The 134,872-nt window shown below is 33.2% G+C and overlaps 7 protein-coding genes and 1 long non-coding RNA gene across 9 annotated transcripts; 5 read left to right on the top strand and 3 right to left on the bottom strand.

The window, feature by feature from the left end:
• Window positions 1-15,415: 15,415 nt before the first annotated feature.
• LOC139526710 (uncharacterized) lies at window positions 15,416-27,721 on the bottom strand. Its single transcript, XM_071321873.1, has 5 exons — window positions 27,575-27,721; window positions 26,796-26,926; window positions 24,907-24,998; window positions 23,060-23,306; window positions 15,416-15,554 (listed from the first exon to the last, which is right to left on the bottom strand). Exons 1-5 carry the CDS (start codon window positions 27,683-27,685, stop codon window positions 15,416-15,418), a joined length of 720 nt encoding a protein of 239 aa, XP_071177974.1. The 5' UTR covers window positions 27,686-27,721.
• An 8,438-nt stretch (window positions 27,722-36,159) lies between these two features.
• Window positions 36,160-38,564, top strand: LOC139526711 (uncharacterized). The gene is made up of 6 exons (XM_071321874.1): window positions 36,160-36,210; window positions 36,504-36,663; window positions 36,917-37,438; window positions 37,713-37,949; window positions 38,085-38,101; window positions 38,559-38,564. The coding sequence occupies exons 1-6, from the start codon at window positions 36,160-36,162 to the stop codon at window positions 38,562-38,564; spliced, it is 993 nt and encodes a 330-aa protein (XP_071177975.1).
• LOC139526852 (uncharacterized) lies at window positions 38,562-40,443 on the top strand. Its single transcript, XR_011665202.1, has 3 exons — window positions 38,562-38,718; window positions 39,364-39,605; window positions 40,319-40,443. It is a non-coding gene; the product is annotated as an uncharacterized lncRNA (long non-coding RNA).
• A 2,209-nt stretch (window positions 40,444-42,652) lies between these two features.
• On the top strand, window positions 42,653-44,782 carry LOC139526712 (uncharacterized). Its single transcript, XM_071321875.1, has 4 exons — window positions 42,653-42,728; window positions 43,254-43,475; window positions 43,675-43,768; window positions 44,527-44,782. Exons 1-4 carry the CDS (start codon window positions 42,653-42,655, stop codon window positions 44,780-44,782), a joined length of 648 nt encoding a protein of 215 aa, XP_071177976.1.
• A 6-nt stretch (window positions 44,783-44,788) lies between these two features.
• LOC139526713 (uncharacterized) lies at window positions 44,789-46,206 on the bottom strand. Its single transcript, XM_071321877.1, has 2 exons — window positions 45,163-46,206; window positions 44,789-44,803 (listed from the first exon to the last, which is right to left on the bottom strand). The coding sequence occupies exons 1-2, from the start codon at window positions 46,204-46,206 to the stop codon at window positions 44,789-44,791; spliced, it is 1,059 nt and encodes a 352-aa protein (XP_071177978.1).
• Window positions 46,207-55,819: 9,613 nt separating this feature from the next.
• LOC139526714 (uncharacterized) lies at window positions 55,820-78,230 on the top strand. Its single transcript, XM_071321878.1, has 23 exons — window positions 55,820-56,008; window positions 56,541-56,714; window positions 57,084-57,358; window positions 59,084-59,239; window positions 59,547-59,760; window positions 63,458-63,606; window positions 64,235-64,553; window positions 65,331-65,546; window positions 66,363-66,527; window positions 67,032-67,199; window positions 68,214-68,636; window positions 69,390-69,540; window positions 70,122-70,267; window positions 70,737-70,822; window positions 71,095-71,251; window positions 71,776-71,893; window positions 72,327-72,534; window positions 73,034-73,237; window positions 74,749-74,965; window positions 75,188-75,503; window positions 75,871-76,004; window positions 76,490-76,512; window positions 77,053-78,230. The coding sequence occupies exons 3-23, from the start codon at window positions 57,221-57,223 to the stop codon at window positions 77,992-77,994; spliced, it is 4,650 nt and encodes a 1,549-aa protein (XP_071177979.1). The 5' UTR covers window positions 55,820-56,008; window positions 56,541-56,714; window positions 57,084-57,220; the 3' UTR covers window positions 77,995-78,230.
• Window positions 78,231-81,455: 3,225 nt separating this feature from the next.
• On the bottom strand, window positions 81,456-105,663 carry LOC139528769 (uncharacterized). Its single transcript, XM_071324966.1, has 7 exons — window positions 105,485-105,663; window positions 104,656-104,709; window positions 103,028-103,150; window positions 90,572-93,283; window positions 83,719-83,809; window positions 82,285-82,407; window positions 81,456-81,784 (listed from the first exon to the last, which is right to left on the bottom strand). The coding sequence occupies exons 1-7, from the start codon at window positions 105,555-105,557 to the stop codon at window positions 81,745-81,747; spliced, it is 3,216 nt and encodes a 1,071-aa protein (XP_071181067.1). The 5' UTR covers window positions 105,558-105,663; the 3' UTR covers window positions 81,456-81,744.
• A 13,081-nt stretch (window positions 105,664-118,744) lies between these two features.
• Window positions 118,745-131,490, top strand: LOC139528770 (uncharacterized). Of its 2 annotated transcripts, XM_071324967.1 has the most exons (8): window positions 118,745-118,842; window positions 119,515-119,649; window positions 120,538-120,667; window positions 123,237-123,993; window positions 124,761-125,852; window positions 126,418-126,513; window positions 127,062-127,154; window positions 128,407-131,490. In XM_071324967.1, the coding sequence occupies exons 1-8, from the start codon at window positions 118,785-118,787 to the stop codon at window positions 128,965-128,967; spliced, it is 2,922 nt and encodes a 973-aa protein (XP_071181068.1). In that variant the 5' UTR covers window positions 118,745-118,784; the 3' UTR covers window positions 128,968-131,490. The 2 variants fall into 2 exon arrangements, with proteins under 2 accessions (XP_071181068.1, XP_071181069.1); XM_071324968.1 differs by lacking the exons at window positions 118,745-118,842; window positions 119,515-119,649; window positions 120,538-120,667 and adding an exon at window positions 122,121-122,277.
• The last annotated feature ends 3,382 nt before the right edge of the window (window positions 131,491-134,872 follow it).

Genomic DNA, 134,872 nt, shown 5'->3' on the forward strand with positions numbered 1-134,872 from the left:
TGTTGACATAAATATCAATTATGTGGTCATTTTTATAAATTTCCTGTATACAAAACTTTGAATTTTTGGAAAAACTAAGGATTTTCCTGTCCAAGGAATAGATTACCTTAGCCGTATTTAGCTCACGTTTTTAGAATTTTGGATCCTCAATCATCTTCAATTTTGTACTCTATAACTATTTTGATATAAGCGTAACTGATGAGTCTAATGTAGACGATACGCACGTCTGGCGTACTTAATTAAAATCCTGGTACTTTTGATAACTATTTACACCACTGGGTCGATGCCACTGCTAGTGGACGTTTCGTCACCGAGGGTATCACAAGCCCAGTAGTCAGCATTTCGGTGTTGACATGAATATCAATTATGTGGTCATTTTTATAAACTTCCTGTTTTCAAAACGTTGATTTAAAAAAAAAAAAAGGATTTTCTCTTCCCGGGAATAGATTACCTAAGCCGTATTTGGCACAATTTTTTGGAATTTTGGATCCTCAATCCTCTCCAACTTTGTACTTTATAGCTATTTTGATATGAACGTCACTGATGAGTCAATCTTGACGAAACACGCGTCTGACGTACTAAATTATAATCCTGATACTTTTGATAACTATTTACATCACTGGGTCGAAGCCATTGCTAGTCAACGTTTCGTCCCCGAGGGTATCACCAGCCCAGTAGTCAGCACCTCGGTGTTGACATGAATATCAGTTATGTTGTCTTGTTTTTTTTATAAATTTCCTGTTTTCAAAGTGTTGAATTTTTTTAAAAAATAAGGATGTTCATTTCCCAGGAATAGATTACCTTAGCCGCATTTGGCACAACGTTTTGGAATTTTGGATCCTCAATAATCTTCAACTTTGTACTTGTTTGGCTTTATTACTATTTTGATATGAGCGTCACTGGTGAGTCTTATGTAGACGAAACGCGCGTCTGGCGTACTAAATTATAATCTTGTTACTTTTGATAACTGACATATAAGGATCGTAATGGTGCTATGTGGATGAATTTATCGGTTTTCAAGAGCAAAATTCGCAGCGCGTCATGCCTACAACGGCTTTAATTTCTATGATTGTGAAAATGAAAAGGCGTCATGGGGAGATAAGTTGGACGAAGTAGAATTTTGACTGATATAACGGTAGTCAACAATACTTCAAAAGAGAAAACCAGTATCCTACACAGAAACAAATACGTATACTATTTCGCCTAAAATATTTGATGTTTCTGTCGAGTTTTATGTTACATGATATTAAAACAGTAGCCAGTAAAAACAATGTTTTAACACTTGCAGGTTTATATACAATTGAATAGATTTTTTAACGACACTGAAGATAAATAAAGTGAAGTTTGCACATTAATATGCAAAGGTCTATCTAATTGTCCAGTGTTAAGATGTTCAATATAAAAAAAAAAATGTGATATGATTGCCAATGAGACAACTGTCTACACGACACCACAATAACACATACATTTACAACTATAGGTCACCGTACGGCCTTCAACAATGAGCAAAGCCCATACCACATAGTCAGCTATAAAAGAGGGACGAAAGATACCAAAGGGACAGTCAAACTCATAAATCTAAAACAAACTGACAACGCCATGGCTAAAAATGAAAAAGACAAACAAACAACAGCACACACGATACAACATAGAAAACATAGAAAACTAAAGAATAAACAACACGAACTCCACCAAAAAACTAGGGGTGATCTCAGGTTCTCCGGAAGTGTAAACAGATCCTGCTCCACATGTGTCATCCGTCGTGTTGCTTATTTGATAAAAGGTCCCGGTAAGACAATTATATAAAACTTATGTACGCATACTTTTTTCTCAAGAAAATTCTATAATTTGTCCAAACTTCAAAGTAATGATAGAAAGAAACAGAATAAAAAAGATGAATAGCATTACCCCCAAAAATTAAGTTTCTCCAAAACCTATCTAGAATCGATGCAACCGTCCATCAGTTAAGGCCTATGTAGATCAAATTTATTTTGGTATATTACTATCTTATGAATGTTTATCTCACACATTTTTATTCTTTTGAAAAATCAGAAAAGTCAAACGGACTAGTGAATCTCATGAACGACGAAAACACAAGCGAAATATAAAATCATCATTTAATGGAACAATTGTTAGTGCTTACCCATTGCAGTTAAATTTCGTACAATAAGCTTGTTGAAGGCCGTACAGCGACCTATAGTTGTTAATTTCTGTGTCATTTTGGTCTCTAGTGGCCGAGACTTTTCGCATTTGAAATTATACCACATCTTCTTTTTTTTAAATGCCATTGTGAAAAAAAATCTATAGGCTCATCATCTCCTATTATTCATTTCATTTCTTGTAAATATATGATATTTAACTATTCACACCACTGAGTCGATGCCACTGCTGGTGGGCGTTTTGTCCCCGAGGTTATCACCAGCCCAGTTGTCAACATTTCGGTGTTGACATGAATATCAATAATGTGGTCATTTTTAAAAATGTCCTGTTTACAAAACTTTGAATTTTTCGAAAAAAACTAAGAATTTTCTTATCCCAGGCATAGATTACCTTAGCCGTATTTGGCTTTTTGGAATTTTGGATCCTCAATGCTCTTCAACTTTGTACTTGTTTGGCTTCATAAATATTTCGATATGAGCGTCACTGATGAGTCTTATGAAGACGAAACGCGCGTCTGGCGTACTTAATTATAATCCTGATACCTTTGATAACTAATTCCATATACAAAATGTTTATGAACAAATATTACCAAAAAAGAACAGATATAAAACTCTTTTTGTTTCCGTATTCCGTCTCCGTTCTGCATTCCGTTCTGCTTTCCGTTTTCGCCGTTTAGCAACACCCGTTTGTAAGGAGATATCCTCTTTTACAACATGTTCCTACAGATATATGAAAAAGTTCCGCAAATCTTTATTCATTGCTGTATTAAGTTATTAACCAAAGTTAGCTCTTAGTTAGCTTAAAGTTATTCTAAGTCTAGATTTCTGCACAAAAATTGTTTCAGTGGGTCCAAACTTGACCAAGTTACATATTCTTCAAGATCTGACTTATAAAAAAAAAGATCTAACTTCCAGTAATGTATTCTCAAAGAAGATATTACTTATTGCAAAAATCTCACAAAGGCAATAGTTTTATAGCGCTAATCAAAAGTCATAAATCGATAGATAGAAAACAAATTCTCATTAAAAACTAATATTAGTTAGCTAAGGATGTTGTGTTGTTCATGAATGCTGTTTTGTATTTAACCTTGATAAAATTGAACCCTCCGTTTTACCATATTTAGAATGTCAGTTTGGGGTTTATTATTTTGCAAACGTTTTTTTTTATCTAGCTGGTTGATTGGATAGTTTTATCCTTTATTGTTTTCCATCTCAAATGACCCTAATGTGTTCAAATTGTACATTTGACATCCGCCCATAAGATTGGCAGCAAAAGACAGTGACGTCATGTGATATGCATTTTTTCAGTATACAAACTGAGATCACCAAAAATTAATATCATGTTGGAAATTTTATATGATTATACTTTATTCGTGGCATTAAATTAAACATTACCGTTAATATGGTATCAAAAGTTTTGTATGAAGTACCCAATATGGTAATCAAATATCTGAATACAAATAGGATAAACGTTGTTTGATATTGCAAATGCGTTACTGACTAACGTTGTCTATATAACCTTTGTAATTAAATCTACATATCAAAGATGTTGAACGATATTTTACGAGATTTTATAATAATTCATGAACCAATACATAATGGTGACCTTCAAATGTTCAAGTTGAGCTGTAGTATCGCCATTTGTTCTCACTTACTAATTGTTGTTATTTGAAGAAAATAGCAATAAATGGCTTTTGTTTTTCGTAAAAATTGCAATAAAGATATGAAGCAGACTTGCAATGTTGCTATAATCATTAAAGCAATGTTCACTGGGATAAAGAAGGCAAGATCTTGTTTCTTTGTCCATTTCTGTCAATTTTCAAGATAAAATCAGATAATGTTCCTAAAGATGAAGAAATACATATGTAGCTGTTATGTTTAACGATAATAATGACATATTTATGATGCATTTATCTAAAATAATTTTTGAATATTCAAATAATTTGATTTCTGGAAGGAATTGTAGCACGTATGTGTGATAATGTTCACTTTAAGCTAATTTTTAATCATCTTGATCAGTATGCGTAGTTGTAAGTCCACGGGGATGAGGCTGTCTAAATTACATAATAAATTTTTGTTAAACAATTTCAACATCTTATTTACAATGAACGACAATTTACGAGTTTTTATAGTACATTTATGGACCCAATACATTATGGGGACCGTCAAATATCCAAAGGAGGCCGGAAGATGAACTGTAGTAATTAGGTCTTTCCACTTTTCTGTGGAAAGACCTATTGTTTTTCTTCTGATTATTTTTTTTTTTTTTTTTTTCTTCCGCCTAATTTTGTTCTTGCGATAAAAATTTGTTTCGCAATATGTCGCTTAGATATTTTGTATATGATATCGAACAGTTTATGCGCTTTTGAAATTTACCCTGCGTAAACAAATACTTTTCTTTGTAGGAGTTATCTCCCCAAACACTGTTTTCCTTGTTAGCGCATCTCCTTCGCAACCGTAAAAGATTATGACAAATTTATTTTACAAAATTGCTCGTTATATCCTTCGCATGATTTGTCCTATTTTGACCGAAGCGATATTACCGCTCCATATGAGAGTTATTTCCCCTTATGCATCTGATATAAGTGATATGAATTTCTATCTTATAAACCATAAGTGATAGAGACCTAGGATCTTTTGATTTGAGGTCCTTGGTCCCAAAAAATGAAAATTAGGTCAAGGTCAAAGGTCAAGGTCATATTTTAATATTTGAATTTGGCTTATTTTCACTTATATCCAAAGACTGTATAAGATATCAACAAATTATTTTAACTAAATTGTTAGTTGCGACATGTCGTAAGATGTAAATTTTGATTGCAAGCGTACGTTGAATGTGAAAGGGAGTTTTCTCCCCTCTTGTATTAAAAAATACGCGTTTGGTGATATAACTCATTAACTAAATATAATTAAGACCTATGGTCTTTTGATTTGAGGTCCTTGGTTTATGACCTTGAAATTGATCTCAAGGTCATATCTTAATTTGACGTTCTATATTTTGACCTTTGCTTTTATTCTATATGTATACATGATAAAGATATACAACTTTTAGAAAAAGGTATCAAGCCATTCAACCTTGAAAAAAAAAACCGGAAGTGACCTTTTGTAAACCGGAAGTAGCTATTTTTTGTACTTTATTAAATTTAAAAGTATATAGAACCAGATATTTTTGGAATCGGTTTCAAGTAAATATTTAGATATAATCGGAAGTAACATTTTTCAAACCGGAAGTAACAAATTATCTCCCTTATTTAAAAAAAAATGTATGGAAACAATATATTTTTGGAATCAGCTTACTAGGAGCTATCATTTGACAATTGAAATGACATTTTAAACTTATTTTCACAACTTTTCATATCAAAAAGGATGGAAAGACCTTCAATTGTTCTCTGAATTTTTTTTTTTTTTTCTTCCGCCTAATTTTGTTCTTGCGATAAACATTTGTTTTGCAATATGTCGCTTAGATATTTGGTATATGATATCGAACAATTGATGCGCTTTTGAAATTTACCCTGCGTAACCGAAAACTTTTCTTTGTAGGAGTAATCTCCCCAAACACTGTTTTCCTTGTGAGCGCAACTCCTTCGCAAACGTAAAATATTATGACAAATTTATTTTACAAAATTGCTCGTTATATCCTTTGCATGATTTGTCCTATTTTGACCGAAGTGATATGAATGCTCCATACGAGAGTTATTTCCCCTTATTCATTTGATATAAGTGAATTGCATTTCTAACTGGTAAACCATAATTGATAGAGACCTAGGATCTTTTGATTTGAGTTCCTTGGTCCAAAAAAATGAAAATTAGGTCAAGGTCAAAGGTCAAGGTCATATTCTAATTTTTGAATATGGCTCATTTCCACTCATTTTCAAAAAACGTTTAAGATATCGACAAATTATTTTTTCTAAATCGTTTGTTGTGACATGTCGTAACACGTAAATTTTGATTGCAAGGGTACGTTGAATGTGAAAGGGAGTTTTCTCCCCTTTGGTATTTAAAAATACGCGTATGGTGATATAACTCATTAACTAAACATAATTAAGACCTATGGTCTTTTGATTTGAGGTTCTTGGTTAATGACCTTGAAATTGATCACAAGGTCATAGCTTAATTTGACGTTCTAGATTTTGACCTTTGCTTTTACCCCATCTGTATACATAATAAAGTCATGAGACTTTTTGACAAACGGTATCAAACCATTTAAACTTTAAAAAACAACCGGAAGTGACCTTGTGTAAACCGGAAGTAGCTATTTATTGTACTTTATTACATAAAAGTATAAAAAAACAAGATATTTTTGGAATCAGTGTCAAGTAAATAGTCAAATATTATCGGAAATAGAGTTTTTCAAACCGGAAGTAAGAAATTATCTCCCTTATCTAAAAAAATATTGTTTAGAAACCATATATTTTTGGAATCAGCGTACAATAAGCTATCATTTGACGATTGAAATGACATTTTAAACCTATTTTTACACCTTTCATATTAAAATACATTGTTTTGGTGGAAAGACCTTCAATTGTTCTCTGAACAATTGGTTTTTAATGTTCTTTGTTTTACTTACTCATTGTTGGTATTTGAAGCAAATAACAAAAAATAGCATTTGTTTTTCGTAACAATTGCAATAAATATATTTAGATATGGAGCAGACCTGCTAGTGTTGCTATACTCATGAATGCCACGTTCACAGGAATAAAGGATGCCAGATAATGAGTGACAATATATCTGACATACAATCAAATTCTTCATCATTGTCAATTTCATAACAATAACTTCCGATCATAGTTACTCATGCGTACATACATTATCAATGATATTGATGATTTAAAAAGTACAGGGTATCACCAGGCCAGTAGTCAGCACTTCTGTGTCGACATGAGTTATTATTGATATGGTCTTAAAACTGTTTACAAAACTTGGAATTTTTTAATACTAGGGCTTTTCTACCTTGGAATATATTTCCTTAGCTGTATTTGACAACTTTAGGAATTTTTGGTCATCAATGCTCTTCAAGATCGTACTTTATTAGGCCTTTTTAACATTTTTTTATTCGAGTGCACTGATGAGTCTTTTGTAAACGAAACGTGCATCTGGCGTAAATATAGAATTTTAATCCTGGTATCTATGGTGAGTTTATCTACTTGTACCTCGTAGATCCCTTTTCTATTACTTCAAGAGAATAACGTATTTATTCACGGTCAAGAACTTTCATAGTCCATTTTTGACAATTTTCAAGATACAATCAGCATATGTTCTTAAAGATGAAGAAATATATATACAACTGATTTGTTTCACGATGATAATGACATATGTATGTTGCATGTCATCTAATTTTCACTTTAGAAATCGCGGACATATACAGCTTGTAAACTGTTGTAGGATGATTTTTTTAAAAAGATAGTATGTATGGAGAATTTCATAAAAGGTATCAAAAGCCATCTTTCTTTTTCAAAAGTCCGATATTTGTTTCCTTTTTGTTAAATTCAATTTTTCGTGTTTCTGGCCTCAGACCACAACTATTGTTCTCCTTTGCTAAAATGCATCTTTTGGAAAAAGTCAAATTAAGTTAAAAAATTTGCACCGCTTCAAACATGAAATAAATGTAACTGTTTATATATAGACCATTATTAGTCTAATAAAGTATGCTTGTAGGACAATCCATCAGTGTTTTTTTTTTCTTTTGAGACCCTTATTACCATACCAATGGTAGGATATGAATCTGGTATAAATGACTAAGACCGACTGAGGCTAATTTGAGGGGTGGTCGGAGGGGTCCTGATCCCGAAATCCCGGGCTTAAAAAAATGAAATCCCTCGAAAAATATGTTCCCGGATCCTATAAGTCTCAATCCCCAAATCCCGAGCTTAAAAACACCCGATCACGACGCCCCAAAAAAGATCCTGCCTCCCTCTAATCTCTACCCTACTTTCATTTCTGCCAAATCACTACTTTCACTTTCAACAATAAATTTGTATGCCCCATTTATGGGTATTATGTTTTCTAGTCTGTGCATCAGTGCGTTCGTTCGTTCGTTCGTTCGTCCATCCCTCTGTCCCGCTTCAGGTTACAGTGTGTGGTGGAGGTAGCTTTTGATGAAGTTGAAGTCCAATCAACTCGAAACTTAGTAAATATAGTGCCGATGTGGCATCCCTGTACTATGGACACATTCTTGTTTCCACATGTTTTACTTATTTTAATATATATGAAACTGGTATGGTCTCTTAAATAATAAACATTTCAAAGAAAACAGTAGACAGAATACAGAGTCTCTATATATTAAAATCGTAGTCTACATGTAGATTAACGCGAAAAAAAATTGTCCACTATAAGGAGGTATAATAGTTTCGGTTCTAGCGACCTATAATAATAATAATAATAATAATAATAATAATAAATTCTTTATTTAAAGAGGGTAAACACAGTTAGTTACAATTACTAATCTTCCCTGAGGCCCTCATATACATGTATACAATACAAGTAAAAAAAAATCAAAAAAATTAAATAATAATAAGAGAAAAAAGCAGACATACAACATATAAACACAATTGTATAGACATAATAGTTCAATGTACATGTACCATGATTAAAAGATATAAAACAGTTACAGATTGCATGTAGTAAATAGATATAACATACAAATCATAAAAAGCATACATTCTAAGAGTAATAGTTGCAATTATTTCAGACTGAATATGGGGACTGTCTCAAGTATTGTTTTATAATTTGTTTAAAAGAATAAGTGTTATTAGACCAGTACTAAAGATGTAATTTAATTCATTACACTGTGCACAATTAAGGTTTCTATTCTAATAAACATGTCAAAGAAAACATATTTCAGTGTGCCATCATCATTATAAGTTTTGTCGTTAATGAACAATGTATTAAATCAAAAATAATGAATGATAGCATGATACCATCTAATTTGATTTCTTGGAAGGAATTGTAACACGTATATGTGATAATGTTCACTTAAAGTTAATTGTTAATTATCGTGATCAGTATGAGTAGTTGTAAGTGAAAGGGGATGAGGCTGTGTAAATTACATAACAAAGTTTTTTTACTCTTGCTAATTTAATTGGCAGGAAAAGAAGAAGAAGTTACAAAAGAGACAACAATCATTTGTCGAAGGAAACCAGAAAACATACTTTCATTTATGGTAATGCTGGTGACATTTGTTTTTCCTTCAATTTCAATGTTTTCTGACATTTGCCGTTTCAATGTAGAAATGTGCATGAACTATGAGCGAGTTCCATGTTGAACTTACATAATGTTGTAGTTGTTATGATATAAATAGTCCCTACGTAATAATGATAAAAAGCGATTTAGCAATTATGGAAGGGTTCATTCGAATTAAGTGACCTAATTGTTAATAAAAAACAGAAAATTTTATTTACATTCAAAAATATAAAAGACAGTCAAAAATGTGTACTTATTGATTTGCTAAGATCCAAACTAAGATAAACGTATTCTGGTCTAGAGTATCATCTTAAGCTGCGACATTTGATTTTGATTTTAACACTAGTTAGAAAAATTACATTTAATGACTCAGATTACAAATGTTCAATATGCAAACTTTTTTTTTTACAGTGATAACTCATAGACATTAACAAGTAACGTTACCTAAAAGGAGAGGACATTTTTATTTTTGTTTCTCGCCAATCTGAAAGTGTCAAATGATCTTTGTCATTGTATCCGTGGTAATATTACAATAAGAAATGTCAGATAACGAAAAAAAATCAGTTTCTAAAGACGAACCAAAGCTAAAATAACTTTCATGTAAAGAGTTAATACATCTTAAGAAGGAAAAGAAGTATATATATATATAGTAATCTAAGGTTGCCTAAGTAGTAATATTTATGCTTAAAAGAACAATTATTCTTAGGGTTTTTGTTATATCAGTCCCACTTATCTTGTATTTTCTTTTTTTTCGTGTGATATTAACATTCAATAGATATTTCTGGGCATATGTCACACGTTTTGTGGAATTAGAAAGCTTCTAAGAATGCATTCGAGACAACCATGTTGTTAAAGACAATTGCATTCATTTTTAAAAAAATATTCGAATGAACATATTTGCTGAGTTGTAGGATTCTAAAACAAATATGGTTTAAATAATATAGCTAGTTCTCGCATTTGGAAGTGTCCTCTTGCATTCGTCAACAATGTTCTTAGTTTTTTTTTAAATGCATGTAATATGCACTTTGGAAGGGACCTGTTCCCAACACTAATCTTGGATTCGAAAAAATCACTCATATTCACATTAATTATACAATTTTATAGATGTATTCACTCATTCATTAAATTAAATACCTGTATACAAACAAGTATCACAAATACATTATTTAGATTTTCATAACTAAAAAAAATGCGGAAAAAAGTTATAAAATGCATGCGTCCGACGTGTTTTTCTTTGGATTTACCTTCATCAGGAGAGTCATAAAACCATTGAGATCAACCAAATCATTGTGACAAAGTAAAACTGAGGAAAACACACCAACTCCAAGAGGAACAACAGGAACAATGAAGTAAAACACAAACTAACGCAACCATACATAGAAATGAACTATTTGACATATGTCTGACTGGTACAGGACATAAAAATGGTGTGTTTAACCTAGTTCAACAGCTAGCAAAACCTCCTGCTTTATGACAATGCTAATAATATCGCTAAAATGACAAGACTATTTGACATAATTACAACACAAACACACACACAAGAACAGTCATCACAGAGAAACGCACAAACAAATAATATAATAGTTGACACAACTTGCAAACCGAAGAAGAACAACAAACATATTCAGGAATATGGTTATTGTTATCCATTCGTTTGATGTGTTTAACTTTTGATTTTGCCATCTGTTAGGGACTTTCCTCTTAGAATTCAGTGTTTTTGTGATTTTACTTTTTATTCCATCACCGAATATCTGAAAGACAATGATGTGTAAGAACCGTATCTGTAGGAAAGATATATTGAAATTGTTTTACATTGTCATTTCGGTGCCTTTTATAGCTGACTATGTGTTATTGGCTGTGCTCATTGTTTAAGGCCGTACGGTGACCTAAACTTGTTAATTTCTGGTCATTTTGGTCTCTAGTGAAGAGTTGTCTCATTGGCAATCATACCACATCTTCTTCTTTTTTCATATACATGTATATATAACAAAATGGATTTTGAAAAGAGCAAAATTCAATTAATGTCAATTTTGTCTGATGGAATTGTAACTTGTAATTGCAAAACATGTTCATAAATAAAATCACAAAAATATTTAACTCCGAGGAAAATTTAAAATGAAATGTCCTTAATCAAATGGAAAAATGAAAAGCTCAAACACATCAGACGAATGGTATTAACGGACATTTTCGAAAAGTTGTTTTGAAACGCGTCGGTACCGAAGAACTGACAACTGAACTGATGGTACCCTCGAGGACTGATAGTCCATCAGCAGAGGTATCGACCCAATCCTGTAAAAAATTGAAATATCCCGTAATAAATGTAAGGCGTCCAAAACGCTTTCTTATTACACCTGACTCTTATCTTGAACGCATAAATTAGCTCCTTATTATTTCGATTAGATGAAAAATGAAGGCAGGACGTTTATTTGGATTGGTCAATGTAAATCATATTTTCTTGATTTGTTTTTGTATGGAGTTTGGAAAATAATTACGCATCGATTTGTTAGCTCATATTTTTTTGTTGGAAAAAAAATATTACTGGAATGCACACTGAAAAACCATGTGTAAGCGTGTTGTTCGAAACCTATTATCAACCATTATTTTGAATAGTCCGGCCGATTGGTGCAGATATAGAGCAGAATTGCTGATTTGATGAGGAAAGCATGAAACTTTGCATAGTAGTTCTTGGTAATATACCCTTTGATTTCAGCTATGGACCCACTCTGAAAAATCAAAATCAAACATGGCTGCCATTTCAAGATGACGGAAAAAGGGTATAAATATCAAGATTGTCTTAAAGGTTTTCTATATAATTTCGGAAATGAAAGTAATGATTCTTTAAAGATGGACTTCATGTTCTTGAATGTGTTATCAATTAAGTTTAAAATATAAAAAAAAAAAGATTTGGTTATTTCTATAACACATTCATTTACAAATATGGCTGCATATAAAAAAACAAATAGTGAAATTCAAAATGTTGATCAATATGTTACATGTTATTGTAATTGTTCTTTAAACGCTTTCAGCTTAAATGGTTAGAATGATATATGTTGAAACGAGTCGATTGAACGTTAGTATATGTCGGTCAAATGTGGTGGAATTAGGAGATAACTGTATTGTATTTTAAACTCCGACGGCATCAATTGGGGATTTGATGGTCGCAAATTAAGTTTACTGGCGTCGCGTTAGCGGAGACAGTAAACGGGTATTTGCGACCATCAAATCCCAAATTGATGCCGTCGGAGCTTAAAATACAATATTGTTATCTCCATTCTAATGAAACTGACAGAAAACAACGTTAAAACATGTATTTAAAATCTGTTATATGCCGTCTGCGCTTGTCAATTGATGCCATGTAAGAAAGTGACGTTATCCAATCATAATGAACGTTACAAACGTTGTTGCATTAGAATAGTAAGTAACTCATCTGAACTTTGAGGCAGTGCCGAGGGCACCTTGTCTCGTGTCTGTTCAATGCCACGTCTTAGGGTCACTTATCTGTTTGACTTTAACATTTTTAGCCATGGCGTTGTCAGTTTATTTTCGATTAATGAGTTTGACTGTCCCTCTTGTATCTTTCGTCCCTCTTTTGTCGCGTTTTCATCCGTCGTACCCACTTCATCGTCAAACTATTCTATGAAATCAATAGTTTGGCGGAACTGTGATAGTTCGTTTTATGCAAACTTGCTGAATTGAAATCTCGTTTCCACTGTTAACAAATGCCACATTTATCACTTTAATGTTGATAGTAATTGTGGGAGTACTCAGGTTTATCACTGCGCTCGGTGTGTCCAAAATATCTAGCATAGAATAGTATAACTTCGTCTCTTAACGGCTCTTTGCACACGTCTCATTGTATGTTTACTCTATTAATTTCGAGAGTCGTTCTTTATAATCTTCCCAATAACAAGCTGTTAACCCAAACCACGTAGCGTTACGTTCTCCAAATCTCTATTGTTTGCCGGAATTAATTTCTCATTACTAATGTTATTGTTGCAGCAGTGTCAACAATCATGCTCACATTCTGGTTACTAAGTATGTATAGTACCTCGTACTGCTAAGCTCTTTCAAATGGTTCGTCTGATGACAGGATCGGAAGAGGCCGTAGGCCTCTATTCGATTTTGTGATGAGGTGATGATTCATGGCCAATAGACTTTGGAATCGTGCGTTGGCCTACTGGCCCGACCCTTTGCTGTTTAAAGACTCGATTGTTGGGGTTGCACTTTGGTCCGTATCTGGTGAAGGGGACCGTTGTCGGAAATAACCGGGATTTCTGGAGTTTGTCCGTGGAGATGCTAACCGTTTAGGGTTAATCTTTAGGGACTATATGATCTCTAGCTTGCTGATCGATAGGCATTAAGCTTGGGTGTATTTCTATCTGGCGATCTATCGCGATTGTCTTGCTCAGGAGATCTTCCACGTGTATATTGATCAGGTGATCTTCCATTGAATTGGAAGAACAGAGGCTATATTGATCGGCAAATCCACGGTTATGCTGATTAGTTGAAAGCATTACATCAGCTAGTTTTGTGACAATTTGTGTGAGGTTAATATGCACCTCATTATAAAGGACTCCGCATTATTCCTTTATTGGTCGGTGATACTGCGCTACAGCAAAGTAGACTTGTCGATGGTCATAATTGGCACTTTCTGATCCATATATCGCCATCTGGTTTTCTATTGAGGGTTTCAATTGTTTTAACGCCTTGTTTAATGTTTCTGTGTTCCTCTCTATTATATGCCTTGAAGAATCTTTGTCTGTACATCTTCGACGGGATGCTTCGGTTCCAATCTGGTTTGATCGTCTTTCTTGCTGAAGCGCTGCTCCAAATGAATGTTTTAAAGCCTTGGAATCATCCATCATCTGTGTTTACCTTATCCAAAGCCAACATCGGCCTGGCAATCTGGAGCCTACACACATTTTTCCTGTTTTCCCATTGTCATCTACCGGCAGTTAGTTCAAATTGGTAAATGAAGTCAAAGATCCTCTTCAATTGAGTTTTTGCATTTTTGGGAGCTGTGGGCTTCGGCGCCGGTCCCTTGCACCAAGATTGTCTTGCCATCGGGTATATTATCTCTCCACAGAGGAGTCTGAAGAAGAGGTGTTGCCACACTATTTTGGTTTCCTCTGACCTTTCCTGGATCGGTCAGTGGAGTTAGCTTGCTGTTATGGGAAGCCTGTTAGAGCTCCAGTAACTGACGAGAATGTCATGATTGGAGTGATAAATGTGGGATTTGACACTGACTCGACGGGCATGATACCGTAAGTAGGCACTGCATTCAGCATTGAGAAACTTGATAGAATTTACTTGCAGACAATTGTTTCTGTAATGGTGTGCTGCTCTAAACCAAATATAATTGACTCATAGTAGATGGTAAGTGTGCGTAGGAAGACACATAAGCCTTTTGCTGGTATCCTTGATAAGTACTAGAGGTTTATATTATGTTTTTAAATAGAGATTGTTGTTGAATAATTTGAACTGTCTAATGCAGTGCCAAGGGCCCTGACATAGGACTTTTGACTTAAGGTGAAGACACCTTCAACAGAGTTGGCGCGGTTGATGGTTCATGCGAAGTACAATCGGGGAAAGACTCAAGGCATGGATTGTGTTGTGTACTTTTGGTAACCTTGTGTTTTACTGACTAAGGTCAAATTATGGCTTAAATTGCCGACATTTTAACTTCTTTATTTCGATTGTACAGTAATTCATTTACAACAAATGACAATTGTTGAAAGGTACCCTGCTGATCAAATGAATTTGAAATTGAACTGTGTCTCCTTTCTCAGTTGTTGTCAGCTTGTCCATTCGTCTCACCACAACATTGAATATCTTATTGGTCTGACCATCAATTCTGCCAAGTAATTATTACTAGCCTTGTGGTCTATTCTGTCTTCAGACTTCCGAAGTTGCTGAGATATTGATCTCATCGTTATTAATATTCATTGCCGTTTCTGTTCAGCTTGAAACGTAATGAAACCAACACATATTTTATCAATTCGCGCTTCGCTCTGTTTAATATTGCAGTAAATCCCAGCTGGTTTTTTTTTAGCATTATGTTTTCTATCTGATAAAAATTCTTAGTACAATTGTTTAATAGTCATTCCTGAGCTGCCCTCTATTAAAGCATCTTCAGCTGTGGATTTCTCCATATCCCCAAGTGATTCAGTTTCTGCTACAATGTTCTTGTCCTTGTTGTCCTCAATTCCTGCTATTTCACTGATGTGTGTTTAAATGATTCTCAATTCACAGTTTGATATCTCAAGTGGCAAAATATTGCGACTCAAGAAATAAGATCGGCACTGAACAATATTTTAAGGCAGATAAATCCCAAATCACAGCTTTTATGTGTGACCCAAGACAACAAATAGTCCAGCTTTTAATGAAAGCTACTACTGCAGCTTTTTATGAAAGCTACTACTTTGTATATGAAATGACATGCAAGGCAAAATCAAAAAGGACAGAACTGGGACAGATAATAAATGACAGTATACATCAATAAAATGCTTATATTCAGGTCAATTCTCAATAATGAATATTTGCTTATTTTTCAAGGCGGCCATTTTGAAAATAGCCACCATTTTGTATTTCATAGACAGATCAAATCAAAATCTTGCTAAGTACACCAAGTCCTTCAAATATGTTGTTTTTTGTGCTTCCAGCATCATTCCACTGTGGTTTGTGCAATACTGGAAAATATTTTAGAACGGACGGCAGACATCTTGAAATAAGCCACCATATTGAATTTTGAGGGTGGGTCCATAGCTTATATTGCTTAGTACACAAAAATATACCATCATACAAAAAATTGGTGCTTTCCTCATTATTTGAGCAATTTTTCACCGATCGGCCGGACTACGGTGGGTTTAAAATTTTCTGCAAATTTTGAATATTTTAAAGAAATCCTGTATCCATATAAAGACAGTCAAATGATGGTAACTCTGACGACATTGTCTTCATTTTGTTTAATATAAGGCAATGCCTGTTTAAAGTCAGGAATGTGACGGTTGTTTTCCATTTGTTTGATATGTTGAAGCTTTTGATTTTGTCATTTCATAAAGACTTTCCGTTTTGAATTTTCTTTTGAGTTCGTTTGTTTTGTTATTTAACTTTTCAGTGACAAATGCAGAAATTTTTACGTCTTTCGCCCTGGATCTTTTAAGAAATATTCATTGCTGTTGTTGCATTTGTAATCATACTAAATTTTGAATAGTTTTTTTTATCAGTGTGGTAGACACTGATTATTCATAACTGTGAATATAGCTTGAGGAGCCTGTAATTCAGTGGTTGTATTTGTTGATGTGTTACATATTTGTTTTTCGTTCATTTTGTACATAATTTAGGCCGTTTTTAGCCATGGCGTTGTCAGTTTGTTTTAGATTTATGAGTTTGACTGTCCCTTTGGTATCTTTCGTCCCTCTTTTATAACCACTGGGTCGATGTCTCTGCTGGTGGACATTTTGTCCCCGAGGACATCATCCGCTCAGTAGCAAAACTACAATTGCATGAATTTACGAAGATCTAACAGGAAACTGGCTCGGACGTCGCCCAGTCTAAAAAGGTCCGAAACAGACGTCACCATGGACACGGTGTCGTCTGATACGGCAGGTGTCCCCTCATTACCAGACATGACAAATATCACAAACATGACTCATTCAGATCATCGTCCTAGTGACAACAGCAATATTACACATATACAGCCATGTTCAGTTCTCCTTAAAGACATTTTGGTTTTTGATGACACAGTACAACACTGTCCCATTTCGAAATGTGAGACCAAAGGCTGCAAAACTTGTGCAATTTTAATTACAGATGCTAGCAACTAGCAATTTGACCAAGAAATCATATTCTACCAGAAGTTACGATGATCTGAATTGTAAATCGATAAATGTTGTCTACGGATTAGGGTGCAACCTTTGCGGATTGGTATACGTCGGTGAAACGAAAGGAAGGCTAAACAAACGTATGTGCGGTCATAGATCAGACATTAACCTCAATGCTAACGACATTCTATACCAGCATTTCAATCAGCCCGATCATTCAATCGTTTCCATGACAGTACGCATTATCGAAAAGATATACCATAGCCCTAACAATCCTAATCTTTCAACAACTCTCCGTAGACAAAATGAGGACTACTGGATTAGACAATTGGGAACTGCGACACCTTATGGTTGCAATGACAAAATTGATGGTATAGGTATTCTATCTAGTCCTTCGTGTAACTCGGTGAATGTGATGAATATTTTCAACTCGACTCCTCGACGTAGACGCAGTCATGGTCGTCGTCATTATACATCACCTTCTCTGCATGATGTATCTATTAATGACTTGCTGCCATTATACAAAAGCCGTTAGGTATTCATCACATTCGCACGAAACTGTATTCATTACCCCTTTCAAGACTTCATTCTCTGTTCAATTTATGTTTGGAATCCACTTATACATACCCTCATTCAAACCAATACAAAATTACAGCTATAATTTCGGATATTGCTAGTCAGAGACTTTTCAAGCCAGTCTGCATTGGCGAAAATGAAAAAGAGAAAACATCTTTCCTTAATCTTTCCTTTGCCAACAAAGGTATCGATGGCGTCAACTTAGGCTATATCCTTCATCATAAATTAGTTCAATCGAAAATACCTCCTTATTTCAAAGACCAGTCTGTACCAATCATTTCTTATACCTATACTAAACCTATTGCAACTAAAATTTTCAATTACAAACACGTTTTGCAGGATCTTGATATTGACGACTTCAAGTCTAAACCTCCTGATTGCACTTGTGCTAGTTCCAAATTCACATATAATCCTGCTGGCCACGTTTTTACCGGTGACCTCAACATTGTTAATAACACTTCTCTACGAAATGTGTTATCGAAAGGTCCGAAATATTGTGAGCCTAAATCCATCAATTGGAAATACAACTTTAAAATTTTGATGGACCCAGTTGAGAATTATGCCAGGCGATGGGCTAAGCGCGAGAAGGAAGACGTAGACACTCTTTCTGAATGGATTAAGGCAGTGAGGTCGTTGATACAAATCAGAATTAAGAAACTGAATGGGTCTATCAATGCCCATGCTACGTTAATCTTAAAAACCCAAATGTTGCAAAACACCTATCCTACCTCCATGACAAATATGTTGTTGTTCCCGCAGATAAAGCCCCAAACAACATCGGTTTTGAATGTAAAACTCATTATATTAACTGCTTGATAATCGAATTAGGTATTGACAATTCACTTGGAAACTCAACATATACCCTCACGACACTTACCAAAGAGGAAATCCTGGATAATCATAGGTCTGTTCTTTGTTCCTTTGGAATTTCAACCAAATATGAAGAACTGGATAGGCAATCACTGTATTGGATACCTAAACGAAATAAGTGTCCTTACAAACAACGGTATATTGCTGGGTCTTCCAAGTGCTCCACGAAACCTCTTTCTAAATTATTAACATTTATTTTATCAGCAATCAAAGACGGACTTCAAAGTTATAGTGAAACTTCCTATTCTAGAGGGGGCATGAATCAGATGTGGATACTTAAAAATTCCAAAGATCTTTTAGAGTACATACAATCTAACTCTCTTTCATCTTGTAACAGTATTAAAACATTTGACTTTTCTACTCTGTACACTAGTATTCCTCATTCTAAACTAAAAGACAAATTGAAAGAGTTGGTATTGCTTTGCTTCGTAAAAAAGAATGGCCAACGTAGATACAAGTATCTTGTCTTAGGGAGGGAAAAATCCTACTTTGTAAAGTATCACTCTGATTCGAACAAAAAATTCTCTGAAACTGATATTATCAAGATGCTTGATTTCTTGATTGACAACATATTTGTTACATTCGGAGGACGTGTTTTTCAACAAACTGTCGGCATTCCAATGGGAACAAACTGTGCCCCTCTACTTGCCGACTTGTTTCTTTATTATTATGAGGCTGATTTCATGCAAAAACTCCTTAGGAAGAAAGATAAGAAGTTAGCAATATCCTTTAACTCTACTTTTCGCTATATAGATGATGTTCTTTCACTAAATAATTCAAAATATGGTGACTATGTGGAACGCATCTATCCAATCGAGCTAAAGATAAAGAATACTACAGATACAGTTAAGTCGGCCTCATATCTTTACTTACATCTAGAAATTGACAATGAGGGTCGGTTGAAAACAAAACTTTACGACAAAAGAAATGATTTCAGCTTTCCAATTGTGAACTTTCCATTTCTAAGTAGCAACATTCCAGGAGCACCTGCATACGGGGTATATATCTCCCAATTGATACGATATTCCCGTGCTTGTATTTCCTATCATGATTGTCTTGATTAGAGGGTTGCTGCTCACAAGGAAGTTACTAAACCAAGAGTTCCAAATGGTGAAGCTGCAATCATCCCTTCGTAAATTTAACGGACGCCATCACGAGTTGGTTGACCGTTATGGAATAACCGTTTCACAAATGATATCGGATATGTTCCTTACGTCGTAACTACAATCCCCTTCCCTTTCATGAATGTGACCTACCGAATTAGACTATTTACCGGATTTGTTATCACATAAGCAAAACGACGGGTGCCGCATGTGAAGCAGGATCTGCTTACCCTTCCGGAGCACCTGAGATCACCCCTAGTTTTTTGGTGGGGTTCGTGTTGTTTATTCTTTAGTATTCTATGTTGTGTCGTGTGTGCTGTTGTTTGTTTGTCTTTTTCGTTTTTAGCCATGGCGTTGTCAGTTTGTTTTAGATTTATGAGTTTGACTGTCCCTTTGGTATCTTTCGTCCCTCTTTTAGGCCGTTAGTTTTCTCGTTTGTTTTACATTGTCATTTCGGGGCCTTTTATAGCTGACTATGCGATGTGGGCTTTGTTCATTGATGAACGCCGTATTGTGACCTATAGCTGTTAATTTCTGTGTCATTTTTGTCTCTTATGGAGAGTTCTCTCATTAGCAATCATACAACATCTTTTTTCATATTAAAATAGATATAACCATATTAGTTTTTTTTATTCATATCTGTATACATGTAGCTATTATCAAACCATCTGCAACTTTTAGCCAACTGTAGTAATAAAGAAAAAAAAAATTCTATTACACATACACTACTTCGTAAGGATGATACAGAAAACTTCATCTTAAACTTTGTTGTGATCAAGAAATCATTGATTGAATATAGTTATCAAAAGTACCAGGATTATAATTTAGTACGCCAGACGCGCGTTTCGTCTACATAAGACTCATCAGTGACGCTCATATCAAAATAGTTATAAAGCCAAACAATACAAAGTTGAAGAGCATAGAGGATCCAAAATTCCAAAAAGTTGTGCCAAATACGGCTAAGATAATCTATTTCTGGGACAAGAAAATCCTTAGTTTTTCGAAAAATTCAAAGTTTGGTATCAGGAAATTTATAAAAATGATCACATTATTGATATTCATGTCAACACCGAAGTTCTGACTACTTGGCTGGTGATACCCTCGGGGACGAAACTAAATTAAAGGAAATCATCAAAGCAGCCGAATGTAAATCTTAAGTATTTATGCTGCTAGTTTTTCACATTTCTATCTAGACCTTTGTATTTTTTTGTTATTTCTTGTCGATTTTTTCGTGTTGTCTTTTTCTTTTGACAACTGGTTTGTGTTTATAGTCCTTTGAATTTTTGGAAGTTATTACTCTTTATTCTTACTGAGTTATCTTTTTGTCAACCAGTTGTGTCCATGACGGTAACATCGTTAATGAAAAGTAATACATGCATTGCAGGACATGCTCACTCAATCAATTACCATGATCTGTTTGAATTTCATTCGATTTACAATTTTTTCGCTTCATGTTTATACATTGACTTAAGAGAATTGATTGAGCATAGGTATACCACAGTATCAGTAATGTTTAACGATGATACTCAGAAAAATAACTGGCTCAGTAAAGTTTATTCCGATATCTAGAATCGGACACACATCTATCATAAGAAATACTTAAAACTATGAAATTGTCACGAAACATTGCATGAATACCATTCAAGATACAAAAAAAAAAAAAAAAAAAAAAAAAATACAGATGAAGTACCGATCAAAGAGTACACACGGTTAATAATAGCGAAATCGAAGCCCTTTTTCCAAAAATATGTCATTCAATTACTTTTTCCTTAACGTCATATGAAACCTCAAATAAAAAAAAATGATGCATTTTTTTTTATAACTAAATGGATAGTTTTGATTATAAAATTTATGTACATATACTTTTTTCTGAAGAACATTCTTTAATTTGTCCACATTGAGAAGAAATTTACATTTTTTATTGCTTGCTCCCAGAGAGCAATTCACCGACATATTTTTCGTATGCAAGTGACCTTAGCGTGACCCTTCTCGTAAAATTCCGGTGATCACAATGCGCATGGATCTGTCATTGAAATAAACTATTATCTGATTGTACATGTTATACACATGCTCAATATCCATGCTTCGTTGATGGTTGTTTACTATAAGGTAACAATCGGTAAAATACGGCTTCAAAACACGACAAATAATTAGCTGCCATATTTTCACAAAATCTTAGACAGAGAGGGAAAAAATGACAATTACACGATATGTTTGCGTAAAAAAATGATATAATCGTGCACAGAAAACTAAGTTTATGATATTTACATGAATTGGTTCAAGAATTGGATACACATTATTTTCACCAGTCATTCGTTTCATGTGACTTTATTATTCGTTTTTTATTTATTATCTTTCGAGACATTATACTTACGTATTATAGGATCTGGTGTTGGTGCGACCCAAAGTCCTAATATTAGAAAAAAAAACAATAAGTATTATAAAAAAAGACGGTATGATATGATTGCCAGTGAGGCAACACTCCTCAAGAGACCACATTACACAAACATTAACAGATATAGATCACCGTACGGCTTTTAACAAAGCAATGTTCTGATACTATAATGACTTGAAGTATAGAAAACACTACCACTACCCACACATTGTCTTGAGGTGAATAACATTAAATAAACATTAGGAAACATTGGACACATTTCTTTGTAGAACACGAATGAAAGCATTATCAAAGTGGTCTAAACAGAGGAGCTTTCCAATTCAAGTTATTGAAATGGCTTTTCCGGCTACATTTTAGAATATTTGTATGGCCAATAAAATTAATTGTATTATTAAAACATTTATCGTTTATATACAAATAGGATATAAAAGTTAAATACTGGTATTAAGAAGAATATTTTTGATTTTTTATTGGTATCGAACACATATGAAGATGTCGACGATGGCAGTAAACAACACTGGATGTCGGCTGCGTGAATTTGGAACTACTAAACACACAAGAATGTGTCCGAAGTACATGGATGCCCCATCCGCACTATCATTGTCTATGATCAGTGGACTGTGAAAATGGGGTAAAAACTTGGCATTACAATTAGACAGATCATATCATAGGGAACATGTGTACTAAGTTTCAAGTTGATTGAACTTCAACTTCTTCAAAAACTACCTCGATTAAATAGTTATCAAAAGTACCAGGATTATAATTTAGTACGCCAGACGCGCGTTTCGTCTACATAAGACTCATCAGTTTAAAAACTTTAACCTGACCTTGACCAAAAACTTTAACCTGACCTCGACCAAAAACATGTAACCTGAAGCGGGACAAACGAACGAACGGACGGAGAAACGAACGAACGAACGGACGGACGAATGAACGAACATATAAACATAAAAAGACAATCTTTGATAAGAACAGTAGCAGATGTAAGGTTTACCTAAATCAGACTTTATTATATCGTGCTCTTGGATGCAAGTTCCATCTAGATGGGAAACAAGTTGTTGTCTTTGGTGAGCGCTCAACTGTTTGTGTCTTCCAAGGAAAGCCACGTGGACTTTATTCATTTGACAATTCCCATTTGTCTCCTTGGCGTAACACATGTACACCAATGCAATAGTGTAGTCTGTGTATACGATTTGTAACGAAGCTGTGGTAAAGAGAGAGAAAGACAATGTGCATAATTATCGGAAAAATATTTAGATATGTGAACAATCTTTGTTTTTGTTAAAATTATGGATTTTTGGAATATTGATTATATGATGATTCTAGCAAAAATACAATGTAATATTATTTCGTTCTTTATACTGTGTCTGTATCTAAAACTATTTTGGAATAAAATAAATGAAGTTTTAAAGAACAGTAAAATAGCTCTTCAGATAAAACTAAAACACTTAGTATTTTGATATAAAACTCCTGAAGAAGAATATTTTGACTTTAAGTATTTTTTAACAATTGTGGGTTTTTCAATTTACAAAGCCTACTACATATCTGATCAAAAGACAAAAAATGTCAATGTTTTCTCAATTTTTCTTAATTAGTTCAATGGAAGAGTACATGTATGTTTGAAAATTGAAAGTAGTGTTTTAGCAACTATTAGAAAACATATGAATAGTCATATTTAGTGATTAAGTGATATTATTTAATGTATATTGATGTACAAAATGTAATATGTATTTTACAACTAATCAGTACCCTGAGTGATTAGTAGATTGTAACATCAGGAGGAGCTTGGACTACTGAATGATATTGTAACAAGCCAATATTCGAAACAATATCTAATTATGTTGTTTAAAAAAAAGAAAGGATTTCGTTGATTATCAGATATGAAGGCTACAAAAATAACTTTTAATGATACTAAAGTTTAAAAAGGAAGCAATTATCAAATATTTCTTGCGGGAAATGTTTTGTTGTTGTTTTTGTTTTAGGAATTAATTTTATTTACGTTATATCAATGAATAAAAAAGACAAGAAGTTAACATCATTGTATATGAAAATGACTGGAACCTATTTATGGATTTTAAGCAATCATAAATGTGTGCAATTATTATTTTTTTGTGCTGCCATTGTTGTTTGCAAGAAGTGAAATTAATATAGTTTGGTACAAATGAAGTTTGTTTAATAAAAATAAAATGGTGACTATGCAGTATGGGCTGTGTTCATTGTTGAAGGCCGCAGGGTGATCTATACGGCTGTTATTGCTGTGTCATTTAGTCTCTTGAGAGTTCTCTAATTGGTATTTTGCTTTATATTGTATAAACATTACTGATACTTAATGCTTAAATACTTTTCAAATAGATACTTTGAATTTGAATATTTTATAGAAATCAAAGATTGAAATATTTTAAACAGTTATTTCTTCTGCCTGTTCAGAATACGATGTCTTGTGTTGTGCATGCAAATGTTTATGTTGTCAGAACATTTTTATATGACTGTATGTATCGATTTAACAATCCTCAATATTTCAATAACACTTATTGATATGATGACACAAGTGCCAATATTGTTTTGGGTACATTTTTACTTCCTTGCATGCCAATGAAATTGTAATCATGCCTATTAGTCTAGACTTCTGTTTACTCAATAGAAACTATTGTATTTCGATTAAACAAATAAAAATATAAGACAATAGATAAATAATAGATCAACAAATACACTAGTGTTGAATACTATCTGTTGGTCCGAGATGTCGTTTGGAGTATATGTATACCACACAATAAGTAAAAGAATAAAAACATAAATATTCATACCTTCGTATATATTTTCAGCTGTTAATATGTATGATCCGTTTGATCCAGATATCAGTCCAGTCCTTGCTGTCGAGTACGTTTTTGAAAATGTTCTGTTGAAATTGCAAACATTTTAATCGAAATTATAATATAATACTAGAACACACCCGTGATATCGCGGGTCTGTGAATGAATTAAAGTATATAACTATGCGCAAGCCTTATTTTAGTATTAGTATACTATTGTCATCTGATAAAGTCATGCCGATTATAAGATACACAGTTTTCTCTACTTTCAAATCTTTCTGTTTGAACCCGTCGGTCTGGAACTTATCAATTATTGGTAATATTAATTATTTGGAAAACAAAAGGTCCGCTGGAATGGAGCATTTTTTAATCGACAGCATTGTAATATATTAGTTATGAATAAAGTTGAATTCTTTGATTCGCTGTTTTATGTCATGCATGCCCACAAACAAATTGAAAACTGTACCTATACGCCTTATTTTTTAGTCCAGATTTGTTATAGTAGAAAGTCTTACTGAATAAAATACTACAATAGGTAACAATTTGACAATTAAGTAGTGTCAACCCTGTGATTATGACCCGTGTATATAGCATATTAATCATGAATACACCGTTTGGTGGTGCACCTGTCAGATGTGGAACGCACAGATAAGGTAATAGGTAACAGGTGAATATACTATTGGTATCGGTATCGGACTCGACCCGGAACTTCCTAATTATTGGCAATATTAATTACGTGGAAAACAAAAGGGCCTGGAGTGGTGTAATTTTTAATCTACACCTTTGTTCTATATAAGTTATATATAAAGTTGAATTCTTTGATTCGTCGTATTAACGTGATGACGGCTGACAAATTGGACCTCGTAATTTTAGTATTATAGATATATAGGCTTGTTAGTAACGACCATCTTAATTGCTTTATATACAGAGTCACAAGACACAAAAAAAAACGGACATTCATTATCTCATTTCAGATACTCCATTAAGTAACTAATAAATAAAACAAATACAAAGACCTAATGGTAAACTGTTTTGTGAGTTTATTTACAACCACTGGGTCGATACCACTGCTGGTGGAGATTATTTCCTCGAGGGTATCACAAGCCCAGTAGTCAGCACTTTTTTTGTACTGACATGAATTATCATTGATATGGTTATATTTATAAATTAACTGTTTACAAAATTTTGAATTTTTTGAAATACTAAGGCATAGATAACCTTAGCTGTATTTGGCAAAACCTTTAGGAATTTTGGTCCTCAATGCTCTTCAACTTCATACTTTATTTGGCCTTTTTATCTTTTTTAGATTCGGGCGTCATTGATGATATAAAAAAGAAGATGTGGTATGATTGCCAATGAGACTACTGTCCACAACAGACCAAAATGACACAGACAGTAATAACTATAGGTCACCGTACGGCCTTCAACAACGCACAAAGCCCATACCTTATAGTCAACTATAAAAGGCAATATGACAATGTAAATGAGTCTTTTGTAGACGAAACGCGCGTCTGGCGTATATACAAAATTTAGTCCTGTTATCTATGATGAGTTTATTTAGTAATAGTCCAAAATGTTTAAAGTTAATAGCCAGATTTACACCAATATATTGAAATCGAATGTATAATACATATAAATATAAAAAATAAAATGTGATTTGATTGCCAATGTAAGCTTGTTTATCTTCGAATTAAGGTTCATCATTATCTAGTATATATTTTTATCTACTTATGCAGTTTTTACACTATGACTATTTCATACTTTAGATTATTGCTTCTGGTATTTGTAGATCTTATTACACACAATAACTTTAAAGGTTTTGAATCGATATGCTAAAATCTTCATAAGCAGAAAAAGCTCATAAATATCGAAAAAATCATTTACGAGAATCCTCCATATGCCATGTATGTGTTGCCATCTCCACCTTGGATCCAATTCCATACCGACGAGTGCCATGTTCCATTTACTCCCCATTGAAAAGTCGTTCTTTCATGTTCATACCATACTTCTAAAAACTAAACAAAAGGAAAAAGAAATAAATTTTTATCAGATCATTTCAGAAGAGAAAAGCAAATGTGTTGTGGTGTTATATTTGTTTGACTACAATCAATTTCCAGAACTGGAGTAGTCTAAATAGACAAAATATGTGTAGCTTACTTTTTAAACCAGTATACAACCCAATTTCTCGATTTATCCGTGTTATCAACACCAAATAGGATGATTTGTACTTTGTAATACAAACGTGAAAGACATTATATTATAAACGAAGGCTAAATAAACTCTTGGCCGTTCGTGTAAACAAAAATTACATGCACACCAAGGATAAACAGACTATCATTGTTTTAAGTTAAAATGGTTTCCCTGACTGATTCAAGATCTTATTGTATGTGTACAGATTTACGTTTGATTATATACAGTATCTAACTGTATAAGTTATTGATTACATTGCATAGAATATAGTATGTAATAAAAAAAGAGACGAAAGATACTACCAGAGGGACAGTCATACTCAAAGATCGAAAATAAACTGACAACGCCATGGCTAAAAAAGAAAAGGACAAACAGACAAATAATAGTACACAATATAGACACAATATAGAGAACTAAAGATATGCCACACGAAACCCACACACAAATTTTTCTTACTATTTTCTTATGAACACCTTGTTGATATTAAATGTCGGGTCAGCTACGACCTTATCAAAACTGCAACTAGCCGAGGTACAGATCTGAATAAATTGCAATAAAACTGCAGAAATTAAAAGCGTGTTCATTATTGAATAAACTTGGATATCAATGCAATTCTTACATAACCATTTAACCCCTATTATCATTGTGTCAGTCAATAGGCCCTGAAATGTGGTCTTATTGAAGGCACGAAATTGACATAAATTATCATAAATAGTTTAAAAACGAGGTGACACAGCTGTCGTTCTTTCAATAAAATTGAGAAAGTAAATGGGGAATGTGTCAAAGCGACAACAACCCGATCATAGAGCTGAAAACAGCCCAAGGCCACCAATCTCCTTATATTGCTTTTGTCTTTTTATCTTAATCTAACAATAGTCATTAAGAATAGTCTTATATTACTATTTATATTTGTTATTGGTCTGGAAAAGAAAAACTACTGATTTTAAAAACAAACATATTTCTATATCACGAGTTTACTTTGGATTTGTTCGATTCTGGTTGGTATGTCTTTGTATAATAAGTAATTGTAAAACATGTGGAAGTTTTCAACCCTTTTTAAATTATCTTGATTTGTTGATACACAAAAAGAGGGAAACTAAAACTATTTACAGAACTTTCAATTGGGATGTGACTGTGTTTTGATTTTCATATCAAAACTAAATTTTCACCTACAATGGAAATTGTAAATAGTATATTTTTTAGATAAGTTGCAGTTATTAATCAAATGTTAAATGCAAAATATTTGCATGATAAAACAAAATCAAATGTTGATGACAAATTATTAGATATAAATACCAGTGTTTGAAATTGTACTTCGCATGAACCATCAACTGCGCAAACGCTGTTGAAGGTGTCTTCACCTTAAGTCAAAAGTCATATGTCAGGGCCCTTGGCCCTGCATTAGACAGTTCAAATTATTCAACAACAATCTCCATTTAAGAACATAATATAAACAACTAGTACTATCAAGGATACCAGCAAAAGGCTTATGTCTCTTCCTACGCACACTTACCATCTACTATGAGTCAATAATATTTGGTTCATAGCAGCACACCATTACAGAAACATTTGGCTGCAAGTGGATTCTATCAAGTTTCTCAATGCTGAATGCAGTGCCTACTTACGGTATCATGCCCGTCGAGTCAGTGTCAAATCCCACATTTATCACTCCAATTATGACATTCTCGTCAGTTACTGGAGCTCTAACAAGCTTCCCATAACAGCAAGCTAACTCCACTGACCGATCAAGGAAAGGTCAGAGGAAACCAAAATAGTGTGGCAACACCTCTTCTTCAGACTCCTCTGTGGAGAGATAATATACCCGATGGCAAGAAAATCTTGGCGCAAGGGACCGGAGCCGACGCCCACAGCTCCCAAAAATGCAAAAACTCAATTGAAGAGGATCTTTGACTTCATTTACCAATTGGAAGATCTCCTGAGCAATACAATCGCAGTAGATCGCCAGATACAAATACACCCAAGCTTAATGCCTATCGATCAGCAACACCCCACTAAGCTAGAGATCATATAGTCCCTAAAGATTAACCGTAAACGACTAGCATCTCCACGGACAAACTCCAGAAATCCCGGTTATTTCAGACAACGGTCACCTTCACCAAATACAGAGCAAATCAAAATGCAACCCCAACAATCGAGTATTTAAACAGCAAAGGGTCGGGCTAGTAGGCCAACAGACGATTCCAAAGTCTATTAGCCATGAAACATCACCTCATCATAAAATCGAACAGAGGCCCACGGCCTCGTCCGATATTGTCATCAGACGAACCGTTTGAAAGAGCTTGGCAGTACGAGGTACTATACATGACCAGAATGTGAGCATGATTGTTGACACTGCTGCAATAATAACATCAGTAAATGAGGAATTGATTCCGGCAGAAAATGGAGATTTGGAGAACGTAACGCTTTGGTTTTGGTTAACAGCTTGTTATTTGGAAGATTATAAAGAACGATTCTCGAAATTAATAGAGTAAAAATACAATGGGACGTGTGCAAAGCGCCGTTAACAGACGATGTTATACTTAGGCTAGATATTTTGGACACACTGGGCGCAGTGATAAACCTGAGTACTCCCATCAACAACAAAGTGATAAATGTGGCATTTGTTAACAGTGGAAACGAGATTTCAATTCAGCAGGTTTGAATAAAACAAACCATCACAGTTCCGCAAAACTAATTCAGAAATGACTGTTACCATTAAAACTAATAAAAGTGCTGACCAGGAAGGCATTGTAGGACCATGCTCGCTGAATAGTTGCGAATTGGTTTCGCACGTAGTTGGAAAAGGAAATAGTTGCCCCTTAACCATTTTAAATGATGGCAATCGTCTAATCCGCCTGACGAAAGGTACACCTATTGATTACACAGAATAATTTGACGATGTAGTGGGTACGGCAGATGAAGACGCGATCAAAGAAGGACAAAAGATACAAGATGGACAGTCAAACTCATAAATCGAAGATAAACTGACAACGCCATGGCTAAAAATGAAAAAGACAAACAGATAAGTGACGTAAGACGTGACATTGAAGAGACACGAGACAAGGTGCCGTCGGCACTGCCTCAAAGTTCAGATGAGTTACCTACTATTCCACCACATTTAATCGACCTATATTAACGTTCAATCGACTCGTTTCAACCTATTTCATTCTAACCATTTAAACTGAAAGCGTTTATAGAACAATTACAATAACATGTAAATAGTTATTAAAGGTACCAGGATTATAATTCAGACGCGCGTTTCGTCTACATATTGATTAACATTTTGAATTTTACTATTTGTTTTTGTATATAGTCATATTTGGAAATGTATGTGTTATAGAAATAACCAAATTATTTTTTATATATTTTAAAATTATTAACACATTCAAGAACATGACGTCCATTTTTAAAGAATCATTACTTTAATTTCCGAAATTTTATAGAATAGGATAATCTTGATAGTTATACCTTTTTCCGCCATCTTGAAAAGGGCAGCCAAATTGGATTTTTCAGAGTGGGTCCATATCTGAAATCAAAGGGTATATAAGCAAGAACTTCTATGCAAAGTTTTATGCTTTCCTCATCAAGTCAGCAATTCTGCTCTATATCTGCACCAATCGGCCGGACTACTGCATTTATATGGAACCTGTTGTTCAGTAGTTGTGGTTATGTGGTTATGTGGTTCATAATTAAACAGTTAAAGGCAATAGTCGTATATACTGCTGTAAAAAAGTCATCAATCGACTGAGAGAGATAATCCGGGTTACAAACTAAACCGCGGGTAACACATCAACTGTAGGAGGAAACCAATTAAACAACAGAAACACTAAAGTGCAACAAAATCAAACATCAACATACATAGAAACGGACTATTTGACAACAACTGCCGTATACCTCACTTGGTACAGGACATTTCAAGAAAAATGGTGGTTGACCTGGTTTTATGGGTAGCCCAACCTCCTGCATATATTGCAATGTTACAAAATATTAATAAAATGACAACACTACATGACAGGACAACAGAACAAATAAACGCAAGAACACTCAGCACAGAGTACATAGTACATTATTTCAGATTAATGCTATGAAAACGTCATCATTATTTGGACACTCATTCGATAGAAAATGGAAATTAAGATATGTGAAATTCAAACCACGTACGATAAGACATAACACGATGTCCGACCGAACCCACTAAAGAAACATAACTAAATACATGAATGTCAGATGTCAGATGTATAAATACCGAAACACGTCGTATAGCAATGCAAATTTACACTCGACAAAACATTCATATAAGGTAATATGTCCCATTCGGTACTTAGCAGACCTACGACATAGATGTGAAACCACAATCTAAGACGAGGTAAACATGTTGTTACTCAATGTAGGCACAGACAGTAATCAATTCGTGGTGGTGTCCATAAAATTTACGACATGTCGTTTTTAATATTCCCTCCTCACAACTAGTTCTGTTATATGAAGTCCGAATAGTGATAACATGCACGAGCATAACGTATCAATTGAGATATTAAATTATCGTACCTCCTATACATTTCTAGAAATATGATTAGTTAAAAGCAACCGCGTGAAGACCGTGTATATTCCATATTAGGTTAGTAGGCGGGGCTTAATTCAATACATGGTTAGTAGTGGTGTAACGTCCTTTTATAAAAACAACAAAGTGTTGAGGAAAATTCTTAAACGTTTCAACAGACGACGAAATTGATGATGAACGATTGAAATAAAATAATAAAACACATTTAAAGTTATCAATTTGTTAGTGTACAGACCAACGGATGTATTTTATTAACGCCTTACGGTATTGGCCGCTTTATAACTTTGATAAGCCAGTAGTCTAAACACCACATAGTGATCGGAAGTCGGTCAGATACATTCGTATTATATAGGCTGGTGACCTAATATGATATATATATATATATATGGTCAGTAAATTCCATATGGAGATTCGAGCTAAACTCCCGCCCCATATGGCATTTACTAACCCCCATATCTATCGTATTAAGTCACTAGCACAATAAATAACTAAAAATACCATACGAGGGAGCAGAGGGTATGTTATTGCTTAGAAATGGGAAATTGATAATTGTAAAATTGAAATCATCCCGTTTTCCATTGATTTAAGTGTAAAGTCGTCAAATTGAGGAAAAGATCAAGGTATGGAGTAGTGTTTCTAGTATCAAGAGTTTCTTTGATTTCAAATATTCACTGAAATATGTGTTATTCAGTAATAAGACATCATCAGTATATTTGAAAGTAAAATTAAAGAATTTCACAAAGAGGTTTATAATTAATTTTGCCCCATGCGAGTGCACAAACAAATCGGCCAGAAGGGGAACACAATAATTACCCATTGGAATACTGGCTGTCTGCTTAAATATTAATCGTACAAATTCAACAAATAAATTATCGATTAAAAAGTCCAGCATTTTTATAAGTTCATCTTCAGTCTATTTTGTGGTATAATCAATGTGGTTCTTCACAAGATAAACATTGTTTCAACCCCAAAGCAAGAAATGTCATACAGTAACAATTAAGTGTTTCTCGTTTCTCGTTTTATATTAGACCGTTGGTTTCCCTGTTTGAATGGTTTTACACTAGTAATTTGTGGGGTTCTTTATATCTTGCTGTTCTTACCTAAAGCAATCTGACTTGAATTCCGTTGCCTTTCTCCAAAATCATCAGTCGCCTTCAATTTCAGCTGTTTATCTTACAATTAAAATGTTTGTTATTTCATTTTAAAGAGTTAACACTTTAAGCTTCGGTTATAACAAAAAGTATAATTGATGTTCCGTATCAATGGCAAATCTTATATTGGCATGTCTTACTGCACGTTTGAATCCTTTGCATAGAGAAAGTTTTTTTAATTAACTGATTAAGTAGCAGCAAAATAAAAAGCTATACTTATACTTGCACCAATTATTGAATGCGGGCCGGTTTCAATTATGTCAATTACTGCTAGTAGTCATTTGTTAAATTTTGTATCATTGTCATTTTGCTTAGTTTCTTTTGTTACCCATTCTGACATCGGACTCGGACTTCTTTTAAATTCAGTTTTACTGTGCGTATTAGTGTGTGTGTGTTTATTCTACATGGGCTAGTGTTATAGGGAAGGGTTTAGATATAAAAAATAAACATTTTTAACCCGCTGCATTTTTGTACTGTCCCAACTCAAGAGCATCTAGCCTATGTTAGTCTTATAATTATGTTTTTAACTTCAGTTTATTTATATGTTTTAGAGTTTAGTATGACGACCATTTTTACTATACTAGTACACAATTTTGTTTAGGGGCCAGCTGAAATCCGCCTCCTGGTGTAGATTTTTCTCGCCGTGTTTAAGACCTGATGGTGGTCTTCGGCTGTTTTCTGCTCTTTCGTTAGGTTGCTGTCTCTTTGACACATTCCCTAATTACATCATCAATTTTACTTTTAAAATAATTAAATCGTAGCTCAGAAGTGGGGCGAAAGATATCAGAGGGACATTCAAATTCATAGATCGAATATGTTAAACTATCAACGCCATGGCTAAAAATAAAAAGACAAATAATAGTACACAAGACACAACATGGAAAACCAAAGACTTAGCAACGCAAACCCCACCAGAAACTGGAGATGATCGTAGGTACTCTGGAAGAGTACGCAGATCCTGCTTCACATGTGGCACCCGTCGTGTTGCTCATGTCATAAGTTTCAAACCCGGTACATAGTCTAATTCGGTAAGTCACATTCATGAAAAGAGAACAGAAGAAACATATCCGCTATCATCTGTGAAACGGATATTCCATATCTGTCAACTAACTCGTGATGGCGTCCGTAAAATTTCGATGGATTGATTTTAACTTCCCTTTTTGGAACTCTTGGTTTAATAGTTTTCTTGTGAAATATATACTCCATAGGCAGGCGATGCTGGAATTTTGCTTCATAGAAATGGAAAGTTCGCAATTGTGAAGCTGCTATTATCTCTTTTGTCGAAAGGATTTTCGAAGGGATGATTTTAATTTCATCATTTGGAACTCTTGGTTTAATAGCTTCCTTGTATGCAGTGACTCTCTATCAAGAAAATCATGATAGGAAATGCAAGCACGGGAATATCATATCAATTTGGGAGATATATACCCCGTATGCAGGTGTTGCTGGAATGTTGCTACTTAGAAATGGAAAGTTCACAATTGGAAAGCTGAAATCATCTCTTTTGTCGTAAAGTTTTGTTTTCAACCGACCCTCATTGTCAATTTCTAGATATAAGTCAAGATATGTGGCCGACTTAACAGTATCTGTTGTATCTCTAGTTCCATGGGATGTGTGTCTCCTGTGGGAACGTTCTGTTGTATCTCTAGTTCCATGGGATGTGTGTCTCCTGTGGGAACGTTCTGCTGTATCTCTAGTTCCATGGGATGTGTGTCTCCTGTGGGAACGTTATGTTATATCTCTAGTTCCATGGGATGTGTGTCTCCTGTGGCAACGTTCTGTTGTATCTCTAGTTCCATGGGATGTGTGTCTCCTGTGTGAAAGTTCTGTTGTATGTCTAGTTCCATGGGATGTGTGTCTCCTGTGGGAACGTTCTGTTGTATCTCTAGTTCCGTGGGATGTGTATCTCCTGTGGGAACGTTATGTTGTATCTCTAGTTCCATGGGATGTGTGTCTCCTGTGGGAACGTTCTGTTGTATCTCTAGTTCCATGGGATGTGTATCTCCTGTGGGAACGTTATGTTGTATCTCTAGTTCCATGGGATGTGTGTCTCCTGTGGGAACGTTATGGACGTAAATGGCAATAACGCTTATTGGTTTGTTGATTTCTTTGTAAATTAACACCACTTCTGTATTTATCGTTTAAGTGGCCCGTGTTTTGTTTTTATTGAGGAAGCCAGATTGCCCGGCTCTCAGCAGGAACAATTTCAATTCTAGTAAATTAAGACTAAAATCAAATCCATCTGCAACATATAAGGTTTGAAATTACAACATCTGGTCCGGTCTGTGTGTTTGTTCTTGTTTTATTCGTCGTATTAGTCTGATGCGTTAAGCCCTCGACTGGAAGTTAAGTCTTAGCTGAATGTTAATACCAGTAGCTTTTCTTTTATTGTATTGTTACATCAATGTCTCAGGTTAGGAGAAAAGGAGGAGGATTTTGCGCCAGGAAATATGAATAAGCCCGCAGCATTGGTATGTGCTTGTCTCAAGGCAGAACCCTGTTATTGTTTGTTGCTGATATCATATTTGTTTTCCATTTTCTGCAAACATCAGGCCGTTTATTATTTCTTTTCAGTTTGTTTTGCATGTACACTTATATAAATTGAAGTTTTTATAAAGTTTAAATGTTGTTTTCAATTTAAGACTTTTTTTTAAATTTTTTCAATTGTTATACTGGACTTTGTCGTGGATAAGGACATGAGCGTTTTACACGTATTAATCGCCATTCCCGAACTTGGACAAAAGAGCGGATTTCAATAACTCTATTTAGTCAATTACTGATAGTATAGTTTGAACAAGAATTTACTAATATGTGTCGGACCCTATTTACCCTTTTATTCTATTGTATAACTATTAGACATCTGTTTACTTAATCTACTTAATCCTTCAATTACTTTTGCTTATATATTGTGTTATTGATGTTGTTCCATTAACATTTAGTTTGAAGTTTGTTGTTCGGTCTAAAATATATATAAATCTTTATTCTCACAAACCAAATTAAAAAGGTATTATAAAGTTAATTATACATATTTTAATACAACTACTATAAATATGGAATATACGAAAGTAGATACAACACGGGTGTCATTCGGTTTAACGAGAGAAATGATCGTGAAAGAATATCTAACGGCTGTCAAGTATTGAGAGACGATCGTGAAAGCTCTGGTAACGGATCGTGAAAGCTCTGGTTACGGATCGTGAAAGACATTTAATGTAAATTCTAGTTCAGAATCTTTGAAAAAGTCGCTTAATTTTCAAAACGCGGAACAAATCCGAACAAAAAAATATGTCTGTCAAAATGGTTTAACTTCCTCAACATAACTGTGAAATAAGGTAATACAGCAGGACATATGTCAGTATTTGAAACTGATAGTGTTAGAGTGGATACGACCATTCCTAAGGTAAGTTGATACTTATAAGATGAATTAAACATCTTGTTCACCAAGAAAACTCAAATGTTGTAGAAACCTTTTAGAAAGATTTTTTTTTATTGAAATCTGATATAAGCATTACTTTCTGTTTTATTCTTGAAATTTGTCATTGTTTTTAAAACAAAGTTTATAGTTAACAGTGATACCTGTAAATTCAGAAATTACTGCATGGATTGTTATTATAAAACCCTTGTCATTTCTGAATTTACAATATTCTTATTCTGGTGGTATGAATTCTATTAATATCTGATTATTTTGAATAGGTCAAGTGGTTAAAAGTAGGAACATTAGTGGCTGGAGAAGAGGAGGACGTTGCTGGTTATGTGTGGCAGGCCAGTAAAAAAGGGATCAAGGCAGCTTGGTCTGCTAAAGACCCTGAGTCTGGTATTATTGGGTATGAGGTTGCTGTCGGCACTACTCCTGGTAAGTATAAGAAACAGCACATTCACTCTGTGGTTAAATTTTTAAAAATTTTGATAACTTTCTTATACTTTTTTTAATTTGTAACAAACTTGGACAGAAGCTTCTTACAATCAAAAGAGAATATCAAGCAGAATATTTTTATTGATTTTTTCCCACATTTTTGTTGAGCCTGCAATTTACAGTAAAAGTAGGCGAGACACTGGGTTCCGCGGAACCCTTACACATTTTGACATCATTTGTCTCTCTATTATAGGTGGAACAGACAAACTAGCCTGGACATTATATGGTGCAGAGAATGATGTATTTATACAAGGTTTTTGTCTCTCTATTATAGGTGGAACAGACAAACTAGCCTGGACATTATATTGTGCAGAGAATGATGTATTTATACAAGGTTTTTGTCTCTCTATTATAGGTGGAACAGACAAACTAGCCTGGACATTATATGGTGCAGAGAATGATGTATTTATACAAGGTTTTTGTCCCTCTATTATAGGTGGAACAGACAAACTAGCCTGGACATTATATGGTGCAGAGAATGATGTATTTATACAAGGTTTTTGTCCCTCTATTATAGGTGGAACAGACAAACTAGCTTGGACATTATATGGTGCAGAGAATGATGTATTTATACAAGGGTTAAGTCTAGATATCACCAACCTGACTACGTACCAGCCTGGGTATTACGTCAGTCTAAAGGCCACGAATGAAGCATTGTTAATCAGCTCCTCAATCACGTCTACGCCTATTGTGGTTGTTGATGAGGACAAAGCTGGTAATTTATAGTTATAAATCAGAAAAGAGAAACAAATGTATCAATCCTGATGTAAAATACAATCTCAAGTTGCCAATACTGTTGTTTTTCATCTCTTTCCATCAAAATAACCTCTATGAAATCTTATGTTTCAACTCTTTTTTAAGCAAGCACATTTCCATAGACTTGCAGATAAATTTTCTTTACTATAATACAAGCTTCTGCATAGTTGAACAAAGCTGAATATTATTATATTAATGTATTTATTTAATGAAAGCAAATCTGTATTGTTCAGGTCTTATTGTTGATGGAGCTGATGGAACAGACGAAACCTCAACAGAAGTAGGCGTGGATGTAGACTACACCATTGATACCACCACTGTCACTGTACAGTTTGACCAATTTGAAAGTCACCTTCATGGTGTAATGATGTATGAGTGGTCCGTGGGTACCACACCAGGCGGGGAAGAGGTACGGCCATTCATGAGTGAGGGAATCATACATTCAGAGGAAAAAAATGTAGCGGGAGATGGTAAGTGCCGTCTGCTATTTGATTATAAAGATAAGGAGATATGGTATGATTACCAATGATACAACTCTCCACCAGAGTTTAAATGAAGTTTGATTTGGTTTAAATCATTTTTGAGTGAGATTATTATACATTCAGAGGAAGAAAAAGTAGCTGTAAGAATCTTTTGTTATTTGCTCATTTTGAGTCCTATTCACCTTCCATTGTCAGATACACTCAGTAAGTATCATCTGGACTGAGACAGGAGTTAATTTTTGTATCATTGTATTCTCATTAATTTCTAATTCCTGTAGAAACCCTTTGATGGAAATGAACTTAGTAATTTACCTTCTGACATAACAGTTTGCACCTTTTATGTCACATCTATTGTTTCCATTTCCTGTTATCGATATGTTAATACAGTTTGGCAATGCTCAAATCATTGAATGTTTTCTTTACTAAATATATAATTAGACATTATCACTTAAAACATTCAATGGACATCAACTATTCTAATCACGAAATATCACTCAGAGAAAGATCATGTTATTAATTTAAAGAGGGATAATTTACGGGTACGCATCACTAGAAAGTATTACAATGTATGTTCATTGTTTTAATGTTTACTTTTAGGAGTAACGAGCTCTGGACACGCCCATGCCACACTACCATTGAAGCCTGAGACCATGTATTACGCCTCTGTCAGGGGAATCACTAATGGTGGAAATGTTGTACAGTCATCCTCTGATGGTTTTATGGTTGATGTTTCACCACCGACAGTTATAATTGACAGGTAATTAAAGTAACTTATTGTGTGGAATTTATAATAAATGTTGTTCCGTGAAAAAAAATGGGACTTAGGAAGTAATCCTGTATTAAATGACATAGATACTTCTAAGGTAAGATATCAATTTAATTGAACAACAACTCCCCTGAAACCATGCAAAATAGAAAATATTTGTGATATGATGTATAAATGTAGTGTCTTGTACTTCATAAATTTGTCTTTGAAACAATCTTTTTTCCACAGAAAATGACAATTTAAAAAAACTATATACCAATTCAGAAACCATTATCAGCTTTTGCCGCATGCTTAGTGGATGGACGCAGGCATCTTCTAGACGATACCAGAATAAAGGGTTAAAGCTGGGAAAGTTGCTGTTTAGTCTGGTCATTTCAGTAAAATACTACTCTAGTCTAATCATGAATATCCAGCGTAAAGCTTTGTTTAATTGAATTCCATTGGATTAACCAGTTAAATTCCAGTGGAAAGCTGTGTTTAACTGACTTCCATTGGATTGTCCAGTTGAAATCCAGTGGGATTTTCAATTCCAATAAAAATAATTGTGATTCCACTGGATTTACATCTCTTTTTATCTGGACATATTATTTTTTTCACACTTTATAGTTATATTTTTCCCTCTTTATATTTTACAAGGTTAACAGACAAGACATCATCAGACCAAGACATCACTAGTGGTAATTCTCTTTACCAGACGACAACTGACGCATTGACTGTCCAATGGACATATAATGACACAGAGAGTGGTATAGAACGATGATGGTATTCAGTAGGAACCTATCCATTTGGTCAGGACATAGCCTAAATGGTAGAGGTAGAGGTTTCGTCGATGGATTTCAGTACTTTACCATTGGCTTATGTTACTGCTGTTGATACAGGTATGTAACAATGTTAGAAAATAGTCTGTGATGTTCTGAAATTGCTGCTGAATATAGTGATAAGGTGTATTTAACCTATAAAATCTATTAAAAAAAAGATGTGTTATGATTGCCAATGAGACAATTCTTTTAAACAAGATACACACAATGAAACAGGTCAGGTGTTGTGGTTGATAATTAAAATTCTCACACAATGCATTTTTGTAATTGATACACCTTATTGAAGATGCAAAAAATATTTGATTCTGTGATCAATAGTATATACTTTGAATTATTGTATTTTCATTGGAGCCATTTTTTATGCCACGTTTATGGGCATTATGTTTTCTGGTCTGTGCTGTCGTCTTGCTTCAGGTTAAAGTTTTTGGTCAAGGTAGTTTTTGATGAAGTTGAAGTCCAATCAATGTGAAACTTGGTACACATGTTCCCTATGATATCATCTTTCTAATCTTATTGCCAAATTAGAGATTTTACCCTATTTTCACAGTTCACTTAACATAGAAAATTATAGTGCAGATGGACACATTCTTGTTTAGGAATGAAGATAAGCTGTATCTGCCAAAATATGCTATTTCATGGCTTTACATTGTCCATACTAGATTACAGAAATTAGTATCTCATTGAAATGTAAATGGTTAACTTTAACCTACAATTTCAACAAAAATAAATACCTACAAATAATAATGAATTCACCTTATATACGTTTGTTTTAGGAAAACCAAATATCATCAGTATCTGGACCGAGAACAAAGCTGGACTGGTATCTGAAGTAGCTACAGGTTCAGTTATCATTGACAAAACTCCACCAGGAGAAGGCTTTGTCTCATGTCCTGATTATGTTGGGGTCATTATAACTAATTATTGCCTTTTAATGTCATTTTTATCATTTTAGGTGGTACCAAATATGTTGACTAAAATTAAGTTGGCTACTTTAATTTTTATTAAATTTTAACAAACTTATTTACTTTGACCTTTTGAGATTGAAACATAAAAAAAATAAAAAAAACTTGAACCACACACTTTATTGGAAAAATGAGTTTGATCATTGAGAAGCTTAAAATTTTCTTAACAATAGAATTTGATAAAAAAAAAAAAAAAAAGACAATTAACTTTTAGCTCACCTGGCCTAAAAGGCCAATTGAGCTTTTCTCATCACTTGGCGTCCGGCGTCCGGCGTCTGTCGTCGTCGTTAACTTTTACAAAAATCTTCTCCTCTGAAACTACTGGGCCAAATTAAACCAAACTTGGCCACAATCATCATTGGGGTATCTAGTTTAAAAAATGTGTCCGGTGACCCGGCCAACCATCCAAGATGGCCGTCATGGCTAAACATAGAACATAGGGGTAAAATGCAGTTTTTGGCTTATAACTCAAAAACCAAAGCATTTAGAGCAAATCTGACAGGGGTAGAATTGTTAAACAGGTGAAGATCTATCTGCCCTGAAATTTTCAGATGAATCGGATAACCCGTTGTTGGGTTGCTGCCCCTGAATTAGTAATTTTAAGGAAATTTTGCTGCCACAGTTTTTGGTTATTATCTTGAATATTATTATAGATAGAGATAAACAGTAAACAGCAATAATGTTCAGCAAAGTAAGATTTACAAATAAGTCAACATGACTGAAATGGTCAGTTGACCCCTTTAGGAGTTATTGCCCTTTATAGTCAATTTTTAACCATTTTTCGTAAATCTTAGTAATATTTTACAAAAATCTTCTCCTCTGAAACTACTGGGCCAAATTAATCCAAACTTTGCCACAATCATCTTTTTGGTTAGTCGTTTGAAAAATGTGTCCGGTGACCCCGCCATCAAACCAATATGGCCGCCATGGCTAAAAATAGAACATGGGGTAAAATGCAGTTTTTGGCTTATAACTCAAAACCCAAAGCATTTAGAGCAAATCTGACATGTGGGAAAATTGTTTATTAGTTCAAGATCTATTTGCCCTGAAATTTTCAGATGAATTGGACAACCCGTTGTTGGGTTGCTGGCCTTGAATTAGTAATTTTAAGGAAATTTTGCTCTTTTTGGTTATTATCTTGAATATTATTATAGATAGAGATAAACTATAAACAGCAATAATGTTCACCAAAGTAAGATTTACAAATAAGTCAACATGACTAAAATGGTCAGTTGACCCCTTTAGGAGTTATTGCCCTTTATAATCAATTTTTTACCATTTTTCGTAAATCTTAGTAATCTTTTACAAAAATCTTCTCCTCTGAAACTACTTGGCCAAAATTAATCCAAACTTGGCCACAATCATCTTTTGGGTTAGTAGTTTGAAAAATGTGTCCGGTGACCCGGCCATCCAACCAAGATGGCCGCCATGGCTAAAAATAGAACATGGGGAAAAATGCAGTTTTTGGCTTATAACTCAAAACCCATAGCAATTTAGAGCAAATCTGACATGGGGTAAAATTGTTTATCAGGTCAACATTTATCTGCTCTGAAATTTTTAGATGAATCGGACAACCCGTTGTTGGGTTGCTGACCCTGAATTGTTAGTTTTAAGCAAATTTTGCTGTTTTTGGTCATTATCTTGAATATTATTATTGATAGAGATTAACTGTAAACAACAATAATGTTCAGCAAAGTAAGATTTACAAATAAGTCAACATGATCGAAATGGTCAATAGACCCCCTTAGGAGTTATTGTTCTTTATAGTCAATTTTTAACAATTTTCATAAAATTTGTAAATTTTTACTAACATTTGCCACTGAAACTAATGGGCCAAGTTCATTATAGATAGAGATAATTTTAAGCAGCAAGAATGTTCAGTAAAATAAGATGTACAAACACATCACCATCACCAAAACACAATTTTGTCATGAATCCATCTGCTTCCTTTAATATTCACAAAGACCAAGGTGAGCGACACAGGCTCTTTAGAGCCTCTAGTTACAGAGTTATTTTAACTTCTAACTCATTAGGTAGATATTTGTCTCATTGTCCATAACACCATAAACTTACAGATTATAAAAATCATTTCCAAGTGATAATTTTTTTTTATCTTTGTTGTTTACAGTTCACAATCATTGTTGAATGGGAAGTCAACAAGGATCTAATAATATCAATGGAACAGAGGTCCCAGGATATATAAGTCAATACTCATTCCAAGGTCAGTTTTAGACATAATTTCCTAATGCTTGTAGAATATTTGTTTGAATATTGTACAATTGTAATTGGAATGATGTCTAATTAAATTAAAGTATAATATTACTATTTAACTATGCCCATCCATATTGTTTACAAATGTCAATCTTAATTAGAATGCTTCAGAAAACAGTTCTACAAACAAAGCAAGCAAGGCAACCAAAATCTTACTCTACTAGCATTCATCAATTAGCTCTAACTGATGAGTTAGAATGTAGCGGTCAATCATCAAGTTAAATATATTTGGTTTTTTTTCAATATGCAACTTAAAGAGAGTTCTATTTCAATACATTGATTTAGGTTTAATGAAATATGGATATGTGGTTAGCAAGTTATATTCAAACTGCAATCACCAAGAATTCAGCAAGGATTTATGCATTTAAACATGCTCTAAACTTTAAAATTTTAATAAATGTGGTTATATATTTAGAATCAAGATTATGGAAAAACTTTGAAACAAAAAATCATCACATGTTTTTTTCTTTCTAAGGTCTTGGTCACAAGCTAAATCATGGTGATAAGTACTATGTGACAGTGACGGCAGTAAACTTTGTTGACATGGAGGCCTACGCTTTCTCTTCTGAAATTGGTATAGACTCCACACCACCCACCTACGGTAAAGTGATTGACCTTCACACTACACACAGAGTAGATGTCACCAACACTGAAAGGACGTTAGCCATGGATGCCAAGAAATGTGACACAGATGAGGGTAAGAACATTATTACAGTGAAACCAGTCTCCAGTTAACCCATTAGTACAGTGAAACCAAGATATGTGTCCACTTTGAAATTTCACCAATTTTTTGAAGGATTGTTACGTAGATATACAATAACTATATTGTTACTTTGGTGAAGTGGTAAATAAGATGTTACTGGTATTTCTGATATATTAAATGTTTTTCTTTGCAGAATGTGATTTGCTGGATGCCACTTGTTCAGAGTCAATGACATCAGTGTCAGCCACGTGGCAAGCATTCCAAGATCCAGAATCTGGGGTTCTAAGGTCAGTTTAAGACAAACAAAACTTATTGTTAATTTCAACTCAAAATTTATTGATTCTCCGAATTATAACCTAAATTAATAGACTGAAAAATTATTTTAGTGCTTCATATAACTTCAGCAAATATTCAATATGGCTGTTGTAGCATATGTATGTATATGATGGATTGTATTCTCAGATCTGCCGTGACATCACAACATGTAACTGACCAATCAATGATTAGAATTTGTTTAATGTAAACAATGTTGAGAGGTGATGTGAATAAGAATCCTCTAGACTTTCCATAGACTTCAATGCAAATTAATTTAATTGATATATATTGTTACCAGTTGAATATAGTAATTTTACTCTTTTAATATTGTTAAAGACACTATATAGTATCTCCATTTTGATTTTAAACATACTATAACCTCTGGTTTAAAAATAATTGGCAATATAAATAATCAGTAATCACCTTCAAATAGATAAAAAATCTAGAGGATTTCTGTTCGCATCACCCCCTGAAAAATGTAAATGCCAGGATGTCCGGATCTGAGAATGCATGCAGATGGAACTAGCTTATAAAGTCTCAAATTGCTATTTCATAATCTGTAGAAGTTTTTGTAACTTTAATAATAAAAAATCTTTATTTTCTGTACATATAAAGTCATTGTTCAGGATATTGTTTGTCAATTACCAGGCTTTGAAAATATTACCCAGAATGCAATTGTTTGTGACCTTGTGTATTATCAGTTTACATAAGTTTGTGTTATACTTGATAGGTACCAGATAGCCCTTGGAACGTTCCCTGGTGGAGGACAAATCAAACCTTTCTCTGACATAGATTTAGAAGATGGAGTCTTAAAAACGCAAAAACGTAGCACGAAAATTAAAAATCGGGAAAAACGAAGCACGAGAAATAAGATCGTAAATATTAAGGAATTTATCCGAAACAAGTACCAGAAGTTATACTCAGCCGTTCTTGGAGATCATGCAGCTATAAGTAATGAAGATGAAGACCTTGCAGTCACCTTTTAGCGTCCGCTACTTAAATTGCATCTTATTTAATAAAAAAAAATTAGTATTCATAGCAATTAGATGGACTTCATTAATACCATATATATTGCAAAATTAGAATGGTAACAATATACATCAATTTCTATAAGTTAACACAGGTTTCAGAAGGTATTACAACACACTGACTTTTTTTTAACAAATTCGGGACATGCACGAGAAATTAAGAGCACCGACACGAAACACGGAAAATAAATAAGGGGAAACACGAAGCACGCAAATCGAGGCAAACACGAGAAAACGAGAAATAAAACGTCAAAACACGAAAATACCTGAAATAAAATGGCCGAAAACGTTGCACGAAAATAACCCTTTACCACCCTCTCTTTACTATTGTTTTTTACGCTTTTCCATATATTGTGAGCTTCATTTAATGGATTGTTCTGTATCTCTATGTATTTAAGTGATGTTTTTTCCATTTTTTCATTATGACATTCATTTTTCCAGTATTCCTTGATCTTTATTCCTACTAGTCTTTTCCATTCCATTTTATTCAGTGGATTTTCTATGTAGTAGCTACTGGATTTCAAATTGTATTTTGATAGAGTTTTTTCTACTCTGTTGGTAAAGTCTTTTCCTCTTTGGTCTGAGAATACTATTTGTCGGCGCAGAATGTCACATTCTATGGTTCCTGGATTTCGAACAATATTCATGAAGAAGGTAAGTACATTTTTGTCTAATGTGATGGCAATAGGTTCTGCTCCTACCAGGGTATATACAGCCATATTTGCTGTATTATTTGGAAGTCCTTGAATTTGTCGGAGGATTTTTCTCTCTGCCAGTTCTAGCATATCCTTTTCTTTTGCAAGTAAGTTCATCACCTCAAGTCCGTATATGCTTCTTGGTACTGCATATGTTCTCCATAGCTTGTATGCAACCATGGGTGAGAATCCCCTTCTGACATGTAACCCAGCTCCAAGAAGGCTGTATATTGTTGCCCTTCCGGTTCTTATTCTTTCTGAGATATTTGCACGGTTTTGCTCGTTTCTTTTGATACCTAGATGTTTGGTTTCATTGGTTATATTGATGTCATTGTCTTCAAATTTCAACGTTGATATGTTTGAGCCTTTTGCATTGTATAGAACCGCTTCAGATTTAGTTGGATTGATTTTGACTAGATCTCTGCTTGTATGGTGTTGTACGATGTATAATATTCCTTGTGCATCTGCAGTACTATTTGCCAGGACAGCAATGTCATCGGCACATGTTGGTGCAGGGACTTGTATATCACCAATACATGCTCCAAGTCCACTTTTTAATATGCTATCAAGTATGACGTTGTTGTAGCATTTATATAGCGTTGTAGATAGTTTTGCACCTTGTTGAATTCCTTGTAGAACCATGACATCTTCTGTACATTGCCCTTCCCATTTAACCTTGATGCTCATTCCTTTATACAAGTTTCTCAGTAATATCCAAAGTGTATTGGATTATAACATAAAAAGCCTAAGGGTTATGCAATTACATGCATTTGATTATAATTGATAAAAAAAATGGCGTCGGGCTACAAAAAACGATGAAGTTTTGAACGATGGCGGAAGACAATTTAACGATGGCGCAAGACAATTTAACGATGGCGCGAGTCATTTGACGATGGCGCAAGACATTTGAACGATGGCGGGGCTCCATCGTTAAACAGGCCATGGCGATCCCTGATGTCATTGGCTCAGTTTCCATTGTTTAGAACATTTTAAACCAATCACAACGTTTCGGTGTATGCTTTTGAAAATATTACCCAGAATGCATTAGATTCTGAAACAGAAAATAAAATATAGTTCAAAATTATGTAACTCAGTTACGATTTTTCTTTATACTGATATTCATAGTTGTATATTATATATGAAGTCAGCATATTTTTAAATGAAGTAATGATATATTTTTGATATTTTATTTCCAATTGATTTTAGTTGATATCACATGACATATTTAAGTTATTCCTGTTATTTTTTCCAGTGAATACTAATGGTATGACAGATGGGTTGTCACTAGAGAATAGTAAAATGTACTACTCTTTAGTGAAGGTGACCAATAAATTGAACTACACCTACATTCTAAGATCAGATGGTGTCACCATTGAGAAAAACCCACTCTTACCTGGAAAGGTGTTTGATGGGGATGTTACTGGATATGATATTAACTACCTACCATTCAATACAATTGTCTATGCTAACTGGGATGGATTTGGTTTACCTGCTGACGCCATCAAACAAGTGGATGTGTTGTCAGGTAATTGTAATAATATAAATTTTCTGTTTTAATTTAATTTGCTGAATGATTAATATATATGATTTCTTAGTGACAAATATTCAGTGAATTAACAGAGTAAAGTTGAGAATGAAAATGGGGAATGTGTCAATGAGACAACAACCAGACCAAACAGCTGAAAAAACAGACACCACAAATTCATCTTCAACATAACTTGAAAATGTGTGGCTTCAACTTTGGAATGAATGAAGTGCAAACATTTTAGTTATTTTTACTAATGATAGAACATATGATTGGGATAGTATCATGAAGCAAATACAAAAATAAAACCTTAAACACAAAATCAGCTTGAATCAACTGATGGAAGTTTGTTATATAGAATAATTTTTATGAGAAAGAAATGTTCATTTACAAAATTGTTAACATCTGAGTGGATGAAGAAAATCATGATCATTTCTCCAAGTTCATGGTATTAAAGGAAGAATTTTAATTTGACAGGAAACCCTGGATTGCAAGTGGACCAATCAAGTTTGGATTCACAAGATCCCAATCAGGAAGTAGTTTTCTATGAGGTTGCTGTGGGAACAGACAGATGATTCACCAAGACCAGGGATGATGTTGTTCCATATACAAATGTAGGACTAAACAAAACTGCCATTTTCTATGACCTTGAGTTGACCCCTCTAACTGGTATCTACTCCTTCACAGTGAAGGCATACAGTGCGTCCTACTCTGTAGCTACATGCAGTCACGTCAAATGGTTTCAGGGTCGGATTTGATGGCGGAGTTACAGGTAAAATAGACTTATTTACATTTATATGCAAATTTATCTGCCACCCGTACGAAATAAGTAGTAGGATTCCACCTAGACACTAGTAGGAATGAAGTAGGAATCTACCTAGAATCAAAAATTCTGTATAGAAAGTAGGCGGACATGGAAAATGAACAAAATTCTGACTGGATTTTTTTTATAATCCTACTACCAAAATCCTACTACCGAAGTGGAATTTTAAAAGTCTGTATGGATTTTTTCTGTTTTGAAAATCTGATTTGATTATTTATTTTCCTACTACAAGTACAAGAATCCTACCAGAATTAATTTATAAATTCCTACCAGAAAATCTTTCTACCTGGAAAGTTATCTTGAACTGGATTCTTGTTTGCTAATGACATGCATTTTGCAGTGTTATAAGTGCAAGCAAGTTCCAGTTCACAAATTCAAAATTTTTAGGGGAAAGAATGAAAAGTTGTGTTGGAACACAATGCTGCAAGCTCGGGTCACACAACTACAATAGAGAAATCTAAGAAAATATGGCTTATGAAGACTGAAGGTAATTCTTACACATTCAAGATGAATTTTTTATCTGCCTGCCAAAATATTTAGTAATCAATTAATTCAACAATAGTGCACAATTTAACTCATTATTTGTTCTTAACACATATCTACATGTTTATGTATAACACAATTTCTAGCTTGCATATACTGCAGTTTCCTTATACATTTCATAAGTCCATTCTTTTAAAAATGAATTTATTCTATGAATTTCCTTTGTTCTTTGTTGATGAGATTCAAACTTAAATCATTGACCCAGTTGTGTATTTGTGAATATACACTTACATTTTGTATATTTTTAGATTCCTACCAGAAAATACTTTTCTGGGTGGAATTTTGAAAAATTCCTACCAGGTTTTCTAGTAAGAATTTTATTTTCCTACCAAATTATTCCTGCTAATTTGCATATTCCTGGTAGAAATATACAATATTCCTACTAAGAAATTCCTGCTAATTTAAATTTTTCGGCTATTTCCCGTGTGGATTCCTACTACTGTCTGACTGGAATATTACTCTTTTCTGGTAGGAATTCAAAGCAATATTCCGACTATATTCCGTGTACATTCCATACGGAACATTTCATACAGGCATGATTATGTAAAATCACACGTTCCTGTAAAGTTTGACATCACAATTTATAACATTTGACGTCACAATTAGAAAGTGGTTGTTGCTTGACGTCAGTAGGTTATTCATAGCAGATCTAAGGTCATTCAGAGACAAAATTTAGCAGTATACCAAAATTGTAAATATGCTAATAGTATACTAAGTAAAAAAAAAGGGCAGCAAAAAGTCAAGTTTAGGGCTTTAAATAAACAATTGATAATTATTTGTAAACGTAGCGGAATAAGCCAAAGAGTACATTTAAACATCCTTTTGTGCACTTAAGGCTGTTTCTCAGTATACTTAGTTTGATATTGACCAGTACCTAATGAGTAGTGTGTGGTGAATTATTTTGAACAAAGTATTCCTAATGTCAATATGATTGGTTTACAGGTGGAGTGTTTGTGATGGAGGAATTCTATGCTACAGACACGTATTTGGACATTCAGTTTGAAGGATTTACTTCCAAGTTAGATATCATGATGTACTACGTAGCTTTGTCAAACAACTCTGATGCCAACAATACTAACTGTAAACCATATGTAAGTTATGGCCAACTAAAATTAATTAGTAGATTTTCATCCAAATTTTTGAAAAAAATGGGGCGGGTGGGAGGATTTTATTTTTTAATTTTTATTTCTTATGAAACCCTCTTGTGACTTGTTCTTCATATATATATGCAAGTGTAATAATAAGCTTTAATATATCATGTATATAGATGTATAAGGAATCGTATATAATTTTTCAAAGGTAAATAAATACCTCTGATTGGCAACCACTGTTCCACATGCAATTGCTGCTTTAGAAACCTATTTTTAGAAGACAGCAAAAACATAAAGAAATGCTCTCTTCAGTTCGACTACCTTCACCAAATTTATTTGTCTTTCTAAGCTATGTTTTTTTTGTCTCCATAAAATGAAACAAATATGCATTGGTATGCAATAAAAGAATTATGAGTACAGAATAAAATGAAAACTCAAACAGTTTTGAAATAATAGGGTTGGTGTTTTTAAGATTCTTCTTGTAGATGCAAATATGATTAAGATGTAAAACACGAACTTAACAAAAACGAAGAAGTTGTTTAATGACTCTATTGAGGATACTGGGACAGAAGGTGTTTGCTGTTTGTCAACAAAAAAACAATAGCCAATGCCATGGGTAAACCTAAGTGTATGTTTGCCGACTTTTTTGAACTCATTATACTGTCATAAATCCAACAAGTTCGTGCTTGTGTCAATTTTTTTTAATCCAGTTATGTTTTTGTACCAATGTGTTCCTAGTTCTTTCTTTTTGGATATAATTCACAGTCCAAAATTTCTGCCACAAAGTCATTTTATCAATAAAAAATCAACGGTTTTCTAACCACAGAAATTTGTGTCATGCCGCGATTTGCGTTCTTGGACACAGCGTATTACTTGTAAACCGATTATTTTATACCCTTCTCGTAATCAATCTCTATTCTCGGTAGATGATTTTGTCATCATAGAGATGCAGAATCATTTTAAATTACTCAAAGAAATACGAAAACCGAATTTTGAAACAGGAAGTTCTGAAGGAAACGAAATTTTTTACGGTTACCGGAAACGGAAATGAAAAAAATCCGGAAATCGTAATTTTTTGAAAATAAAAAAAATTGGAGCGGGATGATTTCGGAGGGGCTGGCGGGGATGAAAATCTATCAATTAATTTTAATTGGCCTATACACTAGTATCTCAGTCTTTTTGTGACTAAAAAGAGAATATGACACTAACCTCAATCAATATGACACTAACCTAAAACGATTTGACACCAACCTAAATCTATATGACACCAACCTGAATGGATATGACACCAACCTAAATCTATATGACACTTATATAAATCAATATGACACCAACCTAAATCGATATGACACTAATATAAATCTATATGCCACCAACCTGAATTGATATGACACCAACCTAAATTGATATGACACTTTCATAAATCTATATGACACCAACCTGAATTGATATGATACCAACCCAAATCAAAAGACTTCTAAAGGTAAATATACACTCTTCAAAATAGAGAAGATTCTATACAACGTTCCAAGCCCTAAACTGCTAAAATTGATGAACAAATTCATAAGAGACTATCAAATATTTTTCATGTTGAAAAGGTTTTTCCAAAATATAGAATAATGACCATTTCGGTTATTTATCAAAATCAACAACCAGTACTAGCTATGTCTTATTCTCCAGGTAAATCATGTCCTTATTTTACAACATTAGCATATGATCTCTTTATCTCATCCATTCTTAAAGGCATGATTTTTAAATATCTTCCATTTTACACAGATTGATGGTGGTAAAGCTACCGACGAAGAGAAGAAGCAATTATTTACAGAATATGATGTCTCCAATATAAACAAATACACTGTCACAACAATCAGAGGTCTAAATCTGACACAGGGAGCTACCTATTATGTGTACGCTATGGGTAAGTTTTAATCTGACACCTATTATGTGTATGCTATGGGTAAGTCGTAATCTGACACAGGAAGCTACCTATTATGTGTACGCTATGGGTAATCTGACACAGGGAGCTACCTATTATGTGTATGCTATGGGTAAGTCTTAAACTGACACAGGGAGCTACCTATTATGTGTACGCTATGGGTTAGTCTTAATCTGACACAGGGAGCTACCTATTATGTGTATGCTATGGGTAAGTCTTAATCTGACACAGGGAGCTACCTATTATGTGTACACTATGGGTTAGTCTTAATCTGACACAGGGAGCAACCTATTATGTGTATGCTATGGGTAAGTCGTAATCTGACATAGGGAGCTACCTATTATGTGTACGCTATGGGTTAGTCTTAATCTGACACAGGGAGCTACCTATTATGTGTATGCTATGGGTAAGTCTTAATCTGACACAGGGAGCTACCTATTATGTGTACGCTATGGGTTAGTCTTAATCTGACACAGGGAGCTACCTATTATGTGTATGCTATGGGTAAGTCTTAATCTGACACAGGGAGCTACCTATTATGTGTATGTTATGAGTAAGTCCAGTCTGACACAGGGAGCTACCTATTATGTGTATGCTATGGGTAAGTCTAGTCTGACACAAAGAGATACCTATTATGTGTATGCTATGGGTTAGTCTTAATCTGACACAGGGAGCTACCTATTATGTGTATGCTATGGGTAAGTCTTAATCTGACACAGGGAGCTACCTATTATGTGTATGCTACGGGTAAGTCTTAATCTGACATAGGGAGCTACCTATTATGTGTATGCTACGGGTAAGTCTTAATCTGACACAGGGAGCTACCTATTATGTGTATGCTATGGAAAAGTCTTAATCTGACAAAGGGAGCTACCTATTATGTGTATGCTATGGGTAAGTCTTAATCTGACATAGGGAGCTACCTATTATGTGTATGCTATGGAAAAGTCTTAATCTGACAAAGGGAGCTACCTATTATGTGTATGCTATGGGTAAGTCTTAATCTGACAAAGGGAGCTACCTATTATGTGTATGCTATGGGTAAGTCTTAATCTGACATAGGGAGCTACCTATTATGTGTATGCTATGGAAAAGTCTTAATCTGACAAAGGGAGCTACCTATTATGTGTATGCTATGGAAAAGTCTTAATCTGACAAAGGGAGCTACCTATTATGTGTATGCTATGGGTAAGTCTTAATCTGACATAGGGAGCTACCTATTATGTGTATGCTATGGGTTAGTCTTAATCTGACATAGGGAGCTACCTATTATGTGTATGCTATGGGTAAGTCTTAATCTGACACAGGGAGCTACCTATTATGTGTATGCTATGGAAAAGTCTTAATCTGACAAAGGGAGCTACCTATTATGTGTATGCTATGGGTAAGTCTTAATCTGACACAGGGAGCTACCTATTATGTGTATGCTATGGGTAAGTCATAATCTGACACAGGGAGCTACCTATTATGTATATGCTATGGGTAAGTCTTAATCTGACACAGGGAGCTACCTATTATGTGTACGCTATGGGTAAGTCTCAATCTGACACAGGGAGCTACCTATTATGTGTATGCTATGGGTTAGTCTTAATCTGACACAGGGAGCTACCTATTATGTGTATGCTATGGGTAATTCTTAATCTGACACAGGGAGCTACCTATTATGTGTACGCTATGGGTTAGTCTTAATCTGACACAGGGAGCTACCTATTATGTGTATGCTATGGGTAAGTCTTAATCTGACATAGGGAGCTACCTATTATGTGTATGCTATGGGTAAGTCTTAATCTGACACAGGGAGCTACCTATTATGTGTATGCTATGGGTAAGTCGTAATCTGACACAGGGAGCTACCTATTATGTGTACGCTATGGGTAAGTCTCAATCTGACACAGGGAGCTACCTATTATGTGTATGCTATGGGTTAGTCTTAATCTGACACAGGGAGCTACCTATTATGTGTATGCTATGGGTAATTCTTAATCTGACACAGGGAGCTACCTATTATGTGTACGCTATGGGTTAGTCTTAATCTGACACAGGGAGCTACCTATTATGTGTATGCTATGGGTAAGTCTTAATCTGACATAGGGAGCTACCTATTATGTGTATGCTATGGGTAAGTCTTAATCTGACACAGGGAGCTACCTATTATGTGTATGCTATGGGTAAGTCGTAATCTGACACAGGGAGCTACCTATTATGTGTATGCTATGGGTTAGTCTTAATCTGACATAGGGAGCTACCTATTATGTGTATGCTATGGGTAAGTCTTAATCTGACACAGGGAGCTACCTATTATGTGTATGCTATGGGTAAGTCTTAATCTGACACAGGGAGCTACCTATTATGTGTATGCTATGGGTAAGTGTTAATCTGACACAGGGAGCTACCTATTATGTGTATGCTATGGGTAAGTCTTAATCTGACACAGGGAGCTACCTATTATGTGTATGCTATGGGTAAGTCTTAATCTGACATAGGGAGCTACCTATTATGTGTATGCTATGGGTAAGTCTTAATCCGACACAGGGAGCTACCTATTATGTGTATGCTATGGGTAAGTCTTAATCCGACATAGGGAGCTACCTATTATGTGTATGCTATGGGTAAGTCTTAATCTGACATAGGGAGCTACCTATTATGCATGTGCTATGGGTAAGTCTTAATCTGACACAGGGAGCTACCTATTATGTATATATGCTATGGGTAAGTCGTAATCTGACACAGGGAGCTACCTATTATGTGTATGCTATGGGTAAGTCTTAATCTGACACAGGGAGCTACCTATTATGTGTACGCTATGGGTAAGTCCAGTCTGATAGAATTTGGAAATAGTTATGTTTGCATTGTAGTTTCCATTGTTTTTGAAATTGAATGAGTTTGGATAACAACTCATGTTTCAGTTTCTAATAACTTATGTTTACCAATACTTTTGATTTTTTTCTCAACTTTCATGGAATAGAGTGCTGCTGTTTCAAACAATTGATAAAAGACTGAGAAAAGTAGACCACACAGACAAGACATTGCCCTGTGTCCACACTTGATAAAGATTGAGAAAAAAAAATTACACAGACAAGACATAGCTTTGTGTCCACACTTGATAAAGATTGAGAAAAATAGATCACACTGATAAGACATTGCTCTGTGTCCACACTTGATAAAGATTGAGAAAAATAGATCACACAGACAAGACATTGCTCTGTGTCCACATTTATTTCAATCTCTTATTTTCTCTTTAACAGGTGCTGATAAATCTGGAGCTTGTGGTATGGTCGTGCATGAATTCATTGTGGACACCACACCACCAGACATGGGCAGGATAAAAACTGGACCTTATTATGATATGGTTTGTATTTCTATGGCTGTACTTATATTTATCAACAGGGACTAACGTTATTTCAAATCAACTATGAATTGTAAGGTGACATCTCTTACATTATGAAATAGCACTGGCTTTTGATAGAAGTAAGCATCACAGCTAAATGCTTTCAGACCAGAATGTCACTACTGAATAGAAAAAGGGTCCAGAGTTATTGCTAAATATGCTTTGAGATTCATCTTGTGTAAAAAAAAATCATCAGATCTTTACTTTACAATAATTACATTAGATGTATGTTTCATTATAATACGTTATTCTGATTGGCTACATTGCAATCTCACGTTATTCCTTAGTCAATTGCATTACACAATAAAATGTATCATTCATGATGTCACACAAGGTTCCACAATAAAGTGCACATGTAAATTAAATAAAAACTTGATAAAAATTGTGTTTTCATAATCCTAGCTAAAAAAAATGCAATTATAAGTATTGAATGCTTCATTTTGTAACTTCATAGGGTTGTAAAAGCGTTGACCATGTGCATATTTTTAGAATGAAGCGCTTCTGCGCTGAAGCGCTTCATACAAAATGTACTTTGGTCAACGCTTTTACACCCCAATGAAGTTACAAAAGAAGCATTTAATTCTTAAGTAAAGACAAAAGGAATGAATTAACATGACTGACTCTATGTAAAAGACTTACATTATTCAAGCATCATTTTATCAAAATAAATTAGTGTATAAATAATTTCAAGGTCTATCACAATAGAACTAAGAATGTTCCTAAAAAAATATATGGGAAGGACCATATACACAAATATTGCGACAAAAACCATTTCAGTTGTCACTCCATTTATTAAGTCAAAAGAATTGGTGTAAAAACAAAATCAATAACTTGATATTTTCTGGATTTTATCAGTTCATTGGTAAAAAAATAGTATTTTTAAAGTAGATTCCCATAAAACATGATCTTATATTCTAATGTGCTCTGTGAAAACTAATTTTGATACATAACTATTGAGCTGCTTTTATTTAAATTTCAGGCTGTGACGTACACCCAATCTAATACCTCAGTGTACGTGTATTGGGAGGGATATGGTAACGACATTTCTGATATAGCCACATATGAAGTATCACTGTGGAGAAATATATCATGTTCAGTAGAGGTTGAATCTGAGATGGTCTTTAGCTGGATTACCTTGTCCAACAATTATACAGATTATAGTTTCATAGATCTAACTCTTAATGTAAGTTATTGTGTTGTAGGAATAATTTGTTTCTTCTGTTTTATTCTATTGATCCTAAATGTTGGGTGGTATAAGTGGGTGTCATCCTTAATTCCTAAAACAATAAAGCATCCTATCCCAGATCCTGATATATTGATCATGAACTCCTGAGGCTTGGTTAGGGTTAATCCAGATTCAAGCAAAAAGTAAAGGCCCATTCCTAAATTCTCACAGAAAAATTAAGGCCCAATCCTGAATTCTCGCAAGAATAAAGGGCCAATCCTTAATTCATTGGCCCTTAATTCTCACAAAAAAAATGTCCTTTCCTGAATTTTCAACAAAAAAGAGCCCGATCCTGTATTCTCACAATAAAAAGGCCAAATCCTGAATATTTGCTAATTTGAAGGGGAAAAAAAGCTATTTTGAATCATTGGTAAACATACTAGATGTGCAAACCTTTCTTATCTTACTAATGGAATTGTGTTATAGAAGAATTTCAAGACTGAAAGTAAAAAGTTGATTTTATTACATTTATGCCATTTTTTTACTTCAGAAATCCGAACCACTAGTTGTGAAGTTTATCATCACAAACGGAGAAGGTCTTTCCATAACAGATGAATCGGTACCAATATTATTAGACATGACAAAACCAACTCCAGGAAAGTTGTGGATGGCTGGGAATTCAAGAAAGATAAAGTTTGGTTTAATTCTCCCAACAGTGCTAAAGGTTAGTTAAAACAAAAGGAGAATATCTTTGATGCATTACAGAAGTACAATTTGTTTGAAATTAGAGGAAACATAAGACAATTCTCATCTGGTTTGGTTTTGTAGGTTGAAACAAAATGTAAAAAACACGTTTGTTATTGCTCGATGTCAGGCATCCAAAGTTAAAGATCTCCCTCCGAAATTTCAACTTGCTATTTTAAGTGTTTCAACAGAATGTAGCGATCATTAGAAAATTCTTTACATCCTTAAAATATAAAAATTCTAGATTATAATTTCTGTTTATAGAAACAAAAAGATTTCAATTTTGTAGGATCTAGATTACTTTATTGGTATTAGGTAAAATATTACATCTTCTCTATAACAATTTCAGGATCTATTCTGCATTTGGGGACTCCATTAAGAGCAGCGTGTCCAACTCGTCTTGTATCAATTGTAAACGATACCAACTGGAAGGTCCTTCAACAAATAGGCTTCAGTGATCCTAAAGGAGAGGACTGGCCTATTAAGATGCGTACAGAAAATCTTGGAAAGGAGATCTTAGATGACGAACTTTGGATCAAGTTGGCAAGAGATACTAATAAAGATGTAATGTATTCTGGAGGATACTATCGAAAAGCTGACTACGAAAGAGGAGGGGAATGGGAGGTGAGTTCAAGACCATAAAAAAAAATTAAAATCAATTTTTTTGTGGATGGATTTCATTCAGTACACACAAAAAAAGTAAAATAACAAAAATACTGAATTCAGCCGAAAATATTTTAAAACAGAAAGTCATAATCAAAAGGTAAATTATAAAGCTCTAACACATCAAACGAATGGATAACTGTCATATTCCTGACTTGGTACGAGCATTTACTCATGAAGAAAATGGTGGATTAAACCTGGTTTTATAGCTAGCTAAACCTCTCACTTGTATGACAGTCACAAAAAATTCCATTATATTGAAAACAAAATGACTATAGAATGATAAATAACAATTTATTTTGTTTTTAGATCTGAGATAAAACAAAATGTTCTAGTGAATAATAAATTAACATCATATATGAATACAAAACTTTGTCATAGAATAAATTTGATAATAAAATTTCAGCCAGAAATTTTTGTCGAGCCTGCAACTTTTGTTGCAGAAAGCTCGACATAGGGATAGTGATCCGGCGGCGACTACGGCGGCGGCTACGGCGGCGGCGGCGGTGTTAGCTCACTTCTTAAAAGCTTTATATTTTAGAAGGTGGAAGACCTGGATGCTTCATACTTTGTATATAGATGCCTCATGTTACGAAGTTTCCGTCAGTCACATGTCCAATGTCCTTGACCTCATTTTCATGGTTCAGTGACCACTTGAAAAAAAAGTTCAGATTTTTTGTAATGTTGAATTCTCTCTTATTATAAGTAATTGGATAACTATATTTGATATGTGCGTACCTTGAAAGGTCCTCATGTCTGTCAGACAGTTTTTACTTGACCTCGACCTCATTTCATAGATCAGTGAACAAGGTTAAGTTTTGGTGGTCAAGTCCATATCTCAGATACTACAAGCAATAGGGCTAGTATATTCGGTGTATGGAAGGACTGTTAGGTGTACATGTCCAACTGGCAGGTGTCATCTGACCTTGACCTCATTTTCATGGTTCAGTGGTTATAGTTAAATTTTTGTGTTTTGGTCTGTTTTTCTCATACTATATATGCAATAGGTCTACTATATTTGTTGTATGGAATGATTGTAAGGTGTACCTATCTAGCGGGCAGATGTCATGTGACCTTGACCTCATTTTCATGGTTCAGTGGTCAAAGTTAAGTTTTTGAGTTTTGGTCTTTTTATCTAATACTATATGCCATAGGTCATCTATATGTGGTGTATGGAAATATTTTATGATCTTTATGTCAGTCGCGCAGGTTTTATTTGACCGTGACCTCATTTTCACGGTTCATTGCACAGTGTTAAGTTTTTGTGTTTGGTCTATTTTTCTTAAACTATAAGTAATAGGTCAACTATATATGTTGTATAGAAGCATTGTTAGCTGTACATGTCTGCCTGGCATGGTTCATCTGACCTGACCTCATTTTCAAGGTTCATTGGTCTTTGTTTAGTTATCTTGGTTAATGTTAAGTTTATGTGACAGTTGTATTAAAGCTTAGCTTTATACTTAGGACTATCAACATAATATCAATGATTAGTATAGAAGGCGAGACATTTCAGCGTGTGCACTCTTGTGAAAATAATAATATAGGAAGCTTCAATATCATCACATCAATTATGAACAGGTTATCTGTTCTTTGCTCTTCGGTCAGGTTTTTGTCTCTTTTACAATTGTCCCCCATTGCCATTCTCATTTATGAAATGTTATAACTTGTAAATGTTTAAAATAACAGTTTGAAATAAAGTCTGCTAGTGGTGAAGGTATGGCTGCCACATCTGTGATGTTATGGGATGGACCAGAAGGTGAAATTATGCCATACGATCATGTTCCAGAGGCTGACTGGTCTGTCACTGTCTGTTATTGCTGTTTTCAGACTCCTATTCCAGCAGTAAGTATTCCTTTAAATATGTGCAAGGCCTCAGGGGCAATAATCCCCTGCTTATTTTTTTCGAGGTATGATGTATATTGAAAATGAAAAATATGTCCTTGAAATAATTTTAGTACCCTTAGCTCTGTAGCTTGACCATGACTCACTTGTGATTTTTGAGACAAAATTGATATTCGAAAAGTGTGCATATTTGACATAATTCTGTCTTCGTAAATGAATTGGTTACAAAATTTCCTAAGCCAAATAAATGAACCTTTCACATAGCTCTCCCTTAACCAAATGATTTATATTTGACATCTGTTTTTAGACCTGCACTTATTGTAACTGTACAGCATATCTAGCGGAGAAGTTTGGTAACGATTCAATAGTCGCACCAACCACTGAAGCTGCCCCTGTTGTTCATAATAAAACATCATCTCCGTACCAAGTGGTAGAAAACCCTACAGGTGGAGCTGTCACCTCACTCATTGACTTATCTATACAGCCGGCTAGAGCCTCGTGTGGTATTGAAATCTTTGCAGGTAAAATATACTTAATTTAATCCTTCCATCTCTTAGTCCATCCAGTATCAGTTTTAAGTTTTTAGTTACAATAGGTTACCATGAAAAGGGACGAAAGATGCCAGAGGGACAGTCAAACTCATAAATGCCATGGCTAAAAATAAAAATTTGTAAGGGTTCCACGGAACCCAGTGTCTCGCCTACTAATTTGCTGTTAATCGCAGACTCAACAAAAATGAGGAAAAACATCAATAAAAATTTCCCTCTCGATACTGTCTTTTGATTGAAAGAAGCTTCCAAGTTTGGTAAAAAAATCCAGGATAGTTTATGAATCTAATAAATGTTTTATAAACTTTAACTGCAGACTGCATGTAATGTTAACTGGAAGAAAAACTAAGTCCATTTATAAGTAAAATACGAAAAAAGTAAATTTTTTTTTACAAAATTTACTTCTGAATAATATCTAATGATCAGAAACAAGCTTTTGTCTAAGTTTGGTAGAAATCCAGGATAGTTTAAGAACATTATAAAAATTTTAAAAACTTAAACCACAGAGTGAATGTTTTGTTTCTGGCAAAAAAATTAAGTCCATTTATAAGTAAAATACGGAAAAGTGGAAATTTATTTTTACAAAATTTTCTTCTTGATACTATCTTATGATCATAAACAAGCTTCTGTCCAAGTTTGGTACAAATCAAGGATAGTTTATGAAAGTTATTAAAATTTTAAAAACTTTAACCACAGAGTGAATGTAATGTTTCCTCGCAGAAAAACTAAGTCCATTTATAAGTAAAATACGGAAAAGTGGAAATTTATTTTTACAAAATTTTCTTCTTGATACTATCTTATGATCATAAACAAGCTTCTGTCCAAGTTTGGTACAAATCAAGGATAGTTTATGAAAGTTATTAAAATTTTAAAAACTTTAACCACAGAGTGAATGTAATGTTTCCTCGCAGAAAAACTAAGTCCATTTATAAGTAAAATACGGAAAAGTGGAAATTTAGTTTTACAAAATTTTCTTCTTGATACTATCTTATGATCATAAACAAGCTTCTGTCCAAGTTTGGTACAAATCAAGGATAGTTTATGAAAGTTATTAAAATTTTAAAAACTTTAACCACAGAGTGAATGTAATGTTTCCTCGCAGAAAAACTAAGTCCATTTATAAGTAAAATACGGAAAAGTGGAAATTTATTTTTACAAAATTTTCTTCTTGATACTATCTTATGATCATAAACAAGCTTCTGTCCAAGTTTGGTACAAATCAAGGATAGTTTATGAAAGTTATTAAAATTTTAAAAACTTTAACCACAGAGTGAATGTAATGTTTCCTCGCAGAAAAACTAAGTCCATTTATAAGTAAAATACGGAAAAGTGGAAATTTATTTTTACAAAATTTTCTTCTTGATACTATCTTATGATCATAAACAAGCTTCTGTCCAAGTTTGGTACAAATCAAGGATAGTTTATGAAAGTTATTAAAATTTTAAAAACTTTAACCACAGAGTGAATGTAATGTTTCCTCGCAGAAAAACTAAGTCCATTTATAAGTAAAATACGGAAAAGTGGAAATTTAGTTTTACAAAATTTTCTTCTTGATACTATCTTATGATCATAAACAAGCTTCTGTCCAAGTTTGGTACAAATCAAGGATAGTTTATGAAAGTTATTAAAATTTTAAAAACTTTAACCACAGAGTGAATGTAATGTTTCCTCGCAGAAAAACTAAGTCCATTTATAAGTAAAATACGGAAAAGTGGAAATTTATTTTTACAAAATTTTCTTCTTGATACTATCTTATGATCATAAACAAGCTTCTGTCCAAGTTTGGTACAAATCAAGGATAGTTTATGAAAGTTATTAAAATTTTAAAAACTTTAACCACAGAGTGAATGTAATGTTTCCTCGCAGAAAAACTAAGTCCATTTATAAGTAAAATACGGAAAAGTGGAAATTTATTTTTACAAAATTTTCTTCTTGATACTATCTTATGATCATAAACAAACTTCTGTCCAAGTTTGGTACAAATCAAGGATAGTTTATGAAAGTTATTAAAATTTTAAAAACTTTAACCACAGAGTGAATGTAATGTTTCCTCGCAGAAAAACTAAGTCCATTTATAAGTAAAATACGTAAAAAATGGAATTTTATTTTTTACAAAATTTACTTCTAGATACTTTCTTATGATCATAAACAAGCTTCTGTCCAAGTTTGGTAGAAATTCAGTATAGTTTAAGAAAGTTATTAAAATTTAAAAAACTTTAACCACAGAGTGAATATTTGTGGACGCCGCCGCCGACGATGACGCCGACGACGGAATGTAGGATCGCTTAGTCTCGCTTTTTCGACTAAAGTCGAAGGCTCGACAAAAAGACAAACAGACAAATAATAATACAGAAGACACAACACATAAAAACTTAAAGACTAAGCAACATGAAGTTGTGATCACATCAATTTTTTCAACTTGTAAAATGTTTTCAACCTGCAAACAGACTGCTATATAAAATTTTATAGGACATGTGACATTTCATTCTGTATGATTTTTTCAAAAAATAAATTAATATGCATGTACTAACATGAGTTGATTTTTGTCGAGCCTGCAACTTTTGTTGCAGAAAGCTCGACATAGGGATAGTGATCCGGCGGCAGCGGCGGCTACGGCGGCTACAGCGGCGGCGGCGTTAGCTAACTTCTTTAAAACTTTATATTTTAGAAGGTAGAAGACCTGGATGCTTCATACTTTGTATATAGATGCCTCATGTTACGAACTTTCCGTCAGTCACATGTCCAATGTCCAATGTCCTTGACCTTGACCTCATTTTCATGGTTCAGTGACTACTTGAAAAAAAGTTAAGATTTTTTGTAATGTTAAATTCTCTCTTATTATAAGTAATTGGATAACTATATTTGGTATGTGCGTACCTTGCAAGGTCCTCATGCCCGTCAGACAGTTTTTACTTGACCTCGACCTCATTTCATGGATCAGTGAACAAGGTTAAGTTTTGGTGGTCAAGTCCATATCTCAGATACTATAAGCAATAGGTTTAGTATATTTGGTGTATGGAAGGACTGTAAGGTGTACATGCCCAACTGGCAGGTGTCATTTGACCTTGACCTCATTTTCATGGTTCAGTGGTTATAGTTAAGTTTTTTTGTTTTGGTCTGTTTTTCTTATACTATATGCAATAGGTCTACTATATTTGGTGTATGGAATGATTGTAAGGTGTACATGTCTAGCTGACAGGTGTCATCTGACCTTGACCTCATTTTCATGGTTCAGTGGTCAAAGTTAAGTTTTTAAGTTTTGGTCTATTTTTCTAATACGTTATGCATTAGTCAACTATATTTGGTGTATGGAAATATTTTATGATTTATATGTCTGTTACGCAGGTTTTATTTGACCTTGACCTCATTTTCACGGTCCATTGCTAAGTGTTAAGTGTTTGTGTTTTGGTCTGTTTTTCTTAATTTATAAGCAATAAGTCAACTATAGTTGTTGTATTGAAGAATTGTTAGCTGTACATGTCTGCCTGGCATGGTTCATCTGACCTTGACCTCATTTCATGGTTCATTGATCAAATGTTTCGTTTTCTTTGGTTAATGTTGAGTTTATGTGACAGTTGTAATAAAGCTTTATATTTAGGTCTATCAACATAATATCACTGGTTAGCAAAGAAGGCGAGACATTTCAGCGTGTGCACTCTTGTGTTTCTAGGTGATGACCCACAAGTTGTAACGTGGTGTAGAGACTTTAATGATACATTACCCCCACAAATGGTAGAAGATGTCCTAAATTTTGACCCCTCAGCTGATTTCCACACTTACAAGATTGCTATTGACTTTGAAGCTGATGAAGCTGTAAATGTAAGTTTTTTTTTTTAAAATACAGGAACAAATTAATGTTAATGAGCAGTTATTCTCCTTAGTTATAAGCATGAGTATTTTTAGGCTTTTTAAGAAATACTTGTTTGGAAATTGAACCCGTCTGTTCTGTATAGAGAGCATGACTGTTTTGTATTTAAAGTCGATGGATGGAAATTGACTTTGTAAATCTGACTGAGATGTAAATAACATTTTATGATAGGGTAAAAAAAAAGGAAGTTGATACAGCACTTAATGCAGAAAAAGTGTGAAAAATGATGTTCAACTATACACAGTAAATTGATGATGGATTATACTTAGCATGAACTTTTTCTAGCATGAGCCTCTAAAAAAAAGCAATATGTTCTCAATTATTTGAATGTATTTTCCTTTCCATTAAATGTATGGCCTTTTACCTTTTCATTACTGGCTTTGATATATGTTTTGTAGGATTTAATTATTTCCTCTTCTGTTTGCATTGTGCTTCTATTTATATGTGGATGGTATATTGTGGAGTAAAATATGTGGTATACGTGAACTCAGTACAGACACAGATCTAGTCTTCCATGTATTCCCTAAAAACAATTATCTACCACCAGTCGTTGACAGTTTTAATCCCTACTCCACCAAGACATTCTTCCGTAATGTTGTTTTACCTCCTGAACCAGGTGCACATTGCAGATATGGTGCTCCTTTCCGAGGTGGAACAAATCCAATAATCAAGTATGAAATTGGTATAGGAAATACAACATTAGGCACAGAGATTGTCCCTTTTAAAGAAATGATAACACCATGTATCCTGTGTTATAACTTATGTTCTAATTACAACTGTAATTCAACATGTGATGCTAATGAACATGTGTTATACCAGTTTATGCTTGACAACTTTACTCTGCCAGCTACAAGAATGGAGGATAACCAGACTAAAACAATAGATTATTATATCACAGGTAAAAACCAAGTACAGTCTATACATATTACTTTTTTTATGCCCCATTTATGGGCATTATGTTTTCTGGTCCTACTGTCCCTTAGTCCGTCCGTCCATTCATCCGTTCGCCCCTTCGTCCTGCCTTAGGTTAAAGTTTTTGGTTGACTTGAAACGTAGTATACACGTTCCCAATGTTGAATATGACGCTATTCTAGTGATATTTTTATGCCCCACCTACGGTAGTAGGGGGCATTATGTTTTCTTGTCTATGCGTCCGTTCGTCTGTTCGTCCGTTCGTCTGTTCGTTCGTCCGTCTGTCCCGCTTCAGGTTAAAGTTTTTGGTCAAGGTAGTTTTTGATGAAGTTGAAGTCCAATCGACTTCAAACTTGGTACACATGTTCCCTATGATATGATCTTTCTAATTTTAATGCCAAATTAGAGTTTTTACCCCAATGTCACGGTCCACTGAACATGGAAAATGATAGTGCGAGTGGGGCATTCGTGTACTGGGGACACATTCTTGTTCACAGTAAAGTAGGTACAGAATCTGTAACCTCAGATGCCTACTTCTTTGATATTGCCTAGGAAATCAGCGGTACAAAGATCATTAATTGTCTTTTAAACTCGTGGATGTTTCTCAACTACATCTCATCTAAGAACTTTTAACTCTTCAATTGATAGTCTGTAATTACATGAATTGCTTGAATAAAACATGCAATCTATTTAATAGATTTTTTTTGATTTTTTTTTTACCTACACTAAATGAATCATTAAAAAAATGTTTGATTAATTTCAGTGAAAGCTGTGCTTGGTTCTGGTGTAACCACAGTTGTGTCTTCAGATGGATTTTACATTGATGATACGCCACCAGTATTTGATCCTGATGTAATGGGCGGAGATATCTATGTTGATATAGATCAAGGGGAGTTAACTCCTGTCAGATATCAGGGATCCAACACCACCATCAAGGCATTCTGGAGATGTTTTGATGAAGAGAGTGATATTGTGGTTAGTACATATACTTATGTCTGAGGGGGTCAGAGTGGCGGAGATATCTATGTTGATATAGATCATGGGAAGTTTACTCCTGTCAGATATCAGGGATCCAACACCACAATAAAGAAAGGGTCCTGATCATGAAATCCTGGCTTAAAAACATGAAATCCTGAGGTCACGAATTTCAATAAATTTAAATCCAGACATCTGGATATTTGAAAAAAGAATTCCCTTATCCCGAAATCCCGAAAGGATCATTCCCGAAATCCAGAGCTTTAAAACACCCGATCCCGAGTCTGATAAAGGTCCATCGCCCTTCATGCCTGCTTTAAAGGAGGTGTGTTTAATTTGTTGCCGACCATTGTCTGAAGCATGTATAAAAGCAAAAGGTGCACTTGATTCAAATCCTTCATGAATTCCAAAACCTCTTATTGTCATTGATACAAAACAGTAGAAAATTGTAAAGTCAGAAACTATTTTTAAACAGTCTGACGAAAGAGGATCATGATTATTTGACAAATCACAGAAAATCTTACTGTAAATTCAGAATTTGTTGCGTGCATTTACTCGTGTTACTGTTGTGATTTTGTCCTTCAAGACTAAAATGCAATTTTTACTTTTGCAATATTGAGAAAAATTCTGTTTAATTCATATTCAAAGTGTCAAAATTCAAGTTTGAATTATTGCGATTATAACCCTGTTGCATTTTTTCGCCATTATAAAAAGCTCACAATAATTTCTTAATTTACAGTGGTCATATTCATGATATTGACACTAACGATAGTCGCAAATTTAACATTATATATTAATATTTTGTTCATTTATTTTTAAGGAAAATTGGTGGGCCAAGAGTTACAGGAATTTGAGTCTAAAGGTACTAAACAAACTGCCATTAATAGTACATTTGAAGGCATCTTGGAACAGAATGGCACATACTATGTGTCCCTGATCTGTGAGAATGGTGCTGGACAGACTCTACGCCATAATGTTACTAAAGGTAAATAACACTATATTCCATTTATAGAATAACTGCTAAATTGTTTTGGCTAGACAAGTTTTGAGAATAGTCTGATTATTTGTATTGAGGATAAATAATGATTTACGGGAATAAAAGTCTCATTTCTTGATAAAACTGTAATGGTTTATGAAGTAAGAGCTGTAGAAGAAAATTAATGATATATTAAGTAGGTCAGATACGGGAAAAGTTGCAAATTTATGGAATTAAGATTTGATGAGAAATGATATTAAAAGAAAAAGTTGGAAAATCTAAGTTATTCATGGCTGCCTTATAAGGCCAAAAAAATTTTATTGACTAGGATTTTCATTTTCCTATCGGAGGTTGGTGGTTTTTTTCAGAGCACTCCGACATCCTCCACGCATAAAAACTGACTGCCATGATAAAGCCCAAATCTGGTGCTTAAAAGTGGCATTAAAACACCAATAATCAATATTATAGTAAATGGTAACTTTAAATATTAACCCTGTTTGATTTACTTAACAGGTGTAACTGTACTTCTTGAGCCACCAGTAGATGATGTGAATACCACTATACCTGGGGCTACCCAGCTATCAGCTGATGTCACTCCAACAGATTCACTGCAGAGTACTGATCCAACCAAACTAGGGGTGGAATTTACACTAAGTCATGACGAGACAGTCAATAGATATGGTATGTATATTAAAGTTAATAGAGGTTGGTAAAGGGTTATTTTCAGGCAACAAGTTTTGCCATTTTTATTTCACATACAGCCGTGAAAAAGGTTTGTTGAAATTTGTAAAAAGATCAATGTGCAGGAAATTTTTAATTGTTCATTCATCGTGAAATGGCAATTTTATTTCACGTTCTTCCGTGCAGATACCCCCTTTTACACCCCTCTTATTATCATTTAAACATAATTTTCAAGTCCTTGCATACCTGCCAACTTTTAGCCATTGTAAAATTAATTGTTTTGTGTAAAATTATGGACAAAATTGCACTTTCAAAATTTTCATTTGGGAGCCTCGATGGGGGGAAATTCCAGCAAATAGTGACAGTTGGCAGGTATGTCCTTGCTTGCATTCGATTTAAAAAAAATTAAGTCTTTTATATTGTAATATAGTACTATCAGTGAGTTTTTTTTTTCTCATCCCTATCTTTGAGCCTGATTGTCTTTCTTAATTTTTTAAACAAATTAAGTCATTTTCATTTATGACTTGTAAATTGGTTTAAGTTTATCATTGCATAATTATTGAGTTTGAATTGTCTCTTGCATTGTTGATTAATAGAACTAGATTGTAGGATCTAAGAGGAGGGTCGGAGGGGTCCTGATCCCAAAATCCCAGGCTTAAAAACATGAAATCCTGAGGTCCCAAATTTAAAGAAATTTTAATCCCGACAACCCGAAATTTGAAAAAAGAATTTCTGGATCCCGATAGGGTCAATCCCGAAATCGCGAGCTTAAAAACACCCGATTGGGTAGTCCCTATTAAGGTTTAACCCCCCTAATCTAAGACTTTAACTTCCATAATTTTTTATTGAGAAATGTCCTTGTAGATTAGCTTCAGCTATGACTGATGTTAAATACTACAGTTAATTTAGAAACTATTGTGAGTTTAATGCGAATATAGCGACAGTGTTAGTGATGCAATAATACACTATTATTTTACACTATTTGTACTATAACGGTTATCTTAAACATTGCAGATTTGTGCTGTGGTACTGACGAAGGAAAGGATGACATTTTCCCTTGTACATGGGTAGGATACAATGTTTCTGGTACTATCATGATTGAAGATGGATGGGTGAAAGTCAATGGTGAAAACATGAGACGGTTATCTGAATTAAACCCTGTGCAGGATCCAGACATGTCTGACGCAGACCGTCTCTCCAGTGACAATAATGCATTCAACATGGAGCCAGGACGGACTATTTTTATGATGATGAGGTTATGTAATGAGGCCATGAAATGTGTTAACAAAACCATGGGAAGTGTTATAATAACCAATGCTAACACTGATCTAGAAACATCACTGAATGGAATGGCCATTACCATATCAGTCAACTCAGGGTCTCGTAGAAGGATGAAGAGAGCTGTCGGAGATGATTTAGTCATTGTTACTTCAAGTAGTAAGTATATCTAAGGTTTATAAGGACAAAACAATATTTGATGTAACAATTAAAACCTCTGATAGGCATAGGAAGTATAAAAGTAAATCCTCTTAAGTTTACTTAAATTATTTTGTTTGCACTCTTGATATTTTCTTGAATTACAGTTACATTGTTTGTAATTAAAACCTGGGGTAGATTCAGGTTGGGGCATGGCGGGTGAGCCCACTTAAGCCTAAAATCCTGAAACCGCCCCCTGAAAAATGTTAGTTGAAAAAAGCTAAGGATTGACATATTCAAATCATCCTCTCAACCAGAATTCTAAAAGTAGCTTTAAACACTAACAACCAATCAATCATACATAAATGTCACAAAAGCTATGCTTGTACATTTTATGATAGACAGCAAAACATTATTTGGATCATTTGTTTTTCATTGTAGATTTGAATTCTTGACACAGTACAACGTTTACAATCCTTACACGTATAGTCTAACGATATTTTGATGATTTCTTGTTTTTCATTGTAGATTTGACTTCTTGACACAGTACAACGTTTACAATCCTTACACGTATAACGATATTTTGATGATTTCTTGTTTTTCATTGTAGATTTGACTTCTTGACAAAGTACAACGTTTACAATCCTTACACGTATAACGATATTTTGATGATTTCTTGTTTTTCATTGTAGATTTGACTTCTTGACACATTACAACGTTTACAATCCTTACACGTATAATGATATTTTGATGATTTCTTGTTTTTCATTGTAGATTTGACTTCTGGACACAGTACAACGTTTACAATCCTTACTCCATCTGAGTTGACTGCGACCTATGATTCTGCAGCATCAACAGATTTTGTACCTTATATTGTTGATCCATCTACTACAACTGATTTAGTGGATAGAACTCTGCTTGGAAGGTATGATTGTGAAACTGAAAGTTACAAATGTGTTATTTTCATTTTGGTGTACGAACAATGAGATAACCCAAAGTCCTTTAGTTTCTGAAAAGGCAAATTAAAAATGCAAGCTCAAAAAAGGACAGACATATTCAGATATTTCCTTCAACCAGAGTTCTGAAAGTAGCTTTAAAACACTTCTCAATCAATCAATCATACATAAAGGTCACAAAATATATGCTTGTACAATTTTTTTAGTGGATAGAACACTGCTTGGAAGGTATGATTATAAGACTGAAAGTTAAAAATGTTGGGTTTTTTTTTGGATGGAAGAAATTAAGTTACTGAAATTTTCATTTCACAACATTTTGTGTGTATATACGACTCTAGAAATGTAGTCAAATTTTGACTCATTTAATCATTTAGTAGAGATGGTTAGTTCCTTTTGTTGTTTAGTATACATTGTAAATTTTATATGATTTGAAACCCTACATGGTTGTGTTTTGCTGATGGTACAAATAACAGTTGAACATATCTCAATCATCATTTTACTGAAAGGAGTTTTTTTTACTGTTTAATTGTATGGTTATTTTCTGTTGTAGACTGTATGGAAATGAATTTGCCTATGCCTTTGTGTCTGTGGGCCATATGTTGATGCCTGGACCGATTGTGATGACCTACAGTGATGCTGCTGGACCTGGACCCCATGATTCTGGCAATAGGACAATATTGATACACTGGAATCCAGGTAAAATAAGAAATAATTGTGTAGAACTGGTTCCTAGGTTTCAACATACCTGTTACTTTAGATACTTTAATTTAGATCATTTAAATCTCACCCTAAAATATTTGCCACTGGAAATTGTGCAATTCAACAATCAATCAACCATTTTTGGGTATTCATTGTTTAACTCAACTTCCTGATGTACAAAAAATGTACATGAGAAAGTATATAAAGTGTAACTTGCCTAATCTGACACACTGGGGGACCAGCAAAAAATATTGGATAAAGCAGGGTGTCGGAATATCGTTTTTTCTGCAAGGATAAGCATATTTGGGACCATGGAAATATGTCAGTTAAAGCAGGATATTGGAATACTCAGGTGTCGGATTAGGCAGGTTACACTGTATACAAATCTAAATAAACAACAATGAAAACTATATGGTCCAGATAGCCTAAAAGGTCTTATTAATCCTCCTTTCTGTCTATTTTTCAGTGAGACAAGTGTGGGAGGAGTCTAGTAGAACCTGTAATGAGACAGATACTGAGGTCTTCCATAATGATGGGACTGTTACTGTCAAGGTATTTATATTTCTCTCATTCTTATTAAGTCCTCTTTTCGAGGTTGAGCTTTTGACAAATATCTCCATTTTTACTGCAAATAGTGAATACAATTTCAATGGAAATCTCTATGTGAGAGTACAATTTTCTGCTTCTTATTATATATAAGTTTTAATTTTGCTTATGCTAACAAGATTTTATCTGCTATTTATAATTATTTTCCTGGACTATGTTGTACATTTCTGCTAACAGGTATGTGTAATTTATAATACATATTTTCTACCATGTTACAGGTATGCAACACATGGAGAGACTTATCAGAAGGTGCAGTCAATGAACCATACTTCAAACATGAGACAATGTTTTCTCTAGCAAATGTCAAAGCCTCCATTACGAATTCAGAACCTTATCTTACAGTACCAGATGTTATCTACATGTCTGAGGATGCAGGTAAGTCATGTGACACAAAAATGTCTAGAAAAAAATTAATAAAAATTCAACCTACTGTTGTAGGGGTGATCATCTAAAACATTGAGTACAAATATTTTGAAAATCAAAAAATACATACCCTTTCATACATTACCTATAACTAAAATGCTTATGCTATTTCATTGAGAGATAAATTAGATTTGATAAATATACAACGAATTGATGACATATAACTATAAGGGACCTGTGACCTTAAAAGAAATGTTTCAAACCATTTTATTTAAATGTTTTACATGTATATGATTGAAAGTGAACTTAGAAATGGGATACCCTTATGGAGCTCCTTCTATGATCGTGCCAGTCCAGTTTGATCATTTTTAGATTTCCATAAATTCGATCACAATGATATATGATAATTAAAATTAAGAATGGAAATGGGGAATGTGCCAAAGAGACAACAACCCGACCACAGAACAGACTTTGTTCTTAATACACAGTTTTAAAAGTTAAAAGACTATAAGTTTGAGTGATTTGTATATTTCTAGGTACAATACAGTACCAGTTAGAGGCTACAGATGATGAGGGAGATATGATAGAGTTCTATCTGGATGTTAACTACACTAATTATACCATGGGAACACCTATCCTGTCTACTGATGGAGTGTAAGTTCATTTAGTTATGATACTGGCATTATAAGATTGTAATATAATATCTTTGATTTTACATATTCAAAATTATACGGTATACCACAAAATAATTTAATTTTGGATGTAACACGTCTTCTGATTGACCTCCGTTATTTTGTTTATCAGCTCATAGACATAATTTAGTAATGTGACTGTGACGTCATCAACGCTTTTTCATGGTTTAATCCAATTTAAAATGTAATTTAGAATTAAATTATAAGAAATAACTGTAATATTTTTTCTGTCTATTCCAAATAAAATAAAAAATGTGGTGGACACTTTGAAATAACCCGCTACAAAATATTTTTCAAGTAATTTCATTTCTAAAATATTCAATACTTGTATTTTATTTGTCTCTGCTATTCACATTTGTGAGAGCTATTCTGGTATTGATTTTTTTCTCTTTCAGACTGCTGTTTACACCTTGTGAGGACTGTAATGGTATTCAGACATTCCCAGTCATTCTACAGGAAGTTCTAACTGATTCAGTTATTCCACCAAATAATGTAACAGTATGGCTGACTGTTAATGTATCCGATGTAGCAGACCCACCAAATATCTTCCTGACTTTATTGGGAGTCTCACAGCTACCATCAGATCCTACAGAACCAGTTTTGGTAAGTTATCTCCCCTCAGTTACCCAGTCTTGTTGCCATGTCAGGTCATGTCTTGTGTGGAGATTCTGCCTTTTAAAGGCACACCTCTGGTTTCAGAGCAAACTGAATGGTGTATTTAACTACAACTAAAAGTTTATGTTACCAGTACTGTATAGTGTCCTTTTGTTTTTGTAACATCTCTGGAAGGGATGCCAATATAAACTTATGTATTTGGTTATGTGCAACAGGAAATGTAAGAAACTAAACAGGTACAGAAATGTTATTTTTATAAAATTGAAATAGAACATTATAAATTAAAAATTCCTTAAATTTGCTGTGTTTCAATGCAAAAAACTTCTCATTTAACAAAAATGATAATAAGAAGTTCAACTTGGTCAGTTCGTTGCTTTGCTGTATTGAAAATTAAGAGAATAATTCAGTTAGAAATAGATATTGACCCTTCTGTGCTTACAAGCACTTTGATTATTACTGGTTATCAAAAATGATTGATCGATTACAGGTTTATCTGGAACAGAAGAACGATTGGAATGAACATATCTGGTCTCCTTCCTGGTATGCTTTACTAGGAGCTTATGATGTAGAGATAGGGGATACATTACAGCTTAATGTCCAGGAACCAGTTGGTGGAGTTATGAATATTACAGACAATTCAACCAGTATACCCACCATTGCTAATCCATGTCCAAATGTCACAGACAGGACTGTAAGTTCATTTCAGTAGTAATGTGGAAAATGTTGAATCTCTTATTCATGTACTCTCAGTAATAATAACTATAGTCGTATGAATGTCTAAATCTACTTGACTTTCAAGGGTTTTTATATCAAAGATTTTTATGAAGCACAAATGCTCAAATTTTACATTTCAAACCCATTTTTGTCTGTATACAATAATTTTATGAAGAAGAAAAAAGATCTTAGGCTGGTTTGCTTACGCTTTGATTAAATGATTATATATGTCCATAAACTACTAGCATACAGCAATTTGACTATGGAATCCCCCCCTGAATACATAGGTTTTAACTCATTAATCAACATGTTTGGGGTGCACACAAACAGGGGTGTAGCTAGAAAGAAACGATGTGCATGCACCTAGCGCCGAGCGGAGCGAGGTGAAAAATTTTTGGGACCCTTTTATGCAGAAAAATGTTGAATATGCAGTAATGCTAGTAACTGTCGTTCATTGTTGATCGTACATTTGTTTTCAACATACTTAGTACACTGATAGATCTCCATGGTAGCACTCGCGATATGTTATGAACCAGCGTACGTGTTCAGCATCGAGCGACCTCCCAATTGAATTCGTCAAAATCACATGCCAGGTCAGTTTCATATGTCTCAGATAATGTTGAGATTTTTTCGTTTGTTATATTTCTTACAGCACGATGGAGTAGATACAGCACAAGAGTGCGATTTTTCTGACAATACTAGACGCGACTCCACTCTCCAGTTCCCTTATCATATCATATGGTCTATGAACGCAAAAAATAATGAGACTTTCCAATACTGTTTTGGCGTGTTTGCAGGGTGATTGGCTCTGGTAGTCTGTCGACCACATCGCCTCGGCATATTTTCAACGATATCGAGGGGTTCTGATAATTCTAATGCCGATTGGTACATTTCATTCCAAACTGATGAACCGTGCACTGTTCTCCAAAAACTACATGTCTTAGACTGAGCATTACAAATTCAAATCTAGTAAAAGATACAAGTTACTGTCCGATTTTGTCATAATCTCCAATGAAACTTTTATTTTGAAACCAAATGCCGTTATTTAATGATATTTCATCAATTAAAAAAGTGACAACATAGGTGTTTCCTTTAACATTCAATCTATACATTTTTATTTTGCCATTTATTTTCTGCATGCCGAATCGATGTGCACGCAACTGCGTGTTAGCGTATAGGCAGCTACGCGCCTGACAAATATTGTGATTCTTTATAGAAAAGCTAATCCAAGAATTCAGATATAGAGAAATATTCAACAAGTGACCAAACAGCACATTAATTTAAGAATGCACGTATTTACAGTGTACAAATGTATGCCTAATAAATTGATCATTAGGGAGTGGATTTATATAAGAGCACTGCTCTTGTTTCTTTATCGCAGGAATCGACTTCTATACTTCGTTTTTATGTTTTTACTCTTGTAGTTACACATAACGATTTTTTTAATAAAACATGTTTCTTCACTAAATTGCTATTTGTAATTTACAGGATAATTTTATGTTGCCATGTGACCTGTCGCTATTGAAGCCAGTTAACGAACACGAATGGAACTATATGACATTAACGTACATACAGAATTATTCCTTCTCTGGCTACGACGAGGCTAAAGTGTACTTCACAGATGCTAATAGTGCCTTATCACGTCTAGTCACCATACAATTTACAGTGATGGAGTCACCATGTTGCAATGAGGGAGAATGTCAACGTAAGTTTGCCAAAATATTTATGTGAAAAGACAAATGTGGGAATTCAAAGGATTCTTATTTCTGCCAATAAGAACATAGTATTGTTAATAGTTATTATATGATCAAGTTTAAAATAATTTCAAAAGATGGTTCTTTTAAATTTAGATTAAATCTAGTGCATATTCTTAAACATGTTTATTTCTGTATGACATCTTCTCAAAATTAAATATTTATGTTTTCAGCAAAGAATGACAGTGTAATATCCTATCCATGTGAACACTACCGTAGAGCTTCAGAAAGTTTTGATATCAACTACAACTGTTTATGTGCGCCTGGTTGGACTGGTATCCATTGTGAAGAAGATTTTAATGAGTGTAGCAGCTCCCCTTGTCCAGACCCATTCGTTTGTTATAATTACCAGAATTATTATCAGTGTGCTTGTCCAGAAAATAATCCGATCTGTCAGTTACGTGGATGGATGATTGCTTTGATCCTCATTGGTTTGTTATTAATTGTTGGGACAGTACTGTTGTTAGTTTACAGATGGAAAAGAAGAGAGTAAGTTTTGTATATTTATGGTTGTGGGAGTTATCTCCCATTGTTTGTTTGTGGGAGTTATCTCCCATTATTTGTTTGTGGGATTATTTCCTATTATGAAAATATGACCTTTAAATTATTATTTTAAGGGTTATGTTATGCTATTTAAGTTATAATGTAGAGAATATTATTATTTTAAAGGTTATGTTATGCTATTTAAAGTTATAATGTAGAGAATTTTTTTTTTCCAATATCAAACATGTATCAACTTTGAGACAGCCATAATTTTTTATTGTGAAGTGTTTATTAATTATACATTTGGTGCATATATAATATTATATGCTTTTGATGGCCTACCCTTATTAATAATACCCAAATGACCTTTCAGGAACCACATACCATGGATAGAGAAGTACATCTTATGTCAAAGTGAGGACACAATCAACTCATGTGGTTCACAAGCCTCTCTTGCAGATTTCATGGATGATTCTGATTGGTTTACAGCTGACAATCCTTCATTTGGTATGTGTATTATATGTGTAAATAGTCATCAGTATTAAGTTTATTGAAATACAAATTAATGTATCATTTGTATAATTTTTCTAGGAATTTCTATAATATGGCATGAAAAATATTAAAAATGAGACATGATTTCTCAAAGATTTTCTAAAAGTTGGATATGGTGTGACAAGTATACACATTTATTGTATATCTTATGGTGAATATAACGAATCATGGATCTTGTTTTCATCCCAATTTATTCGTTATCATAATTGTTATATTACTTCTCTGTTCATAAATATCAAGTTTTGCTTTAACATTAATATAAATTAATACCATTATGATTTATAGTCACAAATTAAATAAACTCATCTAGAATCTAATTTTCTTTGTTTCATACAGTTTTTTTTAAAAGAAAATAGGTTTATGATAAGTAGCTTCAGTTGAACTTTAAAATCTTTTTGTATTATAATTTATCTTAATTATTTTTTTATTTTTTTTTACAGATTTTAAAAATCCAGATAAAACGGTAAGTTGATGTTTTGTTTATCTATCAACAATACTTCGTAGATATAAGAAGATGTTGTATGAGTGCCAATATATGAGACAACTCTCCATCTAAGTCACAATTACGGACAGTTTTGGCTATGTAATTAATTACTATCAATTACATGTAATTGAAAAAATGCTCAATTACACATTACATTCAATTACTTTAGAAATTGTAATTAATTACGGTCAATTACAATTACATATTTCAATTACCTGTCTGCCCACAAAAAATTGGTATCCGCGAAAAATGAATTAATCCACAGTATGTGATTTATTTATTAAACACAAATCTTTTGTAATAATGTTGTAACTCTAGTGTAATATGAGAACTTATCACAAGAATTTAAGATCAGTAGGGATTTTGACATTCTTGAGATACCAGATGATTGATGTATTAGGCTTGTATCAAAGATCTATTTTGTATTCATAATTGTTTCATTTAGGTTGTTCATCTTTATACATGTATACGTCTTAATCTCTGCAACAAAAAATTAGACATTTTAATTTTCCATTTCAGGAATCTTCTTCAAAAGGTGATTGCACCATTGAGAAAAGTCATGTGTCTTCATTTGATCCTCTGATAGTAAGTTCAGGGTCTAAAATAGCACCACATCCATGTGAAGTTGTTGACTCTAGTCTGGCAGCAGACCTTAACGCCATGTTAGATAATGGACCTAAACCAGGGTCCTCAGGATCGGGTACTTCTACACAAAAGTCGAAAAATACTGTCCAATGGGCTCCGTCTGTATCCAGTGGATCACCATTGCCATCTGGTCACATGACACCTCCCTCTAATGGATTGGATGATAGATCGCCAGCTAAAAGTGGTACTTCCATAACAAAGTCCAAGAATACTGTCTGGTGGGCTTCGTCCAATGGATCACCAGTCCCATCAGGTCACAAGACACCTCCCTCTAATGGATCACAAATCCCATCAGGTCACATGACAAATGGATCACTAGTGTCATCTGGTCACATAACTAATGGATCACCAGTGTCAACAGGTCACATGACTAATGGATCACCAGTGTCATCAGGTCACATGACTAATAGATCACCAGTGTCATCAGGTCACATGACTAATGGATCATCATTGTCATCAGGTCACATGACACCTCCTTCAAATGGATCACCAGTGCTGTCAGTTCAAATGACACCTCCCTCTAATGGATCACCAGTGCCGTCTTGTCACATGACACCTCCCTGTAATGGATCACCAGTACTGTCAGGTCACATGACACCTCCCTCCAATGGATCACCAGTGCCACCAGGCCAAATGACACCTCCCTCTAATGGATCACCAGTGCCATCGGGTCAAATGACACCTCTCTCTAATGGGTTGAAGGACAGTCAGTCATGTAGAAGTATATCTCTTCATAGTGTCAGTGACAGACAGACATCCATAAAAGACTCTGGTGAAATATCAATGTATGATGGAACAATGACACCACTTCTGTGAGGAATTTGACCTCAACTGATTCACATTAATGGACAATAGATATGGAACATGGACAAATATTATTTATTTTTATCATTTTCATATGCATATACTGCAGAAAAATTTCCATATGCATTTACTACTGCAAGATATGATTTTGAATAGATATATTTTTACATAGATATAATTTTACATGGATATATTTTTATATAATTTTAATTTATTTTTCATTTATTTTTCATGTATGGCTCAGAAATCAAAAACTTAGATCAATGGACTATAAGTATTTGATAAACTTCTATGATCAATTTTATACTTTTGAGTATAAATTAAACTTTATTATTTTTCTGATCTAGTTTAATAAACTTTAAAAAAAAACTCTTGTGTTTTCTTCATGATGGCAAATGACATCTAAAGAAATATTGTGAATGTTTGTTTTGTAATATTGATAGATGAATTTAAAGACCGTAGATGTGGTGTGATTGGAGACAACTTTTCTTAATGATCAACGATGTGAATAAGTTCATATAACCGTGGTCAAACAAAGAGCAAAATCGATACCAAAACGTAAAAAATGTGAAACAATTACTTGTCACTATGGTCAAACAAAGAGCATAATCGATACCAAAAAGTAAAAAATGTGAAGCAATAACTTGTCACTATGCTCTAACCAAAGCAAAATCGATACCAAAAAGTAAAAAATGAAGCAATTACATGTCACCATGGTCAAACAAAGAGCGAAATCGATACCAAAAAGTAAAAATGTGAAGCAATTACTTGTCACCATGGTCTAATAAGAAGCAAATCAATACCAAAAAGTAAAAAAATGCGAAGCAATTACTTGTCACCATGGTCTAACAAGAAGCAAATCAATACCAAAAAATAAAAAATGTGAAGCAATTATATGTCACCATGGTCTAAAACAAAGAGCAAAATCGATACCAAAAAGTAAAAAAAATGAAGCAATTACTTGTCACTATGGTCAAACAAAGAGCAAAATCCACACTAAATAATAAAAAAATGTAAACAATAACAAGTCACCATGACCTTCAAACAATGAGCAAAATTCATACTAAATAATTGAAAATGTGAAAAGTGTCATTATTATCAATAAAATACAATAGAATAGAGACACAAACAATGTGACAGAATAAAAAATGTAAGAATGTCAAATCGGCCTCCATTTCAAACAAACAAGGATCATATACAATTCCTCTATGAGTTGGTGCTAGATTGAAGTCAAATATTTTCAACAGTTTTTATTGGTTCTACTGAAGAGAATGACTTTATATTTGGTTAACAGCTTAAGAAGGGTAACCTGCAGCTTGTGATACCTTCTTCCATAATAAATAATGCTTGAACCATACAAATACTTACTTCCCCTGTTAGACACACCAATTGTGTCGAGGATGATTGTCAATCAGACAACAATCTTTCGTCATAATACTGAAAGACAATTCGTCTATAAAATAGTATTATAATAAAGGCTTTTGTAACAGTACTGTTACACAGTAGCAAGCGTTTCTGTAATTTAATTTATCTAAAGTTCTTCACCACTTTTCTGCAAATAAAATTTGACTCCTTTATATTACCTGTTTTTTTCTCTTAATAATTTTGTAACATTTAGTTTATGAAATCTTTAGAAAAATAAATCCTTGTTAGTTTTCTGATATAAAAAAAGAAGATGTGGTATGATTGCCAAATGATGGATAAGTTTACCAGGAAAGGAGAGTTACTACTGTTCAAATTTGATTCGTTTACAGTAAGATCCTTTGGGTACCTTTTTGCAGTATATTTAGAAAAATTCTTGATTATTTAACGAAAAAAATATCAGCAGATAACAGTAAGCGTTGTGGAATTTATCAATTAAATACAATTCAGACGGGACTTTACTGGTCATAAACTGTGATTCACAATAAAAACAAGTCTGCTATTTTAGGGGCACAATTAGTGCCAATTGGAATACCTACAACCTGTGGCGATAAACTTTACTGTCGGAACGTACATGCATATTATCAAAGAGAACATTAATACTTCAATCATCTCACCACACCTCCAGTACGTATATCTAGCATATTTACCTTTCTCATTAGAAATGAAAGGCTTTGAATAAATTGCAGCATAAATTTGCATTCAGATTTACCAAACGACCATTTAATGAAATAGGAACACTATTGTTTGAATAGATTGCGTGGAAATGTAGTGTACAGAGTAGAAAAGTCAAAACTGTCAACATAGTCAAAAGGACCATCAAAAGCACGCAATTTATCTAAAGCATCACAGAAAGTTTTTTACACTCCAAAAAAAGTTAATTCCACTATGATTATATATATTTTATTACAATAGTTTATTTAAGTCAAAGATCAGTTTTGACAGATAAAGGTGCAGATGTTAAATGTATGAAACATCTATTTTCTCAAAATTCCAACTCATCAATTGCATGGCCGTATAATCAGTTCGTTGTTTGTAGCCATTATCTGACAGAAGAAGCAGAAAGTATACAGACATAAAAGCATGTTCAGTGTTGGTAAGCATTGAACAGTCTTATAGGTTTCGCTCTGCAATTATTTTAATCACGAGCATACCAATTAATCAATTCCACTTGAATTTCAATATGCTAAAAAGAGAAAGGAGTAATCGATCGTTGCAAATTGTCATCTAACTATCGACAATTTTGAGATCACCCCTAATTTTGTATATTTTTTCAACCACCAAGTGTCTGTATCTGTCAATAAAGGATTGGGAGTAATAGTTTCCTTCACCAAGGAATAACAGATGAGAAAAGAGATATGTAGGGATAATTCGAACGTATATTTAACCCAAACAAAACCATATCCAATAAAACAAACGACGACAAAAATTACTAATAACAAGCAATAAATTGTTATAAAATAAACCAACTAAAGCCTAAGCATCTACGGTAGACATTTTTACTAATAGTTACAGTTTCTTGCACCTAGATGTCAGTTGTGAGTGTGTTTAAGAATATGCGCAAACAAAATAAATTGACATTTAGCTGATATAATATTGTTTTATTACTTTTTAGATTGTATTTAACAATTGTAGATAACCAGACTTTTCCTAAGAAAATAAATAAAAAACTTACTTTCCATGATATGAATAACAGACCTGTAGCTATAACAATGCCTTCAAAAAGGACATGACTGCTACGAAATCCCTTTAAAATGAAAGAACTAAGAGATGAGCACGGTATCGAGCATTGAGGTGTGACAAACTTCGGTTGTGTTCTTTGTTTTATTTTGTTAGATCACAACTTTAGAAAAAACTTATTCAGAAACAGCCGGCTGTTCAAATAGTCAGTGGGAGTTGCAATATGTTTGAAGTTTTTCGTTTTATTTAGTTACTATTTGTTTTGTCTCATGCTAAAGTATCATGACATACAAGCATTCCATAGTCAACTGTTATTTCAAAGTCTTTATATCAAAAGTTGATATAGTTTGGTTGCCTTATATATAATTACTGTCGACATATACACTTCACCTTTGTAGTAAAAAAAAGCTCTAAACAAAAGCTGGATTCATATTCATATGACATATGTATAAAATTGTGCAAGTATCGAATGTCCAGGACTATTACTGTTTTTTGTCTTGAAGCTATATATTTTGTATTCCTCTACTCTTTAATCAAATTAGTTCAGCCTCGTTTTTCTCTTTTGAACTGATCAAGATCCATTTTAACAGAGGAATCTAAACGCACCAAGATGTTATCACATTTGGGAACCAAATCCAGCACCTTGTTCTCGCTGTTGGTTTAAAGCATCGATTCTGATAGTTTCTGTTTAAAACAAAATCTAAAAAAAAATACGTATACACGTAAACTGTGAAAATGAACATCTGAAATAAAATTTAAAATGCTATTTAAACGAATTTTTTTAAATTGAAAAAATCATCAAAGGTATGAGTACAGTATTTATAAGCATGTATATAACATAAGAAGACATTGGATTTTAATGTTCTTAAAGCCTTGCACAATAACCAAATTCTCTCAAAGATAATATCTAAGGTTTATAAATGAATGTATAAAGTTATATTATATCATGACTTAAGGAATACATATAACTTGCTGCACATTGTATGGTCTCTCAGCCAATAAAATATGCCATAAAGTTTCATAACTAGAGTATCTTCGTTATAAATTATCCAATACAAATAACAAGGTGAATTGATTTCATTGATACATTTGTATAACTTTTTGTATACATTTGTATAACTTTTTGTATACATTTGTATAACTTTAAGTATACATTATGTAAGCAACCATTCGCTTAGATTATTAAGTGATTAAACTTACGATGAAGAATTAAAACGTATTGGCATTGAACCATTCTGTGCCCACGATTCACTAGTTCTAATAAGCGGATCAGCTCCTGACCAGTTTATTCCTTTCTCTATTGAACTATGTGTTCCAGTATCGCTGAAAAAAAAATGATATTTAAACAATGTAAAAAACTCGGGCTGATAAAAATTGAGATGACGCGTATTTAAATACTCATTCGTTCACTCACACACCTTCTGCTTCTAATTTTATAGAAACTTGATCTGCTTTATCGATTTTTTATTTACAGTTTTCATATCTAGGCTATCGATTTCAGAACCGACTTTAGTAAAAATACATGTATTACGGAACAAACATACTTAACTAAACACATGTCTCAATGGTAGTCAAAAACAACAACTATAGCACTTTATTTTGAAATACTCTTACTCATATAAATATGTAACACGAGGCAAATTACATAATTATAGGGTTGTCACAGAAAAAAATGTTACCATTATCCTACAATTAAGAGTATAGTTATATTATTTAACTGTTTTTTTAATGAAAAGTGATAAGTTCTTCTTGGTTCTAACATTGTCAAATGAAAGCAGTTCTTTCACACTTCGATATGCATACTTGTAGCAATATAACTATATTTATTGCTTATATTTTAAACAATTTCAAAGTGGCACTCAAACAGATAGTGAAACTCGTTTCTGATTGACGAGGAGCACACATCACAATGGCTTCCATCTCATCTCTATAAATTCAATTCCATCTTACTGTTTTGACTCTAAATTGGCAGCATCGGAAATAATTTATATTTTACGATCTTCGAATGACAGTCTCGTGAAATATTTCTCTACTCCTATCGGTTTTGGAAATGTCATTATACCTTTTTACATCTGTTTATCTTTGCGTTATATTCATTTTATCAAAATCGGATCGAATATTATTTTTATAGTATTTAATACTGCATGTTAAATTGCTTTGAATTATTTGATCTTGGTATACTACTTAGAACTAACAGTCTGCAAGTAGAGATATTGACCTACAAAAACTATAAAAGCCTCCATAGTGATCATGATACAGCTCTAAAAAACAGAAAGCCCATTTTGTCAGGTGGTTGTAAATTTTTTTTAACAGATCGCCAAACTACCAGGCAATAGCAAAGTATGACATAAACCATACACATCAGTGGTTGTCGTTTGTTTATGTGTTACATATTTGTTTTCCGTTCATTTTTTTATATAAATAAGGCCGTTAGTTTTTTCGTTTGAATTGTTTTACATTGTCATATCGGGGCCTTTTATAGCTGACTATGCGGTATGGGCTTTGCTCATTGTTGAAGGCCGTACGGTGACTACAGTTGTTAATGTCTGTGTCAATTTGGTCTCTTGTAAACAGTTGTCCCATTGGCAATCATACCACATCTTCTTTTTTATACATTCATTGTTTAGTACTAACCTCATTCCGATGGATAGCCGGACTAATCCAAACGCCCCAAAAGCAATCACAATAACAACAGGTATAACAATTGCTAGAATCACAAGAGTATCTGTAAAATAAACGAAAAACAATCGGAAAATGCATCAATCAATTAACCATAGTATTATATTGATAAAATTTAAGAAAAGTAATGCTCTTGATCTACTTTTCGAATAGAAACTGTAAAATATTATGATAGCATGTGTACATATTATTCATTAGATCCAATACAATCTGAACGCGTAAAACGCTTGTATATCGTTGGAATATTTTCATTTAATATCTCATTATCATGTATTATATAGCTATGGGTCTCATAGCACTCGACAAGTTTTATGTAGAGATAAAGCTCGAGACTTATTGCAAAGTTATGGTTTTATATTCTAATAAGAAGAACCACGTGTGATTATACTCTGCATGATAAGATTTCAAGATCTCAAGATTTTTTTAACACTCAGACACAGATAACAATTATATACTAGACAACAACAATGCACAGGAACTTAATTAAGAATTATTAAAATATAATGCTTTTTATATCTTTATATATATATTCAAAGTTGACCTAGGATGTTTATTTTTATTATGGGTAACTCAGGTAAAGTTAGTTAATTTTTGACGTATTTCTGTGTGTTTTCACATCCAAAATATTTTCATTAGAAAATCTAGTTCCTTTGAAAATATTAACATCAAGAAATATTATTTCTTTAGATGAGAATTCTAGTGTGAATTTCAGGAACGGATGCTGATTATTTGCTAACTTTAGCAAATCCTTTATTTCCTTCGAATCAACATCATTATTTGTTGTTCTAATGTATCTGATTACTTCGCCCTTGATAAACCCTGCAAACACATGTCTGCTGTGACAGCTTTTACGATCTAGATAAAGGAAGGCATTTGTCGGTTTAAAGTGTGTTTTCACATCCAAAATATTTTCATTAGAAAATCTAGTTCCTTTGAAAATATTAACATCAAGAAATATTATTTCTTTAGATGAGAATTCTAGTGTGCATTTCAGGAATGGATGATGATTATTTGCTAACTTTAGCAAATCCTTTATTTCCTTCGAATCGCCGTGATATATTAATATAATATCATCACGATACCTTCCATAGAAAAATATATTTTTTCTATGTTCAAACTTAGAAAGAATTTCTTTCATAATTTTATACATGAGTATATCACAGATTTCTGGGCTAGGCACGGCTCCTATTGCGGCTCCTATTCTTTGCTTATATAGCTGTCCATTAAAATCAAAAATGTTGTTCTCTAAAATTGATCTGAGGAGATAGATTAAATCATCCGTCGGTGGGCATTTGATTTTGTAATCTGATTTATCAATTTCATCATACGAAATTCTAACTGCCGATAATAATTCATCAATCGGGCAATTAGTGTACATTGATACTACATCAAAACTACACAGCCAGCAATCTGCATTAGGCTTAATTCTTTCCAACTTGTATATTAGATCAGACGTATCCTTTATATACGTGTGTTGTTTTTGTACCATAGGTACTAAAAAATAATCGATATAGCGTCCGATAAATTCTGTGACAGTACAAATCTGAGATATGATTGGCCGACATGGCGGCATTATGTTATCAATGTTAAACCCATATTTATTGATTTTTACTAATTCCGATTCATTTAATCGGTGTATTTTAGGCAAGATATGCATATACCCAGGTCCATAATCAATTTGATTACCATTATTAAGGTAATTAAATGTGGAGTAATCTATAACACCTTTGGTGTACATGCCTTTGACATATGTATTGATATTACATCTAAGTGCTTTTAGGTCAAAGTTTTCCAATTTGGTGTAATGCTGTGTATTTAATTGGCGGTCGCCTTCAAGAAGGTAATTGACCTTATCTAAAATAACAACATTGTTACTTTTATCGGCTTTCTTAATGATTAATGATTCATCATTTAACAGAGAAGAAATGCCGGACCTCTGTGAAAGACTTAGATTGTTTCGAAATTTTCGAATTTGCATTGAAGATAGTTCGTGCTTTGTATTAAACAAGTAAGTTTCAAGGGTGTTGCAGCTTAAAGGTGGCGTATGTCCAGATTTAACTCTGAAGGGATGAATTTCATCCAAGTTACCATGATATAAGTAACGACATCTCATTTTTCTGGCTAATTCATCAAAATCATGTAATAAGTCCTGCTTTGCCCTTTTGACTGACGGTGAAGGAATGAATTTCAAACCTCTGGATAAAACCAAATACTCGTCATCAGTTAATTTTCTATGCGAAAGATTAACAACCTGTTTTCTAGCTTGTGATAGCATAAATTCTAGCTTACTTTGCTGCATTGCAGCTTTGTTTTTCAGCCTTCGTTTGTGTTTATTTCTTTTAGCATATTTCTTATAATGTCTAGCCATATCTGTGATCACAGAGACTAGTATCTGAAAGACTATTATCAATGCAATATCAACAGAACGAAATGTTAGGAGGCGTGGTGTATTTGCCTAAACTGATTTTCATTGGCTCTGTTACTTCTGTAATTATGTTAAGAGTAACACGTACTTCAATACATACCAATTTGATGGAAAATATAAATTCCAAAATTACGTTATAAATAAAAACAATAAATATTATTGTTTTTCTTCACTAGGTATCAAGTGCCAAGCACTAGTTATTTCAAATAAACCAATAAAATATTTATTGTTTATTCCAAATTCTGATCACAAAAAAATGCAAAAATAGCTTTCTATTAATGTGTTCTTATCATCAAATGTTTCGTCGGAAAAATCTATCTTTGTGCTTTATATTTTCAAAGATTTCACATGTGGAATATCCTCAGTGTTTCTCTTTAAAAGTGATGATATATGCATTTTCTTCAGAATCTGTTTTCAACAACAACATGTTAGAAGTACTAATGTTACAGTAATGCCAATTATGTGAATCAAACAGGATTGACCATAGGTGCCGTACTTCCTTTCCCGAAACAATAAATAACTTTTTTGAACTGAGTAAGCGAATTGTTTCAGTGACATTTAACATATGTTAATGTTTGACAGGCTTTTCCGTCATGATGGCATTGCCAAAATTATTTATAGAAACAAGGTTAATTAGTATCGAATTCCAGAAAGATTAGGAACACGGATCACCAACTAAATGATGATACAAGGGAAGGTGCCAGTGGGACACAGTCCCAAATGCAATCTTTGAATAAAAGTGACACCTAACATCCACGTATTCCAACATCAGTCTGAATTCCGATAGCAAAAGATCTTATTCGGAAGACTCCGTATACATACTATAAGTACTTTATTGTAATTAAATTACAAAATATTGATCACATGATGCTAGTATTACTAGACTTTCAATTGCTTTTAATCAATCCGACATTAATATAATGTTTCGGCGGTTTTTGTATTATATGCTAATGATAAATGTATAACATTTATGAAAGGGTTTAAGCATTGTAGGCCCGCCATCATCAGGGATTTACCTATATCAATTTATTTTAATTTTGTCGTTGTCAATAGATCTGCAATATTTTTATGCTTTTTATAAGCTATTATTGGTTTGCTTGAAAATATTTCGTTGCAAACTGCATCCTGTTTTAGTAGGTCCCAATGTTTACTAATGCATTGTTTTAATTTATGAATGCATGGATTAAATTTCGTTGCCAATACTAAAGGAATTTCCTTTGTATTTTGTTTGGCCTTTTTTCTTATTAAATCAGATCTATTACATGATAATGCCTCAGTTATGTACTTTTCGATTTCAATCTCCTTGTATCCTCTCTTTAATAAGTTCGATCTGAACTGTAACAAAATATATTGTAAATCAACATCATTATTTGTTGTTCTAATGTATCTGATTACTTCGCCCTTGATAAACCCTGCAAACACATGTCTGCTGTGACAGCTTTTACGATCTAGATAAAGGAAGGCATTTGTCGGTTTAAAGTGTGTTTTCACATCCAAAATATTTTCATTAGAAAATCTAGTTCCTTTGAAAATATTAACATCAAGAAATATTATTTCTTTAGATGAGAATTCTAGTGTGAATTTCAGGAACGGATGATGATTATTTGCTAACTTTAGAAAATCCTTTATTTCCTTCGAATCGCCGTGATATATTAATATAATATCATCACGATACCTTCCATAGAAAAATATATTTTTTCTATGTTCAAACTTAGAAAGAATTTCTTTCATAATTTTATACATGAGTATATCACAGATTTCCGGGCTAGGCACGGCTCCTATTGCGGCTCCTATTCTTTGCTTATATAGCTGTCCATTAAAATCAAAAATGTTGTTCTCTAAAATTGATCTGAGGAGATAGATTAAATCATCCGTCGGTGGGCATTTGATTTTGTAATCTGATTTATCAATTTCATCATACGAAATTCTAACTGCCGATAATAATTCATCAATCGGGCAATTAGTGTACATTGATACTACATCAAAACTACACAGCCAGCAATCTGCATTAGGCTTAATTCTTTCCAACTTGTATATTAGATCAGACGTATCCTTTATATACGTGTGTTGTTTTTGTACCATAGGTACTAAAAAATAATCGATATAGCGTCCAATAAATTCTGTGACAGTACAAATCTGAGATATTGGATTGATTAAAAGCAATTGAAAGTCTAGTAATACTAGCATCATGTGATCAATATTTTGTAATTTAATTACAATAAAGTACTTATAGTATGTAAACGGAGTTTTCTGAATAAGATTTTTTGCTATCGGAATTCAGATTGATGTTGGAATACGTGGATGTTAGGTGTCACTTTTATTCAAAGGTTAATATATGAAGCAATTCGGACGCATACAATTCTTGTACAGACTTTACTTCCATTGCGAGGATTCTTAAATTCGTTGATAATGCGCAAAATCATTTTTGAAAGTCAGGGATTATCCTGAATAAGAGTTTTGTCGATATTAAAACGAAAGGGGTCAGTAATTTATTAACAACATCCCTGTTGTTCGGTTATGTTTGAAAAAAAAATCATAAAAAATAGCGTTCATTTCCAGGTAAAAAAGCAGAAAGATTGTTTTAAAACGAAATCCATATAAATATTATTTTTTCAAGTTATATACATTGATTTTAAGTGTAATGCAATTGTGTTGATTTTGTATCTAAGGTTAAATTGTTTATATTGATTACAGTTCGGCAGAATCCTTATTTTACATATTTATATGATATTTTAATAAACGTATAAAAAAATTGGATGTTTCGCGGGTAAACTTTGGGTCAGGTCAAATGTGAAGGGGTGTTCCAAAGGAAAATGTCATACGAGTAATGAGACACTTTGGAAGAACACCCCTCCTTCAATAATGTTACGGCTACCATTGGGGTATATGAACAGGAGATATTCCTAGCTCAGGGTCGATTGTCATACGTTTGAAGACGAAGACCTGAAGTACGGTACGGTACGGTTCGAGATCGCTGGCTCGTATACATTAGATAATATTACTAAGTGTAATAAAGAACAGGTTGGTGCCTGTTAGAAAGTGTAATAAAGAACAGAAAGGTGCCTGTTAGAAATACGGACTTGTACGTTTACAAGCTGAACCGTATTGTACCGTATAGGACAAGTGTGAGTCTGTGTGACCACCTTGTAAAGTACATAATTGTACCAACAGAACAAAGACAAGTGTGTAAACTTGTAGTGTACATATTGTACCATGCGGACAAGTTTGTTCCTGACCCAGGACAAATTTGTAAGAGTACAAATTTGTACCAGTGTATCATAGATTTAATAAATAGCTGCGCCATGAGCGCATGATGCGCCCGACGTCTTGTGTGGAAGTTTTATGCAATAATCATAAATAGTTTCTGAGAAAGTTTTAAGCAATAATCATTTATTGTTTTTGAGACACGGCGGAACAGGTGACCCCCCCCCCCCTTTTTTTCTTTTTTTTTTTAAACTAAATATCACTAAAATAAAATTTTGAATCAAACCAAAAAATATACAGATCTTAAGATTATTATAACAAGGAAGTGTGTACAGTTTCGAGCAATAATTATAAATTGTTTTTGAGATACGGCGCGACATGTAAAAAAATCCTCCCCCTTTTTTACAAAATACTCAATAACTCAAAAATGAAATTTTGAATCATCACCAAAAAGTATGCAGATATTAGAATTAATATAACTGAGAAGTGTGTAAAGTTTTAAGCAATAATCAAGAATAGTTTTTGAGATACGGTGCGACATGTGAACCCTCCCCGCCCTGTTTTAGTTACAAAGTGCCGTAACTCAAAAAATTTAAATTTATTTTCACCCAAAGGTAAACAGATAATTTGACCATCATAAGAAACAACTATATTAAGTTTCATGAAATTTAGTTAAGTCGTTCTCAAGTTACGGTGCGACATGTTTACGCCGGACAGACAGACGGACGGACGGACGGACAGACGGACAGACAGACAGACAGACAGACGGACAGACGGACAGACATCGGACATTTGTATAACATAATACGTCCCGTCAAAATTTTGACGGGCGCATAAAAAGAAGAATTAAAGAAGTAGAATTAAAGATTGCAAAGAGCAGTTGTACATATTTTGGTTCATTGACGTTAATGTTTGAAGAAAGATTATTTTTATATATTCTGTAAATAGAACATTTTTGATCCAGTATCAAACTGGTAACGGACTCATTCTAAATAGAAATAGACACACTTACCCTGTGTACACGTTACACAATGATAAAAAAACTTGTAAACAAATACAAATATTCTAATATAAGAATTTAATAGTGAAGAATTTTGTGTACTTTAATCATACCTCAAAAGCGTTATATTATTTTCCTGTGAAATTACATGAAATGGAATATATATTAAGATATTTTACCTTGGTCATTTTTCTCATCTGGACGATCCCCTTCTTTGTTCGTTGTAGTTAATGATGATGATGTTGTATGTGTTAGAAAAGACAATGCTTTTGTCTCTGTTGATTGTGACGCCGCTTTTGTTTCCGCTGTTGATAAGGACCCCGTAGTATCTGAAGATAATGACAGTGTTGCTTCTGTTGTTAATAATACTGTCGTTTTCTCAGAAAGAAAGGACGATGATGGAGATAATGACGATTGGGTTGTGTTTGCAGGCAGTGTTGTCTCTGTTGGTACTGCTGATTGTGTTGTTTCTGTTGGTACTGACGATTGTGTTGTTTCTGTTGGTACTGACGATTGTGTTGTTTCTGTTGATAATGATGATTGTGTTGTTTCTGTTGGTACTGACGTTTGTGTTGTTTCTGTTCGTACCGACGATTGTGTTATTTCTGTTGGTATGGACGATTGTGTTGTTTCTGTTTGTACGGACGATTGTGTTGTTTCTGTTGGTATCGACGTTTGTGTCGTCTCTGTTGGTAAGGACGATTGTGTTGTTTCTGTTTGTACGGACGATTGTGTTGTTTCTGTTGGTAATGACGTTTTTTGTGTTGTTTCTGTTGGTAAGGACGATTGTGTTGTTTCTGTTTGTACGGACGATTGTGTTGTTTTTGTTGGTAATGACGTTTGTGTTGTTTCTGTTGGTAAGGACAATTGTGTTGTTTCTGTTTGTACGGACGATTGTGTTGTTTCTGTTTGTAATGACGATTGTGTTGTTTCTGTTGATTCCGACGTTTGAGTTGTTTTTGTTGGTACTGACGATTGTGTTGTTTCTGTTGATAATGACGATTGTGTTGTTTTTGTTGGAAATGACGATTGTGTTGTTTCTGTTGGTACTGACGATTGTGTTGTTTCTGTTGGGAATGACGATTGTGTTGTTTTTGATGGTACTGACGATTGTGTTGTTTCTGTTGGTACTGATGATTGTGTTGTTTCTGTTGGTAATGACGATTGTGTTGTTTCTGTTGGTAATGACAATTCTGTTGTTTCTGTTGGTAATGACGATTGTGTTGTTTCTGTTGTTAATGACGATTGTGTTGTTTCTGTTGGTAATGACGATTGTGTTGTGTCTGTTGGTACTGATGGTTGTGTTGTTTCTGTTGGTAATGACGATTGTGTTGTCTCTGATGGTACTGACGATTGTGTTGTTTCTGTTGGTAATGACGATTGTGTTGTTTCTGTTGGAACTGACGATTGTGTTGTTTCTGTTGGTAATGACGTTTGAGTTTGGGTTGTTACCGACGATTGTGTTGTTTCTGTTGTTACTGACGATTTTGTTGTTTCTATTGGTACTGATGATTGTGTTGTTTCTGTTGGTAATGACGATTGTGTTGTTTCTGTTGGTAATGACGATTGTGTTGTCTCTGTTGGGACTGGCGATTGTGTTGTTTCTGTTGGTAATGATGATTGTGTTGTTTCTGTTGGTAATGACGATTGTGTTGTTTCTGTTGGTAATGACGATTGTGTTGTTTCTGTTGGTAATGACGATTGTGTTGTCTCTGTTGGTACTGATGATTGTGTTGTTTCTGTTGGTAATGACGATTGTGTTGTTTCTGTTGGTAATGACGATTGTGTTGTCTCTGTTGGTACTGGCGATTGTGTTGTTTCTGTTGGTACTGATGATTGTGTTGTTGCTGTTGGTAATGACGATAGTGTTGTTTCTGTTGGTAATGACGATTGTGTTGTTTCTGTTGGTAATGACGATTGTGTTGTTTCTGTTGGTAATGACGATTGTGTTGTCTCTGTTGGTACTGACGATTGTGTTGTTTCTGTTGGTAATGACGATTGTGTTGTTTCTGTTGGAACTGACGATTGTGTTGTTTCTGTTGGTAATGACGATTGTGTTGTTTCTGTTGTTATCGACGATTGTGTTGTTTCTGTTGGTACTGACGATTGTGTCGTTTCTGTTGGTACTGACGATTGTGTTGTTTCTGTTGGTACTGACGATTGTGTTGTCTCTGTTGGTACTGACGATTGTTTTGTTTCTGTTGGTACTGACGATTGTGTTGTCTCTGTTGGTACTGACGATTGTTTTGTTTCTGTTTGTACTGACGATTGTGTTGTTTCTGTTGGTACTGACGATTGTGTTGTCTCTGTTGGTACTAACGTTTTTGTTGTCTCTGTTGGTACTGACGATTGTTTTGTTTCTGTTGGTACTGACGATTGTGTTGTCTCTGTTGGTACTGACGATTGTTTTGTTTCTGTTGGTACTGACGATTGTGTTGTTTCTGTTGGTACTGACGATTGTGTTGTCTCTGTTGGTACTAACGTTTTTGTTGTCTCTGTTGGTACTGACAATTGTGTCGTTTCTGTTGGTAGTGACAATTGTGTTGTTTCTGTTGGTAATGACGATTGTGTTGTTTCTGTTGGTAATGACGACTGTGTTGTTTCTGTTGGTAATGACGATTGTGTTGTTTCTGTTGGTAATGACGACTGTGTTGTTTCTGTTGGTAATGACGATTGTGTTGTTTCTGTTGGTAATAACGACTGAATAGTTGAGCTAGAAGACAAGTTTATTAACACCGAAGTAGTGTCTAACTCCGTTGTTCCTTCACCACACGAACTCTCATCAGAACCGTCTACACACTCTGTACGTCCATTACATCTGGCATCACTTGACACACATTGACTATTGTCACATTTGTGTAAACCCTCTGGGCAAGGTATATCTCCATTACCTGGAAAGTAAGTTTTTTTCTTAGATCAATTGTTGTAAATATGACTTAATTTTATCGGTTTTAAATATTATATAAACTCAAATATATAAACCTGTATCGAGTATAACTCATGATCTGTATGTAATTAATCGGCAATTCAGAAAATTAAAAGGAATTTCCAGGAAAGTCAGTAATAAAAATTACTATTATTTTTGTTAACAAACACATTGATAACTATTTACATAGGGAAAAACTTATTCATACTTATCAGCCAGGAACATCATAACACTGTATACGATTGTATTAAAATAAAAATAATGTCTTTATTTTATGTGTTAAAGCACTTTTAAAAGGTGTATTATCGGTATATATTTCCGCATATAGATTTTTTTTTTTATATTTTGCAAAAATGAAAATTTTATAAATGCTCTTTTTAAAAATATGATAAAAAGTATGGGTCACCATGCAGTTTTGCAAGCTAAAAGTCGTCCAAATTTGATCTCTCAATCTTCTTTACATTATGCAGACATTTAGTTAATATGTAGATACAAACATGCTTAAAAGGAATTTGAGAGGACTTTCTGTCTTCTGTGTTTACGGAGGGTCTAAAATGCCAATTGGATATTTAAAATTTAAAATCAAAAGCCTTCCGTAGATATATTGAAGATGACATTATTCTGAGAAATCCTTTTGATACAACCTTGAAACATACACAGCGTCAATGATTTCCTTAAACTGAATAGACATTGAAAGACCAGGGATCTCATCGTCATTTAAGCGGTCTGCCGTAGGTTTTCACTATACATTTTGAATATCCAACTGGCACTTTGGGCCCTCCGTAAACATAGAAGATAGAAAGTTTACCTTAATTCCTTTTAGTCGCGTTTGTATCTACATATTAACTAAATATCAGCATAATATTAGGGCGATTGGGAGATCATGGAGGTCTGCCTATTACCCTGTGCCCTGAAATTTTGACAATTTTATGCCAAAAGTGAAAAATATAAGCCCTGCGTAGATATCGAAGATGACATTATTTTTGAGAAATTCTTTTGATTCAACCTTTATATATACAGATTCTATGATTTCCTTGAATTTTATGGACATTGAAAAACCATGGAATCTCACCGTCATTTAAACGGTCTCCGGTAGGTTTTCACTGTTAATTTTGTATATCCAACTGGCACTCTGGGCTCTCCGTAAACATAGAGGACGGAAAGTCTACCCCAATTCATTAAGTCGCGTTTGTATCTACATATCAACTAACTGTCTGCAGTATATAGGAGATTGAGTGATCAGGGGGGTCTCACCATTACCCCGTGACCTTTGTCCTGAAATTTTGACATGTTTTATCTGAAAAGTGACATTCTAAGCCCTCCTTAGATATCGATGATGACCTTATTCTTGGGAATTCGTTTTGATACAACCTTTATATATACAAAGTCTATGATTTTTTTTGGGCTCTCCATAAATATTAATATTTATATTTCTAAATGTTTCTAGAGTGAACGTTTTTTTTTTTTGTTTGCAGAATATTGTATACGGTATATAGTATATATTAAATGACCCATTTCATTTTATTGATAAAAATTTATATTACATAAAGACACATACGCAACTGACATAAGGGTTTATGTTATGATTTTAATGTTATCAATTTTTTTTTATGACTTTCACCTACATTTGAATATCGAACCGACTGCTAGCAGTTCGGGACAATTTTTGCATTTGTTATTCGAATAAGTAGAAGTCTCAACGATTGCAGCGGGATTGCTACAATTTATCAACATATAATTTTTATATTGAGACACTTGCTAGGAAACCCAGGCACAGTAGTAGGTAAAGAATAAAGCTCTATTATTTAATTATATGTGTACGTACAATGGCATCGCTTTGCTCCACACGTTTGTGATTCAATTTCCATAACTATTTAAAGTACAATTGTTTATCACTATGCAATATATTTGACTTAATAGTCCCCCTTTGTAGACTCTACTAAAGAAATTGCTCATTTATTCCTTCGTCTTTCAGGGAACGGAATTTGTTGAATAATTATACATACGAAGACTGCACATAGACAGTTCATGTATGGTCTGCGGATATATTTTTAACACACGATGTTCAGCCTCATTTATAAAAAATGACCTATTTGATTCGGATATAATACAGAGTCCTACTTCTGTCCTGCTATATATTGCACAATACATGGCCACACGTTTATGTTTCAATTATCGTCCACACATTTGGTTGAAGATTCTTGCAGCTTTAAAAAAATTGTATTTCACTTAACTGTAATAATGCTAACAATGCGTTAACCCTGTATGGTAAGAACACTATTTTTTGTCGACAAATCAAAGCTTTGAAAAACCCTCAACAACGAAAAGCTCCAAAAAAGTTTTCAATTTTGGAGACATTTCTAAAACACAAGCCCAGCTTCTTTAACTCGTTTATGACACACCTATTTTTACTTGCAATGAGTAACACTACATGTGCTTCTTTTGATGTTTGATGTTTGTTGTTTGTTTTTCTTTAGGCTGTTGATATTGCCTAGCTGCTGGTATTGGCTCTTTTTGTCGTTTTCTTAATATTTTTAATTTTATAAACGTGTGCTGTCAAATATTTTTTTTTAATATCTTTTTTTTAACAACATATTAATTAAATATTTATTTCAAATATTGGCTTGTTACAATATGGTTCAGGAGTCCAAGCTCCTCCTGATGTTCCCTGTTACAATCCACTAATCAATCAGGGTAGTGAATAGTTGTAAAATGCATATAACATTTGTATAACAAATATATATTAAATAATATCACTTAGTATGACTATTTATATGTTTTCTAATAGTTGCTTAAAAATTACTTTTAATTTTCAAACATTCTCTTCTATTGACCTCATTGAGAAAACATTGAGAAAACATTGACATTTTTGGTCTTTTGATCAGATATGGTATAAGCTTTGTAAATTGAAAAACCAACAATTGTTAAAAAAAGTTAAAGTCAAAATATTCTTCGTCAGAAGTTTTATATCCAAATACCAAGTGTCTTAGTTTTATCTTAAACATTATTTTACTGTTCTTTAAAACTTCATTTATTTGATTCCAAAAAAGTTTTAAATACGGACACAGCGGCGTTTTGCATTTGCGCCGATCTGTATTTCATTTGCGCCGATTTTTTTTTTTCATTTGCGCCAATTTTTTTTTTCATTTGCGCCGATTTTTTTTTTCCTTTGCGCCGATTTTTTTACAGGTAAATTACAGGTGAAAAGATATAAGAAGATGTGGTATGAGTGCCAATGAGACAACTCTCTATCCCAGTCATGTTATAGTTGTTTATTCTTTAGTTTTCTATGTTGTGTTATGTGTACTATACTGTTTGTCTGTTTTTCCTTTTCATTTTTAGCCATGGCGTTGACAGTTTATTGTCAATTTATGAGTTTGACTGTCACTCTGGAATCTTTCGTCCCTCTTTCATTTACCATTCATCAACCTCTTCCGTAAGCCAGTTATACAAATGTTATGAATTGTCAATCATAACATGTATATAACTGTTGTCCTCTGCTCACTACGCAGCGGCGTTTTGCATTTGCGCCGATCTGCATTTCATTTGCGCCGATTTTGATTTTCATGTGCGCCGATTTTTTTTTCATTTGCGCCGATTTTTTTACAGGTAAATTACAGGTGAAAAGATATAAGAAGATGTAGTATGAGTGCCAGTGAGACAACTCTCTATCCCAGTCATGTTATAGTTGTTTATTTTTTAGTTTTCTATGTTGTGTTATGTGTACTATACTGTTTGTCTGTTTTTCCTTTTCATTTTTAGCCATGGCGTTGTCAGTTTATTGTCAATTTATGAGTTTGACTGTCCCTTTGGAATCTTTCGTCCCTCTTTCATTTACCATTTATCAACCTCTTCCGTAAGCCAGTTCTACAAATGTTATGAATTGTCAATCATAACATGTATATAACTGTTGTCCTCTGCTCACTACGGGGAGATTGAAGTAGGGTTTCGAGCAAGATAAATCGATATAAAAGCTATATATTTACATACTTTAAAATCAAGAAGTTAAAACCTATTAAAGATAAAAGCACTCTGTTAATGCTAAAATGAAGGATTCAAATCCATTAAAACGGAATACATTCAAATCTTAAATCTGTTCTTGTCGAGTTTGTATAGGCAACACATCTGATATATTCCTATAATTGTCGCTAACGGGGTCCATCTTTTCTCTGTCTGGCTTACGTACTGATGCGAGCATTTCTAGAGTTCGCATTTTAACATACGGTACGGCCTGGATTTTCTTGATAAAATCTGTAGAAACATAAAAGTTGGGGTGCAGCTGCTCAGAAATGAGGTGGATAGCGTTACAGAGTGCATATATATGTACTTAGTCTGTAGGCTAAGAATGTAAGACATTTGTCATCAGAAGGAGCGTCAGACATATTGTCAAACGTGAAGCAGTCATTGATTTCATTTGGGGGAAGGAATGCTAACCCTAAAAAATGGGATAGCCATTTACCAATGATGCTTAATTTGTCTTTATACTCTGTGCTCAGCCCATGTAAAAGTGTTAACTTACCTGTAACTTACCTGTAAAACCAATTAGGAGAAAAAAATTAAATCGGCGCTAATGAAAAAATGAAATCGGCGCAAATGAAGGAATGAAAATTTTCAAAATCGGCGCAAATGTCATACGCCCGGACACAGCATAAAGAAGTGATCATAATCCTCTTCTTGTGTACAAAAATTACAAGAATTATTGTTTACAATTTTCCACCTACATAAAAGTTTCTTTGTAGGTAGAATATGTTGTAGTAATTTCCATCTAAAAAATTTAAGTTTATTTTCTTTTAAATATCTGAATAAAAAATTATTTAAATTGGTTTGATATAACACATCATCTATATTAAATATACGCATCCATTTTTGGGGTCCAATAGCTGGTTCAAATTTTTTTATTTATCAGAGACTTATATAGAAGTTTATTTGATAGTGGTTCTAATTTTATAGGTAAACCTTCCAATATAAATTGGTTTCTTTTTATATTAATAATACTTTTTACAGAGTTTTCCGATTTTGAAATTGCTGACCAATCTTTTGGTATTGATTTCTTTACTAAAATAATTTCAGCTATCCAGTTTGATTTATTTTTTAGTTTATTTAAAACGATGTCTTGAGAAATACAGCCTTTTTCATCTATGATATCATTTACACAAATAAGATCGCTTTTGATCCAATATTTTTAAAAATATAGCTTTATTTTCAAATTTAATAAATTTATTGTTCCATAATATTTGTTTTCTTATATCTGTAAATGTTTCTGTTTTTTTTTGTTAGACCTCCACCAGTTAATTTCCAACATTTAATGTTATCTTTATAAAAAAATCTGTGATGTGTTCAACGCTTTCGTCTGGCTTATCCCCACTGTTTGTTTAAAACACTAACCAATTTGACCCAAAATATAAAAAATAGTGCTGAGGTATAATTTTCCCAACCTCCTTCACTATCATTTACTAATCTTTTCACCCAAATAGCTTTTAAAGCAGCGAAATAACTCCTTATATGTATCATATCCAACCCCCCTTTTTCGTATGGACCAATAATTGAATTTATTTTAATTTTATTTGGTTTATTATTCCAAACAGATTTAAAACAACTATTTTCTATTTCTTTTAAATACTAAATATTTCTCTGGAATAATGCATGCAGATCGTACAAAAGTAAAAATGAGCACAATTAGTGTTTTGATTATCAAAATTTTTCCCAAAATAGTAAGATTTGTTTTTTGCCAAGAACGTTACATTTGTACGCTGTGAGTATGTAAGTGTTTGATCTTTATATCCACTATTAAGAATATTAACTACTATGAAGTTCAACTTTAATTTATTCCAAAATTTTCTATAAAATTCAAATGTTAAAACTTCTAATCCAGGAGATTTATTAAGTTTCATTTTATAAATAGCATCTGAGCATTCTTCTACTGTAATATCCCCATCGCAGAGTGATTTATCATTTTCATCCATTTCATTCTCTAGTCTTGTCTCAAATATATATTTATCACTAGATGTTTTATCAGGCTGTGCGTCGAGTATAACTTTTTATAGTACTCTTTAATATTACATTATTAGTCCGGTGGCTACAAACATATTTCAGACGAATTGTGCACATCCTGCTACAAGCATGAAATTTGGCATAGACCTTCCTCAACTATTACTCTTTGATTTCAGATAGGGAGGCATTTAAAAAAAAATGTCTCACTTCCGGTAAAATTCAAAATGGCGGACATCATACTTAAATCAGCCCAATATCGAAGACATAATGTGAATAGGTGTTATTATCATGCTACTATCATAATATTTAGTACAAACCTTTGTTTTTTTTACTACTTTTGGATATATTATATAGATTAGATGTCTTTAAAACACCTACTTCCCGTAAAATCCAACATGGCGGACATTGTACTAAAATAAGCTTATTTTTTAGGGAGGGTAATTAAAGTGTGTTTTAACGTATTGCTACTATCATTACATTGTGCAGAAACCTTTCTTTGGTGCTTCTCATTGATAATATGTGTTAGACGTATATTTTAAAAACCCTTATTTTCGGTAATATCCAAAAATGGCGGATAAAGAACTATCAATTTATCATTCAAATATTCAACTTTTTTCAACATGTAAAGAAAATGTTGTTTTTTGTGCTGGTCATTAAACTTGTTGCTTTAAGTTATCTCCCAAACCACTAATTTTATTTTGTTGTAAGTGTTTAAATACAAAGTTGACACTTCCGGTGAAAAATATGGCGTAAATTGCAAAGGTAAGTCCTCAATCCATATCTTCGATATACAGTTTTGGATAGATTTATTAAAACAAAATAAAATCACTAAATTACTAAAACAATTTTAAAATTTATACTAAAAAATACATGTTTATTCACGGTCACCACCCCATGCACACAAGGCAATGCACGGGGGACCCGATTTTTCCCATAAACAACTCCCGAGACATCCTTTCTTACATCCACAATATACAAACATTTAACAAAATGAAGAGAACTCAGAAGAGTTTTTTTTAAAAGGAATCCTCTTTGTCCCTTCACAATCCATTAGCGCCTAGACTGGGTAGCATTAGAGCCAATCCAAAGCTCGCCCCCCTAAACACCCGCCTAAGTTTATTGCATGTTTTACATGCTGGAAAAGACTAGACCAAGACCAAGTTGAGGGAACAGCCTCAATTAGCCTTCCCCTTTGTGTAAACAGTTATGATCGTGCTTTATGTTAAAGTCACATCTTCAAATGCCATCACACGCAGTCTTTTTTCCTTTTCAAGCAAACATAGAACCGTATCACAACCGGTAAAGGCATGGATCATAATAAGTGTGTGTGATCACTCATTGCCTAGTGCATATGAAAGGTCATTGATCGATATTAATTAATTAAAGTTTTTTGCCTTCTTAAACACAATCCATAGTTTGTCTACCTCTATGTCACGGAATAGCGAAACAGTAATGACATTATCATCAGTAACGTTCGTTCGAATTATGACTCGTTTAAGTTTGTGTTTGACTGCATATTCAAATGCACTAGGCATTTAGAGTTTACATATTTGCTGGAAAAGGAACTGCGTTGGTGACATGGATGAAGATGTGACTGTAACATTTAGAATGATGATTGACCAGCCAACATCACCAGATATGGATTTGAAAATATCATTGATAAAACGATACGTGGTTTTGTTGTTAGATCGAAAAAAAAAACTTATCAGATGGGGTTAACATAGCAAGAAAACATGTGTTTTTGGAAGAGGAAAGACTTATTGAGGCTATTCCTACGACTCGGTCTTGTATTTTTCAGCATGTAAAGCGTGCAATATACCATGGCGTTGGTGAATGAGTAAAAATATTGTAATTGGTTCAAATGCTAACTAGTCCAGACGCTTATGAATGGCGAAGGCACAAATATGATCCATGGGAACCCTTTTAAACAACTCTTTGTGAGGCCTCTTCATCTTATTGTACATTATGGATGTAAGAAACAATGCCACAGTCTTTGTAGATGTGGAAAATCAGCTCTCCGATTGTGAATAAACATGTATTTGCGACCAAAAGAGTATGCTGATTGGTTATTATGTCCTTACCTTAATAAAATACCTTAAAACTGTAACACAAGTGGATGAAGTGATAGCTGCATATGGTAGTTGTAGCAACGAAAGCTCAGTATATTCAATCTTATCCACAACATGACGTATTTCAAGTTTAGCACTAAGTTCACATTCAGAGGCAGGGCAGACACTAAAATCATTGTGCATGTGTCTTGTGAAATGAAACACGAGTCATGATTCGAAAAGTCGTTACTGATGATGTTGTCATTACTGTTTGGCTATTCCGTGACATAGGGCTAGACGAACTATGGATTGTGTTTTGGAAGGCAAAACACTTTGGATTAATATCTATCAATGGCGTTTCAAATGCACTAGGCAATGAGTTATCACACATACTTAGTGTGATCCATGCCTTTACCGGTTGTGATACGGTTCTCTGTTTGTTTGAAAAGGAAGAAAAGACTGCCTGGGAGACATTGATGGCATTTGAAGATGTAACTTTAACATGAAGAATGGTGATTGGTCAGCCTAAATCACCGGGGTTTTACTGTAAGATTGCACAAACTTATTAGATGGGTCTAACATGGTTAATAAAGCAAGAAAATAACTATTTGCCCAAAGGGGAAGGCTAAGTGAGGCTGTTCCCTTAACTTGGTCTCGTCTTGTCCAGCATGTGAAACGTGCAATAAACTCAGGCGGGTGTTAAGAGGGACGAGCTTGGGATTGGCTCTTATACTACCCAGTCTAGGCGCTAATGGTTGGCAAAGGGACAAAGAGGATCCCTTTTAAAAAACTATTTCTAAGGTCTCTTAAATCCAAAAGTTTAATGACCATCACAAAAACAACATTTTCTTTACATGTTGAAAAAGTTGAATACTTGAATAATAAATTAATATTACTATCTCCGCCATTTTTGAATATTACTTTAAAGATATACGTCTTATATATTGTATCAATGAGATGCACTAAAGAAAGGTTCCTGCACAATGTAATGATAGTAGCAATACGTTAAAACACTCTTTTATTACCCTCCCTAAAAAATAAACTTATTTTAGTACTATGTCCACCATGTCGGATTTTACCGGAAGTAGGGGTTTTAAAGACATCTTATCTATATAATATATCCAAAAGTAGTTAAAAACAAAGGTTTGTACTAAATATTATGATAGTAGCATGATAATAACACCTATTCACATACTAGTCTTCGATATTGGGCTGATTTAAGTATGATGTCCGCCATTTTGAATTTTACCGTAAGTAAGACATTTTTTTCAAATGCCTCCCTATCTGAAATCAAAGAGTAATAGTTGAGGAAGGTCTATGCCAAATTTCATGCTTGAAGCAGGATGTGCACAATTTTTCACAAAGCCGCCGTACTATATATATCACTTTGATCCGTTAAAATCTCATCATTTTCCCCCTTTGCCGTCAAATATTAGGACACACAAGATCGACTTGCCCTTCAGTAGAAAGATTTGAAAAGAGTTTTTTTGATTGGGTGAACAGTTAGTGCACATCCCTTGTTCAAAGATGACACCAGACGAAATTATATTGAGCCGACTTTAGTTTGTGTTCCTTATATTTTTTATATTTTCTCCGTCTGACAATATGGTAACGAGAGTTTCATCATTTGGATATTCATATTTTAAATACAACTTGAAAATATTACTTACAACCGGTTTCATCAGAAAAATCATCTATGTGTGGGCAATCCTTGTCATTGTTACATCTTAACTCTATGTCTATACATTTTCCGCCTATGATGCATTGATGCTGAATTGTAGAACACGACGGTCCTACAAGAATTTAAAAAAAAATCTAGAAAAGACAAACATGATAATGATAGAGATGAATTTCGCTTTCACATATGTAAAAGTTATACACCATTGTCTAAGTTACTTTTTAAATAATTTCATTTATCATATGTTTAGTAGTAAATACAGTAGTTTTGCATATGTGATAAATAGCCTGCTGCTTAACCCATATCGCGCAACTTTGATGCGCACCCTTTATCACATACCCTTTATTACACCCATACCCTTTATCGCATACCCTTTATCACACCCCTACTTTTTTTTTTTTTTTTTTTTACATAAAGTCAGTTTTTGGGTTTTTTTTATTAAGAAAAATTTTCCTCAAAATAGGTAAATTTTTTTAATGACGTCATTGTTTGGTATGTGACGTCACGAACGTCGAGTTTTCATATTGTATGTGACGTCACGAACGTCAAGTTTTCATATTTTTTGGCACACTAAATGCAACTATGAAAAATACAAAACACACAAATTAATACAATAATAAACAAAATATTTTTAAAACAACAGCACACAAATTGTAAGGTAACCCAGGTGCTTCGGATAAGTAATTGAGCAGTTCTTTTAAGGCCTTTGAAACAAGACAAAAGTAGAACTGAAGGTAACCCAGTGCTATGGATTAGAAAACAGTTCATATAATATAATACTCTTCTGTTGAAATATAAGATAAAGTGTATAATACATTGCAAAATCCGTATCACATGCCGTATCACTCTCGACCAATATCATCCCTCGGGCCTAAAGGCCCTTGGGCTGATATTGATGTCTCGGGATGATACGACATATGATACGGATTTTGCCATGTATTATTCTCTATATAATACAAAACTGTATCGATAGTTACGATAAAGAAACAAAGGACACACCAACAACAAATGAAATTTTATGTGAAGGTCATTTAAGGTCTGTAGTAATATATAATGTGTAGTTGAGAAGATGTAGATATATGTACATTTCTAGGTCTTAATCGTAATTACGTGAAACTTGAAATATGCTAGCTATTATTCCAGATATCACACAATAGTGCACGGAATCAAAAAGGAAAATGATAATTATAGTTACGATACACATAAAGAGAAAGGATTCACGAAAAAAAATAGGAATCCTCTCCAGATATATAATTACAATATAATATCATTAGTTTAGTTTAAACATCTTTATTTATAGTGGATTGGGAAACAAGTTTTTCAACTTATATTAATCCCTTTTCACTTTGATGAATGGATGCGAGTGCTGCCTTGTAGCGGCATTAGCCTGCTCTTTTTCGAAATCTACAAGGGTGTCTTTTACGTACAAGAAATATGACTCTCTCTTAACACGGGTCAGTCATTTATCGTCCCCTTCCGACGGACTATCATCGTTTCCTCAAGACAATACTCGCAAATGGAGTCAAGGGAGAGCCGAAAATTGAGGTCCTGAAATTTTCATCCTAAACGGGAATTGAACCAATCGATTAAATATCATTATAACATTACTAAAATGCTTACCTGTTGTCCCTGCAGGCAATGAAGAGGTTGTGGTTTCCGTAGTCAATGAAGACACTATTAATATGAAAGAAAATTAAGACGAAGTAAAAGAAAACGACATTTAAAAATCAATTGACATCGAAGTAATGTCAAGTCCTGTAGTATATAAATAAACGAAACAAAAATACCAAATCATGTATTGTCATGTGTAAGCTTGTTGGCGGTTAATAGATTTCCCACTAAGAAAAAAACCAGTCATAATACTATACCTTATTAGTTTTTACTGTGAAATATACAGTACCTAAACATTGAAATAAAAACCAAATTGCCTTTCCACTAGATATTGTTTTAAATATATAGCAGTAAAGATGTATGTAACAAACTACAAGCTATATGGATGTTTGTGTTTGCTAAAACAAGACACAAAAGGTAGTACAGGAATACTATACAGAATATTTAGTCAGTGCATGTTTATTGTGAAACAAAATGAGCAGTAACAAAAAGAGAAAAATCTCACATATAACAAAATATCTGTCATCTTCATATTATAAGTAAAACCGTCTCGATGGTTTAGTAATACTAGTAACGTATTCATCCCTTTGATCCTGAATTATCAAAATTGCTTTTTTCCGCCAATGATATTTTTCCAGTTGTTTCATTTTGCAGCTTCAATATCTTTTAAACTGATCTTAAGTGTTAGTACATTGTATACTGTAAGCTTGTCAAAAATAGTCTTTTGCTAAAGATTCAGTTTCAAATATTGGATTCATATGAGTCAATGTGGTCTTTCACTAAGAATGAGAGCAAACTAATAAAAATTAAAAAAAAACGTTATAAGAAACTAAATTACCTTTTGCACATTTTGTGATGAAAATCATGAGAAGAATTTTTACCGGGGTTATAGCTGTACATTTAGTGTGCATCTTTTCTCATTGTAATTGCTGTTAAAAAAAGACATGTGAATATACTTGATACATTAAATATATGACTTTGCTTTGATCTATTAAAAGCACTTATGCGAAAAAAATATATAATTCTTTATTTTGTTTCTTAATTTTCTCTTATAGTTGATGTGATTCCCTCAGGTTTAGTTTGTAACCCGGATTAGTTTTAGTCGCGATCGACTCATGACTTACGAACAGCGGTATACTACTGTTGTCTTTATTTATATTGTAAGTCATCTTCAAAAAAGGTATACTTTAAGATCATTTTCGTTTTATTCAATTTGTTATAAGGCTTTCTTTTTTTATTCCCTTTTTTTAACCTTGTTATTCTTTTTTTCTTTTCAATCTGTATTTTTCATTTTTTGTATATGTTTAAGTTTGTTCCTAGCACTTATAACAAAAATGTAAAACGTGAGCCAGTTGAACTAATATTGGACACCTCATCTGAATGGATATAGCGCGTTCAAAATTTACGAATTGAAATGAGCCCACAGTTTGTTTTACACTTTCAAGAATTCAAGAATGTTGTTATTGCTTAGACTCTGTTCAGAACATATATATGCTTGATTTTATGTCAGACAAAGCTCCAAACAAAAATAAAAATGGCTAAATAATTTGAAGTATCTCTTTACAAAACTTTGAACATCTCTTTAAAGAATTTGGAATTCACGGCAAACAACTGTCTTACCTCTCTCGAAAGTGCCAATTTTAGATAATTATAAATGCATAGTTCTCGTTGTTTGGTATAAGCATCAAGATGGACGATGAAAATGTCCCATTTGTATACTGGGCACTTAAACTTTTCAAAAATTCCGACAAGCCTGGTATTTAGAGATATTTAGCCTGGTTGTCAAATGTTAAATTTTGACCATAATTCTTTCTACAGTAATGATGGCCATATATATATATATACATATATATATATATGATGTATATATAACCCGCGGTGTCTATCAGATTCATAAACAAAAATTGAAAACACACATTGGAAAATATCACCATGATGATAGTGTTAACATATCATTTATCTGTATTAATTTGTGATCAAAGATACTTATGTAAACGGACAGATTTTTAGATATTGATAGAACTAAAAGACATTGTAATCTTTGTAATGCTAATGTACTTGGTGATGAGTTTCATTACTTATTCAAATGTACCTTTTTCAACAATGTGACAGCTAAATGTTTACCTTTGAATATATGTAATAACCCAAATGTTTTAAAATTTAAAGAACTGATGAATACATCAGATGTATTTACACTTACTGGAATAGCAAAATTTTGCAAAAGTGTTATTTAATCATGTTACTATAATTTGTAGGGAGAGATCCGTTTGCGCCACAACTCTTTTCTCCAATGCTACGTTTGAGCCACATGTTTTAAAACTACATAGTATCATTTGCGCCAAATTTAAACATACGATTGCGCCAATTAGAATTCCCTACTCCTTTATTCGGACTTGGAACCTTTTGAAAAATGTTTTTTTTTCTGAAACATATCTTCTTCTTACTGCAACGGTACTTCTAAATTTCATGTATGTAGTAGCTTGTAACTTCACCTTATGGTCCAAAAACACAAACATTGAAGGTTGAAATGCATAAAACAATTCATAATAATTCCTAATAATAATAAAACCCATAAACGTGGTGGGAACAAAGCACTACGTCATCAACATATGTGGCTAAAACATAATCAGGAAAAGCTTCTATTTTCTTCTCTTTTCCAATATCGCATGGGTTCGAATCCCGGCGAGGGAAGAACAAAAAATTTGCGAAAGCAAATTTACAGATCTAACATTGTTGGGTTGATGTTGAGTTGTGTATACATTATGTACACAGCCATGTATCACCATCATTGCTGGTGATCCGATGGATAAATCTGTTGTAGAGTTGTCAGACTCAAACGTACTTATAAATATAATTATTTTCTGTGACTGTATCTTGCATTAATTTGTAGGATCCTTTACTATAGATAATTGAGCTGATCTATAACAATAACATATCCATGCCTTATATATCATGTACTGTAGTACGACGATAGATTAAAACAGACGAGGAAAGGTAACACACGGCCACCGAAAGCTTTATTTTTGTGAAGCCCAGGTGGTCGTGTGGTCTAGCGGGACGGCTGCAGTACAGGCGATTTGGTGTCACGATATCTCAGTAGCATGGGTTCGAATACCGGCCAGGGAAGAACAAAAAATTTGCGAAAGCAAATTTACAGATCTAACATTGTTTGGTTGATGTTTAGACGAGTTGTATATATATATATTCAGCAAAGCAATAAGTTTTATTCTCTCTCTGTACCATGACTGTCAAATGCATTTTAAGTCATTTCTCTCCCGATGCTCATATTCATGGGGAAATATCTCCGAACATATGATACTTTTTAAGCCAAAAATAAGAATAAATATAATATCAATGAGTAATATTTGTGATAGGTATGTGTACAGGTAGATTTTGCGCAAATGAGTTCCGAATATTGGCGCATTTGATACATTTGAAAAACAGAATTTGGCGCAAATGATACCCCTGAAAAACAGTAATTGGCGGAAAAGGACTGCTGCCAATTTGTACTTCCTGTCAAATATTAATTATATATATTATTATTGCACCTTTGTTTACCATGTTGTTCTAATGTAAATATGTTCACATTTTTATTGTTTGTTAAAAAATGTTGTACTAACATACCCCAGGTGGGGGCTTTAATGAAATGAAATATCGTATGTCTTATGTTTTAAATGTCTTATGTAGATTTACATTTGTTCAGTAAATTCTTATCTGTTGATGCATATTGTAAACAATTTGTGAATATGTGAATATAATAAGGTATTTTTAAAGACATAATGTCAAATCATAAAAGTTGTTAATACTCTACGAAAACTTATAAGATTTTTACAGCTATTTTGCTAAATAAAGGCTAATTGGGTTCAATTTGGGTTCTGTTACGTTAATAATTACAAATCTAACAAATAATAAGTATATACAGATATAAAATACAGTGACATTGTTCGACTATTTAGAATAGAATATAAGCACATGACAAAGTGAAAGCTTAAAACGTTATCGGCTGTATGTTAAATGGATGTCTAAAAGTATCAAAGTTTAATATGATTCGCTTGTTAAAACGAAACTTCACCCAAAAAAAAAAAACGTATTCTATATGAACCAAACAGGTTTATAAATAGGTTGAATGAATATTTTAACACACAACAGTTAATTTAAAACGTTTAAAGTATGTAATTCACAAATATATCATTCATAAACTATAAACGTATAGTTGTGAAAAGATATGGAATTTAAATTGCGTGAAGGAAGTAATATGATAGCCACCTAATATGCTTTTTGTTTTTGTTTTTAACCTGTCATTTTTAAAGTTGGTTCATGTTTGCATGAATACAATGTTACATGATATGGACAAATTGAATATAACATATAATCATATAATTAACAATTCCTTTTAAACTAGAATATATGTGCCTAGAAAATATATATTACACGGAAAATAACATTGTTTATGATATACTGCATACATTTATTTTAGAACTTTATTAAGAATATATATTTTGAGTCTACCCTTGTACAGATTATGAAATTGTATCGGCGGGGGAACTTTGGGAAAAAAATGTTGTTTGCTTTTAATTGAGTTTGTATCCGCGTACATCTGAAAGTATAATAATTATCGGCAGACGCGTTTTACACACGGAAATCACAATTCTGGGTTTACGTAAATTGAACAAACAAATAAAAAATAAAAAATAATAAAAAGACATAACAGGTAACTGTGTAGTCTGTTTGGAGCCACTCTTTGAAGATACGAACATTACCCCGTTACAATAAAGATAATAAATATTTTCAGCATTATACACATATAGTTCTTCTTAAAATTATGAATCATTTGTTTTTCTTACCTCGTCACTACTGCTTTACAAATATGTAAAAATAAATATACATGAAAAATATACCGGGTTTTAAATTTAGCGTTATGAAATTTATACGTAAATTGACACTAGACTACCTGGTTTGAAATAATGTTTAATGAATTTTATTAAATATAGAACTGTTGTAATATAATCAGCGATAGGTTATTTTAGAAAACACTAATGCTAACTACTTTGAATAAGATATAATAGCTCTATTCGCAGAATTAGAAGAGGTCGATTATGTTTTGTTTCGAACAGTTAAACTTCGAAAAAGTATATGAAATTCTCTAGAAATTCATTTGGTGATTTCCTAACTGTACCGTCGTTATTGTATGGTAACCTACCCTTTAACATAGCAGAGCTGGTATTAATGAAGAATTATCGGTTAATCTCATCATATTATTAGAATTAACTATATGTCCAATATCACTGCACAATTTGTTATGTTTTTATATTATATTATGTGGTGTTTCGCTCGTCGAATCGCTTTACGCATGTTTATCAAAATACACGTTTTGGCAATATATTGGTTTATGCTTTTATAATAGATGAACTCTCAGGTAAAAAAATTATTTCGCGAGGGAAACCCGAATTTTAGAAATAAAGATAATATGGTATTGATAATTATTTTCTTTCTACAGCACGCTTCTGTAGTGACTTTAACCTTTGTAAGTACATCTATCAACCAAACAGATCAATCACCATGTTCACGAAGATTAAAAAATAAATAAATAAGTGATTCATAGATTACTTCAGTTTATTACAAATTGTGTGAAGGCTCAACAACGAAGTGACTGTTTAAGAACTGAAAAGAATATATTATTAAAACCTCAATACTGGAATGCAAATTATTTCATTTTGAATTTATTTTGATAACGTAGGATTGTATTGACCCAAATAACACAATCGTGGCAAAGATGAAGTAACCTCTAAACATAATAAGTCGTGTATTCAACTAAAATGTTTATTTCAAATCATCGAATTCTTTCCTGAAAGCATTTGAAAAAGTTTGATGACCTAAATATTTTGATCCTTTAACTTGATTTATAATTTCGAAATTGTAATTTTAAAGATTTAAAATGCATTGAAAAAGATGTGTGATAAACGTCAATAAACTCATCACAGATACCAGGATTAAAATTTAATATTTGCACCAGACGCGCGTTTCGTCTACAAAAGACTCATCAGTGACGCTCGAATCAAAATAAATAGGATAGTAATAAAACGATGTACAAAACTCAAAAGACTTCTAGACGTCAGCAGACAGTCGTGAACATTGGACAAGTGTCTATACAATATCAAATCAATATATATCTAAATCGCCAATATCTGAACACAGCGGTAAATGAATGTCAAAGATCTATCATCAACATCAATTTCTATCTATGGTGAATTTTGCCAAATATTTTAGAAAAAAACACCATTACAAATGAAAGTATGACAAACACTTCGTTACTGTTATTTATTGTTGACCCCCCCCCTTTTTTTACCTTTATAGCGGATTAACTAAAGATACTTAGAAAAAGATAAAATAAGTTTAGTGAAAGCCACAATTCCCTATAAGAACAACACAACGTAATAAAACAAAAAATATGTTCAAACAAAACTATGAAAACTATAGCCCAACTTAAAATGTTCACATCGGCTGCAACCTGATGATTCAATCTATTCCTTACGTATGCTTACAGTTGGTTATTATGTAACGTTGTTACTACACTGTCCATGTTCAGGGAGGGTTCAGCGCTTAAAATTGTGATTTCCCCATCACACTCTTTAAGTGAATTTACTATCCCCGGAATTTGTAATTCGTTGATTGTCATCAATAAATGTCTGTCACTCTTCATTTAACATAGAAATTCTGTTTCTGCTTAGTTCTTATCTGGTGAGACAACCTCTTTCCATCTGTTGTTACTCCACTATCCAGTATTAAGGAATCCAGAAGATCTGACAACCATGTTTAATACCACAACAGTTGGCTGTCACAAGCTATGAATCTGTAATTCCCTTTTCTGGTTTCGATTGACCACTATAATGTTTTTACTAGATGATGCAATTTATACCTAGTACAATTCTGTAAATTTTCCTGAATATGAATTCCGGGTAAATAAAAATGATAATAAAAAATGGAGAAAGGTAATGGGGAATGTGTCAAAGCGACAACAACCCGACCATAGAGCAGACAACTACGGGTCTTCAATGTAGCGAGAAACTCCCGCATCTGGAGGCGTCCTTTAGCTGGCCCCTTAACAAATATGTATACTAGTTCAGTGATAAAGGACGTCATACTAAACTCTGAATTATGCACAAGAATCTAAAATGAAAAATCATACAAGACTAACAAAGACCAGAGGCTCATGACTTGGGACAGGCGCAAAATTGCGGCGGGGTTAAACTGTTTATGAAATTTCCACTCTCCCCCTATACCTCTAACCAATGTAAAAAAGTAAATGCATAACAATTCGCACATTAAAATTCAGTTTAAGAGAAGTCCTAGTCCGATGTCTGATTTCTTTAGTACCAATATGACATACAATTTTCAATTTAAACGTATTGTTTTAAGATTACATGACTATAAATTTTAAACCAGTTATGCAAGTAGAAAGAATCATAACAACATCATATATACCAACGCACATTCGTTCAAGAGACGGATTGTAATGAGACAAAATGCGATTGAAATATTGATCTCTTACGAGGACCTCAGAATGTAATCTTTTTTTCATTATGTCCGTATATTTGATTGTTGGTACAATGCACAACGTTAGTATGCAAACCATTATCATTTTGATAAATTCAAATAATATTTAGTGAAATTGGAAAACCTAAAGAATTGAATCATTTTCTATCGTTATTGAATAGTTCATGTAAATCCACATATATTATTAAACTTACGAAATACAAGTGAAATGATATCCATTTATGTGAAGATCCCGGTTACTTTATTGAAATTTATACTATATAAAACTTATTTTGAAATAATTCATACGAAATAAGAGTATAAACTTCCTTCTAGATATTAAAGGTGCTATGGGTGTCTTTCGCCATCTTGGATTGTAAAAAACAGAGAACCTATGGTCCATACTGTCTATCAAGTTAGCAAAGTTAGATGCAGGAATGCAGATATCTAATATGAATTTTCATTTAATTTAGTTTCTAATCACAAAATAGTGTTTTCCCCTGTATAATCGATATCCAAACAAAATGTGTCATTTTGTCACAACCTGTAGATTAAGAAAATGCGCTGTGACCTATCATTTTTATTATATTTTTGAATAAATAAAGGCATCAGTAGTATACCGCTGTTCAAAATTCATAAATGGATAGAGAAAAAAACAAATCCCGGTTACAAACTCAAACTGAGGGAAACGTATCAAATATAAGAGAACTACGACACAACAGAGACACAACACTTTAATGTAACACACACAGAAACGAACTATAATGTATCAATGGCCATTTTCCTGACTTGGTACTGGACATTTTATGAAAAAAATGGTGGGTTGAACCTGGTTTTGTGGCATGCGAAACCTCCCGCTTTAATTGCAGTGTTAATAATGATATTTAAATGACAACATAACACGACAGGTTTACAATAAATAAAAAGATAAATGGGAAAATGAACGTATATCAATAGATACTACATTTTGGCAAAGTATGAGAAAATTCTATCGTTTTTATTTAAGACTCCCATACCACCTTAAACAATGTATTAAACATATGAATCCAAATAACTTCAACAGACATAATGGATCAATTTTGTTTTATTTTAGACGTTTTGCAAATTGTAAAAAATATGTCCTATATTATAGATTTAATATTTCATTACCAAGATTTTTTTTTATTTTGGAACATTCATTGCCTGAACAAAAGATTGACACATGATCGAAAAGTCAATTTATATTACTCCCTGGAACAAATAAGGTTAAACAAAGGAATACACCGTGATATCTTGTTCGTTTGCAAACATTTACCCCTTATTTTGTTTTCTAAACGCACGTTTGTCCTTGTGATTGACATATAACAAAATGTGATAGCAAAATTAATCTCTCATGAAGACTTCAGAATGTAATCTTTATATCACTGTGTCCCTATATATTTCATTGTTGGTACACTACAGAATGTTAAATATGTTAAGTAGAATAAATGCCTGAGTGTATACTTTATATTCTGGTAATAAGATTTTGAAATCAAAACTGTTTAGAAGGATATGTGTGTACTGATTATACCAAGGTAAAGTTCATTAACAATAATGTAGTATATATAAATGTTTCTTGAAGCTGACCACTTGTGACCAAGAAGGTATAAAAAGCTGGCAGTCGAATCGAAAACAACAAAACTACAGACAATGAAACTAGAAAGTATCAACATTATGCTACCAGACATCGAGGTTAAGCTCATATTTTTTAGGAAAAATCGGTCACTATATATGAAATCAGATGATTGCCAATTTGAAATCTGATTATTGATTATTGTTAAGCATGCTCTAATCAATGGTAGATAATCAAATGTCTTTCCTCTTGCATTAAGTGTACGGTATTATTAAAATCGTTGAACTGCAGAACCTGTAAGTGTCAACCGTCTTCAATTGTGAACATGTGAAACTATGAATACAGACAGTTTCTCAACAGTGCAGTAGACAAGACAATAACATAACCAGAAATCATACACTGATAATTGGAAACTTGAATTAAAAAAAAAAATACAACACAGAAATGTTTCACAAAAGCGTAAAGAGAAGAAATGTAGAGCCTCCGGCTGGAAACACATTTTTGCCTCCACTTGCTTTTCTTTTATGTTTCTTATAGCAGCATATTTTAGTCGTTGCTTCGATAAGATGATAATTTACGTTGTCTTTTATCACGTTAAATCGTAGCGATGCCATCAGTATCATCACATTTTGAATCTTTCAGTGAGAACACGTCACCTAGATCATGAAGATAACGCATTCATAATTAAGTTAAACTAAGAATTATAACCGTGTTTCGTCGTTATATATAAAGTATTATTTTATCCTTTATAACATTGAATTTCTATTATAAAAATTGTGCAAACACAACTATTCTTCAAATGATTTACCACAAAAGGACCATTGCAAAACTAAAGAACAGTTAGAACAAACTTCAATATACCCCTCAATGCATTTAAAGTGTTCAAATGTGTAATTATTCATGTATTGTAAATCATAAATTTATCAAAAACTATCAACACATACACGTTGTTAAAGGATATTGATTTAAAAAGCATGAGGGTAGAAATACGATAGCCACCTATTATGTAATTTTGTTTTAATCCTGTACTTTTTAAACTTGGTTCATGTCTGCGTGACTACAATGTTATATTATATAAACATATTGAATATTAAATCTATAATTCATAATTAATATGTCTTTTTAAAATAACATATATTCACCTATGAAATAGAAATTATAGGAAAAATAGAATTGTTTGCGATCTACTGCCTACATTTTCTGTGGTAAATTCATTTAAAAAAAATTATATGGAGCTATTGCTTACCATTGTAAAGAGAAATTGCATTTTTGAAAAGAAAGGAACGATTAAGCTGATGTTGAGCTTGAAACATTGCAAACACATTTACCTTATATAAAAACGCGTATATGACTCATATTTGGCTTACCTTATTCATTATTATGTTCATAAGCATCATAAAAAATATTTCTTTTTAAAATAAATACGATATTGTTTCTTACCTTACAAGATTTTGATGTACATATATACTATTATTATACAAATATGTAGACACAGATATATAGAAAAAAGGAGAGGTTACAAATTTATTGTTTTGGAATTTCGACTTAAACTGACACTGCTTCCTGGTTAGCAAACAAAATATGTTAAAAGGAAACAAGGTTGAATATGTATTAAATAAAAATCTGTGTCAAAATAATAGCACTACTTGTATGTATTTTTGTGTAGCCCCCTTTTTATAACCTGTATTAATGGATTAACAAAAGATCAATAAAAGAAAATAGGATGCTGTAAACACCAACTCTTCTCTATATTAACAACACAACAGATTACAAAAACACAACATGTTCGAACAAAATAATGAAAACTTTTGTAGCCCAACTAAAAATGTTCACGGATGATTTAATTAATTTCCAACTTATGCTTACAGTTTGTTATTATGTAATGTTATTACTCAACTGTCCATGTTCAGGAAGGGTTTCTATTCAGCGTTTACAAACATGTGTACCCCGTGACACTCTTTAAGAGGCTGTCCATTTGAAAACCAGGCAAGGGATGCATAAATGTTGGCACATTAAATTTTCTTGAAATTAGTTTTTTTGCATTAAATGTCCTTGTCATTAGATGTAACAAATGGTGTGTATTTATTTTTTGGATGAAAGTTTGATATAGTCTAAAAATTTGGGAGGTTTTAGTACCTGGTTTTACCCTTCATGTCCATTGTAAAAGTGCAATTTTTAAAATTGTTTTTTTTTTGTTCCACATTTATTTGAAAGGTAAAAATTGTTTAGATAGTAAGATAAATGTGTAATTCATACTATTAAACTAAAAAAATATTGGGATCTACATTATTAGTGCCTATTTCTTTGTTTGAAATATATCATAAAACTAGTATCTGGATTACCTCCCTTTGAATACCAGTGGGAATATTTTCAATGAATATGTTATTTTGTCAATAAAATATTACAATTAATATTCTATCAATGATAATAAATTACAATATTGGGGAAAACACACAAAGACTGTGATAAAACTCTTTTTATTGAAAAAATAAATTAAAAAAATATATTTACTGCGGATTCATTTACTGCATTTGTATACAAGAAAATGGAGGGAATAAATGACTCCTGCAGTTTCAGCAGGTTAGGAGACTGTTCTGGCCATATCATCCATTTTCTTGATTGCCAGAAAGATGTTGTTGCCCACCTTAGATATCTAAAAGTGTGTACTACAGGTTCAAATGTAAATGAGCAGGATCTGATACTGTATCGCGCCGGATTGTTTGATGTTGATGCAGCCTGCAGGCAATTACTACTGATTTGCCAAGCCCATAGAGATTCTCTTGGGACTTACTGGAAAACAAACAGTTCGAAATGTGCCTATCCAGTCCATTCATCAAAGTGTAAAGGAGATAGAGCCATTGACTTTAAAACTTCAAAAGAACTATTTTTCTTGTATCAATCCTTGATACCTGTTGGAAGTGGTAAGTTACATGTACATGTAATTCAGGTTGTGCCCTTTCCCTAATATGTGTCTATTGCCCAAAGCCTGCCAAGCTTACAGAACAGGTACATGTACACATGCAGTATATAATAAATGTCAGACTCATATCGACACCCAATTTATATATGTCATTATATAAAACAAGCATCATTATATAAAACAAGCATCCATAGTAATTTTGGGGCCCTTTATATCTTGTTGTTCGGTGTGAGCCAAGGCTCCGTGTTGAAGGCCGTACTTTAACCTATAATGGTTTACTTTTTAAATTGTTATTTGTATGGAGACTTGTCTCATTGGCACTCACACCACATCTTCCTATATCTATCCAAATCAACATCTGATTTTTGGCTCCTCAAATCAACATCCATTTTTGTGGAACTGCTGCAATGACATTTTGCAGCAAATGACTTTATTTATGGCTTTTTTGTGTCTTTCAAAATATAAATAAAATACAGAAATAATTGCAGGAAAAAGACAAAAAAAAAAGCTCGCATACACCTATTTTCCTAGCCTTGTACAAATACTTTTTAAAGACACTTAACAGTTATAGTCTATATATATATATATATATATATAATATAGAGACTATAACTGTTATATATATATATATATATGCAGTTAGGGAGCTACCATTTGATTTTTAAAGGGGGGTATGAAAAAATTGTCCTGCATTTTTACAAGTTTATCTTATTTTTGTTGGCCCAGTTGCTCAGTCATCTTGCCTATTTTTTACTCCAAACTCCTGTCCTGTAATTTTTTTACCCAGAATTCCAATCCTACATGTACCTATAAATGTTTTTGTGGCAAGTGTGCAAAGGACAAAATCGCACACAATACATAGAACATATACAAGTTATCAATGAATAGGGCCTTTATTCCTGTTCTCCATCTTGACATTCACCCGACGGTCTTCAACATTGAAAGAATCATTTTACCCTACAAGATGGCCACTAGCATGACTAGGGTCCGCTGAAACAGTACTATTGATAAACATAACCATGTTCAGGTGCTTGCTCTCCCCCCACTGTGGCGTGCCTACTTGGATGATATGTGTGTACGGCATTTTTCAAGTCAAAAGCACCTGGGATACAAGAAAAAATGCAGTGAAATTAAAAGAAATTACCCCATAAACAAGCTTTGAAGCTACAAATGTTAAAAGCACTCGATGAATTTCAAAACTTGTAATTACGGGCAGGTTTGCCGATGCCAAATAAAATAATGTGTGTGTTTCCTATTACATTGTACATCTTTGAAAAAAAGAGTAGGTACGTACATGTATAATATAATAATACTTTATTTTCCGAAAGCAATACAGCTTATGTAGTTAGTGAGTGTAGGAGGGAAATCCTTACTTTTAAAAACAGTGCTAATGAAAAATGGCAAAACAAACTTTAAGGTACATGTAGGCTATTTTTAAGCTTAAATATAGGGAAGTACATTGTAGAAAACACATATATTTTTTATTTGACCTTACACATACATTGTATTTGTCAATTACAGTCATATATTTCCGAACAAAAGACCAATACATGTACATATATAAAACGAAACAAAAATGATAGAAGGCACTTAGCACATTGAAATATAATATATCATTATCTATGATGAGTTTATTATATGTAAAAAATTAGAGCAGTTTTAAAATGTACGAAATGACACAAAAAAAAAAATGATGACTAGGCCAATATTTTGAAGAAATAAAAAAAATATTAATAGCCATAGGAGGTCAAATTAATCAAAGAAAAAATGCACAAGTTGCAGATAAATGAACTCGATTTTTTTGTCTGTTTATGATTATTCCATATTCTGATTACATGAATATCTTGACTGACTTGAAATTTCCCATCTGTCAGACCTGTTTTCTTCCCCTTTAATACATGTAAGTAAAATTCCGAATATTTTAATCTGGATTTTACCAGGGCGTTTTTTTTTTATTTTATTTACATCCGATATAAATTTTTCCTTTGTTTATATTGGCCTTGTAAAATTTGTTTATTTTTTTTTTAAACTTTTGCAGGAATATGTAAGCCATGTAGAACCTCTCACCCTCATGTGATTTCTACAAGGAGTCAAATGTACAGGACAACTTCATGTGGTGATGATACAGAATCAATAGAACTTGCAAATTTAGGTATGATTTATATAAATTGTTGTCTACTCTACATGTATATAATTTCAGTTATCCAGTGAACATATATAGTGAACCTGTAAATTTATGAAAAGCTTTAAGAAAAGCTTATGGTCTATGCCATAATTTCTAGTATTCAGTGGATCTGTAAATTTATGCAATCTTACGTAAAACTTAGATTCGAAATTGAAGTCAACTCGAAGTTCAAATCTTGAAATACAAAAAGCAAAGCTGCGTTATCATAGATCTATATTTTCTGGTTCTTGCATCCGTCTGTCAGTTTGTCCGCCTATCCCGGATAAGTTTGAATTATTTAGTAAAGGAAGTTTGTTATGAAGTAAAAGTCTCACTAATTTAAAACATAGTGCACACGTCCCTAATGATGATAAGATTTTTAATCTGAATTTAAAGTTTGGACTAGAAGTTATTAACTCTACAATAAATTTTGAATTATTAGATTAAATTTTGGCCACGCTTTGCTAATGCTCCTTTCACTTATTTTTTTAACATGTTTAATATCTGCAGCATGATACTTTTATTTTATGAATTGTTTTGGTGTTTTTTAAGAAAATTTTTTATCATTCACTTTCTTCATGAATAATTTTAATGCCAGGCTTTTTCTTGATTTTTAATTTTAAATTTAAACTATATATTATATATATATATTTTCAACAGATATTTACCATGAATTCGAAGATGATAAAGATGATTCTTGCAACAACAATACAAGTACCAAAAATTATGAATATGCCACAGAAAAAGAGGAACATTTCACCCTTGCCAGCTGCAGTCAGACTTCTGATTGTGCATGTAAGTAAATTAAGTACATTTTGTAATACAGAAAACCAAAAAGCTTGTTAATGAGAAAGTTTGGGGACACAATGAATAAATGATTATGGTCCAAATAGCACAGTATGATACATTTCCCGGAGATGAAAATTCCAAGAGACCAAACAGTCCTTTAAAGGGCTACCAAATTGTTTAAAAAAGAATCTGTTATTGTTATTTTTAGTCAACATTTTTTTTTAAATATCTCTCTGATTTTAAATTGTTACCTCTCTTCACTGAATTACTCACAAAAACACTATTGAAACAATTTATCGGAATTATATGATAAAGCGATTACATGTAATACATGGCCTTTTCCATAACAGCCTGGGTATCATCCCTCGACCTATATTGGCACTCAACTAAAGTCTCGGGGTGTTGTGGGGGTCACTGAATGATACCATGGCCAATATGGAAAAGACCATGTATATTAATCTACCGGTATGTATAAGAGCTGTTGTCTTTAAAAAAGGAAAAAAAATACTTTTTTGCAATTTCTAGCTAATTATATAATTTCATTAATTTGCAGTGTAAATCATAACAGATAATTAAAAACTTTTTGTTTCACTCTTGGGTAAATGAAAGGGTCATGAGATTTCTAATTTTTCCAGGTACGCAATTCAGGCTTTATAGAGCCTCTATTAATATTGGAGGATCCAGGGGGAGGGTTGTTGGGGTTGGAACCCCCCTTTTTTGGGGCGATCAATGCATTTAAATGGGGACATATAGTTGGAACCCCCTCTCCCCCTTTGTCCTTGGTTGGGAACCCCCTTTTTAAAATGAATCCGCCCCTGATTAATATTTATTGAAGAAATAACTGGTAAAATACCCAACAGAATAAAATATTCATATACATGTATTTATTTTCAGCTTATTTCTTTCCAACTCAAAGTACTGCCACGGTGAGCAGCCATGAAGAATGGGAACCTGAAATGTCTGGCTTAGAGAAAGTCAATGCTGTTATCAAACTTGTTTCTGATGGCTCTTTTCCACTATTGAGGTAATGTTATTTTTTGAAAATTTTTTGGTCGTACATTGGTATCAGGTTGGCGTCGTCGTAGTGGTTGTCTTCTGAAGACATTTGGTTTTCGCATTCTAACTTTAGTAAAAGAAAATAAAAATCTATGAAAAGGAAGGTTGGGATTGATTTTGGGTGTTTTGGTCCCAACAGTGTACATGTAGAAATAAGGGGCCAAAAAGGTTTAAATTGAACATTATTTGATTTCATCAAAAATTAAATTCTTAGGGTTCTATGATATGCTGAATCTAACAATGTATTTAGATTTTGGATATTGGACCATAAAAGGAAAATGTCCAATTAAAGATTTTTAAGTTTTTTAAGTTGAAGTTCTTCGACCACATGCACTCTGTGTCAGAAACCTACATTGTATGTTGTGTAAACTATTTAAAATCACAATCCGAATTCAGAGCTGTATCAAGCTTAAATGTTGTGTCCATACTTGCCCCAACCATTCAGGGTTCAACCTCTGTGGTCAAAATAAAGCTGCGCTCTGTGGAGCATCTGGTTTTACATGACTGCACAAAAAATGTATTTGTAATATTATATTGCTTGCAATCTATCATGTTAGTGTCATTGTCAGTAGACATTTGGTTTCTAGACAATAACTTAAGTATTTATAAATGAATCTTTATGAAATTTTACCAAGAGGTTCGGTGTCAAAAATGGTCTGAAAACAAAACTCAGTAATGCGCATCAGCACAGTATTGCACAACAGCAAGAAATCTTCAATTGAAAATAAAACGGTACAAATCTTTTTACCAATTTCAATGGGCATTAATTAATTTAAAATGCAAAAGATTAATATGTTCCATGTGATATGATCTTTCTTAATTAAAAACAAAATTAATCTTTTGACCCCATTTTCATGGTCCACTGAACATAGAAATTAAAAGTGTGAGTTTCAGGTTAAGGTAGCACTCCACAGTTAGAAAATAAAATTAAAAATGAGCCACACAATGTTTTATCATCTCCTATTCCTAGATTTCTAATATATTAACCTAACTGTTTGTGTTGTACATGTGCATATGTATGTAATCAGTATCTTCCATAGATTTGATTTTCAAAGGTTAAAAGGGTGAAAATTAATTCCTTTTATGTGTATCCATGGCAACATTCTGTATTTATTTCCCATAAATATTGCAAAAAGGGGGGTGAACATGTCACATTTTCCCCCAAAATTTGGATCAAACTAGAATTTCAATGCCTTTGAGTGATACCTTTTCAGAAACTGTTTCCCTAAATCTTCCTAATGATCAAATAAAAAATGGGTGTCTTTCGCCTCATTTTTTCGTAAAATCCAATCACAAAGTTCGTGCGATAAAAAGTTGGAAAAAAACATTAAAATAATTGCCGGACTAATGTATGGTAGGGACATGCAAATACGGACTGTCACACAGAAAACAGCCTATATTACATACATTACATAACATTGATGTTCATATAAACCCAATACAAAGGCTATTTTAATACTCAGCTATCCAAAAATGAATTTTATTGCACACTAGCTCTCACATTTGAAAAATTCACAGGGGCCAAAATGCGAAACTACACATCTAACTGTGGAGTGCTACCTAAAGTTTTTGGTCAAGGTAGTTTTTGATGAAGTTAAAGTCCAATCAACTTGAAACTTAGTACACATGTTCCCTTGTGGTTGATCGTTTTACTTTTAAGGCGGAATAAGTTTTTTTTACCCAATTCCACTGTCCATTGAACATGGAAAATGATAATGCGAGTGGGGCATCCGTGTACTTTGGACACATTCTTGTTGTCAATAGTATATGCCTGAAAATAACAGAAGAATGATGTTTAAAAACAATTTTTTAGATTTTGTAGCTTAGTTCATCATCCAAAATGGCTGCCAGCGGGGGACTTATTTTAACTTAGGACCCTATAGGAATTACATACAAATGTCTCTTTTGAGAGAACCACTGAATGGATTGAAACAAAACATGGCATGAATGTTCCTTATGGGGTGCTGACTAAATGTTGTTAATTTTTATCCGATCCATCATCCAATAAGGGCACCAGCAGGGGACTTAGTTTAACATATAAGACCCTACAGGAAATACATGCACATTTCATCTTTTAGAAAACCACTAAATGGAATGAAACCAAACATGGTATGATTGATCCTTATGAGATGATGACCAAGTGATGTTACTTTGTAGCTTTATTCATCCCCCAAAATGGCTGCCAATGGGGGACTTACTTTAACTTAGGACCCTATAGGAAATACATACAAATTTCTTCTTTTAGAAAACCTTTTTATCGATTGAAGCCAAACATGACATGAATGTTCCTAATGACTTAGTAATGTGGTGCTGACCAAGGGTTGTTACTTAGTTACTTGTACTTTTTTGTAGCCAATCCATCATCCAAGATGGCTGCCAGCAGGGAACTTTGTTTAACATAGGAACCTACGGATAATACATACAAATGTTCTAATAATCTTATTAAAGCCAGGTGAGCAATTCTGGCTCTCATGTGCCTCTAGTTTTGCTTGTTATCTCTCTATTTACATGTATATAAGTTTCTTCTTATATTTCAGATCTCAGCTTACAATACCTTGGGAATCAGCGTCAAAAAGAACACAAAGTTATTACTTGAAAAAAGCTGATGACTTGGTATTAGGAACTTTACAGCTGATTGCCCCAAACCAGTCAGACACCTTATTTAAGAGCATTGTCCAAAAGAACAAGACAGTTAACCTTGATTGTCCTGATAATTATCTTCCGTCTATGATTGCTGCATACCAAGAAGCAGATTCTCCATATCTTAAACGTCAAATTTTATCACTATTTGCAAGTAAATATTCTAAAGAGGCTTTATTGACCGCAATACCTGGTTTGACAAAACACAAGATAGAAGCTGCGAGAAAATATGGAAAGGTCAAAGAAACAGAATTGCTAGATCAAGACCATAATATGACTGCCAAACTTCCCATCGAAAAAGTTCAGCATTTTGTAAGTTTTGTATCTCAGCCACAATATGTCCAAGATGTTGCATTTGGAGAAAGGATCCTTAAACTATCTACTGGACAAAAAATACATATACCTGATGTTGTTAGAACAGTAATAGGCAGTCGAATAATTTCATCTTACAAAGCATATTGTTCAGAATCAAACTTTGAACCGTTGGGAAGATCAAGCCTGTACAACATTTTGAAGCAGTGTTCAGCAAGTCAGCGTAAAAGCCTTAGTGGTTTAGACAATACAACAGCAGATGGTATAACATCTTTTGACAAGCTAATCAGTTTGACAGACAATATGGAGGATTTTACTCAAAATGAAGTTCATGATTTCAAGGTATTTTAATAATTTATTCAATATTTTTGGATACAGATGACCTATAATTTGTCCTATCATATGTCTTAGTTAGATCCATATATCTTGTTTGCCCACCATAAAGGAATGTTACTATGTAGAACTTGTTTTCATGTGGACAGTAGCTGACCAATTCTCAAAGTTTTCTAGCAGTTATGAATGCGCTAAAAGAATATTTAAACCTCATACGGAAAAAATATCAAAATTTGCAATGAAAATATAAATATCAGATGTATAGGTATTTACAATCTTGTTTCTAAAAAAAAAAAGTGAAATGGCAATTAAAAAAAAAATGAACAATTATAAGTACTCACTGTGACAGGTGCTTGAAAAAATATTTGCATGAAATGCATGTATTTTTTTTTAGACATGGATTTTAAAAATTATTTAAGACAACTTAAATACGGTATGCTTTGAAAGTCCATGATCGATCTTCACGGACAGTTCCAAGATCAAAGAACTCGTATGAGATTACATCTACATATATATGAAATTCTGGAAAAATTACATGTTTGCCCAAATCATAACTTTATACATGTAATTGTTTGAACATAATAATAGAAGGATGAAACTATGTATGAATGTAGAGTAATTTTTTTACAGTGCAATTGTCAGTTTGTAATCACCAATTACTCATCATGCAGCATGCCATATTTCTAATGCATTTTACAGTTGTATAATTTTCATATGAATATAAAGCATGTTATACATGTATAAGGGATGATATGAATACTTTTTTTATCTTGCAGGACATTCAACGAAGATTACGAGCTTCAAAGCGGTATTTGTCTTGCGATTACAGATGGCATGTTGAAAAATCATCAAAAGTAGCTGATCATTGCATGCATTATGCTCTTAGTGATTCACACGTAAAAGATTTACAAGAGAAATGTGATCATACACATGACGAATGTTGTGAACTGTGTACAGATATGAGCTCTGTAATTGATGACCTAGAGCAGATTGTTATAGATGGAACATTTCCATCAGAAGAAATGAAAACTGAATATCTGCATGACTTCCAAAGCTGCAAGGAAAAAGTGTTTCAGTGGAAGCAACATGTATTGAGAACAGTCAGTCAAGAACAGGCAAAACATTTGGTTCTTGAGAATCTTCTTCCAAATGAAATTTTTATAGTTATGGATTGGGCCATGAAATTTCTTCCATGGTTTGACCGTGAAAAGCAAACTGATTTTTATGGTAAAAAGGGAATTAACTGGCATGTAAGTGTTGTATTATCCAGAGGTATTGATATGAAAATCAATACTGACTGTTATGTACATTTGTTTGACAGTATCCCCCAAGGATGGTATGCTGTTGCTTCAATAATTGAGAGCTTATTAAACTGCATAAAAAGCAAAGATGAAACTAAAGATACAGTATATCTTCGTAGTGATAATGCCTCCTGTTATCACTGTGGACCACTGATGGCTGCTATTCCAGAAATTTCTCAAAGAACAGGGATAAACATTTCTCGGTACGATTTCAGTGAAGCTCAAAGCGGTAAGGATATTTGCGACAGAAGAACTGCTCCAATGAAGATACATGCAAAACGGTTTGGAAATGAAGGGAACAATATTACAACTGCAGAAGAGTTGAAAAGAGCCCTTGAAAGTTATAGTGGTATCATGAACACACATGTGTATGTTGCTGAAGTTGATTTTAGTGCACAGACTATGAAAAAATGTTCCATACCAAACATAAATATGTACAACAATTTCAGCTTTGAGATTGGAGGTCTTAGAATGTGGCAAGCTTATGATGTTGGCATAGGTGTCTTCATTTCATCTAGGGATTTGAAGAAGATGTCAAATGGAAAACAAGATGAAACAAATCTTAAGGTCAGTAGAAATTTAAAAGAAGCCAAGTATATAGTATTATTTTAGGTTTAGACATGCAGGAAAAGCCCTTTTAATCAATAAACATTCTGACAAAGTGTGTTTTTCTAACCAAACTAATCCTTTGACAAATAAAAATGTTCCAATAAATAGAAAAACCAAGTACAAATGTAAATAACTTTTTTTTTAATATCAAATCTATACAATTGGCAAGGTTGATGGTAAATTGAAAGGCCCAAGTAAAAAATTGTATAACAACAAAATATAGTTATAATTTTTTGCCCTAGGTCTTCTCCTTTTCTAGAAACATGTTCAAGTTTAACATGGTATTACACTGTCATGCCTGTTATTTTTTACCCTTGAAATAAATTCACAAAAAAATTTGAATTTTAAAGAAAAAAAACCTGATCCTAATTTTTGAGTGGATGTAAAAGGAAGCACAATTTTTTTTCCTTTTTGTCAAAGAACACTAATGAATTCATATTGAATAAGAAGTGTACAATGTTATAACTTTAAAATTACTACAACTTGTTTGTATTATTAATATTTTTGCTTGACTATATTGTAGATACTGGAAATGCCAAAAGTTACTAGGAAAGGAAAGAGTAAAATAAGACCAAGAAAGAGCCTTAAGAGGAAGCACAGTGAAACAAATAATGAAAAGGTTTTCATTTTTTTTTCTTAGTTTTATGATACAATATGAATAATTGAATAAGAAGATGTGGTATGAATGCCAATGAGACAACTCTCCATTTAATACACAATGTAGGTAAAGTAAGCTAGGATTTTTATCAAATCAGCTGTAAAGGACCCCAAAATGGCCAGTAAAAATCTTTTTCAAGCCAGGAAAACAACAACCTTATTATAACGTATACAAAATAAAAATGAAAAACACATATTAACTACACCAACACACGAAAACAACAGACTGAATTAGAAAAGGTTTTTACAAAATGCAGCAAGTTTGTATGTTTTAAGTTCATCTCCCTTTTGGACTCCTCAAATGTACATTTTACATGAATGTTGAACTAAGTAATAATATATAAGCTTTAAAAGTCCAAAGTTTGCTCAAAGATCCTTTAACTTACTAAGGTAAATTTTACATGTTTAAAACTGAGTTATGTAAAATTTACTTTCTTAACTGTTGTCACCTATATCAATTTTAGATAACAATATTGGAAATATGTGTTTATAATTAGTATATTTTTACAGGAAAGAAATGAAACAGGAGATGTTGAAGACAATATAGAGGAAATAAATGAGAACACAGAGGAAAATGCTGCTAGTCATGAACAGATGAATGAGGTAACAGATACATATAGATTCTTACACTAAAACAAGTGTACTATGATAATTCTTCACTCGAGACAGTTAAATTTTATTATTTAAAGCGTAAGGCTTGCCGAGCCCTTTAAATAATAAAATTTAACTGTCGAGAGTGGAGAAATATCGTTATACATGAGTTATAGTGTCGGAATCTGTTTCTCTAATGCTTTTTATCGTTCTTTTTCAAAGATTTTCAGAAAATTGTGTTCTTTATATGCGATGTCATCAGGCAAGGTCGCCTTTTTTCATGACGTCACAATAGGAAAATGGAGAAGAAAACAAAACATTTTGACGTCATAATCAAATTTCGACTAATCATTTGCCGTGAACAGATTTTTCACTAGTGAGGAGAAATATTTTTCTCACACCGGTCAGGAAATGTGAAAATAGCACAAAAATTAGAGAAATACTATGTATATTCTTTTGTGGTTAACATCACTATCCTTTCATCTTGCAAAAGAAATTAAGGATGGACCAATCTTTCTAGACTTTGACAATATTGTTCATAGATATAAGAAGATGTGATGTGAGTGCCAATGAGACAACTCTCCATCCAAATAACAATTTAAAAAAGTAAACCATTATAGGTCAATGTACAGCCTTCAACACAAAGCTTTGGCTCAAACCGAACAACAAGTTATAAAGGGCCCCAAACTTACTAGTGTAAAACCATTCAAACAGGAAAACCAAAGGTCTAATGTTTGTTTAGGTTTTATTAGTGTCCTGTGTTGTTAGTGTCTTTATACCCCCAAATAAACAAGTTTTCAGGGATATATATAGGAATCACCCTGTCGTCCCTCCATCTGTCTGTCCATCACATCTCATAAGTGCAACTCTTCCTTAGTATTGATGTAACTTCAAACAGTTGTAGTACACAACCTAAGGATGTGGACAAAGGAAAATATTTAAGGTTGGAACTATTTTAAGGGAGATAATTGACTTTACTTAGTTAAATATACATCTAGCAATAAATGGCAACAAGTCTTGTTAGCGCAATTACTCCTAAAAAGAATAAAACTGATGAAACTTTACCCAGTTGTTGTACACAACCTGAAGATGTGCATGAAGGAGGATATTTCTGGTCTGATTTTTTTCAGGGGAGATAATTGAAATTACTCAAGTTTAAATACCCACAAATTCGTTCAAAGTATACATGTATGCATGATAGAGTGATTCAATTCTGCTGTTTTTTCACTTCTTTTATACAAATGTAATTTTTTTTCTTTTGCAGACTGATGACTATACTTGTGGTGAATGTGGTCTTACATTTGTTAGTCTACATGAATATAACATTCACCAGGACATTGGAAATCATAAGATCAGGCATGCTGATCGAGTAAAAACTTTTTGGAGTAGTAAATGCACTAACATAAAAGAGTCAATGACAAGTGTTTTTTCAAAAGCAACTGATGATCAGACACCACAGTCTGAAACACAATGTTCACTACATTCAGGATGGTCATTGAAAGGAAGAAGAATGAATAAGAGATTTAGCATAGCTGTAAAAGACTATTTACTTAATTTATTTATGGAAGGTGAACAAACTGGCCGAAAATATACTCCAACAGAGGCTTCCAAAAAAATAAGAGCAGTCAGGGATGAAAATGGGAATAGGCTTTTTTTGCCAGAAGAATGGCTGAGCTCACAACAAGTACAGGGTTTATTTTCCAGATTTGTCAATCAATCTGGAAAAATTCCTAAAGAGGAATCTGATGATGAACTAAATGATGCTATTATAGAAATTACTCGTCAGGAAAATGAACTTGCACTAATTCATTCAATTTGTCAATGATTTTTGTCGAGCCTGCAACTTTTGTTGCAAAAAGCTCGAAATAGGGATAGTGATCCGGCGGCGGTTACGACGGCGGCAGCGTAAGCTAATTTAAAAGGTTTATATTTTGGAAGGTGAACGACAAGGAGGCTTCATTCTTTGTATATACATTGTAGATGCCTCATGTCACAAAGTTTCTGTCAGTCACATGTCCAATGCCCTTGACCTCATTTTCTTGGTTCAGTGACCACTTGAAAAAAAAGTTCAATATTTTTGTAATGTTGAATTCTCTCTTTAATATTATAAGTAATAGGATAACTATATTTGGTGTGTGCATACCTTGCAAGGTCCTCATGCCCGTCAGACAGTTTTCACTTGACCTCAACCTCATTTCTTAGATCAGTGAACAAGGTTAAGTTTTGGTGGTCAAGTCCATATCTCAGATACTATAAGCAATAGGGCTAGTATATTTGGTGTATGGAAGGACTGTAAGGTGTACATGTCCAACTGGCAGGTGTCATCTGACCTTGACCTTATTTTCATGGTTCAGTGGTTATAGTTAAGTTTTTAAGTTTTGGTCTTTTTAACTTATATTTTATGCCAAAGGTCAACTATATTTGGTGTATGTAAATATATTATGATCTATATGTCAGTCCCGCAGGTTTAATTTGACCATGACCTCAATTTTACGGTTCATTGCACAGTGTTAAGTTTTTGTGTTTAGGTCTATATTTCTTAAACTATAAGTAATAGGTTAACTATATTTGTTGTATGGAAGCATTGTTAGCTGTACATGTCTGTCTGGCATGGCTCATCTGATCTTGACCTCATTTTCATTGTTCATTGGTCTTTGTTTAGCTATCATGGTTTATGTTAAGTTCATGTGACAGTTGTATTAAAGCTTTATACTTAGGAATATCAACATAATAACAATAATTAGTAAAGAAGGCGAGACATTTCAGTGTGTGCACTCTTGTTCTTTTATGCTGGAACTAAAATATTTATTGCAATGTTTTGACCAACCTATTGTGATATTCCTTTAGATTTACAGTTTGTTTCTGCTTCATAATTTTTATGTAGCCATCATGGTTCAAGATTTAAAAGTCCATGACACAATATATATATATATGTATTTGCATGAATCATAGCAATGCATTAGGGTTTAACTGAGGTGCTACCAGACCAGGGTTTCCCTTGGGTCAATTATTTTTTTCGCCACCTCTTTAGCCAAAACAATATATTTTTCGCCACTTTATTATTTTTTTCTCCAAATATATTTTTCTAATAAAATTTTATTTCCCCCCCCCCCTTTCCGCTAAACAAGAAGTGATTTTTACAACAAAACGAAGAATCTTATCACTTGGAATTGATCCCTCGTGTAAGGTGTAGTCATTACATTGAAGGGTTACTCTCATGACAACCACTTGAATATATTTCTTCATAATGACAGTTTTCTTTTCTAGACCATCGTAAATAAGTAAAACTATATGCTTGAAACACGTGTGTTACTGAAACGACTTTGAAGTACCCACTCAATGATCTATATGAAAGTTAAATGATAAAGTTTTAAATCAGCGACCTTTCTAGCTTTTGAACATTTTTCGTCATAACAAGAATTTTCTTTTCAAAAGAAGGAGAGGAAGCGTAAACTTTGCTTCAAACACGTGCGTCGCAAAGCGGTAAATAAATCCCTTTTATGACATGCGAAAGAAGCCATTTAACCATATCATTTTGTCATATCATACAATCAACACCTTTATTAATTAGGCCTTTGATGTCGATAGCTATAAATGCAATCAGCTGATTATTGATTTTCTGTCAAAATCTTAACGAGTTCAAGGTGAATTCCGAGTATTGTCTGATCGGTAAACATGGTAAAGTCAAAGAAACCCGAAAAAAGTAAATAAACAAGATGGCTGAAAATAAATCGTCATATATATTTCTTTCGCCAATGACGAATTTTAATCGCCACAATTATTATTTTTTCGCAAATTGCGAAAATGGCGACTGCCAGCGGAAACCCTGTACCAGACTATTGGGGATGGCGAATAGGGGTAAAGGTGTTAAAAATTGTTTTCAACAGTTTATATTCCTGTCAAACCCTATAATTTACACTTACTTTGCTTGTTTTAATAAAAGGTCAAGGTTTCAATTACTAAACATGATAAAAATAAAAATATTTCAGAAATTAGTTTTTTTGAATGGAAGTTTTCTTGTGCACTATGGTACCATTTAGACTTTTATTGTTGTAAATTGAGAGACAAGAAACATGGAATAAATACTTGCACCTGTCTGCAAGTTTAAGGAGGTCATGGTTAAATTCTTAGTTTAAAAATTTGTAGTGCATGTACATACAATAATTATTGCTGACGAAAATAGAATTTGTTGGGATTGGTCTTAGAAACGGGTATAAATGTGAAGTTCACGGATACTTTCCTTGCCTATTTTATTCTGTAATTTTTGCAATATTGTGTTCTTTCAACTTATCTTGAACCTTATTTAAATATTAGATTGATCTATTGGAATAAAAATAAATCATTGCCATCACTATTTGCTTATTTGTGAGTTTGTGTGTAATTTAAATACATGATCCATCTTGCATCGTGATCTTATATTATCCATGGAGAAATTGAGGCTGCACCAATGTTAAAATATATCAAACAGGAAAGCAGTTATTATTTTTTTAGTTACTGATACCCCTTTCATAAAGAATAATGAGATTTGACTTTATTAAAAGAAAAATATGCATGCATGTGTAGAAGTTTGATCTGGCAATAATACAGTTTGAAGCAGTTTTTTGAGCTGAGAGAGGTATGCTGTTCCGATTTTTTTAGCCTTACAGGAATGTGATCCCACCAAATTTTTTGTTCTTTTTATTAAAGAATATGATAATCTGTTAGCTCTATATGGTAAATTTCCAATATTTACCATGGATGGAATTCCAGAAGACTTCAAAAATGGCCGATTTTGGCAAAATGAACAATTGGTGTTTTGGATGTCCTTATTAGGTGTTTTTTTTCCTTTGTCAATATATTGATTATAACAAGTAATTTATGGAATAGGTACACTAAGGTGGATATTATCTTGTATCAACATAGTTAAGCTCTTTAAATTGTGATTAAGAAGAAATGTTGAATTGAAAACGTAGTAAAAATCAGTTTTTCTTGGCTGTTTCTAAGGCCGAAATGATGATGCTCGTGTTGCCATGGCAACCGTGCACATTTTTTTCCGCAGACATTTTTTTTTTTTCATTTCATGTCTTAAATAGACCTCATGTAAAGTTTCATTGAAATCTGAGTCCCATGATGTGCCAACCATTGCCTGAGTTTTCCTTGGACAGCCTCAGTGGCTGTCCCTTTTCCAGAACTTGTAATCCTTTGAAACCTTAAGATCCTACAACCATACTTAACACCACCTCGTTGTTTATGTGACTGTCACAAGCTATGAATCTGTAATTCAGTTTTCTGGGTTTTTTTTAAGGGACCAAGTACATGCATTTTAATATGATTTATTCATTCCCTGTTATGTTGCCAGACATTGTACAATATTTTTATCCTTTTTAAATATGAATTTACCTGGTACATTTGATAACTATTTACAGGTAAATAAAACTGATAATATTGTCCGGTTACTTAAATACATACACATTTTTAATTCAAACATAATGTTTAAAAATAACAGAAACATTTGAGTCTGAGTAGAAAGTTGATGAACCAGAGGTATGTCAAAGGACTTCTCGTCTTTTTTTTTCTAAAAAACATCATCGGAAAGTACCGAATCCTTTTTGATAAATATTCTGTATCACAACTAATACACGATGTTCTTGAAGTATAAATTAAAGGTACTGACGTTGTTTATCATCTTGATAATGTGTAATAGTAATATCTTTTTTGTCTTTAAGATTATTACTGTTTCTGTTTATAGATATAGGAAGATGCGGTATGAGTACCAATGAGACAACTCTCCATCCAAGTAACACTTTATAAAAAGTAAACCGTTATACGTCATGGTACGGCTTTCAACATGGAGCCTTGGCTCACACCGAACAGCAAGATATAAAGGCCCCCCAAAAAACTACTTGTGTAAAACCATTCAAACATGGAAACCACCGGTCTAATCTATATAAAAACGAGAAACAAGAAACATTTGGCGTGGCTCTGTACTTACACATTTCGTCATTGTGTTATTGTCCTATGGTGTTTTTTTATGTCTTTTTTGTCTATATGCCTCTTTCTGCTTCTTTGTCACATATTTGTTTTTTTTATAATGAGAAAGATAATAACACAATGTTGACTGTTTTAACCCCATTTTTTTCCTTTTTTACATCTTATGTCTTTTTGTTTTGTTCACACATCGTTGTCAATATAATTGAATTTGATGTAACTGTCACACAAGTGAGAGCTTTAGCAAGCTATAAAACAAAACCATGTTTAATCCACCATTTTCTGTAGCAAGTCAGGAATATGACAGTTGTTATCCATTCGTTTGATGTGTTTGAGCTTTTGATTTTGTCATTTGATTAGGGACTTTCCGTTGTGAATTTTCATCGGAGTTCAGTTTTTTTGTGATTTTACTTTTATGTATTCACGCATATATTTTGTTAAAGACAATGGGCTTATTTATATTTGCCTTTGATATACAAATGTTTTCAGAAGTTTTAATACATTAAACAAGCTATGGTAGCAGAAACCACCCTATCAACATCATATATATCAACGCACATCTGTCCAAGAATTTGAAATACAACAAAATGCGATTGTAATATTGATATCTCACGAAGACCTCAGAATGTAATCGTTATCTCATTGTACCCGTCTGTTTGATTGTTGGAACAATGCAAAATGTTAAATGTGCAAGCCATTATCATTTGATAAATTCAAATATTATTATTTGAAAGTTGAAAAACGTAATACATAAATTATTTTCTATCGTTACCGGATATAAATCATGTAAATCCACATATAGTATAACAGTTACGCAATACAAGTAAAATGATATCCATCTTTGAGAAGATCCCGGTCACTTTATTGCAATGAATACTTTAAACAAATTTTTATTAAAATATTTTATGTGAAATAAGGGTGTACACTTCCATCTAGATATTTAGTATATCTAAACAATGACTTAAATATTCGAATCTTAATAACTTTACAACAATAGTATACCGCTGTTCAAAATTCATAAATCGAAAAAAAAAACCAATGCGAGTTACAAAATAAAACTGAGGGAATCACATCAAATATAAGAGGAGAACACCGACACATCAGAAACACTAAAATGCAACGCGTTTGTCTTGTCGCACCTCAATAACATTTTTGGCTTTATCAATATTTCGATTTGAGCGTCACTGATGAGTCTTATGTAGACGAAACGCGCGTCTGGCGTACTAAATTACAATCCTGGTACTTTTGATAACTATTACAGCATTGCACTACTTTTGGGACAAATTACATAAAATTTTTAGAAAACTTCATCGGCTCTAACTAAAAAAATGGACAATTTTATGTTAAGGGAGGTCTTGAAATCTTTTTTGACAGCTTCCAAACTGCTAATTTTTAACCTTTTTCAGCTGGACAAAATATCTACTTTACTTTCAAATTCATGACTTAAGCAGTGTAATTTCATCCCTTTAATGGCTATTTGAGGCATAAAATATGAAGAAATACATTTGGAAGAGGTATAAAAAATGCCAAGTTACATACTGTCAATACTATGAACTCTACTCGTGGACAACAAAAATCAAGGTACCATAACTGTGTCACCGGACCAAGAGCGACATTGATTTTTTTTATTTACAATGGAGAGCTAGCGGAAAGAGAAAATGTATCTGTGCATAATGTGTGTAACCTTGTTCAAATTTTTAAAGAACATTAATTTGTTTTTAAGATAAATTCTTTGGAAATCATTTATTATTATTCACTAGTTA

This window comes from Mytilus edulis, chromosome 6 (genome assembly GCF_963676685.1).
Source record: "Mytilus edulis chromosome 6, xbMytEdul2.2, whole genome shotgun sequence".
Taxonomy (NCBI): Eukaryota; Metazoa; Mollusca; class Bivalvia; order Mytilida; family Mytilidae; genus Mytilus; species Mytilus edulis.

What these genes read in the sequence shown, in the direction of transcription:
- LOC139526714 (XM_071321878.1), top strand. Translation starts at nt 57,221, where the DNA reads ATGCGTACAGAAAATCTTGGAAAGGAGATCTTAGATGACGAACTTTGG. An exon ending in CTACATGTCTGAGGATGCAG is followed by an intron (nt 71,252 to 71,775) that starts GTAAGTCATGTG and finishes GTATATTTCTAG; the next exon opens with GTACAATACAGTACCAGTTA. An exon ending in ATCCTGTCTACTGATGGAGT is followed by an intron (nt 71,894 to 72,326) that starts GTAAGTTCATTT and finishes TTTCTCTTTCAG; the next exon opens with ACTGCTGTTTACACCTTGTG.
- LOC139526711 (XM_071321874.1), top strand. Translation starts at nt 36,160, where the DNA reads ATGTCAGTATTTGAAACTGATAGTGTTAGAGTGGATACGACCATTCCT. An exon ending in TGCTGTCGGCACTACTCCTG is followed by an intron (nt 36,664 to 36,916) that starts GTAAGTATAAGA and finishes TCTCTATTATAG; the next exon opens with GTGGAACAGACAAACTAGCC. An exon ending in TGTTGATGAGGACAAAGCTG is followed by an intron (nt 37,439 to 37,712) that starts GTAATTTATAGT and finishes TGTATTGTTCAG; the next exon opens with GTCTTATTGTTGATGGAGCT.
- LOC139526710 (XM_071321873.1), bottom strand. Translation starts at nt 27,685, where the DNA reads ATGAACACGCTTTTAATTTCTGCAGTTTTATTGCAATTTATTCAGATC. An exon ending in CGACATTTAATATCAACAAG is followed by an intron (nt 26,927 to 27,574) that starts GTGTTCATAAGA and finishes CCTTTTGTTTAG; the next exon opens with TTTTTAGAAGTATGGTATGA. An exon ending in AGCTGAAAATATATACGAAG is followed by an intron (nt 23,307 to 24,906) that starts GTATGAATATTT and finishes TCTTTACCACAG; the next exon opens with CTTCGTTACAAATCGTATAC.
- LOC139526712 (XM_071321875.1), top strand. Translation starts at nt 42,653, where the DNA reads ATGGGAAGTCAACAAGGATCTAATAATATCAATGGAACAGAGGTCCCA. An exon ending in AAGTCAATACTCATTCCAAG is followed by an intron (nt 42,729 to 43,253) that starts GTCAGTTTTAGA and finishes TTTCTTTCTAAG; the next exon opens with GTCTTGGTCACAAGCTAAAT. An exon ending in GAAATGTGACACAGATGAGG is followed by an intron (nt 43,476 to 43,674) that starts GTAAGAACATTA and finishes TTTTCTTTGCAG; the next exon opens with AATGTGATTTGCTGGATGCC.
- LOC139528769 (XM_071324966.1), bottom strand. Translation starts at nt 105,557, where the DNA reads ATGCACACTAAATGTACAGCTATAACCCCGGTAAAAATTCTTCTCATG. An exon ending in TTTTTCTGATGAAACCGGTT is followed by an intron (nt 93,284 to 103,027) that starts GTAAGTAATATT and finishes CTTACTTTCCAG; the next exon opens with GTAATGGAGATATACCTTGC. An exon ending in ATACGTTTTAATTCTTCATC is followed by an intron (nt 81,785 to 82,284) that starts GTAAGTTTAATC and finishes ATTTTTTTTTAG; the next exon opens with ATTTTGTTTTAAACAGAAAC.
- LOC139528770 (XM_071324967.1), top strand. Translation starts at nt 118,785, where the DNA reads ATGTACAGGACAACTTCATGTGGTGATGATACAGAATCAATAGAACTT. An exon ending in ATGAAGTTCATGATTTCAAG is followed by an intron (nt 123,994 to 124,760) that starts GTATTTTAATAA and finishes TTTATCTTGCAG; the next exon opens with GACATTCAACGAAGATTACG. An exon ending in AAGATGAAACAAATCTTAAG is followed by an intron (nt 125,853 to 126,417) that starts GTCAGTAGAAAT and finishes ACTATATTGTAG; the next exon opens with ATACTGGAAATGCCAAAAGT.
- LOC139526713 (XM_071321877.1), bottom strand. Translation starts at nt 46,206, where the DNA reads ATGAGCATCAAGGTTAAATGGGAAGGGCAATGTACAGAAGATGTCATG.